Source organism: Danaus plexippus, chromosome 20, assembly GCF_018135715.1.
Source record: "Danaus plexippus chromosome 20, MEX_DaPlex, whole genome shotgun sequence".
Lineage (NCBI taxonomy): Eukaryota > Metazoa > Arthropoda > Insecta > Lepidoptera > Nymphalidae > Danaus > Danaus plexippus.
In genome coordinates, this window is record NC_083550.1 from 4661242 (window position 1) to 4805420 (window position 144179).

The 144179-nt window shown below is 30.9% G+C and overlaps 12 protein-coding genes across 17 annotated transcripts; 7 read left to right on the forward strand and 5 right to left on the reverse strand.

Annotated features, from left to right (window-relative positions):
• Positions 1-6919: 6919 nt before the first annotated feature.
• Positions 6920-12934, forward strand: LOC116774045 (calcium-binding protein P-like). Its single transcript, XM_032666663.2, has 3 exons — positions 6920-7298; positions 8103-8151; positions 11155-12934. Exons 1-3 carry the CDS (start codon positions 7107-7109, stop codon positions 12783-12785), a joined length of 1872 nt encoding a protein of 623 aa, XP_032522554.2. The 5' UTR covers positions 6920-7106; the 3' UTR covers positions 12786-12934.
• A 113-nt stretch (positions 12935-13047) lies between these two features.
• Positions 13048-15548, reverse strand: LOC116774046 (leucine-rich repeat-containing protein 71-like). 3 transcript variants are annotated; one of them, XM_032666666.2, is made up of 2 exons: positions 14565-15548; positions 13048-14204 (listed from the first exon to the last, which is right to left on the reverse strand). In XM_032666666.2, exons 1-2 carry the CDS (start codon positions 14734-14736, stop codon positions 13123-13125), a joined length of 1254 nt encoding a protein of 417 aa, XP_032522557.2. In that variant the 5' UTR covers positions 14737-15548; the 3' UTR covers positions 13048-13122. The 3 variants fall into 3 exon arrangements, with proteins under 3 accessions (XP_032522557.2, XP_032522556.2, XP_032522558.2); XM_032666665.2 differs by having other exon boundaries at positions 13048-14405; XM_032666667.2 differs by having other exon boundaries at positions 13048-13948; positions 14565-14642.
• A 4207-nt stretch (positions 15549-19755) lies between these two features.
• LOC116774201 (uncharacterized) lies at positions 19756-22181 on the reverse strand. The gene is made up of 2 exons (XM_032666863.2): positions 21943-22181; positions 19756-21861 (listed from the first exon to the last, which is right to left on the reverse strand). The coding sequence occupies exons 1-2, from the start codon at positions 22124-22126 to the stop codon at positions 20585-20587; spliced, it is 1461 nt and encodes a 486-aa protein (XP_032522754.2). The 5' UTR covers positions 22127-22181; the 3' UTR covers positions 19756-20584.
• Positions 22182-22489: 308 nt separating this feature from the next.
• Positions 22490-34009, forward strand: LOC116773853 (FHIP family protein GJ17503-like). Of its 3 annotated transcripts, none has more exons than XM_061523805.1 (16): positions 22490-22884; positions 23305-23475; positions 23554-23738; positions 25301-25370; positions 25885-25969; positions 26085-26193; positions 26758-26918; positions 27680-27810; positions 28098-28184; positions 29186-29374; positions 29615-29968; positions 30035-30545; positions 31065-31243; positions 31464-31599; positions 31904-32020; positions 32555-34009. In XM_061523805.1, exons 2-16 carry the CDS (start codon positions 23329-23331, stop codon positions 32797-32799), a joined length of 2706 nt encoding a protein of 901 aa, XP_061379789.1. In that variant the 5' UTR covers positions 22490-22884; positions 23305-23328; the 3' UTR covers positions 32800-34009. The 3 variants fall into 3 exon arrangements, with proteins under 3 accessions (XP_061379789.1, XP_061379788.1, XP_061379790.1); XM_061523804.1 differs by having other exon boundaries at positions 22490-22775; XM_061523806.1 differs by having other exon boundaries at positions 22490-22775; positions 29207-29374.
• A 958-nt stretch (positions 34010-34967) lies between these two features.
• On the forward strand, positions 34968-38141 carry LOC116773945 (nischarin). The gene is made up of 4 exons (XM_032666535.2): positions 34968-35532; positions 35679-35925; positions 36142-36260; positions 36931-38141. Exons 1-4 carry the CDS (start codon positions 35092-35094, stop codon positions 37519-37521), a joined length of 1398 nt encoding a protein of 465 aa, XP_032522426.2. The 5' UTR covers positions 34968-35091; the 3' UTR covers positions 37522-38141.
• Positions 38142-38547: 406 nt separating this feature from the next.
• Positions 38548-49823, reverse strand: LOC116774143 (eukaryotic translation initiation factor 2-alpha kinase). 2 transcript variants are annotated; one of them, XM_061523844.1, is made up of 15 exons: positions 49524-49823; positions 48980-49097; positions 47735-47885; positions 47028-47205; positions 46249-46405; positions 45859-46002; positions 45477-45660; positions 44786-45233; positions 44429-44569; positions 43091-43261; positions 42567-42846; positions 41652-41801; positions 40981-41191; positions 40342-40535; positions 38548-39941 (listed from the first exon to the last, which is right to left on the reverse strand). In XM_061523844.1, exons 1-15 carry the CDS (start codon positions 49667-49669, stop codon positions 39801-39803), a joined length of 2814 nt encoding a protein of 937 aa, XP_061379828.1. In that variant the 5' UTR covers positions 49670-49823; the 3' UTR covers positions 38548-39800. The 2 variants fall into 2 exon arrangements, with proteins under 2 accessions (XP_061379828.1, XP_061379829.1); XM_061523845.1 differs by lacking the exon at positions 49524-49823 and adding an exon at positions 49407-49432.
• Positions 49824-50216: 393 nt separating this feature from the next.
• Positions 50217-58575, forward strand: LOC116773983 (DNA replication licensing factor Mcm2). The gene is made up of 14 exons (XM_061523864.1): positions 50217-50361; positions 50537-50703; positions 51123-51289; positions 51649-51832; positions 52404-52896; positions 53355-53558; positions 54021-54252; positions 54340-54431; positions 55074-55159; positions 55492-55659; positions 56029-56190; positions 56573-56723; positions 57277-57376; positions 57621-58575. The coding sequence occupies exons 1-14, from the start codon at positions 50359-50361 to the stop codon at positions 58046-58048; spliced, it is 2637 nt and encodes an 878-aa protein (XP_061379848.1). The 5' UTR covers positions 50217-50358; the 3' UTR covers positions 58049-58575.
• Positions 58563-60138, reverse strand: LOC116774055 (zinc finger CCHC domain-containing protein 10). Its single transcript, XM_032666681.2, has 3 exons — positions 59911-60138; positions 59668-59835; positions 58563-59385 (listed from the first exon to the last, which is right to left on the reverse strand). Exons 1-3 carry the CDS (start codon positions 59952-59954, stop codon positions 59187-59189), a joined length of 411 nt encoding a protein of 136 aa, XP_032522572.1. The 5' UTR covers positions 59955-60138; the 3' UTR covers positions 58563-59186.
• Positions 60139-60825: 687 nt separating this feature from the next.
• LOC116774000 (mitochondrial import inner membrane translocase subunit Tim16) lies at positions 60826-61643 on the forward strand. The gene has a single exon (XM_032666606.2). The coding sequence runs from the start codon at positions 60937-60939 to the stop codon at positions 61312-61314; it is 378 nt and encodes a 125-aa protein (XP_032522497.1). The 5' UTR covers positions 60826-60936; the 3' UTR covers positions 61315-61643.
• Positions 61232-63753, reverse strand: LOC116773999 (transmembrane protein 169). Its single transcript, XM_032666605.2, has 2 exons — positions 63399-63753; positions 61232-63251 (listed from the first exon to the last, which is right to left on the reverse strand). Exons 1-2 carry the CDS (start codon positions 63498-63500, stop codon positions 62130-62132), a joined length of 1224 nt encoding a protein of 407 aa, XP_032522496.1. The 5' UTR covers positions 63501-63753; the 3' UTR covers positions 61232-62129.
• A 210-nt stretch (positions 63754-63963) lies between these two features.
• LOC116774078 (3-hydroxyacyl-CoA dehydrogenase type-2-like) lies at positions 63964-65663 on the forward strand. Its single transcript, XM_032666719.2, has 5 exons — positions 63964-64086; positions 64162-64326; positions 64405-64569; positions 64844-65081; positions 65406-65663. Exons 1-5 carry the CDS (start codon positions 64078-64080, stop codon positions 65597-65599), a joined length of 771 nt encoding a protein of 256 aa, XP_032522610.1. The 5' UTR covers positions 63964-64077; the 3' UTR covers positions 65600-65663.
• Positions 65664-76074: 10411 nt separating this feature from the next.
• On the forward strand, positions 76075-110973 carry LOC116774126 (F-box/LRR-repeat protein 7). The gene is made up of 8 exons (XM_032666782.2): positions 76075-76408; positions 105717-105944; positions 106275-106466; positions 106749-106893; positions 108395-108580; positions 108834-108979; positions 109099-109272; positions 109641-110973. Exons 2-8 carry the CDS (start codon positions 105729-105731, stop codon positions 109851-109853), a joined length of 1272 nt encoding a protein of 423 aa, XP_032522673.1. The 5' UTR covers positions 76075-76408; positions 105717-105728; the 3' UTR covers positions 109854-110973.
• The last annotated feature ends 33206 nt before the right edge of the window (positions 110974-144179 follow it).

The following is a 144179-nucleotide window of genomic DNA, read 5'->3' on the forward strand; positions in this document are numbered from 1 at the left end:
ACGCAATAAACACAAATTATATGTTATATAATCCACGCACAAATGTAGCTTTAATATCTGCTTGACTATTTTCATGTCATAGGTGAAGACTCAACGTGACTGTAATTTTGAAACCTTCTGCTCGCGGTTCTTGAGGCCCAGTGACCACTCAGTCCCCGTGTAACCTTATCTTGGTAATCAGTTTTGTCGGACGATCATTAAAAGTAAAGACGCTGTCTGATCTGTGATTACATTTTTTACTTACATAACCTGATAAATAAACCTGTAATTTTTTTATCTAAATATTGCTTTATTTATATCTTTTGACTATAGCGTGTTGCGCTTTAGATTCTCGCCGAGTATAAATTTACCTCCTCTTTAGAAATGTCCTTTCGGCAAAGCAGTCAAGGGAAATATAACGCCGCTAATGGCTACCATCAGCTGTACACACAGAATTTATATTTTTAATCATTATATTTAATATGTATTCTGTATTATTTTACACAGATTAAATTAAAACTTTTAATTGAACATCTTGTGTAATACGGATTATCTATTTTCCGATTATATAATAAATAACTAACCAAATATTGTACCGAAATATTTCAGCCAACGACACGATCAAAGAAACATTTCTGTTAGAATTTCATATTAATAGTATAGTGATTTCTAAGTTAATATTCGTGTAACAAGAATTAATCGTTATTGAATCGTGTGAAAATAAAAAATTACACCAAATCATACATCGATCTATTGTACAATTTTATTGTAATGTGAGTTGGACACAGGCACATGTTGAAACATAGTTATAGGGTAATTAGATAAGGCCGTAAGTAAATATGGCGTATTGAGTTACTTTTGCGTTGTCAAAAATCAATCGCCGTAAGAAATATGTTGATCTTGAAAATCCGTTTGAAAAATGTAGTATTATATATTATCGTATTGTAGTATTATAGTTATAAATAATTCATTATAATAAAGAAAATAAATTGAGAAATGCAGGATGATAAAAATTTTAAATTATGACAAAGAATTTTTTTTGTTCTTTTTTTAGAGACACATAGTCTGTATGTTATTATATTTCATTCATCTATATATCAATGAATGTTAAAACTTTGAATAAACATTACAACAAGTTCAATTTCTATATAAAAATACTTACTTAAGAACTGTGTGTCAAAGTGACCTTTTTACTTAAGAACTAACCTTTTTAGAGATAAAAGCGGATGTTGCCAGTAATATAAATAGAATTAAATATAATAACATCACGTGATCCATAACATAACATTAATGTCTTTTCTATACCATGTACCATGGTCTATTTCGAGTCTAATTCGCTCGATGTTCGTGACGCACTCCGTTGCTTCATAGGTTAAAATTAAGTCATACTCACTAACCGTCCCTCTAATACGTGGTTACGATTTTGGCATTTTATTTAGGCACAGAAATTAGCACGAAAGTGATTGAGTTACTTCATATAAAAGGAATTTCTGGTCATTGTTTAACAAAGGGCTGATAGCATTATAGTTTTTCATTAATTTTTTTTCTTACGTAAATACAATCATTGATAAATATTTCGATATTTTTTTCTATATTTGTAACATTCCATTAAATAAATTGTGCGAGAAAAAAAATAAACAGGAGTTATTTGGTACGTAAATATATTTTGTAAGGCAACAGTAGACGAGAATATTTAAGAATTTCTTGAAAATTTTACACGATTTCGTGCTACCCGGTAACGTAACGTAATGGGATTGCGGTAAAGATGATGCGAAGAATTTATTTTACGTACAAAATAAATTAACTCAAGATATTTTGCTGTTCCAAAACAAATATATATACAGATTAACATTACAAATTATGTACATAATTTTTCCACTTTGATAAAATGGAAGTAACTGATGTAGTGATCATTTAATAATTTTATCTTTATTCATTTCATCGATTTTAATAAGAGTAATTAAAAAACAAAACGTGACCAAATCATATTTGATTTTCAATTTAATATTAAAATCTTTTCACTACTGTTTTCCTATGCTGTTGAGTTATCTCCAGAAAATCATGTATGTATGTTATAATAAATTAGTCAAACGAATCACTTATCCCACATAGCAATGATATTGTGACATCGTCCTAACAATTGTATAATTGGTGAGCTTCTCATGAGATTCTATCAGAGCAGGCGTAACATCTAACGCGTTTAAATAAACACGCTTTACACAGGCGGATATCATGCTGAATGGGAAATATTCACTTGGTTACAACTAGTTGTTCACCGCGGATTTGTTAGCGTTTTAAATTTTTAATATTTCTAAAGCATTTCGTTTTAACATCAGTGTGCTTAAGACTAGTTTGCAATGTTGCACTACATACCGATCGTTACCAGTCTCTCGTTCGTAAACCTTGGTATCCATCATGGAGAGTGAAGGTGAGCGTTTAACGCGTTATATAGGGGCCCCTTAAAACTACACCTGGGTCACAAGTCCCAGGCGATGTTGAAGCTCCTCCCCTTGTAACGATAGACCCGGTATCCGCACGGTGAATCCATGGAATGCTGTGGAGTTTCGTCTCTTAACGAAGGTTATTAAAGCAGTCTATGGAAACGCTTACTATGTAGGGTGACGATCCGCACATGTGCTAAGCATATTGTTATCTGAGAGTATAGCGTCCGTTTGAATTGGTTTCGGAGTTTAGACAGGCATAGACAGACATTTTAATAGTCGTTCACTTGCTATAACTTAAAACTTATAATATGAAATAAGTATAACAATTTTATTTTGATACAAAAGTGAGTTAATTTTTCATATATTTATTTATATGTTATTGTAAAAGCTCCATTTTACGGCTTCATTTTCTAATTAGTGCTAGTATTTCTGTTTTATAATGGAATGTACTGAGATTATTTTCTTTTTTACGCAGCATGGTTTGGACTTTAAACCACAAGACGATCTAGTACGTACAATTGTTCGACATAACTCAAAGAGAATATCACTATATGTTTTTTTCGCATTTTATAAATATAATCCTATAATTGCGAGTATTTAAAACTGTTTTTAGAAAATATATACAAAGAAATACATAAAAATTTAAAAAAAAAATACCATATTTGTTTACAGAGAAAAAGAGTGCGTTTTTTTAATGTATATACCTCGCTAACATATTGTTTGTGTAAAATGGAAATGTTATTTAAATCAATGAATTCACTGTTTTAGTAAACATCGCTTCGTCTATCAACAACATTAAACATGATCTATGAGTCATAAATTATTTTACATTATAAATGAACTTGCAAAGTGATGCGTGATTATTATGTCATGAGCTAACATTGGGGTCATTTCAATTTACTTAATACGCTGATTTTTGATAATTTTATTGACGTTCAATATAATTGATTGATTTAAATATAATTAAGCTATTAATATCACGAATTTTAATCGTTTAAAATGTTTAATTTAAGTTCTTTTTTTATCTTTATCCATTTAGTGAACGTGTTGCCAACATGACGAAATTATAGATAATTTTTTAATAATATTAGAAAATATTGTAATGTAATGTATTGTAAGTTCTATAACAATAATCACTTTATCAAATGACACAGTGCGATCAACATAGTGTGATCATTAAATGTGAAGTGCTTTACATCGGGAGCTGAGATGATTGCGATGTGCTTCCAAGCTCCAAGCCTCATTACTGCAAAATGTAACAATGCTTCATTGAATTGTATGGATATATTTTATATGTTCAATAATATTATTAAGGTTGTACATTTTATTTAATGAATAACTAATTTTAACTAAGGTATTTAATAGTATACATGATTATTGAAACTTCAATATTTTGAGTGCAATCAGTTTCCGAACTGATTTTTTTTGTTAATATGCTCTATCACTTATAAACTATACGGGATATAATTTAAAGACATTACTTTTTCTATCTAGCACAGCTCAATATAATAAATATTTGTGTCATTTTCTCAGTTTATTTCACTGATATAACAATATATTATGCATTCTTTAATAATAATTGAAGGGCTGAACTAAAATATGTTTGAACAAATTTGATTCAAATTGATTACTTCAATCTATTTTTTTTATAATATGGCCTTCATCCGTGCAAAGACGTGCACAGTATATTCTGCCAATTCCATTTGGAAACTTCTTCAATCTATACAATCTAATAAGAAAGGTGACGTTACAGGAAACGTCAGTTTTACTATGACGCAATACTCTTTTTTTCTATCTGTCACAATTGACATTGTCTAAATGTATAAAGAAAATATAATGACTCAGAGAAAAACTTCGTGTTTCCGCCACACAGTACACAAGATTATAGTTCGTCTAACAAATAAAAACATTGAACGATTCCAGTGCGAATGAAGCCATATCTTAACAATAACACAAAGAATAGAATAGAATAATTATATCCACAAAATACATAAACACATGGTGCTTCAACACTAAGGATCCCGCATGGAGAAGATATTTAGAACATCATGTAGCCAAACAAACCAATACACTTTAAATAATACATTGTCATGAAGCTTTTGTAACACACGACCATATGTTTCTCAATAATAAGAACATATTTATGTTTAATGCCTTATAAAATATAATTATACATTTTGATCTTTAACTGTCAATGTTTGCGTAAAAGATTTAGTAATGGAACGTGTTCATCTCAACATTCTAATTTTTGACGAAATTATATCTATTTGTAGGTTTGGGAACGTAATTATAGTTATTACACATATTGTTTTTATAATTTGTAAGTGAACATTGTATTGGTACCGCGTCTTTGTTCCCATTTTTAAATCAACCTTAATTACAGATATTTAAACATTACAGGCTATATTATGGAATGTATCGTAGTTGGTATAGTATAAATACAAAATAAATGAAAAAAAATGTTGAAAATCATCTACATATAATGGCTTAAAGTGAGATGGCAACACATTAAGTTAAAAAAATTTAAACCTAGGTAGCAGGTTTCTTCCATCAAGTTTGATATGTCACACTATGTATGTAACGTATAATATTTTTTTTATTAATAAAAATGAATTCTTAGTACAATATAGTACTAACGTAGCTTATTGTATTAGAAAAGGGAAAAGCTTTGTATGTAGTGTCTAATAAATAATATGTTTATCTTATTACGAGAAATATTTTTAAAAAATTACAACAATAACAAATGATTATTAAAATAAATTTTCTATACTAGTAGAATTTTACATATTAAAATTGAAATAATGTTGCTAAATATCTGATTTTTATTTTGTATGTAAAATAATTATAATATTTTCTATATTATTCGTTTTTTATTCTCGTAATAATTTTAAAGGTCACCAACCTGTACTGCAAAAAAGTATTAAATAATCAAAGAATTGTCACAATTTTTTAAATATAAAAATTAATTTCTAAACCGCAATGATACATTTAAGAATCCCATTCTGTGACCACGGGACAACACGAAGTATAGGAAATATAAAATGATCTGAAATATTACGAGGAGTTGGTAATTAAACAAAAACAGCTCAAAGAAAGCTAAGAAACATTTCACTAAGTTATTAAATCACTCAACTGATAACAAAAAGAAAGTATTTAGTTACCCGAATAGTTTCAGTCTAGACTTTCGGAAATATCTGTGATGTTATCTGCATTACACAATCTATAAATAATAATCAAACGTCAGATATAAAAATTAAGATGGCCTGATAATGATAAAATTTTTCGAATACAATAGACGTCAAATGTTCCAAGAAACTTTCATTTAAATGTCAGATTGTATAAATATATGAAAATAAAATTTTTGAACGATAGGTCCATGCAGAAATAAGTATAAATTCCGAACGCATATTAAAAATGTATTGTAAAATGTCGAAACTAGTAATCGAAATAAAATATTCTTTTACTATTATATTTTGAAAACTGACATCAAATTGACCATGGCCGTACGTCACAAAAATATACAAACAAAATGGATTTTATTTGATGTAGGTATGTTGTAAGGTGGACAGGATTGAATTTTTGGGAATAAATAATTAGTATTAGTTTTCATCACAATTTATTATTTATTATTATAAAGTTTATAATTCTACTTTTTACATTATCAATTATTTTTTTGGCGATGAATAATAGCTGATCTGTATTATGAAAAAAAAACTTTAAATGTCATAGCAAATGTAAAAAATATTGGATAATCCTAGCACAGATTATAATAGAAATAAAGATAATCTTAAATCCAATGTAATATAATATGTATGCAAAATCAGATTATAGAGAAACATAAATAAATAATTGAATAAATGATGGATTTATTAAAACATGAATATGAACGTGTAATCACATAGTGCTTGTGAGAATAATTAATTGTTCTGACCTATTTTAACATTGTTATTGTTAGAAATTAAAATTCAAGATATTTATATAAATAAAAATCGAATTTTCAAACCTGGCAAGACTAAATATATATTAAATATTATTAAGATAGTAAATTAATATATAAGCTTAGTCTTTTCACGTAATATTTTCTTTTCAACAGTTCGGTTATTAAAAAATTTAATTATTCCAATTATTACAAAAAAAGTTTCATATATTTAAACAATCAATACAGAAACTATTAAAAATAACACATAAGTATTGCCAGGACTATTTGTTTCCGAAATAAAAATTTTATAACCGAAATTACATTCAGAGTTTCTCAATAAATAAATAAATGTTTATGAGAAAAATGGTAACAACGCTTACTAATTATTTCGCTTCCATATACTTATAATTTTTGGAATAGGATATAAGATAAATTAATACAAAAAATAAAAAAAAATTGCCATATGTTGCCATTTTAATAATTTGCATATAAAAAACCAAATAGTGAGGTATTATAACTGACTATTAAAAAACTAAAACGGTTCAAGTGCGAATATTCAACAAGTATGAGAATAAAGTATAAGATATATAATTTTAAATAATATATTACGTAAAATATTTCTAAATACTGTAAGGATAGCACGTTCACTTCTAAAACAATTCTATTAGCACCTCACAATTCGATGATGACACAGCCATGGATACCAGAGAATGACTATTATTCAAACGAGATAATCGTCACCATATAATTTGTCATACATTTCAATGAATGCAATGATGTGCCTGCATCGTGGTAATCGCTCCGTCCATAAACCACGTACAGATTTGACCCGGTTATTTTGTTATCTCAGATATATTTCGACGGTTACATCCCTCGAAGGTGGTGGTGGATTTGAACATAAAAGCACGCAACAAGCTAGCTTGGTACAGTGTGCCTCCGATAGCACTACACACACGGTGAGTTCTGTGTTGCAATGTACAAAAATAAGTGTTCACGGCTTATTGTGATAGTGTATTGTGATTTTTATAATTAAATTTATTCTATTTTATTATTAATTTATTATAATTATATTATCATTCAACATAACATATATATTTAAATATATGTTAAATTTACATATTTCATAAATTATATTCTCTATTTATTCTATGCCGCCCGCCCAGGCGTTATGTCACACTTTTTGCTTCTGACATCAAAACAGATACATAGCTGGACATTGACATATAATTTACATAAATATGTCACATATATGTATATTAATATTTTTACTATATATTAATATATTCAACAGTATAAAAGATGTTAATGTAGGCAAAATAAAAAAAAACGAATATTCTAAATGTATTAATACTAGCAACTTGCTACAAAGTCACACATTTTCTCCCTTTTTGCCAAAGTTTAAGTGACCATTAATTACGGTTTAGGCTCACAAAACTAAAAGTTACGATCAAATTTACGAAAACACACCACAAAAGTAATTCACACGTACTTAACAAGTTTAGCTGACGAACCAAACAAAGTAATACAAGGCCTATAAGTTTTTTATATCGTAAGAATGAAAACTTAATTAAACGCACCGATAATTTTCATTGAACTGTTTTTTGTCTTATTAGTTAAATTTTCCTATGAATGAATGAAGCAAAAAATGTCTATTATGCTTTGTTTCAAATGCGAGACACATTTTGAAATATACGTATAGGTACTGACAATTATTAGGAACGTAATAATTCGATGCAATTAAATGATTTTCTTTGTTTCAGAACGTAAAATTATTCAGCACCAACATGCTACGTTTGTCGACGTTTTGCAGTGAGTATATACATATTTCAATAAATTAATAGTCGCTTCAATACGCGCACCATGAATTCACATAGTCAAACTGAATACAAATAGTTGCTAGTTTTTCATTCGTGAACCAGCGTCGAAACTGTCATAAGCGAAGACTTATGAATGGGAAACTTGAAACGTTCGTATTTTGATGCTGCAAGCTCGTGCTTAGGATACAGCTAGGAGTTTTTATCTCTCATAAAGACTTTCAAAATATTTCAATCAATTATCTTATGTTATTCGTTCAGTATTCATGAATAAAATAGGAAAATATTTTAAGATGCGTTTGACATTTATAAAATGATAGAAAAAATATATATATTTCTTACGTAATTACATAAATAAAACGACATTTTAATGGCATTGCGCAGCCAAAAGTTACCAAATGGAACAAGTTAAACGTTATTCCATATTAATGTCGAGAATCCATTGTTCTCTTTTCGACCAGATAAAAAGATTTCTTTCCTTTTATTTTCATTAAACGAATTCTGTGATAGCTAAACATATATAAATCTTACTTAGTATAACTTCATTGTCGATTGCGTCATTTAATGTAAGTTTCTTTATATAAAACAATCGCGTAAACTATCTAATATTTTTTATAGATAGATTATATAACGGGTATTAAAAATAAATGAACTCGGAATTTTTCATGAATATAAAAATAGTAAATGAAAAAATAATATTTTTTAAAATGCTCGGCTTCGTATAGAGCTAATTAAAACGGTATCTATGTTTTTAATTATCTGTCTAAGTTAAAAAAAATAACCCTAAATACAGTTATAATATATGAATTTTATTTGCACTCAAAAAGGCTTGATTTATTCCAAATATTTGAAATATTTAGAAGAATTATTTAATGCTAGGAAAAGTATATATTAAATTAATGAAAGAAAGGCACTGGTCAAAGTTGGGCAATATATTAATTGCTTAACGAATTAGGTAAACGAGAGAAAATTATAAGTTTTTTTATTACAATTCATCAAAAACAAGGCCCCTTAAAAGAAAAAGTCATTTTTGCCATTTGTATATAAAAATTATGAAATTTAAAACGTACTTATTGCTCACAAGTGCACAGAATACTAATTCCTTTTTTTGGAATATAATCGTCAATTAGTTGAAAAAAAAAAAAATAATGTCAAGAGGTAAAAACGTATCCATGAAAAAAGTGCTAGAAACATAATTATAATATAATGAAATAAAGTGCAATTTACGTTCGGAAAAGCTTTCAACAGAACTCACAGTTGCTTCATTGGACCAATACATCAATGTTATCTGTGTATGCAAGTTGAGATCTTTGTCCAGAGCAAATGATGTTCACTTTGTGAAACGGCCGCATTCACGGTTTTTGATGGTACGCGAACCAACAAGTAGTTTGCATGCGCCCGGATGAATGGCTGTCAAGAACTGACTTATGCGAAATAACCTAAAAAGGTAATAACATTGCTTGCACAAATAATTACATAAGCTTTGAAATTGAAATAGGTTTAAAACTTCTACACATAGTTTTATTTTATATAAATAAAAAAAAATAACCGCTTAAAAATTACGTCATATGTTTATTATAAAAAAAAAGTGAAGGAAAAGCCACAGATAAATAAGACTCATTAACAAAAAAAGAATAAAATTTCGCAATGCTACGAAACGAATTTTTTGGTGTAAAGCAACGTATCCATTCCTGAAATAAAAAAATTCTATATACCTAAACTAAATATAAATATTAAGCAAAACTTTACATTACATTTTCTAACATATGTATCTGAGTTTCTGCAAATAATTATATATTGGCACCTATAATTTTAGCTTCGTTCACAGTATTATCACTTAAATGTCGTAAAACTTATTATTGTACTTATTGAATTTTGAAATAGCAAATGTTATTTATATGCTATATCTAAATAATTCAATTTATCTAGAATATAGTTGTTACTTCAATTCAAATCTTTATTTCTAGCCGCTCCTATTAACGTGTTACGCTATTATTTCAATATTTTTATTCAGTTTTAAAGTTTTAATAACTATCTCAAGAGAATATCTATGAAAGATATAATCCGTGCAACAATGCAATAAAGTCTATTGAATTTATTGACAAAATGGAGCACGCAACCATTTCCTTTATTCCCTGCCATTGTTCTTTACCGTGAGCCGAGAGCACGAATGTGTTAAACGACGTGAGAAACTTAGGACACTTCCCTATTCTTACGTCCAGAATTAATACAATATCACACTTATTTATAATAGGCTATCATTAATATTATTTTATTACATTAATTTAGATTTAATATTATAGATACTGCATTGAATACAGTTCCTGAAACACTCGAAGTGATTTTATTTAAAATAAAATTTAAAAATTAAAAACTATTCCAACAGACATTAAATCGATTACAACTTAAATTCATTTACAAAGGTCGATAAACAAAAAATCACATTCTATTCAATAAAAATACGTCCATTAGATATAATTTTTTCTAAGGACATGGACTAAAATCGTCTTTGGTCATAAAAGTTTTGATGGATTGTTATGTGTGAACATAAAATCCGTTCTAATCCGTTCATTAAAACAACACAAAATCGCTATACACCGAAGTTGATCTGAGAAAATTTACTTATAAATAAGTGGCTTTTTATTAAGCTACTTACCAAGCTAATGAATTATAAGATATTTGTTATATCCACGATTCGAAAAACGTCCATCATTTACGTCATTTGGTCCCACGTGACGTCATCCAGCCATTGTGCTCGGGGAGACAACTAGGCGTACCATTAATAAATTTCAAGTTAAATTGCCACATTTCGCAATTGACTAAACATTTACAGTATTCTTAGTCACTTACAGGAACCTTGAAGTATTTGAAGTGACCTTAATGTTTAAATATTTACTTGTCTTATATAAGAACCGATAATTCAAATATTAAAATAAATCTTTTCTTGCACACAGTATTTATTAAGCTTAAAAGAGTAATAACAATAAAATTGTTACAGTGTTACTGGCCCTTGCGATTGCTCAAAGTGGCTATGAGTACAATAAACCAGGCAGGCCGTTTGGGACATCTACACCATCTAGCAGACCAGGCTACAAGCCTGGGCAGACGGCTGCGTATCCCGGTTCGTCCTACCCAACAACTTCCCAAAACGGAGAGTATACACCTAGTAGCTTAGGAACTACTCCGAATTACCCAGGATTTAATCGGCCTCAGACTGGCTATCCTGGGCAAACACCGGGTGGTCCTACCGGCCCTATAGCTGGTCCAGGAGGAAATTATCCAGATCAAGGTGGGAAGTATCCCGGCCAGGGTGGTAGCTACCCAGGCCAAGGTGGTAATTACCCCGGGCAAGGTAGCAACTACCCTGGACAAGGTGGTAACTATCCTGGGCAGGGTGGAAACTTACCAGGACAAGGTGGCAACTACCCTGGACAAGGAAGCAATTACCCTGGACAAGGTGGTAACTATCCTGGGCAGGGTGGAAACTTACCAGGACAAGGTGGCAACTACCCTGGACAAGGAAGCAACTACCCTGGACAAGGTGGTACCTATCCTGGGCAGGGTGGAAACTTACCAGGACAAGGTGGCAACTACCCTGGACAAGCAAGCAACTACCCTGGCCAAGGAAGCAATTACCCTGCACAAGGACAAACGCCAGAACGTCCAGGTTTTGGTCCAGGAGGTCCTGGTTTTGATAACTCTGGTGCCTATGATAATGGTGACTATTCTGCCATCCCCGGAGAACCGGACAAGGACTACCCCATACTATCAACTATCCCAGAAACATCATTCAGATGCGATGCTCAGCCTTACCCTGGTTATTATGCTGATATAGAAACTCGCTGTCAAGTTTTTCATGTATGCGCAAATAATATTACCTATGACTTCCTATGCCCGAATGGTACCATTTTCTCACAAGAATACTTTGTTTGTGTCTGGTGGAATCAATTTGACTGCAATTCAGCTCCAAGCTTCTTTGAACTTAACGCAAACTTATATGATTATTCAATTATTGGGTCTCAACTGCCTGGCTTCCCACAAGGACCTCAGCAACCTAATGGATTTCCTCAAGGACCAGTATCGTATCCTCAAGGTCCCCAGCCGTCAGGTGGCTTTCCTCAAAAACCACTACCATCTGGTGGATATCCCCAACGACCCCAACAACCTAGTGCATACCCTCAAGGTCCACAACAGCCTGGTACTTTTCCAAACACATTAGGGCCACAAGGACCATCTTATCCAGGAAACGTAGGACCTTCGACGACTTATCCCGGAAGCATCGGACAAACAACAGGATTTCCAAGTGGTCCTAATCAAGGTCCCTCAACAGGTTTTCCCGGTAGTATTAGTACCCAAGGCCCAGGTTCTTACCCAGGCTCGCAGCAGCCGAGCTCCTACCCCAGTGGATCTAGCCCACAAGGTCCCTCTGGATATCCAGGCAGCTACACAACACCAAGTTCCAACGGTCCTATTTATCCAGGTACGGGGCCAGGAAGCAATCAAGGATATCCATCAGACAAACCATCTGGTCCCAGTTTTCCCACAGGAACAACAAGACCCCAAACCTCCGGTGACGGCAATTATCCGGCTCAACAACCGAACAGAGAATACCTACCACCAAGAAATTAAATTAAGCTCTTGTAAAAAGACCTTTAATTTCCATGTTGCTCGATAGCCGATCATCGAAAAAATCGTTGACAAAAGAGATTTTGGTGCTTAACAATTATAAATAGTCTAGGTTGTAGTCTAGTTTTTAAGAATAAATTTTATGGATAAAATCCTAAGTTTTATTTGTCTATGTATCTATATACCTAAATTAACGAGAACAAGTGTTCATGTAGTACAAAAACATATAGTGATATATTCATGCGATAAAATAAAACAATTGTTATAATTTTTATACTATTTTCTTGTAAATAAAACAAAGTCTAATTAAAAATATATGCAAGCAAAACCTTTTTTTTATTTACTTCTCGATTCTTAAGGATCCTTTGCCTTTGCGACGAACAACTTCAGAAAGCCTGCCGCTAAAACGCATTATTTTTCCACCCAAAATATGATTTATGTTGTCAATTTCGGAGCATGATATGGGTAAATTATTACCATCCATCACAACTTTTGTGAGGCCTCTATTTCCTGAGGTGAGCGTTTTCTGGTATATTACCACTTTGTTTAATTTTTTTAAACTTAAATATGACAAATTATTGTACGCCAGATTCAAATATTGGAGCGTATCATTTCCAAGGCTATAATAATATTGATTATTATATTTAATCGTGTCAGGACTAAATGGAGCTGTATAGGGTCCTAACATTTCTGCAGTCATAATTTCGGCTCTTATTTTTACACTTTCTTCGTTTGTCCAACCTTGTCCTTTATTTTTGTCTCTTTTTGCTGTAGTTTTGGGTTTCTTCTTCTTAGAAGTCGAGTGAGTTTCACTTAGATCATCCATAGATCTGTTGCAATATTCTGACAAATATTTAATATATAAAGCATTCTTCAATTTCAAGTATTTAAGTCTATTCGTTTTCATCTTCATTATTTCATCGTATAGCAAAGGAAATTCAATTAATACGTCCAGAATGTAACCGGCACCTTCATCGTCAATGTGATTGTCGGCTAAATTTAAATATCGCAAACGGATATTGGTTCTCAGAGCGTTTGCGATATATTTCACACCAACATCTGTTATCTGATTTGAAGATAGGTTTAAAAGCAACAAATTGTCTGCCGGAGCCGAACAATGTAACATTGAAGCAATGAGTTCGCATGCGATATCATCAATGCTGCATCTGCACAGTGACAGATTTGTAAGATTTGAAGTTTTCAAAAGCATAGTGAAGTCTCCTAATGGCATAGCTGAACCATCAAGACATACGCTATCTATTGTGGATCTCTGAAGAATTTTACTTAACTCATATATTATGTACATATCTATTTTACAATTACTTATAGTTATCTTTGTTAAATTCTTGTAGAATGGCACCAGAATACGAATTACTTTCATCAAGACCATGGGAACTTCTTTTCTATTTGTTATAAGAATTTCTGTCAAAGTGTTAAAATTGTCATATAGTACAGTAACAGTTATTGTATTTACATGGAAAGAATAATCTTCACTTAGATTAGAAGTATTATTTGAGTTAGATATTGAAGCCTTAGAAGTGTCATCTTGTTGCAGAACGAAACTTGGCCGTGGCTTGACCCGGCCCTTAGCATCAACATTTTTTAAGTTTTTGTAGTAATCATCTAAAAAAAATTAAAAAAAAAACAAAAATAAAATATAAACTTATACGATATCTTAATTTTTTTATGCTATGGCTTCATTCGTTCTGTTCAGGATTGTTAAATACATATAAAAAATAAATTATTGCTTGTATAGATTAATACTGATCTATCTAGACTTACCCTGTTTGGTTTCTTTCTTTACAGTAATTGTATACGGGCAATTGAATTTGGAGCATGCCAGAACTAACAAGCTATCAAAGTTGTCTGTGAACTCTTCAGCTTTCCTTTCTTCCACCATAGACTTGGTTGACCGTATGGACCTTAAGGAACGAACACTTCTCGCTGATTTCATGTTTTATCAAAATATATATTATCAAAAAAAAACTAACAAAAATGCAATAATAAATTTATCTAAATTAAAATACACAAGAAACACATCATCAATGTTTATTCTAAAAAAATGACGTTAGAAAAATGTGATCAAAGCAGGTCGGTAAAGAAGTTGCAATGGCGTCCACAATTTCACAGCCTCAGTGAATTAAAATTTAATGTTGGCATTGCTATGCTATCTCGTGCAGGCACTATGTTGCTTTCGTTGTGATATTATATAAAGTCCTATTCATCCTGCGCCTAATGAAAGCAAATTAGCAAATATTGTAATCCTCATTTCAGGTATCTTCTATTTCAAAGGGTTCAGGAATGATTATGTAAAAACATTATGACTTTTTTATTAATGATCAGATTTCATCCATTAAACCACCTTATACATAAAACATACTTATTTCATTGTGAATTTCTCAACACGTTAGTTTTAAACCTTTCTGTAATAAGCCCTTTTCGGTAAATATACCTATAGCAGTGTATCAAATACATCCGACTCAAATATCCAGATTACGGGTGAGTATATAAAATCAAAAACCTCAATAAGTTCACTTCTTATATTAAATCTTATCTGATTTTATATTTCATAGACAAGATGTTTCACTTTTTGCTGATGGTTACAAGGGATCTATTGAACTAAAAGTGGAAGCCCTCAATCACACATAAACATTTATAAGGCTGCTGTGTCTGCATTTTCAAAATCATTTCTGTAATTTATGTCCATCATATGTGTCAAATTGTCACAGTTTATTCAGCTTTTTGTAGTTTGACTTGACTGTAGCTGTCAGTGTCACTGGGGAGAGGACTTTATTCAGCTTGTCATGCTAAATATTTTCCCATTATAAGATGACATCGAATCGTGTCTCCTCCGTTCTACACGAGACTGGCAGAATATACTGTGCACGTATTTGCACGGATGAAGGCCACATTTAAAACAAACAACCAAGATGACTTCGAAGCAGGTGTAATATAGAGACTTTGACCAACCATAAATAAGTGAACCTTAAACCTAAATACTATTGTTGACTGTCTTTGAATAAATCTTATTTAAAATGGAAACTAAAGTTTGGTATGAAAAAAAAAATGGCTTGAGTAAACTCTGATATATTTAATGTCATCTGTGAGATGATCAAATAACATAATGAGATCTAAAATTTTCGCGAGTATTCATTTAAATGAAACTAGTATTATTCGGATTTACTACGCGGATTTTATTATTTAAAAACTACATAATCCCGACGTTTCGGTTACTTTGCAGCAACCGTGATCACGGGCAGACGAGGTGTGAATGTCTGTCAGTTGGTCCTTGTTATTTATCATCTACCGCCATCGATTTCTTAATTTTCTGGCGTACCGCTCTGGATGCCGGCAGAATGCGCTCACGGTGTCTTGAGGTCCTGCGGTGTGGTTTCGGACATGGGATTTTATATTTTTAAGAACGGGGTCCCAGGTGTTTGATAGATTCCAGCCATCTTCTCTATTGAAATTGGGATGTTTTTTAATTTCAATAGCCTCGCGAATTAATCTCGGTATATACTTGTCTTCCCGAGCGAGGATTTGAGGTTTATCAAAACGAATGTAGTGGCCTGGTTTGTCCATTGTGTGTTCACACACTGCTGACTTCGACGCGCGCCTGTTTTTGATGTCTGAGATGTGTTCCTTAACCCTTGTACCGATGCTCCTCTTCGTCTGTCCAATGTATGACAAGCCACAGTCACAGTCGAGTTTGTATACACCCGCTTGTTGTAAAGGAATGTTACTCTTGATTGGTCTCAAGAATTGGCTCACTTTCTTATGTGGTTTGTAAATAGTTTTAATGGAAACCTTCTTCAAGATGTTGCCTATTCTGTCAGTAACTCCCTTCACATATGGTAGTATCGCAGGTTGTCGTTCAACTGTGGGTGGCTTCAGGTGGTTCTTGCGATGCTGGCGAGGCACGGGCAGGTTGTTGATGGTGAGAGCATGTTTTACATGCTGCAGCTCGGCCTCTAGGTGGCCAGCATCACAAAGGTGTTGGGCTCTCTGTAACAAAGATTTGCCAACGGTAGCTAACTGTATAGGGTGGTGGTGCGAGTTACCGTTGAGGTACCTGTCCGTGTGTGTGGGTTTCCTATAAACAGTATGTCCCAAAGTATTGTCAGGATTCCTAACGACAAGTATATCAAGGAAAGCTAAAGAATTATTTGCCTCCAATTCTATAGTAAACTGAATCTTACTATTGATAGAATTAAGATGGTTCAGAAAAGCAGATGTTTTATTTTTATTTAATATTGTGAAGGTGTCATCTACATACCGTTTATATATTAAAGGTCTTATAGGAGGAGAGCAAAGGGCTCGCACCTCGAAGTCTTCCATGAATATGTCAGCGACAACGGGGGAAACCGGCGAACCCATTGCAACTCCATCTACTTGTATGTAGAATTCATCCTTCCACATGAGGTAGCCAGATGTTAGGCAATGCTTTAATAGTTCTGCATATTCTATAGGCATATTGTTATCCTTTAACTTACCTCTTACAATCTCAATGCAGTCAAGAACAGGTATACTAGTGAATAATGACTGTACATCGAAACTGACCATACTGTCATTGTCGCTCAATTTTAGGTGTTTTAAATATTTGACAAATTGGTAGGAATCCTTAACGAATGACTATGTGTGGCCCCGGAGTGGTGATAATATCTTTGAAAGAAATTTAGCCAGTTTATAAGTTGGTGAGTCAATCTGGCTTACTATTGGGCGTAATGGAACACCCTCCAAAATTGTATGGGTTACCTAAAATCCATAAACAAGATGTTCCATTACGCCCAATAGTAAGCCAGATTGACTCACATAGTCATTCGTTAAGGATTCCTACCAATTTGTCAAATATTTAAAACACCTAAAATTGAGCGACAATGACAGTATGGTCAGTTTCGATGTACAGTCATTATTCACTAGTATACCTGTTCTTGACTGCATTGAGATTGTAAGAGGTAAGTTAAAGGATAACAATATGCCTATAGAATATGCAGAACTATTAAAGCATTGCCTAACATCTGGCTACCTCATGTGGAAGGATGAATTCTACATACAAGTAGATGGAGTTGCAATGGGTTCGCCGGTTTCCCCCGTTGTCGCTGACATATTCATGGAAGACTTCGAGGTGCGAGCCCTTTGCTCTCCTCCTATAAGACCTTTAATATATAAACGGTATGTAGATGACACCTTCACAATATTAAATAAAAATAAAACATCTGCTTTTCTGAACCATCTTAATTCTATCAATAGTAAGATTCAGTTTACTATAGAATTGGAGGCAAATAATTCTTTAGCTTTCCTTGATATACTTGTCGTTAGGAATCCTGACAATACTTTGGGACATACTGTTTATAGGAAACCCACACACACGGACAGGTACCTCAACGGTAACTCGCACCACCACCCTATACAGTTAGCTACCGTTGGCAAATCTTTGTTACAGAGAGCCCAACACCTTTGTGATGCTGGCCACCTAGAGGCCGAGCTGCAGCATGTAAAACATGCTCTCACCATCAACAACCTGCCCGTGCCTCGCCAGCATCGCAAGAACCACCTGAAGCCACCCACAGTTGAACGACAACCTGCGATACTACCATATGTGAAGGGAGTTACTGACAGAATAGGCAACATCTTGAAGAAGGTTTCCATTAAAACTATTTACAAACCACATAAGAAAGTGAGCCAATTCTTGAGACCAATCAAGAGTAACATTCCTTTACAACAAGCGGGTGTATACAAACTCGACTGTGACTGTGGCTTGTCATACATTGGACAGACGAAGAGGAGCATCGGTACAAGGGTTAAGGAACACATCTCAGACATCAAAAACAGGCGCGCGTCGAAGTCAGCAGTGTGTGAACACACAATGGACAAACCAGGCCACTACATTCGTTTTGATAAACCTCAAATCCTCGCTCGGGAAGACAAGTATATACCGAGATTAATTCGCGAGGCTATTGAAATTAAAAAACATCCCAATTTCAATAGAGAAGATGGCTGGAATCTATCAAACACCTGGGACCCCGTTCTTAAAAATATAAAATCCCATGTCCGAAACCACACCGCAGGACCTCAAGACACCGTGAGCGCATTCTGCCGGCATCCAGAGCGGTACGCCAGAAAATTAAGAAATCGATGGCGGTAGATGATAAATAACAAGGACCAACTGACAGACATTCACACCTCGTCTGCCCGTGATCACGGTTGCTGCAAAGTAACCGAAACGTCGGGATTATGTAGTTTTTAAATAATAAAATCCGCGTAGTAAATCCGAATAATACTAGTTTCATTTAAATGATCAAATAACACTTCATAAAAAAGAACCATCACGTTTAGCGCCTTATTATGTCAATATTATTTTGTCATAAATTAATATTAAATTTTTTTATACAATTATGCAACACAAAGTGTAGCAAAAATTTTATTAAGTACATATAAGTAAAACATATTTAAGGCATAAATAAAAATGCTGTGTTAGAGATTAGCTTTGGTCAAGTTACTGCAGCTCGAACATGGGCTGGCTCGACTGGGGAAGAACCGCCCTATCACAGAAGATCGGTGTCATGAGGTCTTTAATGGCTGCGTTACGTCTGATGAGTGAGAGAGACCGTTGCCTTTTCCTTTTCCCACCATTTCCTCTCCCTCTTCCCCAATCAAGGTAGGCAACGCGAAACTATTTTGCGGATGTTCATGTGCGACGGTAACCACCTCCATCAGGCAATACGTCTGCTCGTTTGCCCCCCTTCAGCATAAAAAAGTTCACATTCAGGATAGATAGATTCTTTGTGAACGTAAAGCTAATTTGTTTATATAAATTTAGAAATTCGAATTCATTGTCACTTTTAAAAGAGATAAATTATCTTTCTTACCTGTTTTGCTTACACCTTAAACACAAAATAAATTGTGGTCTTGTATCAAACAATATGTAGGCAATTATGTATCTATAGATCGTGAACCGTTTCTCACTTTAGCAGTTACTTACGTTCAAAAAGCGTTAGGCTTCTTAATATTACTCATAGAAGTGAAACCGAAAATTGAGATGAAAATAAATTATTTTGAAAATAAAATAATTACATCGTTAAAAATAACAATTGTTTTAATTTATAAATAAAAATAGCATTACATTTTTCCTTATTCCTTGCTAACACAAACATTAATAACGCTTTACTTATAATCCTAACAACATATAAATCTTAAAGCCAAAACAATAATCAATTTCTTATGTCAGGTATTACAAAATTAAGATTTAACTTATTATGCATTTTTTGCAAGAAAAAACTGGAGTACAAACAAAAATACATCACTTGTTAGGAACTTAAACAACTTAGAAAAAAATGCTTCACACTAATTAAAGAGAAATTGCTCTCTCATAATATTATTATGGGATGATTACAACAAGAAGTTTACCCATGAAAAGTATTATCATCGCTTACAATAGATTTTCTTCTTTGGGAGTTTACTATTGCTTCTTATAAAACTATATAAAGATTCTATAAATATTATACGGTTTTCTTATAACCAAGAAATATTTTACCTATTTGTAAAAAGATTCCGTTGCATGCATGTGCATACACGCCCTTACTTCATCGACTAAGTTGATAACAAATAAACATTTTCTTTCCACAGAACTACTAATTCTATTAGTAACCTAAAAACCTTTTTACAAACTCCGTTTCTTAACAGGAGTTATCTGAAATAAAATGTATTATATCCTTTTATTCCCAATAAATAGGAATTTCTACTAATTTTAAATAAAGCGTCACGTATTCACAATACTTTTCTTAAAAATTCTATAATAGTACCTACTTTCGGACACAATATTTACTCATATTTATACGACTCCGACTTCTTGCCTGTGTAGCGTAGTTCGCGACCGCGTTCACTAGATATGATTCTATAGTGTTCAGCAGCTCGCAGTGTGTAGGAATGTTGTTGCCGTTTACAACCACTCTCAACAATCCCCTGCAATCAGCTTGCTTTATATTGGTTTGGTACTTGAGAACCTCGCAGAGTTTCTTCAGGGAAAAGTAACTTAAATGATTATAAGCTAGATTTAAATAGCACAGTTTGAGGTTGCCCAGGGAATATAAATGCCCATTTCTATAGACAACATTATCCTCATCGAAGACGTCTTCAAATTTACCAAAGGTGTCCATAATATTTTTTGCAGCTAGCTCCTTCACATTTACAGAGTTCGGCTCTATATACAAATGTTTGCTCCGCCCAATAGATTTTCGACATATTACAGGTTGATTATTTTCTTTATCCTCCTCAGAATTCATTTGAGCAATTAATTGCTTCTCATGCTCCTTACATATTTCCAACTTTTTTGCTGCGTATCTAAATTTCCGTTTTCTTAATTCATACAACTCACCTTCCGTAAGAGAAAATATCATTAAGGGTTTTAAAATATGTGAAGCTCCAACGTCATCCAATAAATTATCTGCTAAGCCTAAATAAAGCAGAGTTCTATTTTGTCTCAACATCAATCCTAAGTGTCTAGCACCCGAGTTTGTAATATTATTTGAAGTGAAGTCTAAAGTCATTAGGGTGTTGGAAGCTGGCATTTCGTTATGCAATTTTTCAGCTATCTTCTTGCATACATCATCGTTAATTTTACATTTGCATAGAGATAGGTTTTGCAAGTTATTCAGTTTATCTAGTAAAACATAATAATTACCTTCTGGAAGGTAAGTGTCATCTAAACAAATATCTGTTATATTAGAATGAGGTAGAAGCTTTCCGATTTCGTAAAGCACTGATTCTGTTAGCCCGTTTCCATTTATTTTAAATTTCTTAAGATAAGAGTGAAAAGGCAAACAAAGACTGATTGCTTGTATAACTTTTCTATTTATTGATAGAGGGCAGTCTACTATTGCCAATTCAATTAATTGATTGAAATTGTTGTAATATGATTTTATAACAATTGTATTTTCATTATAACCATCGGAATATGATGTAGTTAAAGATAAAGAATGGTTTGGAATTTTAGTAAAATCCAACGCAGATTGAATTGTGCTAAATATTGATTTTGATCTCGATAACTGATACCCTCTATTTCGAATAGATATATTTTTTTCTGAAAAAGATACAAATTAATTTCATTGGATAATTATTTTTTAGCTATTTAAATTGCAATTTCTCATTTTATAAAAATTACCTTTCGTAATTCTTTCAACTGCCACATGTGGACAAATGTGCATTTGCTGACAAAGCCACGGAAGAAATTGATCAAACTGTCTTGGAGTAGGATTTTCACTTTTCCGAGATCTGTCCCGTGACTTCACAGAATTAGCTGAAATTCTCTTGAATTCTGACACAGTATTAAATTTCTTCGGTTTCATAGTGATCTTTATGAATTATAACAAAATAATGTAAAAACATACAAATATTTTTATTCTAAATTGACGTTATTAAATATATATTTTTTTTTATTATAAATTAAAATGTTGTTGAATAAATTTTTAGCCAATATTCAAGAATTAAATTGTATTTCGAAAATAATTTTAATAAATTTTCCACCAAATCTATATAAAATATTTCTTATTAACAAAAAAACTTACGCATGGATCTGCGAAAAACTTATTCTTTTGTTAACGAGTGTTCTTGGATGTGTGTATTGTATTGTAGTGTGAGACTTTATTAAAAAAAAACCTAGTGACGTATTGGTAGTAAGTCTGTCAATGTCTATTGCATAGTGATGTCATTTGTCAATTGTCATATTCAAGTACGGTTGTTTTGCCTTTTTTCTGTGTCGTTTTCGTTTTTATTTGTGAAGAGCTAAAAGTTTTAAGTTAAAATCTTTGCATAACATTAATATAAACATGAGAAAAATGTTTTATTGGTTAAAGAGTAATTAAAAACACTCTCAGTTCAGTGATCACGAGTTCGACTCTTCTTAGAAATTGCGTATCATGTAACTCCGTGCTTTTGTAGTGTATTTTATTGCTGGAAATTGCAGAATCTATTTTCGAACTCCCGCTCTTGTTTATCGTACGTGAAGTATTAATTATAAGCATGTGTTAAAAATAATATTGACATAGGTTTTCGCACAGCATCTGGGTTCTCTCTTAACTCCATCTAATGCCTTTGTAATGTCAAGGTCCGTGTCCTTTACTTCTTATATTTCAAATGTACTCTTATAGAGTTTTCTTAACTTCGGTCATAATTAATGTTCGTACTTTGTATACAACTTAAGCATATTATGATTTTATAGCATTTATTCAAATTGCAATTAATTAAAGAGTAAATAAAAAAATAGTTTTCACCTTTTCGTATTCATTGTGAACATCTTCACACACATTTAATCTCATTTTCTGACAGTACAAATGTTACCATTATTGCAAATAGTGAAAGTACAAATATAAACCAATTGAAATAGGTCTCTATTTATAGGATTTATACTACTTATATCAATGCAAACACTAACAGAAGGTTTTTTTTTATATAAGCATAATCTAACACCTAAAGAAATATCATTTTAAGCATTAGTAATATGAGTTTTCGTAATATTCTCTTCTAGATGACAGTGAAATAATTTACCAAAATGAGTTGGTTGCGCAGCACATCACTAACATTTGCGAGACAGTTGTCCAAAACCCTGGATCCTCGTCATGATTACGAGCCTCATGCATGCTATAATTCATTTTGCAAGCACTGGCAGCAAGCTCATGAAATTATAGTCAAGTCACAGGTAAAAGTCAATCATATATTTTATGATTATAAACTTGTAAAAATCTTGTTAGACATAAAGGATCCATATACTTTGCAGCCCCAACATCTTCATGATGATGTACTGGGAGTGGTAAATCACTTGGAACAGCTGGCAACCCTACTTGTACTCGAAGCTAAGGCCAGGGAAATAAGTCACATGTCAAGCCCAGCATCATGCCTTGAATACCTCCTTAGTGAGAACCTCCTTGATAAATTATATGAATGGGCTGTTAGTACTGGCAAGTGAGTATATCAAATATCTATTAAAGTAAAAAAAAAGTTATCTTTTAATGTTACTTTCATGTTTGTAAATTTACATTCAAATGTCATAAAACCTCTATGGAATACATACATAAAATATGTATTCTTTTTATGGTCTGTATAGTACTATTATAAACCCATTAGTATTCCAGATACAACCTGAACATTTAATTGTCGAACAAATCAATCACCGTTATCAATTTGTACATAGAGAACGCATGTACAATATTAATTCGTTACATATATATTTTTTACCGATTCCTTATGAGCGTTATATTGAAAATTTATGTACCTTTTTAATTAAAGCTCATTTTATCTTCAAATGTGGTTAACCACAAGTGACCGGTATTGTTATAAGCAGATATAGTTACAATGACAAAAGTATTGAGATTTTTTCCTTATTTTATATAAACCTTCTTCCTTTTAAGGCTGTATAAAACATACCATAGATATATCATAGACAACATTGACTATTGATTTACATAGACATTATTTCAAATCTCCATAGTAAATATATTTTTATATTAGATCTCATTAATTTTATTCTTTCATCAACTCGGTCCGAACTGTATTTTATTATTTTGACGTAAATATAATTTAAAAACAATAAAATTAAAAAAAAAAAACTACAATACTAATCGCAATACCTATTTATGCCGTTGTTAAAATAATCATTTATATATAAAAAGTTTGCGTTTAGTTAAATTAATTCTTGTCAATAATCTTATCAATGCTTCCTTTGTTCTAGTTTTCTCTGTCACATTACTATGAACTGAGATAATGAAGCCTTTTATTGTCGTAGTGTATAATAACATTTGCTTCAAAATCATTATCTGATTATGAATAATTAATTTATATTATTATGACATATATAAATATGTGCTACTGATATTAATGACGTAAAAGTTTCTATGTGTGATATTTGTTAGGGTTTCAAAACCTAAAAAATTTTATATAACCATTTTATAGAAAAACCTAATATATTAATATATTAATTTATTATTTTGTTTGTATAAAATTTATATAGACATTTTTAATATACATAATTTATGTAAATATATCTGTTATTTTGAATAAAGTAAAGTTGAAGTAAGTTGAAGTAAAATCTTCTGTTCTGAACCATTTAAAAAAAAAAGAAAACTTTTTTTTTTATTATGAACATTAATATGCTTTAAAACCATGACAACAAGATACCATAATAATTATAAAAGAGAGATTTTGATAATTTTAATCTGAGGATCAGTTATAGTCTGAATCAAACTAAAAATACCTGGGTTTTAGAACATATTAATGTGTTGCCAACATTAATAAATAATACAGAATAACTAGATTTATAATTAATTTTATCAGTATATCGCAGGAACAAAATGGGTTACTTATATACGTATTTGAATTTATATCAGTCAATGAGATATGATAAGCAAATATTTAATATTATATATTTTTTTCTTTATTAATCTTCTATATCAATGTTACTGGCCATTAACAAATTAAAAAAACCTCATAACTCCATTTTAATTTATATGTGTATTTTTTATTTCTAGATACGAGAATGCTGTTCGCTTAGAACAGTTGAGGCTCTTCGGAAATTTGGTTACGCACTATAATTCACAGGTAATAATACTTTTACATAAAACCTGCTTTCATATAATTACTACAGACTTTAAAGAAAGTACAAGACAAATGTTTTCTCAAAAATAATTTTTCTCTTTTTCATAAATTACTTTATTTCCAATCTATTTTGTTTAAAAAATCTATAGCACTTAATTTTTATTGCCTTTTATGTAGTTATAATTAACAGTACTTAGATTGAAAAAAAAATCGGACATTTGAAAACGGAACAATGTGAAAAACATAACTGAAAAGACAATTTGAAAAAGTACAAGACACGAGTTTGATTCTTTAAACTGAATGAATGATAATGTATGTATGAATGAATGAGCAGTTCAGTTGTTCATTCATAAACATATCAGCATGTTAGTAGTTTTATAAAAAAAAAAATTAACTAACATTTCAATATCGAATAATATTCAAATAGTATCGCTACATAATCGCACAGAAACTTACTAAGAAACAAAAGTCTTTCTATTGCTCCACAGTCATGTAAATATATTCTTTATTCCTACAGGTTATAGCCGCTGAACCATTCCTCCGACCTCTACTGAAATTACTCAGTAGTTTTCGGAACGAACTACTACCCACGAATCTAGAAAGTAAGCAAAATAATCACAACTCAATGACCGATCAATATTTTTTTCAAAACTTCACTCTTTTTCCCATTAATTAATTAATTTTTCTATCAATGATCAATATATATTTTATTCTTAGGTCAATTAGTTTCTCTCCTGAACCAACTATGTGTGGTGTTGATGCAGAATATGAAACTCATAGACCTGTTCTTCCTGATGACACAGACTAAAAATGGTTCACAGGCTGAGTGAGTACAACCACTTATTAATTATCTATAACATACTCTATTGTCTATGAAATTAATTCAAGTACTGTATTACATTATAAATAACATATTATTAATAGTATAACTGCAAATATATAATGATGCTTGGTTATATTTTAATTCTAAACGGTTTTTTCTCTACAGTTAAAATGTTTTCTGGTTAGGTTATAATACAAACTGGATTAGCTTAGTAGACCTTAGTATGTTATATATAAAATCTCTCACATAGAAGAAGATGAAGGAGAGAAGAAGAGTTAAAGATAAAAAAAAATATTTTATTGTTTGATCAAATCAAATATGGTGTTACAGATATAGAAACTATTAATAAACAATTACATCATAGTAAAATTTATATATATATATATATATATTAATAAGTGAAAATTTCCAAAAATTAACCTTAGTTTCTATTATCATACAATAAACTATTAATTAAATTAACTATCAGGTATATAATGGATATTAAATAAAAAATATCACAAATACCTAAAAGAAGTAATAATCTGATGAAAAAATAGCCTGTAACATAAAACTTTCCCATTGCAGGTTTATAATAGGTCGACTTCTCTTGTGCTGCGTCCATCGCGAGGGTCCGGTTGGTTCGGAAGCTAGAGACGCGTTTCTTTTGTGCGCCAAAATGTCAGCCAGTTGTCCGCCATTGGCTCATTGTCTCCTTGCTGGAAACGCGTGTCCTATACTTGCCACCGGTGACTATAATACGTATTAGCCATAATATTTGATAACTGCTTTAATACGGTACTACGTTGGAATATAAGTCAGTGTAGACATAGCCTTATGCTTTCCTTCTCACCCAAAAGTATTTCTTTTCATATCCTACAAATGAACTGATACGTCCCAATAATATTTGAACTATACATACAAAAGTGCAGTAAGCCTTCATGATTCATGAAATTTTCTTGTCATCAGGGCTTTAAGCATACAAAAAAATATATAACTTGTACTAAATACATGTTGAATAAATCATCTCAATATTCTTCTACTGTATTGAATCTCTGCTGTGAGTATTTTTAAATTTAAAAAAATCACCACATATAAAGGTGATCTCAAATCATAGCAATTTGAAATTCCACTAACTTCACAGTGTTGCTAGTTTTGATACTAATTTTGTTGCTCTGTATAGACTGTGAAGGAACACTCGAATCACCAAACACCAAGTGATATTATAAATGAAACTAGTATTATTCGGATTTACTACGCGGATGTTATTATTTAAAAACTACATACTCCCGACGTTTCGTTTACTTTGCAGCAACCGTGATCACGGGCAGACGAGGTGTGCTAAATGATATTATAGTTTATCTCATTAAAATTTTCTTTCTGATTACCAAATATTTGTCCATTGATTCTTAATTAGTTCTGCTAACTAATTAATTGATATTGATGTTGGCCTGTGTTGGACACAGTGATTTATTAGATAGGTACATTCCTGTAACACTGCTGTGTCCAGGTCTAAGCGGTCTCTATTCCTTACTGCCGAGGTCGCTGTGCGTCGCTCGACTGCTACCAGATGACGTGAACAGAGTACACAAGCTCACATTGTTTATTGACTCGCTGGAGTTTTGCAATGCCGTGGCTCAGGTAACGCTAAATTATAACTCAACCTGTGTTGCACACTGTACATTTTAACCGACTTTAAAAAATTAATGTTATGTTTTTAGTTATTGTACTATTAAAGCTGTACTATTAAATGCTGATCCGATTTAGATCTCGTTTTCGATATTTTAATATGTGTTAACTGTTACAAAGATTTTTTTGTTGTAATCTTTACTTGTAGTCCTAATTATAATAAAATTCCTTAATTCATGGTAATTTTGTTTTGAAATTAGTATTTTTCCTGATATATCATATTTCTTTGTATTGTCCAGGTTGCGCACCCATCAATAAAGAGACATCTATTGGATTTGCTTTACCAAGGTTTCTTAGTGCCCGTCATGGGTCCCGCATTATTGCAGGTGATGCTTGTTCTATGACAAATGTATGGGTTTTCTAAAAATTTAAATACCATAGACCATTCCACTAGAATTATTGATTTTATAGGAATTAGTTTCTCAAAATTTTCTCTGTGGTGTGTTCATCGTATTTAGGTTTTTTGGTTTGACTGTGGTTCATGGGATATGCATGGGATATCCTCAAAAGGGGTTCATAGCTACCAGCTATATATACTTTATAACTAAGCTCGTATACAGTATTTTATTATTCGGGATTAGTTTTACATATATTAAAAAAAAATCTATCAGAACTTTTAACCTTAAAAATATTTATTTTATTTCATTAATGTATCAAATCTTCTCAAAGGTTTTCTTTGTATTTCTGTTGTATTTAGATTCTTATGTAGTAATTATGCGTAAGTATGTTAAATGAGCCGGATACATCACAAACACTAACAAATATATAAAATTATATATGTATGTACGATTATGATGGCTGTGTTGTTCAAGTGTTATAATGTGTATTTATGTGTGAAGTTAATCAATCCTCGCTGTTTCACGAATGGTTATGGACTGACCGACTGAACTGTTTCTACCACACGCCAGGTTTGGTTCAGTGACAGTGTGTTTTAAACCTTTTGTTGTACATCCTAAAGTCCCTTTTCGTTTGTAGTTTCTGCTTTACGTTTAGCCTTTTAAAAATAATCCATGCTTCTGGGGATCATTTTATATCTGCTGACGACCGCGACCCGTAAACGTTTCTCACGAGCACCATTTATATATAATAATAAGACTCAGTTAATTTTAAATTTTTAACTAACACGTAGCGCAGTTTGATTTACGCTTCATTCAGTACCAGCACAGATAATTAATCATCATAATTTCTTTTTTGCAAAGCTGTTTCAATGTAACTTAACAACTCTTCCCTAATTTTTTTTGTCCAATAATATTTTTTGACTATTTATCCAACACCTGAATCCAGTCCTATAACTGTCACTAAACCGCGTTCTTCGTGAAACGGATAGAAGAAAGCGGATTCCTTACAGAGCGGTGCGGCGGAACAAGCGACGGCTATGGCCTATTTGGAGCTTTTACTGAGATGCGTCACCTCTGGTGGTCTGCTAAGGGTTATACTGCATTATTTATTCACTTACGAATACGACGGCGTCAGAGTCATGGATGTGCTGCTCGGACGGTTGGAGGGGAATTCGCAAGTGAGTGTAGAAAAAAATGATCTTTATTATAAGCAGTTCAACGTATATATATATATATATATATATATATTGTTCATTCCCTCGACCTTTTTTAATCCTATCTTTTCTATCTTTTGGTTCATGATGTTGAGGTTGTTCTGAGTTTTATTAAAATCCATTACAGATACTGCGTTTAAAGGATTGTAGGGAATTAGGTGGTATAGATAATTATTACGTAATGTGATCGTTTTAATTTTTCAGTTGTCGTTGGTGACGCTGTCATTAATGGAAACTCTGATAGATCTGAACACCGAAGACGTTATGATGGAGCTCGTATATAAATATCTACTGAGCGGGAACCACTTGTTGGCTGCGTACAGAAGCAAGCTCACCGACCCGGAGCCTTATAGAGAGGCTGCGGTAGCATTCCTCGGTCTTAGTCCGAATTGTTGTATGAGATCTGTACGTAAAACTAGGGAGTGGGTCGACGAATTGGCTATGAGCGGAAGAAGGATATTGGATTTTAAATGTGACAGTGACAACCGCAGAGTCAACGGCGTGCACGGCGACATCGCCATGAGCAACCTGGTCCAGGAGGTCAACTTTGACTACGGGGTCAGTGACATTATCTATTTAGCTATCCGCCCTCATCACATACTATATTAAAATTACTATTTCCAGAATCCAAACGAGACGCTCTTCAGCAACTACCACGCGTATCTCTGCGATGCTAGATTCGAAATAGTATCGAGGACGGTAGCGAGCGCTAACTGGACGAACAGATACGACAGTGTAGTCCCTAAAAGAGAAACAAATAATAATACGAAAGTAACGAAAGAGATGGTCGCGGGGACGCACATGAGGGAGCAGGACAGCCTCGTCTCACTGTCGGCCAGTGGCTACGACACCCTCAAGAACAGTGACACGTCCGAGAAGGAGGCTCACAGCCTGAGCTCACTGAACGAAGCGGTTGAGAACAGAAGCGATAACAATGAAACGAAAGACCAGGACAGCTTGACCTCCATGGGTGAAAGTAGTGGCTACGACAGCTTCCTGTATAGAGTGGACGATCAAGACGACGAAGGGTTCTCAGAGGATTCCTTCAAGAAGAGTATAATCAGTGTGAAACAGGAAGTTAGGGAGTACGAGGAGCCGGTGAAGAGCTGGAGGGTCAGCGCCGAAACGATTATCGGTAAGAGCATTACAATGATACTCGCTCGAATGATAAGAATATCTTCGTAAGAATATTTTTTGTTTGGTGAATTTTTGTATAAGCCTTCAACTTTATGCAAAATAAACAGAGTCATGGTACAACTATATATTCTGTATTTACTTTGAATTTAAACTTTTCTCAATAAAAATACGATTTTATTTTGATGTACTTATCGTTGATTAAAAGATTTTATCAAGAAGGTTGGAATTGCTTGAAATAGTTATTATAAGTATTTTTAATATTTTTCCGGCTCACCTGAAACAGTTTTCAATCAATGCGGAATAGTGCTTTTGATAGATTTACTAGTGTTAAAGGAAAGAAACCATAAAATATAAATATATATATAGTGTGTGAGAAAGAGATATATATAGAGTCAGAGAGAGACAGAAAATATAGATCATCATATAAACTTATTACCGAGCTTTAATTCAGTGTTTCTGCCTCAACTTTGGCTTCTATGAAGTCACATCAAAGTCCTTAATATCTTTCTACGAGCAGGTCCTCTCCTAGCGAGTCTTCTCCGTAAGTCAGCCAGTTTCCTAGAATCCGAGCTGGCTGTCGCGTGTCGCGTGTCGAGTGTTCTAAGCAAGCTAGCCTATTTCCCAACACCGATACTGTCAGCGTTGCTGCTGTGTCCCGGATTCCTGTTGCAACCAAACGTGCCATCGCTGTTTCAAGTAAGACAATAAACATACATCACCAAAGAGTTTTATTTGCGATTTTGTGATATTAAAAATAATTAAATTTCGTTTAAAAAATAAAATATAATATAATAGTATATATATATATAGCTGATACTATAATATTATATATATATATATATATATATATATATATATATATATATATATAATATTATTTATTTATTTTAACATATGGCAACTATTTTAATCCCAGATCCTGAGTCGTTTAAAACAAGAACTGGACGAGTTGACGGCTGGTCTCGATAACGTCGGCGAGTTGGTTGATAAGGCGCGAGTGTTTCTCATACACCGCGAGATGGCTCTGACGAGGCGGCCGCAGAAAAATGAAGGTAGAGCGACGATTCAATATAGTCTAATATATACTAAGTTGAAAAATAAATAAAATTAATTAATTAACTTAGTTTAATACATATTGTATATATTTACAACTGTTGCTTATACTTTTCAATGCTGGAAAGAAATTTATTTTTTAAATAATCAATTATATATTTTATAGATTAATAGAAAACTTAATAACACAACCTCGATTATAATGCATAGGTATAGTACTCTGTTACCATTAATTAAATAAAAAAATGTTAAGAAAGTCAAGCACCAATGGGACGAGAATAATACTATTATAAATATTCACAGGACAGTCGAAGTCAAATCCAGCCGCACAGAGAGACGAGTCACCTTTCCGACGAGTCGAGGTCAAGAGACGGAGCATCTCGTCCAGCTTCTCCAGCATGTTCAACAGGAAGACGTCCTGTAAATATATATTACCGTATATTAAACTAGCAGCAAACAAAATAATCAAACAACACTAAGCTTTTCGGACACTGCGCCTTATCTTATTGTTTTAAAAACATACCCCCGACGTTTCGGTTACTTGCAGCAACCGTGATAACGGGCAGAAAAAGTTTTTCAATCGGGTGTATGTAATTTTAAAGTAAACAAAAAATCGTAGTAAAACAGAAGATCCTTATTTTATTTAAATTAATCCTCGAGAAAGTCTTAGATGTTAATAAAATTAATTGTGCGTGGAGTTGTGGAGTGTAAGTGAAGCTTCGTGATGTTGCAACGAAAACAGACGGCAGGAATTGATTTGAAAGGAACTTTTAGTGTTTCTTTAAGACGAGCTTTATTAACATTACTTACAAGTCACAATTGATTGATTGCTGGCATGAATCCGTTTTAACCCCCCCCTCGCCCTCCGGAGCGTTAACCACTGACGCAACCTTTTCGGAAGTTGCATAAGAAGTTACGCTTCAAATAATAATTTTTTGTTTAAAAATGTTACAGTATCACCATCACAACAAAACTCAAACAGTCTACAAAACACAAGCAACATCAGCCCAGCACAGAAACGTCCGATATTCACACAGGAGGTGTACTGGAATCAATCCATAACGTTGAGATCAATCCTGAACGCTGTCATACTGGACGAGTGGTTGAAGGAACTGTCGGCCATATGCGAGGAACACGCTCTGCGTCTTACAGCCGATGTCTACGAAAACGACACGTACATACGATCCGTGGCATTATGACTGTTGGCCGTTGCCTCTGGCATGAAAAAGAGTAATGTCATTTCTGACACTTGCGTGTAATGTAAATAGACCAAACGGTGTAGAAAAATAATATGAACAATAAAATGTAGTTAGTTGTTACGATTTTATTTTAGTCAATTAATATTTTATGATATCTACGAACTTGGAACTTTATGCTTAGGTTACACTTACTTAATGTCTAAGTACATAAGTCGTTACGTCATATATGTAGTGAAAAAAAAATATATAATTTTAATAATAAATGCCATGAATGTAATTTTGAACTGTGATTTTATGATGTTCAAAAATAATTGGATCATAATTTATTACATATTTACAATATTTTTATTAGAATTTTAGGTATAGTTAGTATCGGGATGCTGTTACTGAACGTTAATGTAGCCGTTCGAGTTTTAAATAACTAACTTGAAAAATCATTTTTTTTTAATTTAATATCAATACATATATGTTACTATTGTTTTATTTTTGTGACATGTCCGTTTTATAATAGAAAATATCTGTGTCTTATGTTCGTGCAACGAATATTATTTCGCGACATTTTTATATTATATTTTATTGTATATTTATATAAAATAATTTTCTAAATTTAAAATGTGAATATTTTTTTTTTCAACATTAAAAGTAAAGGTGCAAAATTTTTAATAATACGTCAACATTTATCGTCCGCGTCCGTCCAAGGGATCTAATATATATATTTTTAAAGCTTTTTATAATAAAATTCACATTAATACACCGAAGCGAATTTCCTTCGTCATATTTTGTACAAATTCAGCATTTTTAATGAACGCAGTTGTTGCTTACGTTCGGAAATTTTTAATAATACAAATGTAATATTAAATGGTCAAGTATTTTTGAGATTATTATTATTATACATATGTATTATAAAAAAAAGTATAAATGTTTTAAAGAACTTTGTTTGAGACGAGTTTTTTTTAAAATATCTATTGAGTTTCTAATAACTTTTTTACCAGGTTATATATATTTTATTGTATTTTATGATATTCTATCATATTTGTTTTTCTTTTCTTATTAACATTACGGAAATGTGGATGGAATCTATATTAAACGCAGTCATAATTTTCTTAGTAAAACTAAATTCTCCAAGGGATTCGCGAAAATTATTTGCACAATTAATTGTATTATAAATTTTATACATCTTCATACTTAAATAAAGTTGTGAATATAAAAATGTTTTTTATTTGGCTGTATACCTTAATGTGCAATAATAAGCAAAAAACTGTGGCTGTATAAGATACAACATCACCTATTATATTTTTCTAAGTGAAAAATCAAAATGAAAGAAAGCATTTATGCTTAAATATTTCTTTTACTCCATAAAATATAGAAATTTTAAAAATATATTTCACTAGTACATAAATGATAGTTACAGTTACTGAATGATATCACTTTCGCAATATGCGTCTGATACAGTTTACATTTCTTTGAGGAGAAGCGAATGAGAAAAGAAAATTTTAATTGTAGTAGTTTTAGTTTCAGGTGAAATAGAGTTTTATTTTGATAATACAAAATATTTTTTATGAATGTTAGACATTTACTTGTGTACTGATTTGGTTGGTTTTTACTTTAGCTACGATAATTCAAGCTCAAAATCTACCCACCCTATTTCAATGTCCTAAACTTACAGTAAAGTTTAATTCATACTCATTCTGAATTCACAAAGGAGTAGGCAATAGTAATATTAATATTCATTTGTGCAAAACTACTGTAGATAAGTGTTAAGTAATATACAATTTTTGTAATTTCTATAAGTTTTTCAGTTTCCTAAAATTGATAAATTATGAAGGTTTTAGAAACTTTCAGTTTAGAAAATGTGATTTTTATTAATATACATCGATTTTTAACAAATTTATTGCAGACAAAGAAAATATATCGAATTATTTATAAAGTTGTTCCCGTTAGTAATGAAAATAGACAAATTTTAAAGTTAATACATTTCAAACAACTTTTATAGTTTATGATATTTATATTAGAACATATTTATGAGTATATTCTTACACAATTTGTATGTGTGTATTTTTAAACAAATATTATGAAACCAATTTTTTAACTGTCAAAGTCAAATCATAAAATGACAGTGACAATTGAAATGCAAACCATTGAATAAAGGTCGAATTACGAATGTAGGTAACTAGTTTCCTCTATTTTCATTTAAGTTACGGCTGCGTACTGCAATCTCAGGGGCCTTCATTCGTAATCCCGCGTCATGCACGGCGGAACAAATCAATCATCATAACCTTGCCCTGAACGAAAATGTCGTCTTTCATAAATTATCGTAATGAAAGTTCCGTAAATGTTTCTGATGCGTGCTTGAAAGATAATATAACTTTTTATAAAATCGTCGTGAATGTGGGTACAGTGCAGTGGAGCGTATCTCATCGGTACAGTGATTTTGTAGAGCTTCACGATAAATTAGTGGTTGACCATGGCGTTGCTAAAGACTTACTGCCACCGAAGAAAGTCATACGTAACAAGACGCCTAAATTTGTGGAACAGAGGCGTGAAGCGTTAAACGATTACCTGAAAAATGTATTTAATTATCTAAGGCTAACAATGCCATCAATATTTAGCCACTTTCTAGATTTCCATTTGTATGATATATTTTTCTTATTGCAAGATTTGGCTAAGAAGTTATATTTAGAAGGCGATAAGTTATTACAAACAGAAAAAACTCATAAATTCAGTCTAATGGAGGTAATATATACATACTTAATCTCTTTAATTGGTAAATTAATAAAACAACATAGCAACCAAAAAAAGTCAAAAGTAATCTCATATTCAAATTAAGTAATATCTTCGGTATCAAATTCTTTTGACATTTTAGTATAAATATCTTTCAGTTGCACGCAATCAGAGAGAGATATAAAATGGCCTGTCCGCCAACAGAAAAGCAAGATCAGATGTACGACTTCAGCCACATTCTAGATTTCTGCTCTCAAGTGTCATCACTAAGTATCGAGGGGAGCTATGAAAAATTGGGTGCAAGCAATATCATACCCAACGACTTACAAATAGATCTAATTCCCTTCAAAACACTGACCGACCTTAGGATCCTCGGTGTGCCAATGGCATGTATACAAAGTGTTGGTGAGAAATGCTCATATGATAAAAGTTACATAATTTTATTGAACAGTATCATAAACAATAAACATGATGTGGCTGTTATCAGTTATTTATTAAGGATATTATGATAAAAAGCCATAACAATTTTTTTTTTCATTTTAGCAGTTATATAATTAGACTGCCATTTATAAATTAAAAAAAAAACATTTTAACAAAAAGTATTTATATCATTAATTTCAGGTAGTCTCCGAGATTCCTTGATCAGTTTATCTGTACATATAGCAAGTGTGGAGACATTAAATGAGTTCCTGCTTGTGGATGTCCTCCACAAAGATCCTTCTAGTCTTGCCGATGTTGTTGTAAGTAAAAATTTATGACGATATATAAAAAAATAATGATTGTTATTTGCCTCTGTGTCCATATATGTCAAGGTTGTTTGATTTTCTTTACCAAATTTTTTTAAAATGAACGATAGGCAGTTGTAGTCATATATATTTTTTTAACCCTACACCTTCACGATTTTGATACAAAATTATCATTTAAGTTTTAAAAACTAACATTTTATATATAATTGTTACAAAACATATTCCATACTAATAGTTTTCCTTAATAATCTGCACACCTAGAAATAATTGTGTTTGTTATCTCGGTATTAGGTCATGATTATGAGTCAGAGATCGTGTTTATACAAACTAGGCTGTATATTATAATTAAGTGGGTTACACATGTACGACTATCGTTTTATGTGTTCAAGTGATAATAAAATAAACGATTGTATTTAAATGAATTAAAACTATAATGTTCAATAATAGATAGGTTTTTTTGTACGTAAATATGTGATATTATCAAAAACTATTCACTTTAAACATATTAAACTTCTTGTTGAATTTTTTTATGAGAATGTCAATACTATTATACGTTTTTCAAATCCACATATATAACTTTGAATTTAATAAATGCTTCACATAAAAACCGAATTTATTATTATTAGTGAATAGCCATTCCATAAAAAATTTCTGTACTTTCCAGATATGGAAGAAGTTGTCAACAATTAATTTCGCTACAAACAACATAACCGATGTGGACTGGGGCATCAAACTAGTTCCAAAATTACAAAAACTGAACGTTTCTTCAAACAGATTATCCGAGCTATGTGATATATCTTGCCTGCACGAGTTGAGAGTCTTAAATCTTTCCATGAATCGTTTTTCATTGTGCCAGAACTGGCATGCGAAAATCGGCAACATAGTTAAGATAGATCTCTCACAAAATAAAATTGAAACTCTGCAAGGCTTCTCAAAACTATATTCACTCGAAAGCTTAGATTTGAGCTGCAACGTCATCACCGACGTGGAAGAGGTGCAGCATATTTGTAACCTGCCGTGTTTAGAATATCTATGGCTGACAGCGAACCCTGTCGCGTCAACCATAGACTATAGAGTGAAAGTCATAGAACAATTCAACTCGCGCATGACAGAGATATGTTTGGACAACGAAAAGGCGTCCGAAAAAGAACTGGACACATCAAGAGTTTTGCAAGCTCTGAGGATCGTAAAGGAAGGTAAAACGCCAAGTTTCCTACAGAACACCAATTGCAGTCACAGTTACAATAAAAGTTGACAATAAAATCAATTCAAAATAAACAATTGTACATACTAATATATTAAATTAAAAAAAAAAATCAAAGCTTTATTTTAGTCCCGTGCATCTAATGTTTTTGTTACGTAGTGACAGCTAATTTTACCAGAATACTGTTTAAGTTTACACTAATTTGTTGACATTCTACCTTATTTATTGTGGTGCTTGTAGGATTCAATCGAACTGTTCCGTTTTGTCAGCTCATACATAGGCATAATTTTAATTATTTCACCTGAACACTTGTTTTATATAAATCAATATAGTTAATTCGTCTAACGACTAATATTTGGGGTAAATGTGTGTATTTCGCATTATAAAGAGCGTAAAAAGATGTCTGCGGTGTACATACATATTGTATGTGCGTTTTGTTAAGATTGAGCTAGTATTTAAGATATATATTGACCTTTTGATGTGATATTTTTAAGATTTATGTATATAATGACCAAGTTATGTATTATCTTTTGTTGTACGAAACAAAACTTCAGCTGAAGTTAATAACACTCGGCAGTGTTTACTTTTAAAGTATTATGTTTGTGATTTTATAATAATTCAAGACGTAACGGGGGCCGATTTTAATAAAGGTTATTCAATGTTAATTAAAACTCGCCTTTTTTTATACCCACAAATATTTAAATGAAACTAATATTATAACTTTATTTTTGGTTAAAACTACACGTGACCTTCACATCTCGTCTGCCCCTGATCACGGTTGCTGAAAAGTAAGCGAAACGTCGGGATTATGTAGTTTTTTACAAAAATAACGTTTTAAACTTTCTGTTTATCAATCATTCACCTCATAGAGCCTTTATTTATATTACAGCCTCATAAAGACAATTAAAAATATATATGACAAATTTGAGTAGCTCTCATTAGAATGTTAATATGTCTGCATGATCAGGAACCAATTTAAATTGATCAGTTTAGTAAGATTTCCTTGATTGCCGTCCACCTCACATTAGTTAGGGTAAAAGACATCCGATGTCCTCGGAGAAGACAGATTAAGACACATTTCATCCATCAAATGTATATTCAAAAAGATCTTAACAGTATCCATTACAAACCAAACTTAAAAAAATATGACTGTTTAAAATAAACCTTCAAAAATGACTGACTCGTATATTCTATTCAAATAAACATTAAATTAAAGAATCATAAATGACATACAAATATTATATATATATATATATATATAAGTACTAACTAGATTTTTGATAGCATTATATAAAAATACATGAATATTCTCTAAACACCAACACCACAGTCTTTATTCCATTAATACAACAGTATTGCTTGGTTCCATCAAATAGAGCAAACTTAAAAACCTCTTTTTTATGGCTTTTATAACTACCTTATTTATAACACATTATGTCTAGACAGTAATATTCCTCGAGTGCTTAAGGAATATGGAAATAACAAAAGGCACATTTTAACAAAAATTTTGGTTATAATTTGTTTAACGTTCTCGTTTGGCTTATATTATATTAATTAAGACTAAAAATGATTGAAATCACAATTCAACAAGTTATCCTGAATCAATGACTTTAAACTATTACTATGAAAAAGATATAAAATAATTCCTGCTACAGAAAGAGACATTTTTTTTCAAGAGCCCAGTTTATTATTTTCAGAATACATAAACATCCTGTATATATATATATATATATGTTGATGTTTATTATTGAATATGTTTAGTACCAATAAACATTTCCTATTATTTGTTTCATTCATTTTAATTGGATAATTACTTAAAATATAACTTAACCGTCCTCCGAGTCTATACTCTTTGTCAAAATTAATGATATTATAATTAAAAAAAAAAGTCCACAAAACAGAACAAGTAAAGATTTAACGTGTTAATTTACTTCCTAATGTGATGTAAAAATATATATAGCACTATTAAGCCATACAAATACAAAATCAATGTTACATAGCACAGCGAGCATTGCAAAAATACTTGTAATATAACGATGTGATGTCTATCGTTTGAGTTAATCTATTAAAAATTTTATACGAGACAATGTATTATGAAGCATCTTTATCATTGGTATGCAAAATTATGTCTTAATCCACTTAGCACAAGGAACTAAATTATTTAACATTCATCCTGATGCATCATGTCTTTTTAAGCCACATTATCTTCTTTGTTTTTCACAATTCACAAGTTCACTGGGAATAATTATGTTCACATTGAGTGCACGAGTAACACTTAAACTTAGCACTGGTTCGTATATACTGTGGTCATAAATAGTCTCATACTAAAACTATGGAAGGTTGACACTGTAGTGTGTTTTCTGTGTCACATGTTCGTCTGCACAGTGGTATAACGGAGCTCGAGCTCGCACTCCTCTTGCTGTCGGACGCTGGTTAGGATCTTCACTCAGCATCAGCTTCAGCACTTCCGTCTGTAATAATAAATATATATATATAGGAAATTTTTATAAAAGTTACACAATTTTCTCTTTATATCTAGTATTTTTCAACATTAACTATACTTTAGATATTCATAGACTTTTTTATACTTATTACATACTGGGAATCTGGTTTGGAATATTTTAAACTTAGGTTAGATTTACACATTTTAAAACAGTCAAAAAAGCTACACTTTTGATAACATTTACTTAATTTATTTGCACTTTACTGTATTATAATGTATTGAAAAAAACATGAGAATTTTTTTTAAATATCAAACTAGAATAGAATGTGCATTCTTAAAATACAAATTTACTTTTGTTATATAGACTAATAACATTAGTTAAGTAACCAAAAAGTTTTTATTTAAATTTATATAAACACAAACGTCACCTCATTGGGGTAGTCGGTGACGAAATCCTGCGGATATTTGCCGCATCTCGCATTCATCAGACATTTGATTCTCTCCGTATCAGTTCCAAACGGATGTAGCATTTCGAACAACACCAGCCCCAGTGAGAATATATCCACCTTGTAGCTGTATGATCTGCCTTGGAGTTGTTCCGGAGACATATAAAGATGGGTGCCTAGAAATAGTCATGTAATTTTTAATTATTTTTAAATACAAAAATAATATGCTTTAAAACAACTACACCGCTATGTAGGGCAGGTGACATTTTCAAACGCGGCTTATGTCCAGAAATTTTACACCTCAAATCTGTGTTCAATATTTTTTTATAAGATAATAAGTTCTCACATGTGGAAATTTTATTAAATTAAATATAAAGTTATACTTAATATGTCATATTTTTATTTAATAATTTCTTAAAATTTTGAGACGAGTCAAACCTTCAAACTGTTGTATGCGAGTAAATTAAAAGTTGAAATAAGTTTTATCCCATATTATTTCTTTATGAAGGTGTATTAGATTAAAATCAAGTTACAAAAATATAATAAGAGTTTTCGAGATAGCAGCAACATCGACGGACATGCAAGTAAAGCACATACACATCACAAAATCGGTCAACTCACCAACTTTATGTGTGTGCAGGGCGTTTGCATTCAATTCGGTTGGTGTGTCTGTGGTGTTATCGGTCATTGTGGTCACGAGACCAAAATCCCCGACCTTGACCTTTCCATCCAGAGCGAAGAATATGTTCCTGGGTTTAAGGTCTCTGTGGATGAGACCAGCTCGGTGTACATACTCCACCGCTGACACTATCTGACTAAAGAGCGGCTTCACCTGGAATTGTAGATTTATTTATACTATGTTTATGAAAATTAACTTTTATTTATATTTGGCTTTTGGCTTTTCTGATTTAAACTGACCCAATGTTATCTTGACGTATAGTATACTTATATCACTGTACTAATATAATAGGGTAAACATGCAAACTATTATAAAAAATATATATATATACATTTAATGTCTTTGATGAATATTGTAAATTCATATCCCAAAAAAAAGCAGATTTTTTCAGCGCCATCTATTATCAGTTTAAGGTTACTAACAATAAGTATGGAATTTTTCAAGCGAGAAATACAGGTATATGTTGGTGTAGCAAAACAGGTATTGCCAGCTTGATGTTAAGCTGTCATTATAGCTTGTGTATGCTTTCTATACTAGAGGTATCTCTGGAATGCTTCCTTCCTCTCCCAATATATGATATATATGTGTGTATATAATATGTTTCATATATCACCATGTCCCTCCTGGAGTCCCAAGTGCTGTTATTCCTCAGCCAGTCGTGAAGACTGTCCCGTTTGCAGAGTTGCATCTGTATGTAGAGGTACATTTTGCTATGTTCGCTGTTGACCACCATGTCTAGGGACCAATGACGTGTGTGTCCTTTCTGTGGATGACAAAAACACATTAGGTATTGTTAGTAATAATTGTTTAGAATAATTTAAATCTCAAACTTAAGGTTATTTACTTCATATTTAATCTATTGGGAATTCTTACGATTGCTAGTTAGCGCCATCTGTTTATTAGTTATAATGATGTTAATTATATTTCTCTGTAATAATTTAAATATCTAAATGCTTTATTGATTATAAGATTTACAATTACAACATGGTTTAAGTAATATTTAATCTTTTATTAGTTACTGAAAACTATTATGAGAGAAACTAGCGCCCTCTGTATAAAATTGTAGCTCACCCTCGCCTTAATAATTTTAACACCGAATATAATTAAATAGCATGTAGTACAGGATGGGGACATTCTGTTACGAGTTGTGGAGCAATAGACATCTAAGTGGAAGTTCTACCTAAATTATTTTTAACAGTATATATATGTGTATATATATATATATATATATATATATACACAATCTATCGCTATTTGTCTATCAGTATGTGTGTTTGAAAAACTTGTAATAACATAATAAACTATTATTATTGTTGGCAACATTCGTATTATAAGAATCCAAGTATTTAGTGAAGATGAGTAAAATTAACTACCTATTGTATTCAAGAGGTGATATTTATAGTAGTAAATTTTATACATCTACACTGTGACTTGTTGATTCAATGATGTTTGAGGAATCTGGATACGAATTATTCATTGAATTGACATAAAAAGTTCACTGTACATAGTCGGTCACGGGATAACTCACCTTTTTCCTAGAACGGCTAACTAAGCTGCTAGTTCTATATCCTTCAGTCTCCTTGATTTTCTCCAATATCCTATTGGACACATCCGGTCTAGCTTCGGACAATCCAGAACGTTCCGCGTTGCTATTAGCGAACACTATGAAAGAGTCGTCGTTGTCACCGGCCGCGTGCTTGGAGATTGTACTTGTGACGTCAACCCTTCTAGAACTTTCCGATGTCAAATGCGGCTTCGAAGCTCCATCATCGAATTCAACGGTGAAGGAATCGTTGCAGCTTTGCGATCTGCTTGTTATATGAGATTTTTAAGAACATCAAGTATTATATATAAGAAATACCACAGAGTATAAATGACATAGCAAAACATCAACAAACACTAAGTGCTAATTTGGGATGGACATGTGCTTTCCTTGATTCTGTTTTTCAAAATGTTCTTTTTTTAAATAAAAACTTAATGTTCTTATTTTCAATAAAAACCTAATGTTCTTTTTTTCAATAAAAACCTAATGTTCTTTTTTTAAATAATAACCTCAGCCTCCTTGGTTCCGGCAACTTTTTTCCGTAGTCCATATCGTCGATGGACTTTTGAAGGTTCAGCATGACGTCGCCCTTGGACGGTTTGGACAGCATGTGCGGCGCGGGCGGCGAGGTGGGGGACGTGTAGTCGTCGGACATCGCTAATGACACACCTCCCAGGTCGCTGAAACATTACCAGCTTACTGCATTTTTAAATTCGATTAAGTTATATACCACATTATACAGGGTGTTCAGTAAAATGTGACATTGATTTTGACAAAACTGGAAACTGATTTTATATAAATGAAATTAATACTTTCGGTTTACTACGCATTATTTGGACATTCACATCTCGTCTTTATGATCGCGGTTGCTGTATAGTAACCGAAACTTCGGGAGTATGTGGGTAGTTTTAACAAAAAATAAACTAACGCGTAAAAATCCGAACAATATTAGTTTCATTTAAATGAATATTCGCTAACGTCGTCAATCTCATTATGATTCTATATAGTATATAATGAGTTATATTAAATACTAGGTACCGGCCCCGGCTTCGCACGGACTCTTTACAAAAAATATAAAATAGCCTGTTTAATTTTGAGAATTATTTAACTTATATTATGATAACTTTCAAATGGTACGCCCGATTTAAATGATTTAAAAAGTTATTTACAGATAGTGATGTAGGCTTGAAAACGAAGTAATTCATTTTGATAAGACTTAATACAGTATTTATGTAAATAGCTTTCCATTAATTTTTAAAAGTTGTAAAATGGATATAGTATGCTATGCTTAAGGAATAGACATATGCCACCAAGGACTTTACTGTAGACCTATATAAGATACACAATTCCGTCATATATTATTTTGTTATATCTCAAAGACTTTAGGCAGCGTTTTGGTCCCTTGGCCCTCTCAGAGGGCTCATGTTTTCCCGACATCTTCAACAAATTAAATCACAAACAAGTAAATACAGAAACTTAACAAATTATACACTGAAACCTTCCTCGAGAATCGCGCTGTCGAGGTGGGATAACTTGTACTGTATGTATTTTTGTTAAAACAGCGTCTATGTGTGTATGGTGACCGGTCTTTATTGAAATATTAGTTTTTGCCCGCGACTTCGTCTGCTTTAGTTTCAAAATTAGAAATGCATAGCCGACTGACCGAACTCTCTTCCTCGTTAAGGACAGTAGATAACTTTCGATTATATCAACAAATTTTTTTGCTTTTTCGATCGGACGAAAATTATACCATGTCCTTTTATTGGTCCTCCAGCTATTTTCGGCCAGATCTCGTGTTACAGATAGTGTAAAACGACTGTCTTTTATATATAAAGATATATACTTACTGCATAAGCTGCTTATCCCTCATCTCCTGCCAGTGCGGAGGAGGTTCCTCGACCCAAGCGTTGAAATACCTCACAATATGCTCGTGTTCCAGTTTAGCGAGGGCCCGGACCTCACGGAGTACACGCTCACGCTGAGATTCACTGACAAATTAACATAATGTATAAGTAATTATTACCACAAATACACAGCGTTAGAGCAAACTGTCTGAACCGAGTTTTCTGCTGAATAAGGACTTTTACTTTATTTTCATAGTTTTTTTCAAGAACATTTGCCTCATAACAAAACTTATACATCTTTAAACAATCGTTAGTGATCAATTTATTTTAAACACTTATTTAATACCAAACTTCATTCACCGTCTCGGCAGCGTGATCCTCTTAACAGCATACGAACAATGGTCTATCTTATTCCTAGCTTCAAACACGACCCCGAAGCCACCTTTACCAAGATACTTCAATGTGGTGAAGTCGTTTTCGTATCGTCCCGAATATTCAGTGGTCGGTTTCTGCTCAAAATGCGTGTGTCTGACGACAACGAACTCTCTCTTCTCTCTTGGTGCGGGGGCTAACTGTTTTGGCGGGAAAAATCTCGGCCATATTAACAGGTTCAGCAATAATGCTGAACTAACAGCTATCACCAGTACCTCCTTCCACCAGAACCACAAGGAATATACGTGGACGTGTACATGGTGGTGCATTGTATCACCGCTGCTGTTGGGAGCTACAATGTCCGGCATCATCTCCTCGTCAACTTGCAAGGACTTGTCACACGTGTCTTGGAGGTAGAGGAAGTAGCCGTTGTTTTCTGTAATTGCAAAGTATAAGGTTTAATAGTCATATATGGGAGAATTAGGACATATTATCTCTTTAATTCATGGTATGTACAATTATATTATAACTTAATACAGATCCGACGGTATATAGTTTATTTATTTAGGAAAAGATAAGTATTGTAACGTATATTAGGAGACAAATTGTAAATAAAATGTGAAAACATATTTATTCTCATTTTAAATAATATGCATTATTCAGCCAATATATTTATTACCTGTATTCCCAATATTCCCCGGTATGCTCACCACCGATAGCGAGTTATCGTCGTCTACAGCTGTTAAAGCTGTGCTGCCATCTGTTAACAACGGTCTGGATTTCTTCAACTTCCAAGGTGTCGGCTTCGTCACTACAGCTGTTTCCAACTTCCGCGCATAGATGGCGCTCTCTTGAATGTAGAGCTAAAACACTTCAACTTTACATCTAATTCGGTAAATTATATATTTTTTTTTATAACATGTGACTTCTTATTTTTTTTTTTCATAAAATATATACAACCCAAGTTGAAAGCCAGACTTAGTTTCTTATATAATATAAATGTCATATATGTACAGAACAATGGTCGGATTATTTTAAAATTAAAATGTTTAAGAACCTACTTGTGTGTTATGGATTCCCAAATACAATGACGGATATGCGGGCGCGTTGACTTCAACGAGAGCCTGGGAAGCTTCCAAAAAAACATCCAAGTTTTCCAATAAACCTCCCTGAAGACGCCACATGTTCACTACGGGAGCCTCTAACTGGAAAAAGTATTTCTACATTCAATAAGTAACTTTATTAATATTATATATATATATATATATATAACCTCTTTGTATTAAACTTATTTATTGCATCATCATCTGTAAATATGTAGGAAGAATCTATATAGATCTATATTGCTTTATGTAAAAAAAAATCACCAGTATTAATCTAGAATAGGTCTTTAGATATGTAAATGATTGCTTTGCATCATGAGTACATTATTAATATCAAGAATACAGTACCTTGTGTTGCCAAATGGCCATTTTGGTTTCCGGATCCTTGACAACAACCTCACCATCCGGCAGAGCAACCGCTACAGCGACCACACGAGCTTTACTATTATCAGCACATTCCCTACGACTCAGAGTCAACTGGTGTTCAGCCACACTGAAGTTCCATCTAAGGAGTTTTTAATCATTACACAATATTATTGAATACTTACAAACTTTTTATATTCAGTCATCAACCAAAAATTTGCATTGATATATTATTTATAACTTATGATCTTTATTAGCAACATATATTAATACATGTCACTGATATAAAAAATTATCTGTACTATAATCGAATTAAAATCAATTTTACGTTTTAAGAAATATGTCAGAGAACAAAATTATTAATAGATATTGTTGATTTATAAAATACTGATTTTGAGATTTCAATACTGAGAAATAAATGACACAAGAGCCGTGAAAACTTAATGGCATACTGAACGATTCTATGTACCTATGTCATGATTAAAGATTTTTAAAGGAATGTTTATTAGGCATTATTAATGGGATAAAAAAATTGTCATTTCTATACCACTATTGTTTTGTATTAGTTATACTTGGTCGGTATTGTTTAAAAATTATATGATGTCAAGTACAACGTAGGCTGATCTCTTCATTATATTAGGTTCCACCACAGTCTTGCTTATACATACATGTATAGTGAATTTAATATAGTTTTAGTTAATACTACAGCTATATATATGTTGATTTAAAATATCTATTAAATTCCCTATCATTTCAATACTCACTTCTCACTGCCAGACCGAGGATCCAAAGCTCTCACTGTGGTGGAGTATCTCCTCAACACTATCATATCACGGCCGGCTCCAGCCGTCTGTTGTTCAGAATTACATCCGCTCGAACTGCACTCATATATGACACTTCCTGATTGAGCTTCGACGCCAAGCCATAATGTCTCTCGAGCACCTTGGACACCAATGATATAATGGTTGATTTAATTTATAAAGGTCAAAGGTCATTTATTATACAACATTTCCAGCACAAAGACGTATTTAAATTGACACCAATGAATTAATTAAAATTTTTATGATTGACTATTTGGTATATTTTTAATAATAAGCTTAGGCTGTATGCGTAAAGGACTCATTAGTATGTACATATATATGTAATACACACACATACACACACACATATATATATATAGGCACTTATCAGAACCAGATATTTAATATGTAAACATAGTAGATGTCAGTTGTGTTATTTTAATAATCTTAAAAACATCACCTGATAATAATTAATGATAGATATATTATCATTTAAATGTTTCATAATAAATTTCATATGAGACAAAACATTTTTATTGTCATACAATTATCAATGTATTAATGCATAATTTCCTACACACACACACACACACACAAATAAATATATATATATACATATGTATACTATAATAAGAGCATTGTTTTTTATAAACTTTACTTATACAACATACCAGCAATGACCATATCATCAGAATATTTAAATGATGAAGACAATAATTGTTCCGCACTAAATGGCAAGGGCTCAATCGAATCTCCGCTCAGACTGTACAAAGTGCCACGGAGGGACGGCACTAGACGCACCCATTTTCCATCCGATGTTAGCTAAAATGGAATAACATTTTATATATGTAGCATATATATAACATTTTTTATGATATTCTTCATAGACATTAATAGTATTAGCCAATTTTTTGATCTATATGAAATTAATCATATTGTAAGTTCGACACAAATGTGAAAATACTTAGAATATTTCTTAGTATGTAATTACTTTATACCACATTTATATATACATTACTCTTTGATAAACACACTTATTACTTTACTTATTAATTAACAGGATAGGTTTTTTTTGTATTAATCAAAAACATGATTTTTGTAGCACAGATTATAAACTGCAAAATTATTTATTTTAATAAATCCTTTTTTCTAAATAGCTTTAGCGTATCAGGAAAAAGAATTGTAGAAAATTGTAGTTCAGAGAACTATGGCTTAACCATTTATCCTATTATACTAACAATTCTCATGACACAAAGTGGATTTTGCCAGCCGTTAATATGATGCAATAAAAATTATATCAACATTAAAAGATATGTAGAAATTTAAGATACTTTATGAAATTAGGGCTTATATTGTGATAAAGCTGGTCCTATTATATTTTTTTATAATCTTTTATGAAAAATTTCTATGAATGAGGAATAAAATGTAACATATAAATTTATAGCAGATACAGCCAAAAGAAAATCCAAAATCATTAAAAATAAATACAAATGAGATTTTGAACTCAATAGTCCATAGTAATAGGTTCAAATTCATATTTTCTCATCTACATCCAGCAATAATACTTACTTTAAATTCACTTAAATTTAATATTAATTCTTTTGATACCATAAACAAACACGACATATCTTTTTTACATTGTATTATATATAGAATAAATAAAAACAATATAATTTGTTTATGATCTCTTTACAGTGATGTTTAAAATATATTCAAATTTAGAATCCATTTGATTAGAAAAAAAAAGTAAAAGACAATTTTGAAATATGGTTAAGTCTAAATTTTATAAAATATATATATCAATCATCGATCAAGTAGAAAGAATATATTTTTAAATATATATGATAAATAATTATACCACTAATATAAGTGTTCTATTAATAATTTTATCAATCAGGGCTTATATTAAATCTTACCTCAACATTATGTAAATTAGAAGACAGTAATGGCTGAGTCTCCAAATCCCAGGCCTTAATACCATTTTCGGTGGCAAAAGCTGAGATCTTTCCATCTAAAGTGCTAACAATCAGCAAGCTGAAATGATTTTTATTTTGAAATTAACATTCATTTATTTATATATAAATATATTTTGATTATATGATATAATATATCATATAAGGTATCAGACTTCATTAACTTTTCATTATATGCTGTATATTATTCATATTAAAATAAAATTATGTAGTAAAAAAATGTGCAAATATTTTTTTCATACATCTTGTATTCGAATTTATATTCATTAGTGGTAAATCACAAAACTATTTTCTAGAAATATGTTTTAAGCAAGTTTAAGCATGTCAGGCCAAGTTATGGATAGCGTTCCTGAAACTTTCGTAGACCAACCTATGACTCATTCATGTCAAAATGATACAAACAGAACTTGTTTACAAAACATCATTAAAATATATTTATAAGAAAACAAAAATATTTTTAGCACCAAAAATCTTCTTAGTTACGTACTCGTTGAAATTAGGTGCGTCTTTCGAGGTTGTGGGATTACAGAAAGGCAATTTTTGCACCGTATCATCAGCACGTAGTGAAGAAACAAAACAAGTGAATGCAAAAACCACTTTTAAGGCAATCACTCCCCAATACCAAGCCGACATATTATTATAGCAAAATTATATGTGAACATCTCAACCCTTTTGCTCGGGTATTTGTTTTGGATCAGGATTTTTGTCTTTAATTGCGACGTCCCACTCTAAAACACTAAACAGTGAATAACTGACCACTCTCCGGCTCTGAGGTATCCATAAAGCTGTCATTTGTCAAATAAGAGACCTCCACGTAAATTGTCAATTTGTCAAATATAAAGTTTGCTTAATATGCTTTTATAGGTAAGCACCTGTCTACCTAATAACTAATTGTTATATAAGCAATCTTTGAGACAATAAACTCAACACTGAAATAAAAAGTAAAAGTAATGATCACATTAGAACATAATTCTGAAATAATTAATTTTTTTTATATATATATTGTTTAATAAATCGATCTAATAATATTAAATGCGAACTAAAATAACATATTACAATAATTTTGAATACACAGAAAAATTAAAAAAAAACAGTTTAAAAATAATGTTTAAAAAGTATGACTACGTTATTTACATATTCAATGTCAAACATTATCTGTTGTATGAAATTCGCGCTCTTTTTGACAATTGAAATCAAACATGTTTTCATATCGTTTCTTTTGTAAATGAGAATTTATAACGGATTTTAAATTTGTTTTCTATATTGCGTTATTCTTCATACATAAATCATTCATTACTTTATACTAGGCTACATTTACAAAAATGGTTAGTACAGAATTTTGAGCAAAAGAAGTTCTTTTCTAAGAATATAGAAACAAAGTTAACCAACAAAACTTGTGAAGGAAGTGTTGTGATGAGACTATAGCTGCCAAGTTTTTTTATGTGATAAGTACCAATATTAGGTTTCTGGTGAAAAAACTAAAATGTATTTGTATTCTAGAGTTCTCCTATTCCTGATACACCGTCTGACAGAGATGGAGCGCGGTCTCGTATGACATCGCCAGCTCGGGAGTACGAAATGTTTGAAGATGAAGGAGCCATCTTGGGTGACAATGCTGATGAAGAAGAAGAAGATGGAGAGGAATTGTTCAATGATAATATGGAAGCGTAAGTATCATGACGTTTCTGTTTTAATTGTGAATATATACGTATTGTAATAATTATTATCTATTATTTTAAAGTAATTGAGTGAATCTTTAATATACATTTGTTATTCTGGTAAAAACAATTAATGATTTAATAAATTAACTGCAACATTTCCATATTATTTTATTTAATTGATCATATTAAAACAAAATTGCATAATTTATATTGACAATTATTTCAAAATCGCATATCTATAACTATTTTAGAGAAATGGATGATTTCAATAATATGTACAGCATATCAGAAACTATAATTTCATTATATATCTGGAATTCTAAATTCAATAACATTTGTCCTCACCAACAGCCACTGATTTCATTGAAGCACAATCATTTTGATATCAACATTTATTATTGAGTCCTTTTATTTCTCAATACCAGTGATTACCGACCGATGCCAGCGTTGGATCGGTATGATGCTGAAGACCTGGACGAGGAGGACTATGACGCCATGTCGGTTGAAGATCGTGTGGCCGCAGAACGGGAGCTACAGAGACGGGACAGAGATGAGGGACGCATACGGAGAGATGATAGGGACTTGTTATATGGTAAATAAAATATAACTATATAATTATATATGTATACATATATATATATATAAATTTTTATAATATAATCAAAACATATTTTATAATACCTTATTGAGTAATAAACATATTTTAAGTTTACTAATAAACAAAGTGTTGTTGTTTTCACCAATGATGGTATAAAAATGAGAAAATCTTGTCTCTTGTAAACTGTAGTGCCCAATAAAATTACATTAAATTCGTAATATATGTATTGTACTAAGTAGGAAAACTGAATGACAGAACCTTATATAATAAATTGACCTACATTGTAGTTGAAATCATATTATTGCGTACCAGTACCAACCAAGTATAACACAATAAATTCATATTTATTATAGATGAATCGGATGAAGACAGCAGTGACGCGCCTCGTGCGAAACGACGGAGGGCCGCGGAGAAGGCGGCCGGGATGGAGGAACCCATGGAGGGGATCGAAAGTATTGAAAACCTCGAAGACACCAAGGGATATTCCACAAAAGAATGGGTTTCCATGTTGGGGCCTCGTACTGAGATCGCTAATAGGTATATTAGTTTGTAACAAATAATGTCATAGTATTTAATATTATGTTTGTGTTGCCGCTGTTTAAAATTTTGCTAATTAATTCTATTTATTTTAATATCACAATATGATTTATATTATTAAATTACGCAAGAGAAACATAGATATGCCAGCAATGTTATTATTTAATAAAAAATATATTATGTTATTATAAGCTATAGTTATAGATTAATATATATGTATATATTTCCTTTCATCTCCGACCATGGGAATGTCATGTATTTCTTACACCAGGATTGGGAGATCGGTATAAAAGAGAAGGTATAGTTGGTGCTTAGCAATAGTAAATGAGAAGTCTTGTAATACAATAATTAACAAGAATATAAAGCTGTATAAATAAATACAACTTTATATATTAAAATTAAAATATGGATTTAAGAATGACATTTTGATTAAAAACTTTCTTTTATTTCAATCTGATTTAAATTACACATAAATACCGCAAAATTGAAAGCTTTAATAGCGGGTTTCATGTATTTACAACATTTTTACATATATATAACCATAGTATACTTTAAAAAAAAAAAATTCCAGGTTCAAGAATTTCCTCCGCACCTACACGAACACGAAAGGCCAATACGTGTACAAAGAAAGAATACGTAGGATGTGCGAACACAATCAGGCCTCATTCCACGTGGAGTTCGATGTGTTGGCGAGACGGGAACAGGTGCTAGCCTATTTCCTACCCGAGGCACCGTTTCAGATGCTGCAAATATTCGACGAAGTGGCCAAAGACATAGTACTCCAGATATTCCCGAGCTACGAGCGCGTCACCTCAGAGGTACATGTGCGGATCGCTGATCTTCCTCTCATAGAAGAGTTGAGGACGTTCAGGAAGCTCCATCTGAACCAGCTGGTGCGCACCGTGGGCGTTATAACGGCCACTACTGGGGTGCTGCCGCAGCTGTCCGTGGTCAAATACGATTGTAACAGATGTGGCTATATATTGGGACCATTCGTCCAGTCTCAGAATTCTGAAGTCAAACCGGGGTCTTGTCCCGAGTGTCAGAGCTCGGGACCTTTTATGGTGAGTACATAAATCATGATTGGGTTACTTAAGACATTTAGTACGTTAATCGTTTTTATGAGTAATTTTTCTTTTAAAAATCCTCACATACATTAATTCAGAAAATTAAATTAAAATTAAAGTTATATCGCAATATCTCAAAGATCAATCAAAGCCACTGGGTTGTAATTTTTCAGAGCTTGCGGGTTCGAATCCTGTTTGTTTCGATGATTTTTTCATTATATTTTTTCTACTTTTTGATATAATCACAAACATATCTACATACATACAATATGTCATAACTGAACCTTTTTTGGGACATCAAATAACTCATACAGAATAAACTGTTCTGAAAGACAGTTAAAACTACATTACACATATATGTGGATTTAAATTTATCCGAGGTGTTCATGCTAAATTAAAAATCTGATTTTATATTCTGATAGTAAGTATCTCTTTTTCATTGTATATATTTGCAGGTTAATATGGAACAAACCGTGTATAGAAACTATCAGAAGGTTACAATCCAGGAATCACCTGGAAGGATTCCAGCTGGTCGTATACCGAGGAGTAAGGACTGTGTACTGTTAGCAGATCTCTGTGATAGATGCAAGCCAGGAGATGAGGTAGACCTAACGGGGATCTACACAAATAATTATGATGGATCACTTAATACTGAACAGGTAACATTAATCTTCATAATAAATAACTATGATAACCAGCTAAAGAAGACCTGTGATGGATCAAATATGTAACTTAGTATTTAATGTTATTTGTCTTTGATAAACAAAGCCCTAAGCTAATTATTATAGTTATACAAGTAAATAAAGTTTGTATGTCTGTTTGTTGTATTAAAATAACCGCTTAATACATTTTATTATAGTTTTTGCCCGTCTTTTCCGTCTAATCTCTGAAACGGTTGGACCGATGTTGATGGAAGTTTAAATGTATGATAGATAGTCATTCGGATAATTTAAATTTTATAAAATACATATCATTTAGTTCGATTTCTTATATATAACTGTAACTTGGCCAGGTGTGTGAAATAAAATGTAATATTCATTACATTATCCAATTTGTATTGAACCTTCCGCATTTATAATCAATAGGATAATTTAAAAATGTAAAAAAATCCTTATTCACAGGGTTTCCCAGTATTCGCCACTGTTATTATAGCGAACTACATAGTAGTTAAGGACTGCAAGCACATTGTTGAATCTCTCACTGATGACGATGTTGCCAGCATCCTAAAACTGTCAAAAGACCCACAAATAGGGGAAAGAATTGTACAGAGTATAGCTCCTTCTATATACGGCTATGATTATATCAAAAGAGGTTTGGCGCTCGCTTTGTTTGGCGGCGAACCTAAAAATCCCGGTAAATAATAATTATTATTATACATAAATAATTTCTTTAATAAAAAATAATAATTTTGATTTTACTGTAACACTGAATATTTTCCAGGCGAGAAACATAAATTAAGAGGCGACATTAACGTTTTAATATGCGGAGATCCGGGGACGGCTAAGTCGCAATTCCTCAAATATACGGAGAAGGTAACTTCGCTTGGATCTTTCATTCATAATAAAGTACTAATTAATTTGTTACTTGTACACAACATATCGAAAATTAAACGGACGTCGCCGGGCGTCACATGTGTGGATAAAATTCTTACGTGTAACGTAATTTACGTTATTCTATAAACCAGAAGGTTCCTGATACTAAACAAGAAATGTATCATACTTATAGTATAAGTTTTAATCATCATCATCAGCCTATAGGAGAGCCCACTGCTGAGCAAAGGCCCCTTCTCACACGGAGAAGGTTAGAGCATTAATCACCACGCTTGCTCAAGACGGGTTGGCGATTTCAAGCTTATAATTTGAAATTATAAGACCAGGTTTCCTCATGATGTTTTCCTTCACCGTCCGTCAGTGGTGTCTAAATACTCTTAGAAAGTACATATGAAAAGATCTCATTGGTACTTGCCAGGTTTCGAACCCGCGCCCTCACTTGTGAGAGGCGGGGCTTTAACCTCCAGGCCACCACGACTTTTGTATAAGTTTAAATATGTAAATCTTATTATAATATACATATTAGTGAATATCGTTGTTCGTCTAGACCTCTGGTTCCCAGTGAAACGCTATACCCTAAACCAATAACTAATTAACGTATATTTATATAGTATACATTTCCAGATAGCTCCAAGAGCCGTATTTACAACCGGTCAAGGCGCTAGCGCGGTTGGTCTCACGGCTTATGTAAGAAAAAATCCCACAACCAGGTAAATTTTTCACAATAAAATCAATTATTTCAGTTATGGTTGTGCGATTCTGTTTTTAACGTAAATTGCTCAATTCATTGACACCAGCAAATTCGAACTTGCAACCTTAGAAATATTATATATATATAAAGCGGCTAGGACAAGATATGACAAGGTATACAAGTTCGAATCCCAACCAAAACAAAACTTATCATTCAAAGTATTTGCGAAATTAATGAAAAAGTTAGAGTTTTCAGCTGACATCGTTATGTATTGTAAAGAAACTGAACAATTATTGTAAAAGATAAAGATTAAATTTAAAAGATTTTTTAAAAATTTTAATTTTATTACAGAGATTGGACATTGGAAGCCGGCGCGCTGGTGCTGGCTGACCGCGGAGTCTGTCTCATAGATGAGTTCGATAAGATGAACGATCAAGATCGTACGTCTATACACGAAGCGATGGAACAACAATCTATATCTATATCTAAGGCTGGAATTGTTACATCGTTACATGCTAGGTGTGTTATGCATATGCATACGTGTTATATTATGCATGCATACATACATTTATTTATTACAAACATTTCTGAACAGTTGAAAAGATAAATGTTCGTGGTATCCACGTTATAAACGGTATTCTAGCTAATGCAGAATGACTTAATAGATGCAAAAAGTATTGAGACAAAGGACAAAATATTTTTATTATATAAGTATTTACAATTCAGTCATTCCTTCATACCCTCCGACGGATTATCCTCCTTAAGCTCTTGGTAATTTTTTTTTCTACTAAAACCATGGCTACTTTTCGCGCCTATTTTTTCGATGTTGCCAGCTTTAAATAATTGTTTATCAATAATTTTAAATTAACCTCCTTGGTGTTTTCCTAGATGTTCTATAATAGCAGCGGCCAATCCTATCGGCGGGCGTTACGACGCGTCGCTGACATTCACCGAGAACGTGAATCTCTCTGAGCCGATATTATCTCGTTTCGACGTGTTGTGTGTCGTGAGAGACGAGGCAGATCCTATGCAAGACGCGCATCTGGCTAAGTAAGTATATTTAATGTATAACTTTACAATAAAAAATAATATTTATAAGAGCTGCACTTAGTCTCAAACCCGCGACTTTCGTTATATCTAGTTCTACTGAGTCACCACTTAAGTCATCAATTTTAATATGTGATTTTTTTGTTCATTTTTTTTTTAATAATATATAACCCGTTACGTTTTTTAATAAGATGCTTAATATTTTTTTATCATTGTACAGTTTCCAATTCAATCTAGATTTTAACTATTATCCACCCATTTCTGCATTGTTTAAAATATAATTTTAAGAATTAATTCAATACTATTCGTCAAATTTAATGTTACTTTCCCATACATGTTGTTATATACTTTAATACTTTGCACTTATTATAAATATTATTTCTAGGTTCGTAGTGAGCTCTCATATAAGACATCACCCCACGCAACGCGGTACTACTATCGAGGATACTACAGTTGAAAACGATTTCACATTGCCACAGGATCTATTGAAGAAATACATTGTCTACTCGCGGGAGAATATTCATCCTAAGCTCACGGTAATATATATATATTAAAATGTATATAAGGTCGAAAATATCGCGGGAGATTTTTTTTTATGAAAGGCAAAACCATTAAACTGCTTTGGGCGAAAATGTTTTCTTAATTTCACTAATTATGACATTTTAAGTTTATTTATTGCTTATTACCTCGGAGTGCAATAATAAGTAAATTTAAAAGAAAATTTTAAATGTGAAGAAAATTATATTCGTCGTAAAGCACAAGCACAGATTATTTAAAAAGACAGAGCTATCACAATAGACTCATGCTTAGTAATTATGTAAATAATGTAATAATTAATAGGTGATGCCATACTAGTTTCTAGATATTACTCTGTGAAGACTATTACACCCATCAGACATCTACTGATTAATTGTTTTTACGAGTTGATTCTTAGAAACGCGAAAGGAAGTTTTTAATGAAATATTGAATAGAAACTAAACTATTATCATGTTGATAACTAAAACAAATTTTATGACAACCAAGTAAAGTTAACTATAACTCCATAATGATACTGTGAAATAGCTAGTATTAATTCTCTATCTCTTTTAGAATATGGATCAAGACAAAGTAGCGAAAATGTACAGCCAGCTAAGACAAGAGTCGTTAGCCACAGGCAGTTTACCCATCACTGTGCGACATATTGAATCTGGTAAGATTATTTTTTTCAATTGACTGAATGACCAGACAAAGGCATATAATTTTGATCCATAAAAATATTTAAAAAAAAAATGTGAGACATAAATAAATATTCAATAAATCAAGTATAAAAAAATAGAATTTACATCATAAGTTAAAGATAAGATTGATTTATCATACCAAACCTCCCGTTATACCTTTGTCCAAATCAATATATCACTTAGTATATGAAAATTATTATTATTATATGTTCACAGTAATCCGCATGTCCGAGGCCCATGCTAGAATGCATCTAAGAGCAGCTGTAAACGAGCAAGACGTTAACATAGCCATCAGAACCATGTTAGAGAGCTTTGTGGCCACACAAAAGTACAGTGTGATGCGGGCTATGAGACAGACCTTCCAAAAATACCTATCATACAAGAAAGATAACAGTGAACTACTGTATTACATTTTAAGACAACTCACAATGGACCAGCTAGCATATATGCGAGGCTTGCATAATCACTCCCAATCGACCATAGAGATATCGGAGCGAGATTTAACAGAAAGAGCAAGACAAATCAATATCACGGATCTCAAACCTTTCTATGATAGTAGAATATTTAAAATGAATAACTTCAGTTATGATGCTAAACGGAAAGTCATTGTTCACACTCTGCCGGAAGTGCCATCGGTTAATTAATGTTTGCTGTTGCTTTCTTTGAATTAACATTATGTATTACTATAAGGCAATCTCGATATTACAAAAATATAAGTGATTGATATAGAAAGGCTGGATAGACAAATCCTTTCAACTAATAATTTTACCTAATATGCTTGAAATAATTATATACAGATCATTAATCCTTCGTTCAAGTTACTGTCGAGTAATTTTTACTCAGCATTTCAAGTTTCAATTGACTAGATTTTAATCTTATAATGCAGTCAGATATATCAATGATTAACTATTTGCATCACATTACTTTTATAGTCAAAGTTTGTCTGAAATGTCATGTAAAAGTTTTTTTTTATTCATTAAATATAAGGTCAACTGTGATTTTTACATATTTTTGTCTAATTATAAGTGATAATTAAATCGACAATACTTTATTGATAAACGTGCCCCACCTAGCTCTACACAACTCAACTGTGCCTTAGTACAAATTGTTAATATTGTGACATGAATGTAATCGATAATTTTTCTAAATAAATACACATTTAATATCCAAATTCTTTAATTAATTTTCATTCTCGAAATTCCATATGTCTAATTAAATTAAAAAAAAAAAAATTTACTCCAGAAAACATTTTACATACAGTCCTTATAAGAAAATTAAGTGTAAATTTAATAAGGTACAATCATATTTTAAACACTACAAATAGCATGTTTGTACAGCTTCGAAACTATGCATGTCTAGACTTGTAATTGTTAAAAAGATTTCTTAAATTAAAATCACACCAACATATCGGAGACATTTTTAGCTTAAGACAAATTTCACCCTCATTACCAATAAACAATACATCTAACTTACAACAATTCTTTACAAGACAACTAGAGTCAACTGAAGTCACAGAATAAAACCTAGTTCATCAGCAATCATAACATATAATGTTGGCGAAATATTAAAATCGCCAGCATTCACATAACTTACACTAATTTTAAATGACCAGCATCATATAAAACTTACCGGCGAATTAAGAAAAATTTTAAGAAATTTAAAAAATTATATACACGGAAAGCAAGAGAACTCATTAAGAAAAAGGGTACAAGTAGAAAAATAAATAATATAGACAATTGAATAGGAATATGCATCTTGGAGAAGATTCCTTTATATGATAGCTTAACAATCACTGCAAGATTCGGAGCCACTGCTGCTACCATTGCTGCTGCTCTCAGAGTCACTGCTGCTGTCGCTGTCAGAGGAATCTGAGCTGCCTGATGATGAATCAGAGGAACTGCCCGAAGAGCTGCTTCCAGAACAATCTGAGCAGTCTGAAGATTGCCTTTTCTTTTTGTTTGGAACTTTGCATTTTCCATTGCTGAAAATTCATTTAATTAAAAGATTTCTTGAAACAAACTCATAATAGAGGGTAGTTTTCTTAAATGGTAGCCAGGCAGTTGAAATTTAAATAAAATATAAATCCACCCTCAATATCAGATATATTGTAACTAAATGTACTTTAATTTAAAGACAAATTAAACTTATGCAATTATATAGCAGTAAATATAGATATTTAAAAGAGGCATATAATAATATTTAATTTACAGATAGGAGTACACTGTTTCTAAAAATCGAGATATTAATTATTCATTTTATTTACCTGCAAGCACTTTCTTGCTTTGATTGCAAATTCTTTTTCAATATTTGCGATCGGGATGGACGTACAAGTATCTTACGCTTCCCCTTACACTCGTAACTCCAATGCCCATATTCCAAACACTTCTGGCAACGAATGCCCTGAGGGAAAGCCGCTGCAAGAGCCGCTTGTCTGCGTTGAAAAAAGAAATACAATATTAAATATTATTTTTTTCTTAAATGCATTAAATACGTAAATAAATCTCACTTCTTGCGTTCGGCTTGATGCCTATTATAGGTTCCTAGAGTCATTTTGACTATTGTGTCTCCTTAAATAAAATTTGTTAATTTTTCACAACTGCAGGTAGTAATTGAATATTCCTTTGATGCAAACTGCGACTTGTTTCTCTTCCTGTTGCTCAATTAATTCTAATGCTCGATATGAACACATAACATAATATCTGTCTTAAGCGTGGCCATCACAAAATTGACACTTATCATTCAAACAACGATATAAATATTGATATGTCAAAAATCGAATAACACTAATTTGTCGATTATTATTTAAAAACGAATTCACGCAATTTTTTAAGTTTATTTGATAAGAAAAATTATAAACTAAAATGGATTTCTTTTTAAAACAAGTTTAGAGTAAAGATATTTGATTGAACAATTCATGTATAACAATAGAGTTCCTGGTAATGTAAATGAATGAATTTGAGGAAATCGAATAAATGTCGATTTTTTTTTAATTTGTTGCCAATAATTACATGAGTCCTTCACTAAGAAACATTTTACTCTTTTCTGATAATAAATATGTCATTATGACTGTAACTTCATACATATAGTTTTATATTTATCATGGAATAGAAAATTAGTGAAGTAAATTTCAAAATTGTGCCATTTGCTTTAGGGAATAAATAATATTCATATGTATTTTCAGCAATTAAATTAGGTTGTTACCAAAATATGTCTTTTATTTTTTTAAGTTTTCTCTTTTATTAAGTCATTAGATATAACTATAAAGACGAACCCTTATATGTAAAAACTTTTTAGAAACAAAATACTTAAAATGCATATTAATAATTTAAAACTTAGCCTAAGTCCATTCTTATTATTTAACATTTTAAATAGAACCGAATATTCAGCTACTTTATAGTTTTTTTACTCTGGCATTGTGAAAATTTACTATTTTGACGTCTGACATTGAATACAATAACCTATAAAATTTAGAGATTACTCGTAACGTAATGAGAGAATATAATTCAAAATTATTTCATTTCTTTAATTAGGAATGGCAAAGTACATAGCACAAATCATAGTTCTGGGGGCTCAAGTTGTGGGGCGAGCTTTTGCTAGAGCTCTCAAGCAGGAACTAGCTGCATCGCAAGAAGCAGCTAAAAGGGCTGGCGGAGGACAGGAAGGTGCAAGGAGAGCGGCTGCAAATGCTTCAACAGGTCTTACTCTAGAAGAGGCCATGCAGATACTCAACATTGAAAAACTCGACCCAGAAAAAATCAAGAATAACTATGAACACTTATTTAACGTTAATGACAAAACGAAAGGGGGTTCCTTTTATTTACAATCGAAAATAGTCCGTGCGAAGGAAAGAATAGACAAGGAAGTAAAGGAACCAAAATCAGAACAGAGTCAACCAAAAGATACTTCATGATTGAATTATATGTTAATTGTAGATTATGTTTTAGTAAAACAAATTGTTTTGTAAAATGTTTTATTACATAGAAAATGGACACAATAGTGACTAGAATACATCAGTCTTTATACTATGAATAATGATTGCGTAATTTATTTCAATATTTGATACAATCTTGCTAAGCATCAAATTAAGTTATGCTAAGCAAAACATGTTACGGTTTCGTTTAGATATACGATTATGATTTACCTTCTCTTAGTGTTGTACCTATGCTATTCTTATAATAGTGCATCCTTAGTATATTTAGAATTATAATTTTAATTCCAATATATAGATTGATATGAGTACATTCATTTCTATATAAAATTCCCTATAAACTGAGAAACATTAAAATGAGATCAATAAAATATCTGGTTGCATAATAAAAATTTCTATGATTAAATCTTTTCGAACATGCAGATAATATGAAAATGTAGGCTAAATTAATCTATGAAAATTTATCTTCTATTAAGCTGCCCATTTTGTGTAACGATTACGTGACTAGTTTTTTATCCCTACTTTTAAACCAGTCTTTCTTAAATATAGAATTCAAAAACGCCCATTAAAATTTCTATAAAAGTGACATCATTGCTCCCGTTTTCGTTTCGCTAAATAGAAAACTTGATGTGTGATGTAGAGTGGAATGTTTAGCTTAAATTACTTCTGACTAGATTAGTTGCTTTACAAATTATAACTAAGCCTCTAATAATTTAAATATGGCAGTATTATTTGTAGCTGGAAGTATTTTAAAATGTATAATATAAAAATCACAACTTAATTATATGCTGACGTGCTTACTGCTTGACATCCATCAGAACGACGACTTCGTAAGGACTACATTCGGACATACCTAGACTATTACAAAGCCAACCGTAAAAGCCCTTCTCAAAATCAGACACATCCTTCCACCAGTTTGTTCCGCTGAAAGTTAGTTGTGCGATACCAGCATACAATCCGAGGATGACTGTAAAAATTACTATCAGAAATGGATAAGACAATATCACAAGCGGTGCAAAAAACACCTTCTTGATACAGCTGAAATCTTCGGTGACATGAGTAAAAATGTTGTACCAAGCCATAGTGCCTATATAGAAGGAGTATGTGGCAGATATTATGGCAACAAATGGTATACAAATGAGAGTGAATATGAAGATATGGGGTCCATTATATAGGGAGCATTTGGATACATCCATCTTGTTATATTCATCAGCCACAATTGCGGCTTCAATAATTTCCAGCTCCTCCCGTGATATATTAAGTTTCACATCTACATTCTGCCCCTTTTTCTTTCCTCTCTTAATTGTGCCTGTCATAGTCAAATAACCATCTTTGTTTTCAGACAAAGAACATTCAGGTGATATCGAACCTTCAGATTCCACTCTTAAAGCTGTAATTTCTGTGTCGGTATTGTCAGTTTCAACTATACCAGCAACAATATTAACCCTCTTACGCCTCTTAGCACTGTTTTTAAGGCTGTCTGTAAGTGGGCCCATTTCAAAACTGTTTTCTGATTGGGTCTGAGATAGGCTGTTAGGTGTGGGACATGAACTTTCATAATTTTCACTGTTGAGGACTTTACAACTGCGTTGTAATTCATTCTCATTAATTTCTCTCAAGTCGCCGTGACTTGAGCAAGCATCTGAGGAATTCTCATATATCGGTGATAGGTCAATAATTTCACGACTGCCATGAATTGTGGATAATGGTTGATAGCCATTTCTTTGTGTCTTTTGATCATTTTGAGGTGCAGAGTCGTTAGTAAATTCGTCGTTTACATCATTAATTATTGGCAGATTAATTTTCATGTTTGATTTGAGTCCCTCCATAGTGGAATGTATGATACCGTTTACTACGTGTTCAGTAACCGGCGATAAACCATTTATGTATTTAGTTGGCAATTCATTTTCTGCCGCTCCCTGAATGAAACACAACGTTGGATTACTATTGATATAAAGACTACGTGGATAAATAAAATTGACTTGTCAAGATATAGTATTTTTATAAGTTTAAGAAAATAGCTAAATAATCTTAATTCTATTGTTAAAGTAAATAAGTTCACAAACCTGAACGGTAATAATGTGATCAACATGGCCTGCTACAGGGTTTGGTTTCTTTCCATTACGCTTTTTGGGAAGTATGAAAAGTGGAGGTTCTACTTTAGCCATAGCGTGTTTGTTTTCAAAGTTTTGTTTATGTAAAAATGTAGTTTAAAAATTTTAACAACACCTTTGAGACAAAAAAGGACTAGTAGCTAAAATTTCGAGATACATAAATGTATTTTGTTAGACGGAAAGGCCGGCTACATAGCCTTTTAGAAGTATATCTTCACCAATATTCATTTTCTTATAAAAAACACTTCAACTCTACTACTTTTGTGTTATAAAAAGAAAAAGAAATACCCTAAGCCGCCACCATTTGCATTGTTGTTTTTTTTGTTTGAGTGTTATCGGATAGTTAGACACAAAGATAATAAATACACATAATGTTCATTAAAAGAAAAAATTAATATTTCGTAACTATTAATGAAGCAGTTATTAAAATAAATATATTGTTTTTTAAATAAAATTTTAAGTTAAGCATTGGTAGATTTTGGTCCGAGTAACGAATCTTGTTAATTTGACTGTCAAAGTCAAATTTTACTTAATACTTAAGCGATATTGAAAAACATTTTATGAGATAGAAATAGAGAATTCTGTGAGAATAAACAATTAATAAAACAATTTTTTTTTAAATCTATAAAACATGCTGAAGGTAAGTTTTTAAACTCAAATTATTTCTTATATTTGTTTATTTAAGAATGTAAACAAAACTATAACCTAACCATAGGGCATGGTTAGTTTGGTTACCGGTGGAGCGTCGGGATTAGGTAAAGCGACAGTAGAACGTCTAGCTAGGAATGGAGGCAGAGTTGTAATTCTTGATATCCAAGGTTCAAGGGCGCAGGAAGTGGCTAAAGATTTCGGTGAAGATGTGCAAGTCTCTGTTGGTTGTGTAAGTAATTTTTTGTTCGAAATTTGTTGTTTTGTTCCAAAATTATACATTTTTTATGATATAAAAAATACATTTCAGGTGACTTCAGAAGTGGATGTAAATAATGCTCTTAAAATAGCAAAGTCAAAATTCGGCAGACTTGATACGTTAGTGAATTGTGCTGGTTTTGCGCAAACCAATCAAGTTTACAACTTTAACAAAGACCAACCTGGCGGAATGGAGTACTTTGAGAAATGTGTTAATGTACGATTCCCAATATTGCATAGTGGATAAGTGTATTTTTCTTATAAATGATTTTGATCTTGATCCTATCAATACTTAAAATGTTTCTTAAAGTTGTCTAATAAATCATGTATATGTATATTATATTAAAATTAAGCTTGAATCTGTCAAAAAAGCATGATAAAAAAGTAGTCATAATTCCTATGAAATAATTATCTGTCAAAGAAATAATATTTAACTCTATGGATTTTTAATAAGATATACCGATTTACTATATGTATTATATTATCCCCAGGTAAACGCACTTGGTACATTTAACACTATAAGATTGGCTGTAGGATTAATGGGTAAGAACACACCAACGGAAGATGGTCAGAGAGGTGTTATAGTTAATACGGCGGCGACAATAGCTTATGAAGGGGACATCGGCCAGGCAGGATATGCCGCATCAATGGCAGCTGTAATAGGAATGACATTACCGTTGGCGAGAGATCTTGCATCTCAGGGAATTCGAGTTGTAACGATTGCACCCGGTTAGTTCTGTGTTATGTATTGTTAAATTATGTTATAATGCCAAGTATAATGTGGGTAGACCACTTTATTAGATTCTGTCATTAAAACTTGCTACTTAGCATAATACACATATTACGAATTTAATAAAGTTCTATTGAACACTTCTGGATAATATTATGCTATTAAAATTTGCTTGCTATTGATATAATCATATATAAATACATAAATTAATAATAACTTTTTTTATTTATTTTATATGAATTTTAGGTTGCTCTTATCCAATATGAAAGTTGCATGTCTGTGAAATATTAATGGGTAATTTAAGAATATATGTATTTTTTTAGGCGTATTCCAAACCCCTTTGGTATCGTATTTGCCGGAGAAAATGATAGAATTCATCAAACGTATGACGCCATTCCCTTCAAGACTGGGCAAGCCAGAAGAGTTTGCTCATTTAGTGACCAGCATTGTAGAAAATCCTATGTTGAATGGAGAGGTTATAAGATTAGATGGTGCACAGAGATGGTTCCCCCTATAAAATATTGATTATTGTAGTACTATTTTAGGTTAAGGCTGAAAATAAATGTACAAATAGCTGTTTATTTAGTTTTTATGTGAACCCTAATAACATTTTTATATTCTGCTAAGTAGAGATGTATGTAGCCACAGCATGGACAGCAAAACAAGATAAATAATGTTAACATAGTTTCCTTTCTTGATATAATGTTTAAATGAATAATATACATACATAATCATGCCAAAACCAAGATCTAAGATTAATAAATAAAAACAGTTAGTGTAATTTCTGTGTTTAACATAAAAATGGGTAAAAGTTATGAGATTTTAAGAAAAGAAAGTTTTAATAGAATTGACAACCTCAGACTATCATTTTCTCATTTGGAAGTTAGTTAGAGAGAGGGGCTTAGAAAGTGGAGCTGAGCGTTTAATGCGTGTTAGATAGGGGCCCCTTATACCTACACCTGGGTCACAAGTCCCCGGCGCTATTAGAGCTCCTCTCCCTGCTACGATCACCCGGTACCCGCACGGTGAATCTATGGAATGATGAGAAGTTTTGTCTCTCGATTTAGAACCGAGAAATGACGAAAGGCACTATCCACATTCAAATAAAGAGCTAAGTATGTTCCCTCTTCTATTTAGGCTTGTATAAAATGGTTTCAAGTCAATTTTCAATTTACGTCAGCAATTCAAGTCAGTTTCAATTCAAGGACACATCCCAGTCGAGATACTACTTCCAAAAGTACAAAATTCCAACCCAAAAGCCGTCAGCCTAAAAGCTACGTAAATTTTGATTACAAAAATAAGAAGTTAAAATTACTTTAATTTACCTATTTTTGTTTTTAAATTTTTGGTACTAGAATAAAAATATGTTATTTACATGCTCAAAGTAAGAGAACGGAGTTTTTTTATCTCATTATAATCTTGAAACTTGTAAACTTCAAAACCTAATTCACGTTAGAAAGCAAGTTAGAAGAGTTATGATTCAAGAACTTTTTTCATATAAAAGTTTCTAAATGTCTTAATTTCTACCTACCCAACAGACGATCTTTAATCTTTTGGGATAAAATATTATATTAAGTAAATACAGGTTAAAAATGGAGTATGATTAAGTCTTATTTAGCAAAAAGTAATCTAACAACAGAATAAACGTAATGTTTGCTTGCAATTTTTCTTTATTAAACTTGTATAATGAAAAAAAAATACTTCAAGTAAAGACAATGTTTAAAATCGAAAAATTCTTATTTTAATCAAGTATAAAGTTTTAATTGATAAAGACAGTATGTTTCAATCAGTAGGCATACTCCAAATTAGTATAGTTACTTTAGATACGAAGCGTTTCCTGTTTCTCATTCAATAACTTTTAAACGTTTTCAATAACGTTAATACTATAATGTGTGAGGATTTATGTACGAAAAACTGTTAACACTCCGTATTTAGTGTAACGATGGAAACTTTTACGTTCATAAAACTTCTAGGAAAACAGAGCTATGTGCATGTAATCCTTATTTAGCCTGTTTTGGCATGGGGAATCATTAATTTTACCTGACAAACAAATGTTTTTCCTCATAGTATATAATTAAAAATTATATGAACACAATATGTGAAATATAAATAATATCTATGGAAATCAGGTTCTAATTTCAAACTTAAGCCTTAAAATTACGAAGTGGCTTAACTATAAGATGGAAATATTGTATGTCATACGAATTTATTAACTTCATTTTTAAATAACAAGATTTGTATATATATATTATAATAGGAAAATGTTTCTTATTTCTTCACTGCACCTACACATATTTTGGACCAATAAAAATATTAAAAAAATACACATATATATTAATGTCAATGTCAATGTCATATATAAATAATAATTTACTTTGTAATGTTTGGTCTAGTGAAACACAACCGTCCATGCAATAAACTTTAACAATTATTAAATCATTTTAATTCAGAACATTTTGATTTTTAATTTAATGATTTTACGGTTTATAGTAGCATACAGTGGGACTAACTAAGGTACAATTTATTACATCCCCAGTGAATTCAAAAGATATTTTATCTCTATCGAAATCAAGCGACCGTAAAATAAAAAAAAGTAGAAGCATCCCATGGCGAGGTAATTTTTATGACAAACTGAAATTTCGAAGTAATAAAGTTGAATTTCGTGTGTAAAACATTTTATGAAACAATCGCGCAGTCATCATCAATCAAACATGTCACATAGCGTATTAAGAAATATTCTGATACTATTAATACAGCCTTTATTCCAAGGTGGTAAGGTTTGTATTTAAAAAAAATCCTAATTTGTTTATTACGGGTATTGTAACATAGTGTAATTTACTGATTTAAAAGAACAAAAGTTGTTTAAACGAATGCGACGCCTATTTGGACGACTCCGACCACCCGACATTCGACATGTCGTTTATTGTATATTGCTCTTATATTTGGTATCAAACCAGAATATGCCTCATTTAAAAGAGTATCCTTAATTGAAAACCAAAATTTTTACAATAAATATATTTATAAAATAATATTTCATTGTTGCCATTGGCTGTATGCAGTTCATTTCTTTGAATTGGATTTAATAAGGCGATATAGGAGATATTGGGAGTCCAGTACAAATGATGCGAGTGAATTATAGCGACGTTCAAGCACGATCCGTGTTGTAATTGGATGTCAGAAGAAAGAATTGAAAGGGTAAAAACTGCAAGGAGTCAGCTGTTTTAGAGTTCCGCTATGTTGTTTTTCTTTATAAAATATCTTCACGAAGGTTTTTAAACACTTAAACGGTGACGTTACTGTGCTGCCTTTACAATTAACTTCCAGTTAACGATCGTTTCATGTTTCCAGGAAAGTGACAAATTATTTCGAATGTCATATTTTATACAAATTTCGCATCGACGTGAAGCAGGCGAATCCTAAAGGATTTTGCATAAATTTTAACTGGAATAAATCAACTAAAATACTCTGATATAATTTCTGAAACTGCTTATTAAAGTAGGGGCTGATAATAAGCCAGATTAATATGAATAAATTTAACCTATATCTGCAGATAAGCCTGTCATAACCTATACATTAATTACGGACAACTTAAAATGTCGCCGGGATTGGATATACCAATAAATTACAGGGCTCTCACAAAAAATACTGACTTCTAGCCATACAGAATCTAATTAACAAAATTACCGACCTAAGATCCCACGTCATAACTCTCTTGATATTTGTTGCATATATTAAAACGTAATCACGTTAAGTACGAAAGTTTCCATTGATGGCTTACCATGGCAGCGTAAGCATTATTCAAATCGGTGTGTTCAAAACAAAGCCGGCAATAGATTTGCAATATGTGAAAATTATCATTTGTGGGAGCCTCTTAAATGGAACACGTCTCCGCCACACACAGCGTTCACGTTACTAATTGTTGTTGAAATAATTACATGATTAAAGAAAATTAGTCATTGTCATTTTATGCACGTGCAATTTTGTACATTTTAAGTTCTTCCAAAAATTACAAAGTTGTTTTAATTTCCAAATTGGCCTTTGTATTTCCGAGTAGAGAATCCCTTCGTAATGGCGCATTTTAATTAATGCCGATTAAAAAGTAAGTTTAACTATCAATTCTTGGAAGTTTAAATTTTATCTGGGAAGCAAAAGAAGATGTAAATTGTTATCAATTCGTAGATATTTTTATCCGCATATATTCCTTTAAATATAGACTCTTGTCTGGACTGTAACTCACGTGGCACCAAATATAGTCTTTCAGTGAATTGAGTTTTTAAAAATTCATAAATGTCCCTACTTATTGTTCTCTAATTTAAGGCCTCCTATTTTTATCATAATAATCGAGATTTGAGGTCAAGAATAGTCAGATTTGGATATAAAATATAAAGCCTGAATGTCGTAACTGTCATACAACGTATATATATAATGTACAACATATATATATATATATGTATTATTTGATGTATGTACTTCCAACAATCGACAAAAAAAGCTTAGTATTGCTTCTTAGTAAAAAAAAATACATAAATTTTATGACTCATAAAAATTACGAAAATAATTTTTATTGCTATTAATTCCTCTAATAAATATTAGAATTAAGATTAAGGTTTCTGGACGAAAACAGGAAAATATTCAACAAGTAATAAAAGTGTATATATCGAATAACTCGTTTATATAATTAAATTTATCCTTGATAATTGTGTTTTAATTACGTTTATACATGGTTATTGGTTTAGTGGTCTATTAAAAGTTTACATCGTAATACGGAGCGTTTCTAGCTATTCCTTCGTAATCTTACATCGATACAATTGTACGCGAAGATTGGTGAATTCTGCCGTGATGCTTTGTGGGAAAAAATATATATCTACGTCATTTTTCATCATCGTCATCAGCCTATTGGAGCCCACTGCTGAGCAAAGGACTCTTCTCACATGGAGATGGTTAGAGCATTAATCACCACACTCGCTCAAGGGGATTGTCATTTTTAAGAAAAGTAATTGTAATTAAATTTAATAAATGAAGAAAGAAACGCTACGCGGGTTTCTCATAGACTCTCTGAGATCTTTCATAACGATTATATGCAGAATAAAAATGACAAATGATAATAAAATTTAAAAAAGTAGCCTATAAAATGTTTGATGTTAGTTATGTCCAGAACGGATCTGGATGAAATATAAAGAAAGTCTTTAGAGTAAGTCACTGTATGGCGCTCTAAGTTCACTACACACGGGCAACAAGACTGACGAATTTTAAGATGAATAAATTAATAATTGTAATCAGAAAAATAGATCATTTGTAAGAATTAAGTTGTCTATTATTAAACATGAAACAATGTCGTTTTCCCTTTCGCTTTTAGTGTAAATCTGATTTCATATATATTGAAATAAAAAAAAACAATAATTACTTCAAGGGCTTTTTCTTTTGTATGTATTAAATGAAAATAAACACTATAAAAGTAATTTTTCTTCTGTTATATGAAGTGATAATTTTGCAATAGTCCTATGAGGTTTATATCTTTAAGTAAACAATTTTTTGCCTAAAATGAGTTACTGTTATTTTGTATCGGTTGTGTGTATCGTCTGTGGCAGACCGGTCGTGTTACGCAACGTCATTTATAAAAGACAAAGGTTTATGGGGAAAAGATTTTAATTTTTTTTATTGTAAACGTTCGTCCGTACCTTGATGTTGTTATAAAGAAAAGAGTTTTGTATGATTTATTAAATTGAATTTAGAACTGTCAATTTAAATAAAATTTTAAATCTTTACACTTATTTGTCCATTATATACATATTTCATACAAGAATAAGAAAAAATCTCGACTGTAATTATAGCACGACTTATAAGTAAATTTATTAACTCAATACATTCAAACGTTCATCAAATGTTTGGTCATCAAAAAATGTTTGTCTTGAATCTAGATAATGAACACTGAATATTTATTGTGAGCCGGTACATTCTAATTACAGGGAATCGTAAATTTCGATGCATCCTCCGGACCATGCTAAATTCAACACATGCACTAAAATCCCATCTACACTATCGCTGCTTATCTTTTATTCCTTTGAAATAAATGATATATAATATTTAAATTTTATAAAAAAAATATGAGTTTAATCTTATATTAACTTTTTTTTAATATCTTTGTATATTAATTTTTTTAATTTATCTGAATATAAAAATTTGACAAAAGCACCTAAACTATAGAAGTAGCTGGGATGGTTGAATGTTTGATATAATTTAACGAGAATTTATCAACAATAATGTTTCTTTCCTAATGATAATTTATCTGAACCGTCCAGGCGGTAGTGTCGACGGGGCATATCTCTTAACATCCGCTTTGTTTATACTCAATAGTTACCTTCCATTTGTTTATACTAATTATACAATGTATAAATTATAATTATTACACACATTGTAAGCTTTTCATAAGTATTATCTATGTAATTAACTTTACCGTTTCGTTCTTTGTATTGAGTAAACTAATAATGTGTTCCAATTTTGTATGCGTTATAAATACAGGGTGTTTTATACATGCGTAATAAATACAGAAAATTATATACCTATAGTTTACAAATTCATCACCTCATTACAATTTGGAGACGTCCAATAAAAGACATTTTAATATCTCTAATTGAAATAGTTTATTGGCGTATTACAAAACGTACATAAGTTTTTGTTCAAAATTATTATTATTATAATAATCAATCTTTAATAAATATGCAGTAAACTATTGTAATGTCCTGATATCTGTTGTCGGTTTGTTTTGGTACGTGTCAATTCTTTCTATCATCCGGTTCTTGTTGAGAGTTCTTAAATTTGGACTAACGAAAATAACTCGAGATTTTAAAATGTTTTTTTGGTATGACTTTGTTGTGAATGCTGTATTGTTTTTTTGGTGTTATAACGCGTACATTGACGTCTGATTTATGTTAAAGTTTTTTTTTATAATTACAGTAAACTATGTTGCTACGTGATAAAGTAAAAAGAAAATTTTTCATCGCCTGTTTAGGGAGGATAGAAAAAGTTATGAGAATTATATATAATTTAAAAGATAATGTAGTAATCTTACTCTGTTGTAGACATTTCAAAAAAAGGTAAAATGTATGACGAAAATGTCCACATGAAATAACAAAAAAATATAAGGTCTCTGAAATCTATAATACTCTTAGTTAATAAAACATTTAACTACAGTCTTCTTCCAAATTTTTTTATTAAGACCTCTTTTGATAACAAGTACAAATTATTCCTTACAGCCTTAACACTAGTTTCTTGCCAGAGCGAAAACCCCGCTAAGTTTTTATATGTATATACTTTCTTTTGATCAATCAAGTGGAGGTAGTTGTGATGGATTCATATTGATTGACTTAAAAGAATTTGCTTACCACAAGTGTGAATCGTTTGTACATATGACACGTTTTGCTTTCCTCAATCAGAACCTACATTATAATGTATTAAGATGCGAAAAATTTATAACTTCTGTAATGTACGTTTAAATCAAGTTCGCATAATCACGTTACAATTACGTATTAACATAGCATAAACGTAGTTTATTAAAGAAACACGAAACGTCTAGCATCTGTTACTATGGTAACTTGGTTTAAAGATACTGGTGCACATACAGCTTCCTCGTGACGTCACATGTTAACCGAAACTGCTATTTATATAGTTAGCATATGTTTCTACATTTAGGTATATAAAACACAGCCTTTTCTTGCTCTTTGGTGATAGTTAAGAGAAATTAACATCAGTTAGGTTTAAATGATTTGTAATGGAGCTGTTACTACGTCATGTTCGTTAGTTCAATAAAAAAAAATTAAAATTAATGTATTTCCTTACAAAAGTCTTGAATGACCAAAATAGTATTAATATAAAAATTACATAAATAAATTAAATAGAATGTAATAAATTTTACACGATATATTTTAATTTTGTAGTTCGTGTTACGTAAAATATTTCTGTAATTATGAATTATTCATGAATCTTGTAAATTACGAACATGTTAAGAATAAATCAATTAGGACTTATTCGTTTTACACAAATAGCTTCTGGCGTTATCTCGTATCTGTGTATCTGTGTTAGCCTTAGGCTTGTATTACTGATGTAATTAGATGGACACACAGATTACATGAAATTCAATAGCATATGTTTTTTTTTTATCACATTAAAAGTAATCCGAAACATCCGTAATAACATATTGTGAAATTTATATTATTGATTAAATTTATTTATTACGTACCGAAAAAAGGTTTTATATTATTCATGTGACATTTCATTGGCATTATAATTTTAAATCGTGACATTATATTTATTAAAAAGTTTAAATGTGGTATTGATTTAGAAGCTACACTTGGTTGTAATAAAAGCATTATCTGGTACGTAGCAAATCAGATGAGATACATATCTTTGAGATAATGCTGTATGGATATAGTTAATGCATTTCTATGGTATTACCTAAATTGTACCCTGGAGGGTCAGCGTGCATAATACTAGATTGTAGGAGCTGCGTGAGAAAATAAATTCTCTACGCACCATATAAAAGACATCAACGCTCACTACATATATTTTTTTTACGTACAATTTTTTTTTGCACTTTCGTTTGTTATAAATCACAACGGATTGCTATTTAAGAATAATATTTAAAAAAAAAAGTAATTTTTATTCAGTAGAAAACTCTAATGGCTTGAGTCATTTTGTATTCAATTCTATGAAGTACACCGGTTTTAAATGCCAAAAAACCACTTGAAAAGTACCGATTTCCTTACGACCAACAAATTAGGTGACCAATTAAATTAAATAGTATTAATTGAATTAAACTATATATAGTCCACGTCGGGATAATCGATGCGGAATGTTTTAATTGGGTTAGCGTTTGAATTCAGGCGAGTGTGTGCGAGGTCGTTTTGAACACACGACACGATATATCGTAGACATACATTTTAAATAACATTTAGTTACAATAAAAGAAAAAAAAGGAATGTGTAAAAAAAATTACATTAATTAAAAATTATTTTCTGTTATATAGTATTATGATTATATTATATTTTCAATATAAGCGTTATTTATAATTAAGCAAATATTTACGTAGTTATGTACGTGTTAGTAATTTTTGAAGTTCGTTTGCGCCACCTTTTTTTTGCGATAAGACTATTGGTATAATTACGCCGATTAGGAAACAGAGTATTTTAGAATGACTTAAGTTTATAATGAAGTAACCTTTTTATTAGTTGAAATTATACCATTTCAACAATGGTGGAGCTATAAAAAAGGTTTTAAATCACTTAGAAAATCGAGTCCGCTTAAATCTTTGCATCTAAATTTTTAGACGCACAGAACATATTTAAAAAAAGTTAAAAAGATAAAGATATTTTTTTTGTTATCTTCTACGTACCTATGTAGCTTTTTCAAGTTTTAATAATATTATATCACTTTCATTGGTCGACTTATATATTATGTTATTTAAAACACGCCTAACACAGAGATGGTTCTCTGTATTCAGATATCTATGTACATATAATTAAAATTGAAACAATTCAAACAAAATTTTTACTAGCGGCAGAGCAAAGGGTTCAATATTATTAGAAATATGAAGATGAACAAGAAACTTTTTGCATTCCACACATATCCGACATCACAGTCTATGGGAAAGTTATTCTTGGAATGGCCGATAAGACGGTACTTCCTCCAGCATCCGTCCCATTCTAGCATATAGATAAACCAGCTGTGCGACGGAGATGTAAGATCAGGAATGTCATATTACCATTTTATTATAAATCGAAAGTCTCCCGTTGAATAAAAAAATAGTAACAAAAATTGTGCATTGTGCGAAATAAGGTTTTAAGAAAATGTATACAATTAATATGTCTATGAGTTCGTTGATCCATATTTAAAGACAAATAACTAAATATACATATATATATGTCTAATGTTTTAATATAATATATATATATATATATATAACGTCCAAATTTATTAAATTTAAATATTAAATTAAATCTATTTATTATCAAATAGGTTAGTTTTATTTAATATTAATAAATTGAATAATTTATACAAAAAATGTCTTAAATTCTCTTTTACAAGTAATTCAATAACAAGTAATAACAATGAAAGATTATTATTAATTTCATTATTTTAGGATTTTTATTTGTTGCAAATAAAAGATGACATTCCGTTTTTGACATAATTCAAAAGCCAAATTGTGAGTGAAGTAGGAAAAGACAGGTGATTTTATTAATTATAAAATGGATGTAAAAAATATATGTAACTAGTGAAATTGTAGCGCAAACAAGCAATCTCTATTGAGTAGATCAGGACTAATAATGAAGGTAACCTGACCAATAAAAATGAGCAATTTCTTGAAAAAAATGTAAAGTTATGAGAACCTCTTTAAATCAGCCGGTTTTTACCTACACGACCGTAATTTTGATCTTTAATAATTCCACAGCAAAGCCACTTGAAGTTCTGCATTCATGTGTAAGCTGATAGATATATTATGTTCTCTTTTTAATATATGACTTTTTCTGTGTTGGAGAAGGATGGGAGATCAAACTTGAGTCTTGCTAGCGGGACATCGACCAGCAGCTTTCAGAAAAACCTCACGTTCAAGTAACAGCGTTGCAACTCTTATATATATTTTTTATATAATATATTAAATAATGTTAAATATCATATCATCACTTTAATCTGAAATCGACAAATAATCGTTTAATTATTAAACAGTATTTACAATTGCTAATCAATACTTCTTTTGACATAATGTTTTAAGCCGGGAATCGGTTGGAAGTTTAAATGGAGGCTATATATTGATAAGTATCAAACACATTTGAAACAGGCTTTCAAAAGTTACAACACTTTTATGTTAAGGTTACTTGCCCCGTGGACATCGACAAAAACCGTGCAGCTTGATTGTATGTGTGCCGTGTTGATACACACTCACACATACAAGGGCGCATACCGAACGCGCTCGCGCAGGGGAAACTGAGTTTTGCATTGAGTCAGAGTCAGTTGTAAAGCGACATTTAAGTTCAACAAACGCTTTATAGCAATATTATAACATAACTCAACTAATTCTTTATGGTATTAAAGTGAAAAACTAAAATAAATTCACAGATAGTGTCGGTATATAAAATGACAGGTTATTTTTTTTTAATTTTGTCACAGAGTTAGAGGCCACGGTTTAGAATATTGTGTTGGGAGTTAAGTGCGAGTGTTATATAAAAGTTTTGTGATGTGATATATCTTATGGAAATACACTGTGAATGAAAATGTGGAAAGATATCTTCTACGTGAAATCAGTAAGAAAAAAGGAAAGCGGGGAATAGTTGAGGTAATAAGACAGTTCTAGCGATTGCTTAGATAGAACGATTCTGAGTCATTTAATATAGATTTCGAAGTCTTTGTATGAATTTTACATGAAATGTCATTTAAACATATAACCCATAGGTTATACTGCAAATAAACATAGATGACATAAAAATTAAACATAGATAAAATAAAAAAAATATCTAAACTACATCTAAAATTACATTTCTAGTTTCAACATTACATTTTCGTCACGGAATATAAAAATATGATTTATAACAAATCTATACGTATATGAATCAGACAAACAAAAATAATTCCGCATTTTTGATAATAAAATAAAATGGAATCAATCAGGTTCGTTAATTATCGAATGTTAATATTGATTGCATCATTAATTATGAAAAAAAAAATGTTATCCTAACTATAATAAACATCACATATGCAGAGCAAAATTTTACAATTATCAATACAAATATTTTTTTTATAATATGATCTTTCTGTATATTGAGATTTTTAAATCTCACTGCACGATCTATTTCAATGAAATAACCTTTAATTTGCTAAGAATAAAAATATAATTTCGGATACCTTTTATACAGAAAAAAGACCGGTTTGTGAGCGAACAGAGAATTTCACACAGGCAAAGCTGCGGGTGAAAATAAGCTTTGAGAGTATGAAAGTGATTAATTTTTTTTTATCAATCTTATATACTTAAATATGAGATTGTCTATTCACACTGACATTGCTAGATGGATTTATTTGTATGTGAAGTAGAATTTTAATGTGTGTAATAGTCACGTTGTTAAGTATCCATTGCATAAACTTATACAATTATTTAGAAACAAAATCCTCACAACCGTAAAACTTTACGTTTTTTGGTGAAAAAAAGCAAAAGTTCACACAGGACGTACTACAGCAAGAATTTTAAAACACTCAAAAAACGCCTTGACAGCGATTAAAAAAAAAAAAAAAATTAAGCAAATTTTTATAAGCCTATAAAATATATTTTCGGATTTGATTCTCGTTTGCCGGATTCAATTCTTTATATTCGACCCGAGTTTTTTAAAGTAATGTTCAATGCGTTCAGGATAAAATTTCCCCACTTATTTTACAGCTATCAAGCTCCTGGCTATCGAACTTATTTTTTTTGGTAGGATACATTCTTTTATATAGAAAAATTTATGCAAATTGATATCATATTATATTAATGTACTATATTACTGCAAGCGACGTCGTGGTCGAAGGCTGTGTACCAACGGTTACTCATACTATCCGAGCCCACAGGTTTTTTTAGATAAGCGCTACCGTTTGCCGTTCCGTACCTGTTTCACGAGTTATGCTGGCTTACTTTGTTAATGGTGATTTTAATTTGCTGTCCGATGTGTTTTTTTTTTTTAATGTGAAATGAACTCGTCTCCCTGTATAATTACCAGTTAAAAGCAAGTGCTGGACGTTATAATAAAAATGTCGAAGTTTTAACTCATAAATACTTAATTGTCGGATACTGAAAAAACTTTTTAGTAATTAAATTGTTTTTCACAGATGGATAAGTGGAAGTGGTGAGTGATGATCATGTGTATGAAATTTCAGTAACTTTTATAAACCTCGTATGCTTAAAGCAACAGCTTGTTAGATTAATTTAAATATAACAAGCATATTGGTAATATTTTTCTATAATAGCTGCAGACAAAGTTACGGAGAGTAATTAGTATTTTACTTTAATATAGAAAAAAACTAATTCTGATACATTATAAGTAATACATAGTGAGTTTCCTAACATCTGTTATTTAATAATTTATAAATATATAATTATTTTGTAAAAGTGTAATATGGTCAGTGAATAGTATATATATTTTTAAATAAAATTATTTTGATTAAAATTTTTTTTATATAAATACCGAGTACGGAATAACGAACAAATAGACTAATAATCGTTTTTTGGCAGTATCTTTTAAGTACAATTGTGAATTGATATTCTTTATCTGTGGTAGATTGATTTTTTCGTTTCGTTCTAACTATTTAGTGTCGTATTAAACTATACAGATGAAATACATATTCAACTTCGATCTCATTAACGAGTGGACTTCTTATTGCTACTTTAAAATATTATGTATTTTTATTACATTCATTTACTATATTGCTACTGTAAGATTAAATAATTAAGACGATAAAACATATTTCAATATCCGTAACTAATAAATCCATTTATCACGAAATGTTTAATAGTCAATTTGTATGACAGATAAGATATAAAAAAAATATATATATTGAACGAGATTATTATAAAAAAAATATAATTTAAATATAAATAAATTGCGGACGATTTTATGTGCACATATTAAACTGGGGCAGCGTGATTACGATAAATATCTTGTTATCTACATTAATCTATTAAATGATAGCTAAGTGATTTGTAAGTGATGTTGGAACTAATTCGTAGTTTCACTACTTGTTTTCATTACATTTTCTATTAGACACGTTTGTGAACGGAAAATCAAAAGTAAAAGGAAAGTTGGTAATGGAGTCGTAATCGTTTAATTTCACGCCTGCCTATTAATCAAGAAATCAACTCTAATTTAATCAAAATAATAATATATTCAATAAATATATATCGCATTATATTAAATCAGGGTTTTTGATGGTTCTTTTAAAAATTTACATAACTGTTATTATAATAGGTATCACGGAAAAGATGTCAGCGGTGTTTCATTAAATCTTTGGTATTATTTAGGTATACTCTTGTAACGGTAACGGGGTCAAATATAGACTGATAAAGAAAAATTAAAAGTCAGGATATATATGCTATAATTGATTTATGGCTTTTATTTACAAAAAAATATTAAATTCATGCCCGCATCCTTAGCCTGTCGTTTCAAATTTATGTTTGTCTGTGAAAAGTAAACAGGGCGAGCTTATGTTTATTTTGGGCGATGCTCCTTTCTTATTGGACTATTTGTGTATGAGCTAGGGGCTTTAATTGTGCCTTTATGTTTTATAATTATGCTACTATTATGTGGCGAACTGCCAGTTATCGTAAAGATGTACGGAGGTACGTATGTCCAATCCCTTACACTGAAAAGAAAGACAGACAACTACATGGATACTCGTATGTATCAAATAATTTAAAATTATTATTTGACTGATAAAAATCACCAATATTTTGTATCTAGAGCGTTGGCTAACGCATTTTTTAATATTGAATATAAGCAATGTTACAATGTAAGCGCTTATAAAATGGCCAAAGACTGCCTTGTAAACATTATTACAAGGGTAATGCAATTCTTTTCTACGATTACTTGAGACGGAAGATTTGTTGGTTTACCCAAATTGCAAAATTGTAGGTAGGACCGTAAGACCTTTTACCCGAAACCAAATGTCAGATGAGATTTATAAACGAATGAAATGAACGAAGAATAACATTAAACAGTACATAATAGATAATACATATATCTTAATTAATTAAGGAAATAACTACATTATATTGTACATGAAAATGTAAATAATAACAGTTGCTTTCATAACATGGGCGTGTTCTCTATCAATGTTTATGAGATTAGTCTGTAAGTGGATTTTACTGGGTCGTGTCGTTAGTGTATTGAAGTGGTATTCATGTCATAAAAAACTTAGAAAGTTTCTTAGATAACACACTTAAGTGTATGTCGCAGCACGTAAAGCTAATAGAAGATGATTGTATTACTAGTTGTGTCCTGCACATCCGTGTGCAGGCTCGTAAACGCTACAAAATACGTGTACGATTAAGTATAAGTACAAATGTTTATTAAATATTGACATACATAAATATGGTAACGGTTTATGTCGTTTTAACTTTAATATTTATATCTAACAGCGAACAAAGACGTTGCTTTAAGTGGCCTGATCTAGTTGAGCAGCTGAACTCTCGAGGATACGGAAACTCTTTTTATCCTTCAACATATTTCATATAGAGATATGTATCTTGTCATAGCGCCTTCCTCACGGCGTTGTTATTATAAGGGCACGTCTCGATGTAGCGTGGACGACGAAAGAAGAAATATTACAATAGTTAATTCAACTTGAACGGTGTATAAACCTCCTTGGAGAAAAGGAGGTGTTTGGCTAGATAATATTATTTACATTCCTGTATACCTCACTTACTTATTATGTAATAGATAATGTAGTTTATATGCATAGAACAAGTTTTAGCAAGACCAAAACAAATACTAACTGTATTAGATTTTAGCAAGACACTAAGCCCGCAAGACACCAGTCTTGCAGCTAGGGCAGATTTCGTTGATAGTGCAAGATAACGACAAGCAAAACGAAAGAAATACAATTTAAGAAAGTCCTGGAATAACTTTTGTACCGTTTAATTTTTATTATATATTCATATAACTTTCATTACATCTCATAACTCATACAGTAAGATCAAGGATATAAAATGATTTATAACTTAAGGCGGAAAAAAATGAGTATCACAAATTTCATTCTAAACACTAATAGATTTTGATCAGTCTCTTAATGTTCCAAATTTGATTACAGAAGAATATAATAAAGTCAGAATGAGGCCCTATATTGTAAATCATATTTTTAATATGAAACATTTAAGTATGGTATTTCCTAAGTGCGTAAATTCTGCTACAGATTTCGATATGTTCCTGTTGAAACACGCTCTGACATTATATTAGTACAGTCAAGCGTTTATATATTGAATATTTGTATTGGTATTGTAAATCCGTAACGAGTTATGTTCGTATTTTGTAGAGGCAATATTAATTTACTTTCGTTAATTATTATTGTTAATTAATTTTGTAATCGGTTTATTTTAGGATTTATAAAGCAATATTAATAAAAAACAATTCCAGTCAAATACAATATGTAATAGAATGAAATAAATAAGTGTAAATCAATTAAATTCTGTACCTTTAGTACGGATTCTTCATAGATACTGGTAGTTTTTAGGTGTTTGCAACTTATATATTGGTAAAGTCTACATGTTTACAACTTATAAATAAAAAAAAAAACTATCGAAAAGGTCAGTGTTTTAACGGCCAAAAAAAAGTTGGTTATAAATTTCAATATTTTATTTTAAAGTATCATTATATGAGAATTCGTTATTGGGGACGTCGGGAATATATAGCTTGGAGATAATCCATCGTATGTCTGACAATCAATTAAAATATTGCATGAAAGTCTAACTAGATAAAAGTAAACGAATTCAATGCTAAAATAGTTGAATTAAAATGTCACTTATAGGAAATATTTAAGATATATATTGTTTCATTTAAAAATATATAAGTTTTAGTCAGAGATTTGATTGAAATCAGGATAGCCGAAAACAGGTCCAATCAAACTTATTTGATCTTGCCACGTTACATCTTGTATAAGGGAACAAAGGGAAGGAAATTGGCAATTTGGTTGATGTGTTCGTTGAAAAGATTTATCTGATTCATTATACTAACCCCTGCATTGTCACATTTTAATTGATTTCTTTACCTTTTCGTCGTATTAAGTACTTTTTCCCATCACATAATAAGACTCGATTACAAAATTTTAACCAAATGTTGTCTTTGATTAAAACCAGAAGCTTTCAAATCTGTTTATTATATTCCTCGAACAGACATACACACATAGATACACACGTCAATCAAATGTTTTATAATTACATCAAAAGATATGCCTGATACAATTTAAGATGAAACCAAGCGTTAAGCATGTTAATATAAAAATTGCTGTTTAAAATTCTGCTTGCGTGATTCGGATCGTTACTCTACATCACACGCTACTCGTGGGAAATATTTGTTTGGTTGTATAGAATTTTTTTAATCTTTATTAACAAAGCCGTAAAGGTTATAATAGACATATATTCCTTGGGCTAAAACAATTAATTTTATATTACATTTGAAGCTGTTAATTGTTTGGTAACTTCTTTATGGGGCAATGTGAAGGAAATGATAAAAAACGGTTACAAGCAAATTAAGAATATGTTCGTTCGATGCCGTGGAAATATTTTAGGAGAAGCAATATTACTAGGGAAAACTGTTGAAATTGTATGCCTAAACATATAAAATTCACAATTACAATGGTAATAAGGGTATTTTTTTCATACTTAAAAGCTTTAAGGTATTTACGTTGTAGAGAACAGAAAATAAATGTGAGACAAGTAACGTCATATACATTTGGTTTTTCGTGTTGTCATCACGGTCATCTCTCATGACGACGTTCCTGCTTTTACACCCGGTTATTTAAAAATACCCTGTTAAAAATCCGAATATACAGCATGTGAGTTACATAGATGTAACAGTACACAAAAATCTTTTCAGAATAACAAACAGAACAACAAACTTAAAGAGAATGTATTTTTTTTACGTTTAAAAACATACGAAGTCCGTATTCAAAAATGTCTATATCTCTCTTAATTAAACCGCATTCTGGCTACACAATAAAATTATAATATTAATTAGTACGAACGTTCATAGTAATGGAATATTGATTTAATATTTTATCACACAATTTACGGTGATACAATCTTTATCTGTCGATGTAATTATTGTGTGCTGTTATCGTGCAATCAGTGATTGAAATTAATTTTTAACACAAATATAGATACACGAATAATAAACGCTCTTGTTTTTGAATTGACTCTTTGTTTTTCAGATAATTTTTTCCTCAATTTCTTTAAAATTTCTTTTGATATTGCTCCCTCATATTATGTCTAAACTAAAGTATGTTCTCATGATCAGCTATATAAAACTATATTTGTTTGTTGGAAACTAACTAAAGTTTACAGAGTGTTCGTAATTATTGATAATTTTAATTGATTTTCACTTCTATTATATATATCAACATATTTTTAAATCACTATTCTATACATAACTTTACCTTAATAAATAGATTATAGTTCTGAAGTTCATCTAAAGATAGAAACGGTAAACATATTTCCTCTCCTTCTCTTGCAAAGATATTGCACATGTTGTGAATCACTAAAGGTATCAACCGCTATAAGTATTATAAATAGGTCCTTGAAAATACAAACTACACGAAGTAATTTATGGTAATAGATGTGATTTATATTATACTCGTATTATTTCTTAAAAACGTACTCACTGGCGATGTTGCTGATATGGTATGTCTGGTGATGTGACACAGGTCTACCAAATCAATTTTTTCATTCTCCCACCCATAAGTTATAATTTGGATGATTTAGTTCTTGAAGTCTTTAGAAAATAACATACTCAAAAGCTATACTCAGTTTCATAACGATCTATTTTCACCAGAATAAACTGTCATATTTGGGTTATCATAATTTATTTTTACCATATAATTTTCAAGTATGCATCAGCTTGCAAGTTTTGTCAAATATCCGAAAAACATTTCGTTATATTTGTGGTGAAATAAAAATATAGAAAATGTATCTACACCAAAACCTTGAAAAAGGATATGATGCGATTATTTTAAGTTGGAGATAAGGTTATGAACAAACCGTGATTTCCAAATGTGTATATATTAGTTTTGTAAGTTTATAATTGATTACAGAAGCTAAGAGGTAAATACATCTTTTTCTAACTACAGATGATTTGAAAGGTTGAAAAACAAAAATGATAACTTTTATTTGTCTTGCTAAAGCTCATATATAATTACAGTTGAAGAATGACATATACGAATTCCCCATTTGCTACCTTTACCTATGCTTCCTGACATTTAGTATGTTCTCAAAACGTATCCTACCTTATTTCTCAACAAGATTCAAAATATTTCTCAAACGCAGACAATTTAAATTGTTCATACTTTAGCTTGGCTTTCTAGGTTTGAGTTCTAAAAAAAATGTTGGTGGGTCACAAACTAAACTTAAAGAGATAAAAAATAATTACATATATCCAATGAAGAATTGAAATTTTAATTCTTGTGTTTATTAATCTGGTGTTGCTATTGTAAAAACAAAAATCCTACGAAATAAAATGTCAACAATTACGAGGACTTACATCCTTAGTAATTTTACATATTTCAAAATCTTGGGTTGGTAGCGAACAATAAAAAAAATGATTTCATCGAGACCTAAAACCGAAGGAAGTCAGATTAAAGTTAGTCAGAATGAACATATCGCGGCAAAATACTGTTAGTGTTATAAGGTACCCAAAAACCTGTATGGTAGAAAATGTAAAAAATAAGACGCTCTTAACTTATACAAAATATATTAGAATGTTGGAAGGTTACTGTTTAATGATTTATATTGTATATTGTAAATCACAAAGATTTCTCGAAAACAATACGTTTTGATATCATATATATGGGGTTTTCCAATAGGGACGCTTGAACTTTGATAGCTGATTGCGGCCATGTTGTTTGAGTGACAGCTGTCAAATGCAGTGTGTTATATTCATTCCGTCCTCCCAAATCACCATGGCAGGTTACAGTGTCGAGCAGCACGTGCAAATCATAAAATTGTTTTATGAAAATGGGTCTTCAGTTCGAGCAACGTTCCGCGCACTTCGCCCGTTTTACGGTCGCGATGATCGTCCTGCCGAGTCGACTATCCGTCGATTGGTGGACAAATTCGAGTCAACCGGGTCAGTTAACAATTGGCGAATTTTGCGTTGTGACTTGAGCCTGCACCCGTACAAGATCCAGCTGACCCAAGAGCTCAAGGTTAATGACCATAGACAGCGCCGTGTGTTCGCTGACTGGGCATTAGAGCAGTTGGAAGTTGACGCCGATTTTGGCAAAAAAATCATCTTCAGCGACGAGGCGCATTTTTGGATGAATGGCTATGTCAACAAGCAAAATTGCCGTATTTGGGACGAGACCAATCCACACGAGGTTCACCAAGTGGCAATGCACCCGCAGAAAGTGACTGTTTGGTGCGGATTTTGGGCCGGAGGCGTGATTGGTCCGTATTTTTTCGAAAACGATAATGGTGTGGCCGTCACCGTCAATGGTGAGCGATACCGGTCGATGATAACCAACTTCTTTTGGCCTGAAATCGAGAATATGGATCTGGACAACATGTGGTTTCAACAGGACGGCGCTACGTGCCACACAGCACACGCTACGATGGAAGTTCTGCGCGAGCAATTTCTGGACATGGTCATCTCGCGCGGAGGCGACGTGAACTGGCCACCGAGATCGTGCGATTTGACCCCGCTGGACTTTTTCTTGTGGGGTTTTCTTAAGTCGCAGGTCTATGCCAACAAGCCGCAAACCACCGATGCCCTCAAAGTCAACATACGCCACGCCATCGATCAAATACAGCCCGATTTGTGCGCCAGAGTCATCGAAAATTGGACCTTTCGTGTGCGCGCCACCAACCGAAGCCGTGGCGGTCATTTGAATGATGTCATATTCCATACATAATGGGGTCGATAGACCTTCCAAATAAAAATTTCGCAAATATCTTTCCTACATGTATTTTTTTTTGCATTTCAAAGATCAAGCGCCCTTAATGGAAAACCCTATATATACATACACATATTACTTAAGCCATATACATTTATGTGTTTAGATCAGACCATGGAATTTAATAAAAAAATTGTTTTAATTTTGCATCATTTTTTTGTTTCAGACTTGTCTTATTTTTATCTTTGTATTAAATCTGCTTCTATGCGAATTATAAATGTATGCTTCAAGAATTGTATTTCATAAATTGTCAGTTTGGAAATAAGATAAATGTAGTTTAATATTACAAAAAACGCTCAAATTGCTAATAGAGCGGAGACAACGAATAGATTTGTGAAAGTTTTATTATATACCTGTTCCGGAACATACCAACATGACATTTACATTTTTTAATATAAATTTCACTAGATATAAACCGTTGGTTTGCTTGCGTTGATGTTGTCAAGCGTTTTATTTTAAGGTTACTTACACACACAATATGCCACTTAGATAACTAGGATAAATAACTTCTACTTAACGTTTACATAAAGGTTTCTTTGGAAAAAGTGTAATTGGCAATTTCACGTGCCTATATGATCCATAATTGTGCCTAATTGTTACATAACCGGTCCATATAAATTCCATATAAGGTCTTGTAATGAGAACGTTAAAGATTTAGCGTCATCTAAAGTATGTGAGCGCGAATCGTAAAACTGAACCGTCCGACTTTCTCATTACCGAGACGAGAATTACTTATACAAACTTTGCTACTATGAATATTTTACAAAAATATGAGGTTTTATCACTGAATTAACCGTCTCCCAATCGTTAGTTTATAGCATCTTACGTGTAAAATTATTTTATCAAAATGTTGTTCAGACTTAATAAATAAAACACATTCAATATATATCTATATAAAGTTGCCTTTTTAAAAATATAAAGAATTGATCAGACTATCATTTTAATATCTTACGCTCGCAGTAAGTGCATCCGTGTTTACATTTGTTATGTGATACTTAATTATTTTAAACCATCATGCGGTTGCAAGTCAATTTATGAATATCTCGTGACTTAAACTATATTTTATTGTCTCGTAATCGTATTAACGCAATTACTTGATTAACGATATATTCCAGCTTGATTTGATTACAAATTAACCGGCTGTTATGTTACTAAGCGTGGTCGACTTACACGCGTACGGTGTAAAGACTTTTCGTTTAGGCGTATCATTTAATTTACAGTTTATATGTTTTATAAAAGAAAAACATTGTGGTGGTTGATGAAGGTATGAATAGACTATTTAATGGCTATTTGGTTTTGTCCCACAAAATGTCAAAATTAAAGAGATAGAGTTGTATAACGAAGACATTGCTCGCAGCAATGCCTCAGAGAAGGCTTTTGCAACGTTTCATTATATTATAAGTAACATGTATAATAAATAATAGATAAAATATGTAAAGATAAACAAACTTGTCCTACAAATATTTAAATGCGAATGTTTTTAAATTTCTTATTCGTAACCGATAAAAACATAGAGCCTATTTTAATAATACTTTACATCGAGATGGGTTGTGTTAGATAAAATAAAGTCACATCAAATGTGAGAAGGGAACTGTGAAATAAATAAACTGATATACAAGCTTTAAACAAGTTCTTAAAAAATATTAATTTAGTTTTCTTGAGGATATAAAAAATCTAGATGTAGGTACGAGAGTTTTAAACAAAAAAGTTTCACATCCATTTAAAGTTGAGATACGTTGAAACGTTTATTTGAATGTAATTTTAGAACCTACTTTTAAAAAGTAGTTTAAAATTAATATAGTTTTAAATGAAACTAATATTTTTCGGATATACTACGCGTGCTTTATTTTTTGGTTAAAACTACATACTCGGTTACTTTTCAGCAACCGTTACATACTCGGTTACTTTTCAGCAACCGTGATCACTGGCAGACGAGATGTCGAGAGTACGTAGTTTTAAGAAAAAATAAAACACGCGTAATATATCCGAAAAATATAAGTTTCATTTAAATGAATAAAACTCCAGAAAGTCTTAGATCTCATTATGTGTACTAATACAAGTCTAGAGATAACATCTGAAGGGAAATTTTAATGAAATAAAGAATCTATTTTACAACTTTAATAAACTCCTTAATAATTTCAGGACTAAGATAGCTTCGTATAAAATGGTACATAAATTGTATATGGTATATGTTTTTACGGTGCTGTAACGGCTCGATTACGGCTGATAGTAAATAGGACGAATAATATCCATGTATTATTGGGGTCTCAGAGAGCCTTACACTCACGAGTTGCCACATCAGATGCGTGGGTTACTTTATTGTATTTTAAACTTCAATCTGTTCTTTAAAATCATTGCTAGTGTAAGTATGAACAGAATAATATAAACTTTCCTGATAACAATATCAAATAATGAGACGAAAAAGAAAGTAATTTTTTATATGATATTTTCCGTATTTTATAATTTCTAATTTATTTTAAAACCCTGTATATTCGAGACAGGTTTTTATGTTTAAAATTGCTTCATTTTTGTTGCAATCATATATATATATATATTATATGATTGCAACAAAAATGAAGCAAAAATGAAGCAATTATATATATATTTACAGATATATATATATATATATATATATATATATATATATATATATAGAGACGAAACCTCTTAGCATTCAATGGATTCACCGTGCGGGTGCCGGGTCCATTGCGTTGCAGGGAGTGGAGCTTCAACAGTGCCTGGGACTTGCGACCCAGGTGTAGGTTTAAGGGGCCCCTAACTAACGCGCGTTAAACGCTCACCTCCACTGTCCAAGCTCCTCTCCCTACCTAACCATATTTGAAAAGAACCTACTAGGGCTGCCTTCGAAGTACGTTCCAAGAACGAATTGATGTGAGTTCTGGACAGGCCTAAGTCTTTTAGTAGGTTGTAGAGAGATTTAGCCGTTATACCTCTTGCTCCCACTTCTACCGCGTATAAATCCACGACGAACCTATTTCGAGTGAGTTCGTTTGTGAGCTCGTAATATTTGTTGACCTTGATGGTATGGTCTTTGGGGATGTTGGTTTCCCAAGGAACCGTAAGCTCTATCATCACAACGCGCTTTAAGATTCGCGAATACATGAATATGTCCGGTCTGGAGGCCGACGCACAAATATCCTCGGGGATTTTGTATTGTTTTTCACACGTATCCATCATTATAGTCCAATCCGTAGCCGCTTTAAGGATGGAGTAAGGCTTGACATTTGTTTTTATAGTCCTAATGCCCTCTCTCACAAAACCTACTGATCGCTCGTTTGTGGTTATTCCTTTTTGCGCTCTGGCTACCGAAAGACTAACCGCTTCACGTATGATTTCCAGAACCCTATCGTGACGACGGGAGTATTGACCGCTATCGAGGAGTACCTTACATCCCACTAACAAGTGCCTAGCAGTTCCAACTGCCTTCCCACAGATATAGCAAGTCTTTTCGGTACCTTTACCCCATCTTACTAAATTACTCTGATCTGGGAGAGTCATCTGGAACGCATTGAGATAGAATTTTAGCAATGCTGGCGACCAATCATGGATTAAGGTGCGCCATTTTAGTGCTAATGGGATGCAAAAATCTCCTATGTCTAACCACTCGTTCTGCATTTCTAAACTTATTGCATGGATCTTATATTTATCATTCTCGTCTTGTCGAATAAAAGACTTCAATATATCCGTATCTTGGACCTTCCTACTTGATCCTAACCCTACTCTGTTACTTTGCGCTCCTATCATAAACTGCTTGTGGAATTGAAGCCTTGACTCTAGCTCTGGGGCATCTTTGTCTTTTGGGAGCGATGTAACGACGTCATCCTGGGATTTCCCCAAGATGTACCTCTTGGAAACTCTCAGGTGTTTATAGAGCTCCGATGGCCTTTTTAGACTCATCCCAAAACTATTGCGATCCCTAAATAAAGCCGATGAATCAGCCGTTAGCGCGAGCCCGAGCCACAACTTCAACATCTTTATGACGCCTGCATCTAACTTTGACAAAAGGGTTTTATTAAAATCATAAACGAGGAAAGGCCAATTTAAACGTGAAGTTAGATAATTATCGTAGATCCAAGCTTTTTTAACGTTACTGATCTGTTGGCTATCTACCTTGTTGAGATCGTTCAAAAAGCTATCTACTATACCTTCCAAAGATGGAGTACGACCTATATTATCAATCTTCCGACCGAGAAATTTAAATGGTGCATTTTCTGTAACCGTAGAAATGCATTGACCGCCTAACGATAATCCCGGATCGTATGAGGTGTATCTTGTACTCCGCCTACCGAGACACAGACAGTGACATTTACTTGGTTTTGTCCTCAATCCATCGGTCCACTCACAGAATCTATCCACTTCATCTAATAGTACTTGACAGTGTTTGGGGTTACGTGTCAGTATTGCGAGATCGTCAGCGAAGGCTAAAATGGATTCCGTGTATTTATTATTAAACTTGAACCGATACCCCCATTTTTTCTCGTTGCTGGTTAATTTATCTACTAAGATGTTAATTACAATATTAAATACAATTGGAGACAAACAGCAACCTTGAAATAGTCCTACATTGTAACTAAAAGTTTTTGAATGGCCTTCTTTAGTTGTTATAGAAAACTTTAATTTTGAGTAATACGACGCGATCATATCAGTAACTAGGGGCGGAAAGTTGTACCATTTCAGCGCGAATAGCATCAATTCGTGTTGTATCGACCCGAACGCATTCTCTAAGTCTATCCAACAAACTGTAATTTGCCTCTCGCTTTTCCTAGCATCTTTTAAACTCTCCGACAGCAAAGTGTTGTGTTCTAGGCATCCAGAAATTCCGGGTAAAAACCCTTTCTGGTGATTTGGCCTAAAATACCTGTTGCTCAGCATGAATCGCGTCATTCTCGTTTGTAGAACTGAGAAAAAGATTTTGGATATAGTATTTGTTAAGGCTATCGGTCTAGTATCTTTTGGATCTGTGACTCGATCTTTTTTGGGAATGAGGACAAAAATTGCTTTCCCGAAGCACTCCGGGATTTGCTTCCTTGACCAGATTTTATCGTATATATATGTGAGATGTTTACGAACCGATGGACATTTTTTAAAGACTATATATGGGATACCATCGGGTCCCGGCGCAGATTTAGACGATTTTTTCTTTATCTGAATACTTATCTCATCTAGCGTTGGTGGAATGCCGTGGAAATCGAAACGAGGAATTCCAGGTTTTTGTTCGTTGGGATCCGCATAGAGTCTTACACTTTTAGGCACTTCGTATGTGCTCTTAAAATGATCGTAAATTTGTTCATTGGTCAAGAGAAGCTGTCCGCGTTCTTTCTTAAAAATGGTTTTCGAATACTCAAAAGGGTTTTTATCAAAATCTACTTCCTGTTATATATCTGTAAATACGTATGTTTATATTTGGTTGTGTATATTTGCAAATGATCACTCCTAACTAGTAAACCGGTTAATCGATTAAACATTCCAAATCCTCGATTTCGACTCCGTGGTGTCAAAATTACATAAATTATATTAAAACAGGAATAATCACAGAGTCTCTTAAGACTAGTGATGTAACACTTTTTTTTTTAAGTCGTTTCCGATTATAAAAATCGTATATTAAATTTCTGTTTCCTCTACGTTGAATGATTGGTAATTTAAGGCAATATAATTTTTATAAAATTCCATTTTAACGTTGGGGGATTTTAATTTTATTAAGAATCTTTATCTATACTAATTAATTAAATTCAAGTGTCTATTTATAATTTTAAATTAAATGGTTATGAAATTATAATAAAACTGCAATTTTTTTTTTTTTGTCACTTTGTTTGTTTGTTCCGGATAATCTCTACAATGACTGGAACGATTTTCACCATGGAATTTCAATGGCACGTAACCAGTGTCATGAAAAGTAGCTTAGCCTAAGCTACTTTTTAAACGACTTCAAAAACGACGATATTAATAATTCCACTAAACGTTTGTTTCGCTGTTATTCCCTCAGTCAATGGCTGTTTATCAAAATATTCTTTTTAATCTCAAGGAATTTGTCCTGAGGTATGACCATTGTTATCACAACAGGAACTGATGAAGAGGTAATTGAAATATCGAATAAAATCTCAGAAGGAAGATCAGGAGTATCACAAAAGGAGTATAATATCCGTACAAAGCCGCGGGCGACAGCTAGTATTTAATAATATTTTTATCTGAATGTTTGCCAATCGTAAACTCCTACAGCATAAAATAATAATAATGTGCCACCAACCTGATGGACCAAGAGTTATGACGGACATAAGGATGTGATAAAAGTTATTTTATTAGTATAATATAATGTATTAGCGGTGTAATATTAACATTTAGTTACGCGTTGCACGTCGGATATAAACTCGACTTTTATCCTACAGATAATATGTTAATGTTGATAAATTCTCCACACAATCGTTAGGAACGCAAACTATAATGTTTTTAAAATGTTACTAAGGAATTTAGCTCCTTATGAAAAAAAAAAAAATTTAGATGACTTCCCAGATATTTTTAATACGTTGTTAAAAATATGTTCTTCAGACCGTTTCCCACGTCAACGAAGACGGTATGAGCTTTATTACAGCCCGCTTTAAAACGGTAAAATGACAACGGAATTCATTTAAAATCATATAATAATATAGGAAACTATATATTTTATATGTAAAATAAAATGTACTTTTCTAAATTTATTACTAATAACACTTAAAGTAAATTAAAAAGCATTAAGAATTACGTGTTAGTACATAAAAAGATTATAATTTTCTGAACAGTTAAAGCAAATCCTAAGTATTATGTGAAGTTTAAAGCTATACGGGTGTAAAGTACCCGGCCTCACTTTGGACGTAACAAACCGTTAGCTATTTAATGTAACTTTTGTGCTTTCTTTTACGACTCATATTTTAATATATAGTATTTATATATAACTATTATATACTATATCATATTATTTGAAAACATTAGAGCATAATAAAATAAAAGTATTGTTCATTGCAGCATAAATTTGTATATTATTAGAGATTTTTTTTTAATGGCAAGACACGAATTTAAGTGATATGTTCTTTTAAATTATGAAAAAAAATAATATCGCATGTATTGTTTATAAGTTGTTTACTCTTTTTACTCTCTTCAGTTTCGTCTCGTCTGCTGTGGACATGGTTGCTTTAAAGTAATCGAAACGATAAAAAAAGCGAAATAAAATGATAAGCGTACGTAGTATCGTTTGTGACGTCACTGCTTAGTCGGCATAGTGTATAAATGTTGCTCAAGACTCATAGCCTGGTAGCGTGCGGCGTTCACTGTTATTGTTGGTGTGTAAAGCAGATGCGTTTGCTGGCTAATTGGCATCAATTTTAATATAGTAATTTTGGTGAATATTTCAATAGTACCCGGATGATATAACAGAGATAGAAACAGAGGCTGACTGTCATACAGATTGCTTAAAGCAGTTCCCTTACTATATTTAAACCCGAACGTTTCCTGTAGCGGAATATTTAAATGACTGTCATTTTTTAATAAAAACTGAGTGTATAAGAATAATTAATTCACATTACTTTATATGGATTGAGTAATACGGATGTATCCAAAATATTATTCAGATATCTAGTCACTCAATTCGTCTTATTTACCAAATTTGTAGGTAAAGTTACGCTCGTTAGGTACGGGTATCAATTTCCTAATTTTTCTTCTTATGGAGTTGTTACATTAAACAGAACACGAGTGACATTTCGTATGAATCGAGAGTTTTGTTTTCAGTTATACAGTTCATAACTAATAGTAATGCTATTTTTTTGCAATATTTTTTATGTTTATTCTAGAAAATGTTTTTTACTTACTTTTTTTTTTAATAATCCCCTTATAAGAGCCACGATTATTGCTATAAAGTTTTAATATAAATATTACTTTAATGGTAATTTAGAAAAAATATTTAACAAATGTCATTAGCTATTTATGAAACGGTCCATCTAAGTATGGACAAGATTTAATGCTAAAAAATCTATTTTTCGCTAACTCAATCTCAACTTTTAACAAATAAATGTTATAGTGATAAATAATAAAATAGCAGCTCTAATGGAAGACCTTTAGTGGAACCTAAAGCGGATTCCTATAAAGATAACTTTATGTTGCTTAGAACTTGCAACTTAATACCGCCCAGACGAGTGTTGGTATTTCTATCTGGAATGTTTATTTAACTGTATTAACTATTATTATAAATGTCGATAAAGTATTCAAATATGGCTGCATTTTTAAATAATATTTTTCATCAGCGTGACTCATTGATTATTTATAAATGATATTTCTACAATTGTTTATATAAAAAGTAAATATTATTCAATGCTGGCAACTCTAGCCAGCTGTCATCCGCGAACATTTGACAGATCACGAGAATAAATTCGAATGATGAAATCACGGAGTTTTATCCAATCGTAGTTAATCTATTGTGATCAAACATTATGAAACAGCATTAAGTCGTTGGGGCCAGTTACATTGTCCGCGGTCACTTTATTACATAAATAAATGCTTGGCCAACTTTGAACTGTATTTGTTATACTGGCTGAAAGCTTTTAATAATTAATTTTGAGGTTCATTTAAAATTTTCCTTTTAAAAATAAATTCACAACGCTATATTTCATTAATTCTGGACATAAAAGTAAATTACATTAATCTTATATACATTAATTCCTTTTAATAAGAAATGCATTTAAAAAGGTTGGCGACTCCTGGATAGCTTAGATCGTATAAGATAATTGAATTTGAAATTGTAATCTACAGATTTCTATAATAAATTATCATAAGAAAATATTAATATTTTAAAGGAGAAAAGACACAAATTACATTTCATTTTGTTATAAATGTGTTTTTTTAGTTTTGTGTACATGTTTATAAGTTTTTTACACAAAACATCGAGGATATCAGAATATCCGATTGTCTTAGTATCTAATAATTGTTGTGATCGGTTTCATAACATCTCTCGACTGGCTTTAAGTTTATCGCCGGGCATGCAATATTTCCAAACATGGCGTTGCCACTATTGTTGAAATACAGCCTGCCGACTCGGGACATTTGTGACTGATTTTATATCCTTAAGCTTGAAACTAGTTATTAAGATATAAATTATCATGGATATACGAAGTAATTTAGTATTTGAAATATTTTTACTCGTGTTAAGTTAATAATATAGAAATGGGTATGTGGTTTTAATATGTTGGGACTAACAAGCGGGTAGTAAAAGAAATATATGATTTCCATTGATAATTAATGTTTAATGTTAATTCTATAAGGAAGTTTTTTAAGTTTATTTCAGAGTTAATAAATATAATACATATTGTGAATATGTTCAAAAACTTTATACTCATGCTTCTAAGTACTGAGTAGTTATTTATTTCTAATTGATAGTATTATTGGCTGGGTTGAGTATGAGAGTCAAAATTTTTATTACAACGATTAAGAGACGTTGAGATATAGCGATATAATTTAACTACTAAATATAAATTTATTATGCTTTAAATGATTCAAGCTCTTCATTAGAACCTCTTATTATTGTACAATTGATGTATTTTGTGTCTGTGCGAATTGTTTTTTTTTTTAATTAATTAAATGTTTCTTAACGGATATATTATTTCTTTATGTGTTTAAAAATATAACTTCCAGTCAATGAATATAGTTTTAAGACATATTTTATATTATTAATAATAAGGATTTTGAACCTTATATTGTCCAAATATGAGCTTAGAAGTATATTAACGTTTAAATCGTCCCGAACATATATCTCGCTCGAAATATGTATATTGCATGATGATCTACTGTATAAGGAATTACGTCTGCATACATAAAAATTTACTGCAAACGATAACGTATGTAATGTACACTAGATATTCTCTAATATATCTTAGAATTTTTATAGTTTGAGACGGTTAGGTAATGAATATTGCATGTTTCTAGTAATGGACAGTTAGATGAAACGGCCGGCATTATTTATAGCTTTGAGATTGATAGAAAAACTTGAAATAGATTTTATTAACTCTAAGCAGTCACAACACTGGAACATGCTACGTTAAAAAATAACGCTGTGCGAAAATTTCGTGAGAAGTTAATGAAAAATTTAACTTTAAATATCAGTTTCGTATTTAGTTCGGAGGTCATAGTTCTGTGGTCTACATAAATAGGTTGCTTTATACCGGAAACATTAATGCTTCGCCTTAAATAGATTTTGTGTTTGTTAAGTGCATTTAAAATAATTTGTTACGATTTTGGTTTAAGATTAATGTTAAATATTCAAGAGAATGAATTAAACTTACATTATTGCTTTAGATTTTTTTTAAACTAAAATCTTTTTTAGCAAATCGATATAACATTATTATAAAGACGGATTTTATTGTCGGGTGGTTGTTTTAAATATGCCCTTCATCCGTGCAAGACGTGCACAGTATAATCTGCCAGTGTTGTGCAGAGATTCCATTATTATCATTATTATTATAATCGATTGTTAAAATGTGTCAATTTCTATAAGGCAAGGGCTTATGATGGTTTTATTTTTTTCCTTTCGACTGATCAGTCCTTGGCTGTCACTCCACTCGTTGGTATGTGGCATTGAAGCAGTAGGCAACGCACTAACTCAGCAACAACCTATTCACTCTAGCCTTGAAGACAACCTAATTACAATTAACAGGAAACAGAAATGCAGGCAAACTCTATATAATTTATAACTAGCTACTTCCTCCGACTTCACTTACCAAGATGTAAAGACGATATCAAGAGATAGGCTGTAGACATTATTCAGATATATCAGATTTTTTTAAACGTTTAAAGTAAAAGGTTTGTCAAATATTATGCTTACATATATTCTGACTTATAATATTAACATAAGTATATTCAGAAATTTATTATAAGGGTAAAAACATACTACTTAACACAACATAACATCTTGTCAATTTCATTATTCAGGAATACCTAATAAATATTAATTGTTAATTACTTAACCGATCAAAATTTACATAATACGTATTAATTGCGTTAAGTTTTGATGTTTAATAGAACGGTGATCTTTATTTCGGTTACGCCATCGTAATTGGCAAGCGCCAGCCGATTGGACTAGCTCAGCGATTTGATTGGAATAATGTTCAAGTGAATGTACTACGATTATCAGTCTGTGTTTATCTTGTTATACTTTCGCTTCGTCTTTAAAAAACATTTTTGATCAAACAAATATTATCACGTAGAATTAAAAACTTTCTCCTTATTAAACACTTCATTTCTAATCCCAATAATATCGCCTCATTTAAATTCACTCAATACAATGCATTACAACAATACGCTACTTCAGAACAACCAGCCTAATCAATTATTGAAGCTGAGTATCTCTGACTGATCTTCCACCGTCTTAATATCCAGCTGACCACTAACTAACTCGAGTGTAGGTTAAGGTATCAGGCGAAATCATTGCTTTCTAAATATATCTATTAGAAGTATTAAATTATTTGACTTATGTAACACAAGCACGTGGTTTATCTAACGACGTGTGGTTACTGTCATCTTTATATATGTATAAAGGTTATAATATATATATAAAGGTTTTTGCAAAACCGTTGCCTTTATAAATCAGACTATACTTGTACCATAAATTTAATAGCTTAAATACTTGATTCAATTATGTTCCGTTCAGAAATAAAATTCAAAGCAAATTAATTCTTGTACTCTTTCCTTCTTTTTAAATAAGTTTTCTTGTAGATGTGAAGTGAATAAGTTATGTCAAAGCCTTGGTTTATTTCCTTATAAAGCCTTTGTCTCGTCCAATGTGATGTACAAAATGTGTGATTGAATTTAAGCTGCGATGTGTCTGTGTCGAGATCCAATAAGATTTAAATTCCAACCCTGATAACTTTATGATTTATATCTGCAAGTAATATCGGAAATTTGTTATTATAGATAAGCCTTTACATTATAGCCAAATGGGTACTTTTATGTATGTATTATTATTAACGATATGCAAACTGTCTGATATTATGGAACGCGATTCTTTATGAAACTTTACATTCTGGATAACTAATTGGGACCCCATAGTTATTGAAAAACTTCAAGTCTTGGAAACTTACTTTAAATATACAGTAATTATATAAAATAAGACAAAAACAACTAGTAATATAATATAATAATAAATACGACTTCCAACTTAAATGTAATTATTTTTTATTATATATATATACTTATATATACATGTATATATATGTATTGTAAATAACGTTGCCAAATAATACTATGTGAGTTCTAGAATGACACTTACAATCATAGAATTTTTAAAACCAAATCGAATTATTTTACTTACTAATAGTCAATTAACATATAATGAATAGATTAATCATTGATAGTTTGAAATTATCTGGGATAAAGAAAGTTTATTTTTTAAAACATTGACAATAGAAAGTTAAGTAACATAACCAGCGCATAACCTCGATTGAACGTGTTAGAACACAAGTCAACCGTATTCGATTAGAAACGAGACTATAAACTCAGATTTATAAATAGTAGCTATATACTGCTGTTGATTAAATGATTATCGTATAGATTATTAGGTGACTATTGATCAAGGAACGTAAGTTATGAGTGGCGAATGTGCGTACCTAAACGTGAATAGGTTATAACTCAGATTTTTAAGTCTCTTACAAGTTCTAAAAGCCTAATCGATACAGCAAATACTTGTGAAGAAACCTGGACATGAGAGAAAGTTAAATCACGTTACCTTACCAGCCGCGTATGGGTAGTCTGCTGGTTTAATTTATGCTTCAAAGCGTTTTCTTACAAGGATTTTACGTTGCAAGGTACTAAAAGTGGTTAGACGTTTTAAAGCTGACAGAATTCTTAAATAATGCATTCGTTAAACTTTAATATTTTCCTCAAATAGGCTTACTGTCTCTTATATCTTCTGGCTAGTTATATCTAGGAGCTTAGTTCCTCAGACAGGTTCGTTACTAAATCAATATCTATACTCATAAATTATAGTCTGCTACTCCACTAGTTTACAAGCTAAATTATAGCACGAGCGTATTAAAAATTATTCAGTACCTTTTGCGAAACACGAAGAGGCATTACACTGTTAATTTATCAACAGATTATCTGTCATTAACTATATCAGTCAGGGGTTCTGTTACAATAAAAAAAAATTATGTCAAAAATATATTCATTGAAGTTCTATCGTAAAAAACGCGGCCGGCAATTTTTCCGTCACTTTTTTTTTGAAACGAAACCTCTTATGCGATTGTCAACAAGGTTGCGTTAGACGTTTAACGCTTTGGGGGGGGATAACAAGATCCAGAAAGAGTGGAAATGCGTGGCTCTCGAACGCTTGCGGGTCAATTGTGACTTCTAAGTAATGTGAATAAATATTGTTATTAAAAAAACAATAAAAATTATTTAAAAATAAATTTCTATCCCTTCCTGTTTTCATTCCAACATTACGAAGTGTGAATTGTAAACGGAGGAACTCCCTTTACAATTTTTTTTTTGCAAATTAGTTTGTTCGCCGCGTTTTGGACATAGACAAAACTTATTTCAGTTTTAATCATTCTGTTCTTACCTATGTATATTCATTTTTATTTGTTCGCTTTAAAATACCTTGATTGCTGTTTGCCATTTAATGATCTTACTTAAGGCTAATAAATTAAATGAAGTCAACTTTAATGGTAAAAATAACTTTAGTATATAGATAATAAGTTAAGCCTTAAGGCAACAATACAAGCGTAAATACAGTCAAGCGAAATAACAGTAAAAGCAAATAATCAGCATTGAATTAAGAACTTTAATCCAATACAAATACGGGTGCATTTAGGACCTCGGACGTTTTAGTTTTGCCAGTTGTAAGCAATGTCACCATTTGCATTCCACACTACAGGCGTTATAAGCATCTATTTTCACTCATACCTACATCCATTAAGGTCTTTAAGTGTTGGGGATTTGTATATATTAATCAACTTTACGGTTTTGTTCTATTTGGTTTGAACTAACGTGGTAAAGTAACTTAAGTAATGTGCCCTCTTTGAAGGATGTGTTACGTTTATTTTCAAAATGGAACACGGTTTGCATGTTTAAAATATATAACAATTTAGTTGTTAACTGATTACAACAATATTTTTTTTTGCGAACACAAGCATTGGATTTTATAGTGCTCGCAATTGAAAACCATAAATTTAGGTAAAGGTTCTAAAAATGCTAGTATTAGGCAGGATTTTTAATCCTATTAAGCTATGACAATGATTTTGACGATATTTTCAAATGAATATGCAATTTTTACTATACAAACATAATTAGAATTACATAAGTATGGATATTTATTTTTTGTAATGAAATATTTCTTATTCTTTCCTTTTAGATCAGATTATTAAAAAAATAAGTCCACTCTACAATTTTATAGAAACAACTATATTGTCTATGGCGTTCTATTAAATTGTTGGCTGTGATTAAAGCGTTTGACATTTGCTGTACTATAAATTTGTATATCGAATATGAATTTGGCGCCAACATTCACTATGCCCACGGCTCGCCCTTGGCGTTCCCGGAGATCCTGATCTACATAGCTCTAAATATATGTAACATAAAACTCAAATTGCCATGTATATATTTCTTAACTTAACATTCTTATTACATGAAGATTTCAACCGTATCTGTACAGATATAAAGTACAATTTACAACATCAATTAGTAATAACGCTCTAACAATATTTCAATCCTCAATAATAATGCGAGTGTCAACGATTAATAAAGTTGCATGTAGTGGCATTGTTATTGAATGTCTTAGTAGAGGAATTGCTATGTCTCACCAGAATAAGTTTACATATAGCTAAAATTATTTATTTAATGGAAGTATGTAAGTAAATAATCCATAATCTGTTGAGCGATGAGTTCAATTATTAAAAATAAATAAAAGGTCTTAAAATAAACAGAATGTAATCCTATCAGTAGTTGTTAAAAAGTAATACAATAACGTATATTTACAAGATTTTTAGTAATTTATTTATTTATAATATTTTCAATGGCAATGTTGATATAGACAAACTTTTTAAAAATATATACAGACTAATAATCCGCCCTACTGAATAATACAGATTAATTTAATATTTTTTATCTGTGCAATGTTATACGGTGTAATAGTGAAAAAACATTTCTATATAATATCTTAAGTGGTCATTAAGTAAAGTGCTTCCTCTATTCCGGATAAAAATTTAAAATATCTCTCTAAATTCAAATCCTAACGGTGGAGTGCGAGCTTTGTATCTAGATAAAAAAAATTGCATATTTGTTTTGATAATAGAACGTATCTACGAGAACAGCTTTTTTGTCTCTAAATAGATTTATTTATTTAACAGCTTATTTAAAATAATAACGTAATATAAACTAAATTACAAGGCTTCGCGTGGGCCAGTGAATGCTGGCGCCATTGCATCTTGACGTGTACCTATTATTAACCTACATATTAGTAATTCAAATTTTAAACCGTCCATGATATCTCTGTGGATAATCTGATCACGTCAAATATTTAAAATTTAATATTAAGTTGACTTATTACTAATTGAGGTACAAATTGTGTTAAGTAATGTTTTTTTTATTCATTCTCTTTAAGGGTCTAAAAGTATTATTCCCGATATATAATTTTTATATTTTTATTCTTTATTCTTTATATTTTCTAGTTCTGTTTGTTAGAAAAAAATGTATCCTTCTAATTATGATAATTGAATTGTATGTCGTGTAAACAACGATGTCATTATGTGATTATTTCATTAATATTAACGTAATATTTATCACTGACTGATATATTAAACAAGATTTTTGTATACTCCACGTCTTCTTGCACCAATTAACAAATAAATATATTGTTGTTATAATTTTATCATAACGAAATTGTTTGTTAATCGTAACTCTATCTTTATCGTAAAAAATATTTCTTGTTAGACATATTTTAATAACCGTTTATATATAATTTAATCGAAATTTGAAATACAAATTTATTACCTCGTCAATGAAGCGTTCCGGTTGTTGGAAAGTTAATTTGTCAATTCCATAAAAACTTCACTGTATCTTAATTAGTAAGTTCATGTTTTCCTTTTAACTTTACTTTTAATTGGGGACTGAGAAGTAACTTCAAAGTTTGTGATAAAGATCAAAAATATGTATTATACATAGTATTTTATTAAAACTCCTTTGAAAATCTGTTGCTACTTCATCTAGGCAATTAACAATTCAAATACTTTTCATAAATATAAATAAAAAGAAACTAAATTGATAAGTTTTTTAGTTAACAAGTATCTTAGTAGGCTTTTTATAGTAAAAACTCGATGCAAATTACATAACTAATTACTATTACATAATGATTTCTTATTATTAATTTGGTAGAGTGAGGAGCTTGGACGGTGGAGGTGAGCGTTTAACCCGCGTTTGATAGCGGCCACTAAACCTACACCTGGGTCCCAAGTCCAGGGCACTGTTAAAGTTTCTCTCTCTACATCGCGATTTAACCGACACAGGCACGGTGAATCCATGGAATGCTGAGCAGTTTTGTCTCGTTAGATATTAAATTAAGTTATTGTATACAAAAACAAAAAACAATTAGAATCTGTTTAGAAAATTGAAATATGACGTAACTTTGCCAAAAGTATAAGGTCCTTAAACTAACAGTTGAATACAACAGATAAGGTCGAATGTAATTCTAGAATTCGCAAAAATAAATTAAATTGAAGTGTTTATTTATAATATTCGAATAATCTTCTTACTCAGTTAATATGCTTGTGTACATTGTGTATATACGTTTCAGTTTTTTTTCGTCAAAACTTAAATGGCTGGAGCGATTATGATAGAATTTTTGATGTAACGAATCTGCTTTCATTTTAGTTTTCAGTTTTATTCCATTAACATAAATGATAAAAAACACTTTTCCGCTTGGAAAATGTCGCGGGCACAGCTAGTCATAGACAAAATGTAATAAAATACATCACCTTAATTACCCTTATTTTATGTCAGACGGTCTTCTAAGATTTTAAGTATGTCATATTTTTCACAAGAAAGCATTCTTTAAGAACATCAAAGATCACATCACCCTATAAGTATTTAACCCGCGTGTTGAACCCTAACAGTCTATATATTTTCGTGTATTTTGATTACTTCATCATCATCTACCCATTCCTTAAATATTTATCTGATATGTAAAGGTATATTTGCAGTTTACAGTTTTGTATCTCTTAAAGAATTTTATCATATTATAACTACCCATAAAAGTCATAATTTTTTTTTAAATTTCATCTGATTCAATAGAAAATAAAATAACATTTGTCTACACGGTTAAAAGATATTATTTATGGCATTGTACTCAATTTATTTAGAACAAATCTCTGTATACTCTCAATATAAGCTTAACATAAAAAATCGGTAACAATCGCCGTACATTACTGGTACTTTCAAACCTCTGTCTCCATATCCACAGTATAAATTGCAAATTCCTTGCGTAGGTGGATCGCGGATAGACTTAAAGGTAAGTAGTTTTTTATAGAAAAACCTTAAAGAGATCCTGTATCTTATAACAATATACATAAGGTGTATTATAATAGAGTTAACCGCATTGTCTTATTTATCGACATCAGTCTCCCGAACGGTTAAGTGCAATAAATCGTTTTATAATCATAGTGAAGACAGGAACGTAGGCGACGAAGGTCAGTCACCTATGATATAATTGTGTTATCTTCAGGTGACGCCGCTGGCAAAAACCTGGTCTCATATATCAGATACATTAATTTTATGTTATTAACAACGGATGTCCTTGTTAGAGTTTCACAAACTTTGATAAATTTTAGTTTTGTAAGTTAACCAGCTGGTTTATCCAATTTATATATAAATGTCGTAAGTTTTACCATTTAATTTTGTGGTACGCATCGTTAAACTGATTTCATAATGGCCGCGTCTCATGAAATACTGTATTAATGATGACAGCCTTATAATAACTTCAAACAACGATTGAAATAAAATATAGCTGTTTACGAGTAATTTCATTGTTATTTGTACTTAAGTATTAACTTTCAATTAAATTTTATACGTCTTTTACGCGGTTGTCATAATCAAATGGTTTTAAATAGCCATAAGGTTCTATGATTTTTGTTGCACAGTAAAATATTTAATTACAATTAACTGTATACGTTATTAATAATTATGTTTTTCCGATTATAATTATAATTGGTTTTTAATGTTATATGTAAATACGAAAGATTATAATATTACATCTATGTTGTTAAGTTTGTTTTGATCTCCAAAATTTCACCTTGGATATAGACAGGCCTTTTAATCATTACATAAAACAGAGAGTAATTTGATTTCAGCTTAAGGCAGAAGAACTAACTACACTTATTCTTATTAGATTAGTAAATATATATATAAAATAAATATATTAAAATAAATAACTTAGTTTTATGATAGGATTCTGTTATATTATTTAGAAATATCTATATTTACCCTTAAAATCTATGTGATATTTGTCGTAGAGTCAAATAATTGACCCCCATTGATTGTTTCTTGATGTAGCGGTGGAATGACAAGCGATTGATTTATATAGCCATTGTAAATACTAGCCCGTAATTGCACAATACGGTCCAACGTCTAGAAATAATCGTAATTGCTATGCAATTTGTATCAAAATTAATACTGGCAAATAGATTGCTAGTATTTTTTACTATACTTTCATATTAAATTGCTCGTCTTAATGAAGCAGATGGCTGTACATACATTGTTCTTAACTTGTTCAACACGCAACTTTATTCTGGCGATCGCTTGAGAAAGTCAATTACGACTTAGCGGATGTGTTATAAATTCTTAATGACTGTTATTTTGCCTTAAATGTACTTGAGTATTAATTGAATGTGCTTGTACATGTTCAATGTATTGTCAAAAATATATATTGTTATTTTAAAACTTAACGTTTCTATTAAGTATGACTTTCAATTCGAATTGATTAACTTATTTGATAATTATTATACATGCTTATCTTTCATTTGTTTTTAATATGTATAAAATATTAGATTAAAATAGATATCTCATTGAAGAAGTAAAACATAATTAAGTATTGCATTTCAAATATTTCACTTAATTTAACTAATTTGAATATCATAGCCGGTTTAGAAGTTTGTAAATTTTCATGAATTAATAAAGGATTTTCATGAATATATATATTTCTATATATACTATTATAGTATCACTATTAGTTTATTACAGTAACGATACAAATTTTGTTACCAAGCCTTAACTAACGTTTCATTAATTTCACATTAAAGCACCATTAACAGTTAAAGACAAAGTATTGTGTAAGAAAAATAAACTGAGTCCTCCAGGGATTCTCTGTCAAGCTTATCCTAACATATTTTACATGAACAAATATAACAATTTATCAACGATCAATTTGCCTCGCATTAATATAAATTTGAAATTCATTTATTTATAGAGTTTTATCTCAATTCCTGAGAAATACAACGTCCTGGCTTCCTATATGTTTTAATTTTGAAATTGTATTTGACGTTATGTAAGTATTTCAATGATGTGTAAAAAGATGTACAGTTATAGATGTTTTCAAAAGCTTTATAATAATAGTATAGCACTTTTGTTACATTAGTTCTGCCCAACGACGTACCATACAAAATCTTAATACTATTATTTATAAGTACCACCGCTATTAATAGACACCAAAACGTCAATACAATCTTTGAGCCCATTATTATTACGAATTTTTCTCATCTGGTGTAGATTTTACGTTTATTATATAGCCATTAAAACGAAAGTTTGATTTTTGCATTCAGTTTTATTTTTATCACCTTTTTTTGTAAATCGTCTGAAAAGTCAAAATGTTTTTTGTGCAAGATTAACAAAATTATGATGTTATAAACATCAAAGTAATTCTAAAAACAATTAAAATGTTCCAGTAATCCTGCAATATGTCAAGCGGGAGTTGCTCGGGGCCGGGTGTGTGTGGTGGGGCGAGACGTAGGCCTCCCCCTCCTCCCGAGCCTGCACTGTCCTTGGCTGCGGACCTGAGTGAGCTGAGCCTCGACCAGGGCTACCACACCCTGGCTGACTGCGGCCCCCCTAGGAGGAGGAGGGATAACACGCTCACTGACGCTCTGTGGCTGAAGATACTGTCCTACCTTGAGGTTAGATAATAGGGTACAAGTCTGTAATGAAGTCTGGATAAAAGACAATTTTATCCAGGGAATAGAAGAACCAATACCCAAGCTAATTTCGTTTAAATAGAAAGTAATGTTTAAAATTAACTTTTTTGTTGTTAATGCCAACAGAATTGGTCATACGATATTTGATTTATCTAGAAATCAAATTATGTTCACATTCAACCGTACTGCTTTATCTTAGTAGTTACAGTAATGAAGTGTCATGTGCATTTAAATTTATTTGAAAATGTTAAAACAGTCAGCATCCAGGTATTTCAATTAGTTTAGTCTGTAATGGACCAAAATTTCTTCCAGGTGTCAGATTTATGCCGAATGTCCCGGGTGTCCAGACGATGGTCTCGTTTCGTGGCCAGGCTGACTGCCAGACCTGAACCCTGGAGGCGGGTACGGGCTTCTGGTCCCCTGGAGGTGGCTGCAAGGTGCGCGGGTGCAAGAGCTGGACCCTGTGTTGGTGCTGTTAGGGAATGGAGGTCCAAGACCTGTTCTGTAAGTAAATATTTTTTAAAACCTGCTCATAAAAATGGTAAAAAGTGGTAAAAAAGTATACAAATATATTGAAAAGTTACGTTGATTAATTTTGGTCAATTCGTTATTTCCTATTTAATTTGTCAAGAACAACTATTACTTTAACAACTATTACTATTTACTTAGTTTCATTTCAATAGTAATTTGTCAATTCTTAATAGAGGTCCGGTATTATGTAATGAATTTTCTTGAAATCCATTTTACTCTGTAAACAGGTGATATTTATTGCTCTACATATTTCAGGTGACGGTAGCCGGAGCACAGTTATTAGCGGCGACCTTCAGGAACTTAACTCATTTAGCTTTAACGAACTCAAATACAGTGGACGCAAGAGCTTTGGCCCCAATTATCACAGATTTGGTTGACCTGCGCCATGTTGATTTAACAGGTATTAATAACTTGAAACAAATTTCTGTTTTCTATAAGATGTAAGATATAAAATATAGTATTTTTTTTTTATAGATTAAGTACTGAAAAAATTCTTTATTAAGTTTTTAAGGGTATGCATTTAAATAAAAATATGACTTTTTCGATATGAGTAAGTTAGTATACCTTTGTGATTGTGATCACAGCTGACATAAAGTAATTGACACGTGGTGCCGAATCGAAAAATATAAAAAAAGTGATTCTTATCTAAAGAAAGATATATTTAAAAAATGTAGTTTCCCGATAAAAGTATCGTATGGTAATGAATTCACTGAGAAAATTTGAAAAATGGCTGTGTTTTGTCACAATCTTGTACAGCTAGTAATTTTAAACTTCTATCAACGTCATACTTCTTAAAGGATATTTGTTCTGCAAATCTGACTTTACAAATTTATGTATCTTCATAAAAATCATAATATATCTGACGAAATATAAACATATAATAATTGGTGTAATTAAAGCGTTTGTGTTTAAGACCGTTTAAAATTAATTTACTATAAATAAAATTGAAATATTATATCTATACCTTAATAACAATTTAAGTGTCTGAAAAGTTGTTTTCTTGATTATATTTTGTATAAAGGCAATTTACTCACCGCCTATATTATTATGGCAGTTTGTTTCAAAGCTTATATATATATATATATATATATATATAATAATTGTTATATAAGACCTTATGTTATATACATATATCTTATCCCTTATTACATATTGCTAAGACATTTTACGATAAAATCTAGATTATATTAATATATTGTATTATATTAAGTTTATATTCATTTGTTTCAAAGAAGTTATAAGGATTCGTAATATAAAGATCCTTTTGTGAGCTAACAATAGACTGACACAGATAAGAGACATCTAATTTAAATTTTCATTATAACCCCCACTACATTTATCTGATTTTGCGGCTTCTATCCTACCTTTGTTACTAATAGGGAGCTTTAGATATAAATGAAACAATAATTTTAATAATAGCCGTATTTGTTATTTTATTTAACATTTTACGGACTATCTTGGATGTATTTTTATTGTTTAATTTGTAAGACGATTTAATGTTTTTAATTTTAATAAACCAAAAACAGTTCTTAAAATTTATTTATAACGACTATGGATTTGTTTTCAGGGCCAAGCAATTAATTAAAGAGTCTGACAAGTTAATGAACACAATATATATTCGTTTAAAATTTAATTAAAATCTATTACATTCATAGTTTATTTATTTTTTTGAGATTACTTTTTACTTTCAATTTTCTGAATTTCAATATAAATTCTTTTTGTTCCGATGTTTTCGGTAGCGTATATGAACTGTGCAAGGATCTGTAGCGTAGTTAAGTCTGATAAGCGATATCTATAGGCTTACCTAAAATCTATATCGGCAAAACTAAATAATACATGTATGAAAATGAAAATTCACATACAAATAGTAATTTTTATAAAATTCATTTATTTCTGACCAGGCTGTCCAAACATGGACTGGCCAGAGTGGAATTGGCTGGAAAGTCGTCTTACAAACAGACGGCCCCCCATAGAGTATATAGACCTCACTGACTGCACCGCTGTCACCGACGCCGGCCTCTGCGCTCTGCTCCACACCTGCCCTTCATTACAGTACCTTTATCTAAGGAGATGTACTCTAGTCACTGGTAGGTCTATTACTACAAAAAATTTTGTATAGAGCGATATGATCTGCAACTCATATTTGGAATTCTTTCAGTTTATGGGTGTAAATAGAATTTATAGTGGTTCCACTTAATTGATTAATAGTGTTTGAAATTTTATTCGATTTTCACGTCTGAATATCAGTTAAAATTTTATATCCCAGGCTTTATTTTGTTAAAAAAGCTTTGTAATAACAGTTGAAGGACAAGTATTGATAATATAAATATTTTTTTACAGATGCAGGAGTCCGATGGATACCTTCATATTGCGCTCTCAAAGAACTGAGTGTGTCTGATTGTACAGGGGTCACGGACTTCGGTTTATACGAACTGGCGAAATTGGGGCCAGCGTTACGATACCTATCCGTTGCTAAATGTTCTCAGGTATAACATTCAGCATTTTATTAATTATAACAAATGAAAATAGATATATTGCTCTATCTATTACCTATAATAGTACTTAATCCAGCTCATAGTAAATATAGGTTTTTCTTCCTTTCAAGGTATCAGATTCAGGGGTCCGAACTCTCGCACGTCGCTGTTATAAGCTGCGTTATTTGAACGCCCGTGGCTGTGGGGCGCTGGGGGATGATGGGGCCGAGGCCATCGCCAGGGGCTGCTCCAGATTAAGAGCTCTGGACCTTGGTGCCACTGATGTATCGGAGGCCGGGCTGCAGGTCTATGATTGTTTGAAGTTGTACTCGATAATATCCGGTATAATGTTTCACAATATAGGAGTTTTCACAATTAGGATATATAACGAAGAAGAAGGCTTTAGAGCAGGTTGCTGCTATTTTATCTTGTTTGAAGCAAAAGACTTGATAGACATTTAATATACTGTCAGAAGGCTGAGCAAAAATTAATACGCATATTTAGAAAGTGAATATTGTGATGCTTCTACTATTATTCCGTTACGTGTATGCCTTTGTTCGAAAATAATTTTATTGAAAAATTAACCGTTATACTAAATTAAACATCAGAGGTTACGAACACAAAATAGTACTGTATTATATTAGATTATATTATATATTGATGTTATTTACAGATTCTTGCCAGATGCTGTCCGAATCTTAAGAAGCTGGCGTTGAGAGGCTGTGAACTCATCGGCGACGATGGTTTGGAAGCTGTTGCGTATTATTGTAGAGGTTTGACACAGTTAAACATTCAGGACACGCCCGTTACATTAAGAGGATACAGAGCTGTTAAGAAGTACTGCAAGAGATGTGTCATAGAACATACAAATCCAGGATTCTGTTGAACTTTGAATAAAGAAGTGTAAAGTAAAGAATAATTCGACTAATAGTAAGCGTACTAGAATGTACGTACGTACGTAAGCGTGGTAGATAGATAAAGTGCAAACTAATCTTTGGTTTAATGATTATTCTTTACGGTTAATTGTTATAACTTGACTGAACCTACGATTTATTATGTATATAATGTTAATTTACCTACTATTTAATTGTAGTCATATATGTATAAATATAAACAGCTTTATCTATATTAGCAAGAAATGGATTGTTACACTTATATCATGTATATTTTTTTTTGAGGCATTTAAAAGTTATTAGCGGAGAAAAGTCATTGGAATAGACAGGTTGTGTGATATTCCACATTTATTGAAATTTCTTGCCATTATACTTATGCAATTTATTTTCAAATTATTATATATATATCTTTTATTCTTGATAGTATATCTGTAAATAGTTTGTATTTTAAATTCTTTAATTTCATTTTTAATCTCTGCTCTTCTCTGTCATATAAATGGCAATAAAAAAAAATTCTAATTGCCGTTCAGGTAAGTTTTTACAGTTTCTCTTCATATATAAAAACTAAAATGGCTGCCGTAAAAGAAATTTGGTTTTCCATAAAGATGTAATAAATTTTTACGATCTCATATACTAAAACTTTTCTAGAATGCTCAAGATTAAAACTTATTTACTGTCATTACTATCAGCAATATCGAATTTGACCAAAAGAATTACAACTCCTATTTCGAAATCATAATAAATTTCACTAACCCATTATAATAAGTTATTATATTATGTAAATATATTGTTTTTAATTGAATGTAAATATTTGTAGGCCAAACATTATAGCGGCATTTTAATAAAAAAAAAAAATATTTAAAAAATTTGTTAGAATACAACAAGAATTAAAAATTTGAAAAAAATTGACCGATGTTGTGCCATATGAAGGAAAACATAAATTATGTGTAATGTAAGACATAAAATAGTTATTGTATATATAAAAATATTACGTTTCTTTATAAGAATGTAATTAGTAACATAAATATTATCTTAAAAAGATAATGTTCTATGTAAATTTGGGATAGACCAATGTTGTAGATATGTTATTAAATTATAACTTATAAAATATAACCCTTTTATTTTTTCACTCAGTGTATAGTGTTCATATCCTGACAATATTATTGCCAGAAAGGGCACGTGCAAAAAGTTTGAGAAAAAAAAAACGAATGGGCTTGAACACTAGGTCATTGTGATTCAAAGCTTTGCAAGACAAAAAGACCTTATTTATTTTGATTTCTTTACAAAGAAAAATTGTATCTATCAACTAATTAGGTACGTGGAAATGTTAGAATATTTTCAAAGCCTTTATATTTTTAGGTGAGCCTCTATTTCTTTATTATATTAAACATTTTCTTTCATGTTTTATTAAAATAAAACATTATTGAGAACAAAAACACTCATAAATCAAATTAGTAGCAAAATTTAATGGTAAATATAATGAAAATTTTATAATAAGTTATCAGCAGAGATATTTGTTAATTTAAAATTAAAGAACTGTAAAATGATTTTGTGGGACGGTAGGATTATACCATAGGTTAGGTGGATAATAGGAATATATATATAAATCAAACACATAAAATAACTTATTTGAACTACACACGGCTTAAATGTCGCACTATTATTTTCATCCAAAAATACATGTGAACGGAAAGTAAGATTGTTTTAAAATTGTAACTGGTTCAGAGATTCGTTCGTTTTGAATTAATAGTGTATAAACAGCGAAGTCAAACAATTTAATAAATTGAATTTTCTATTCATGCGATTTTCAATCTTAAACTCTGAGGCTGAAGGTGCATTTGGGGTTAAACGTAATTTTCCCCTTTATCTACCCTTCTATATATTAAAGCATAACAGCCACCTATCCAATTTACGGAACCTACGTTCAGTCAAAGGTACTCAGGTGATAAGAAATGTCATTGATTTCGATTTTAAGTCTCAAAACAGAATGACTTCAAAAGTAATTTTGGTATGTAAATTTAAAAATTATTTGAAAATCCTAAAAGTAGAAAAGTCATCGAAGGTTGAAGGTTGACATAAAGATGTTTGTTCATTAATAGTTGTTTGTAGTTGGAGATGTATTAAATTCTGTAAAACAACAAGAAAACGAGAATAAGCAAAGTAATTTATAAGATGAATGAACCTTTGAAATTCTATTTTAAGCATATTCGGCGAACGTTTACAATTTAATAGGTTGGTAAAGTGTTTGAGCTCAGTTTGATACTTCGGTACTTAGTTATCATTATTTGAAATGTTTGAACAAACTTAAAGCAGAGTAATATTGATTGAGATTCCCACAATTACTAATCGTTCAGATGTAACTATATATTTGTTTCAGTCACATATATATTCACGTTACACATATTTAATAATTTCTAATGTCGACTATGATCTTGTATTTTCGAAAATGTATTTGTAATTATTATCTGTATCAATAAATTCATTGTATAAATGTTTTTGAAATTGGATGTTCATGAAGATATCACAAAAAAATACTCAATGTATGAATGAATAAAACTCGCGAAAATCTTAGATCTCATTATACTCAATGTCTTTATTTTATTTTTTTTATTATATAATCAGCAGCCAGTAATAATTTTATATACATACATATATCCTTTTTGGAAATCCTTCATCAAATTCGAAGTTTAAAATCAATGATGAATGGGTTGCTCTGATGGATATTGATTTTGGCATAACACAATTCTGTGTTATTTATTTACTGTTGAACATTTTATTTTATTTTGTTGAATATTTTAGTATATATCAGAGTATGACAAATATGTTATTATGTTTTGTATTCTACAAATTTACAAAGAAATTATCGATGAGAAAAGTCAAAGATACATTGACTATTATTAGTAGGACAACGCAACCAAATACTACATCTCTTTCTTCAATAAATGTCTTAATATCTTACACTATTACAGTACATAAAACTCGTATATCAAAGATTATTCAAAATTCGCTTGCTAAACCGTGTCACTCAGCAATTCTGTGTGTAGGCGTGCAACATGAGTAGGTAGTAAATGAAAGAGTCCAGATTTCAGAAAATCTATCTAAATAAAATCGTATACATTAAAAAATATTTGCTTTTTGAAATTCCGTATATATATTTTACACTTATTTAAAGATATCAGCGTCTTCAACATGTTATATTATAAGGAGGTAAACTTCTACCAAATATAGATTAAAATATAAAAAAAATCCTTGTTTTAGTGATTCGTAAGTTATTGTTTGTTGAGAAAATATAAAAAAGCTTTCAGTATTCCTTGTGTGTGAAGTGCCGGCAAATAAATCCGGGAAGCCTAGACGTGACTCACGATGCTATCAATCGCCGTACCCTAAATGGAACCTATAACACTGTATTAGGCAACACATTACGAGTGAAATGATCGTAGATCTAGTTACGAACCTATAAACTGTAGGTTAGTCCGTCTGATTAATTCGTTGGCTTTCATGAATTTCGATCATAAAATGTTATATACATCAAAACTGTCACAAATATTAACAACTTTTTGATAACTGAAGTAATTATTAATTAAGTATTCAACGCATAATTTAATATAAATTTAAGTGTACGTCTGTAGTTTAAATTTTAAACAACAATTTTCTTGCGTTTGATTTCTGTTATCCGTGTTTTTTTTTTATCTCATTTTAAATCTCGTATTGAAAACAGCTAGTGTCAGTGATGAAGTTATTTTTAATATGAAATGAAGATGCCTTAGCTTCAGTGAAATCGAAGACAGGAGCTAGTTATGCCAGGAATAATAAACGTCCTCATCGGCTTCGTGTACATAAAGATAGGATATTTTTAATTAAGAGAATGAGAGTTTTATAATCATCAACGGATAAATATCTGGAGGTATTTACACGCAGATAACAAAAGCAATGGCGAGGTTGCGTTGGGATTTACTAATTAAAATGGTTTGAAACAAACTGTGTTTAACCAGCTTGAGATCGTTTTGATTTGTCGGTAACAGATATAAATATAAGGATTATCAAATTTTTATTTATATTATACTAATATAGAAATTGTTATTGATTATACAGTTGTATTTATTGAGGTTCACTGTTGACGTACTACTGTGATTATTACTAATAACTTAGGCTTTAGTTTTTAAACGGACTTTTTAATGATTCATAACTCTAAATAACTAACTCGAAAAAAGGAGGTTCTTAATTTACTTGTTTGTTTATATACATACAGTATACTAATGAGTTTTATAATAAGAAATGTTTTTTACATTAATTTTATATTTTCTTTTGAAAAAGCGTATTGAACTTTCTTCAAGCGTATGGTGCTATAGATTCTATGCTTGGAGTTGTATATCTATAGAATCTTCTTAGTGTTAAGCCACTCGGAAGAATCCTTTTCGGTTATCATGGTTATGAAAATATTATCCACGATATAATCACCCGCCCTAATTCGACAATTTCAAGTACCAATTTACTCGCTATAAACAGACGATTATGTTTATATTGCAGGTTGCTGTAATAAATTTCTATTACATAATCCTATATTGATTTTTATTTTTGGCGTTCTGTTTCGTTATCTATTAATACATCTATTTTTAGATGTGATCACTTGCTTTTTATCAACCATTGTCACTGTTACGTGTATGTGTGTGTGAGATAAGTGTCTAAATTTACATGATTTATCGAAGTTATCCGTCCGTGTAACCGTCAACGATGACCATTCGCGAGATTCGTATCTATTTGGGTAAAGGCTGAATCGGATAATTTTTTTTTTATGATAAAGGGGGGAAAACGGGCAGACGCTCTACTTGATGGAGGTAGTGCCGTCGCCCATGGACATCCGCAAAATAATTTTGCTGATGTGTTGACACCCTTGTTTGGAAAGAGAGAGAGGAATGGTTGGGAAAAAGGAAATGGAAAAGGGTGGGAAAAAAAGGGCAACCGGCTCTCTCACTCATCGGACGAAACGCAGCCATTAGAGACTTCTTTACGCCGATCTTCTGAGAGATGGTGGTACTTTCCTGGTTGAGCCAGCCCATGTTCGAGCTGCAGCAATTTAACCACAGCTAGGCTCTACCACCATCAAAATAATTACTATTTTAATAATATTTGTTTTATATTATATTCTCAGAATTATTAGAGTTAAAAAAAGTAATTTCCGGGAGAGCTGTAAATCATGTTTAATCGAATTCTCATTTTGGACGGTTCTCGTCCTTAAAGTCGACACGTCTAAATGACCGTAAGGGTAAACGTTTTAATAATATACAAACTCAATAAAGTAAGTAAGTAAACATGCGTTGTTTCTCAATTGTAAACAGTTAGCTTTGTAATACAAAATTGTTGAAATGTGAATAAATATTTATTGTAATAAAAATATTTAAAAAAATAACTTTTTTGTAAACTATAGTTTTCGTCATCTCACTTGTATTTAATTGATCGCTCGAAGCGATTTCATTGTCATTGATATCAGATTAGTATGGTTGATACATTTTTCTTTAATCTTAATTCATATTTCAGTGGCATATATAATTCGCTTAATATCTAAATGAAACTACTGCTGAATATTTACTTATAATAATTATTTTATCTTCCTTATAAAATTTCCATGAGCAAATAATTTTGGACAAAAGTTATCTTATTTGAGAATAAAATATTTTTTACATCTTATGTTTGTATAAAAACCGTACAGTAAAGTGGATTTAGAATCGGAAGCTGTTTGAAACATATAATCATGTGTTTTTGAAATAAACGATTTCTCTTACGTAAACATGTCTAATCAATTTCAAAATGTATTAATTAACTTAATTGAAACCAAAACAGAAATGGTAAACATAGACAAGAGCGCTTGTAAACAAATCCAATAAAGACTCCACTATTCGCTTTCAGCGTCAGATAAAAGTAATTCCTAGAAAGAAATTTCCCCGTACGTCGAAATGTAAGCCCTGATGATTGATTTCGTTTAGACACAATGAGAGATATGATTCAATGTTTCTAAGAAGATTTGCATGGCAATAAATATAATAGTTTTTGTACCAAACAAAGGCTTTTATAAATTGAGACATTAAAGTTATGACGTTATTAAATTAAAATCTAAAGAAATCACATATTTGTTTAACTTGATATGCCCTCATATTCTCACTCGAATAGCTTTACTGTCAAAGAAATTAGATTTTTTTTTGTAAATAGCGTCTGCCAACTTCTTCTAAGCTTAGATCTAAAACTCTTTTTCAATGCAACTTTGGTGATATGGCCTTTAACAGCTAGGAGCTGATGGGTCAAATATAAATTAGCTTGAGGTGGCAGGTCGGGAAATCAGTTCTTTAAAGGTGCTGTCTCCGATTCTCTCTTGGTAGAAGTTGTGGTATTCAACAAACAAACGAAACAAGAGCGTCTTCAAATTTTTTTGCTTTAGGTTTGTTGTTTAAAGTTTCAAATATGACCATATATCAAAGATTTGAATAAAGATGAAAGTGAAGGTATATTCACATAGGAATATTCACAACCTCTTTTTTCCTTACTTTAATATAGTCAACCCTTCATTTACATATAATTTACAAAACATTTCGAATTTTTTAGTATTTCTCACAACCATTCTTTTCTTTCGAAGCAAAATTGTACTTTTAAATTTCCTTCACACTCTCCTTCCTCTAATAAGAATTTATTTGATCTCGTTTCAAATATATTACATATGATTGTACTATTAGTATTAGATGATTGAATTACTAGGAGTTGTTAAAAATCAATGGAGTCAGGTTTGAGCACAGGCGTAAAGAAGCCAGTCTATAAGTAATTTATAGGAAATGCTTTGAAGAGTGTGCAAAGGAATTAAATTTAACATCCAACATTTAAAAATTTCATTTCTACAGTTTTTTTTTTGATATCGAACGACCAGACGTAAGCCGAGTGTTCATCATTTTGGTGTAGATCTTCCTCGTATAAGGACGAAGCTTTACGTTTCCTTTTAATTTTTTCTCCTGGCCAGAGTTATATATTATAGCAGTTTGTCTGCGTCTGTTTCTTGTGTGTCTTGGGTGTCTTCAAGGCAGGCAATTAAACGATTGTCATATATTTGCGTTTCTTACTCGCTTACATGGTATAAAGCTTATGTTTGTTTTTCATTCAAACATTTCAGAAAAATCTATGAAATATTTGTTTCTTTTATTAAAAAGACGTCAGACAAGTGACTAATCGTAGGGACGTAAACAATATATCTTAATTAAACTATAGTCTAGATTATTATAGTCTGTAAATAATACTCCGGAGTTTGCATAATCCAATCCTGATCTTGTAAATGAGTTTTTTTTATTCAGATCTTTACTTTTATTTTTTCAGGCTGAACAAAGTTAAAAAATATAGATTAATACTTAGATAGACTATGGACTAGTATAGTCTCCTATACTATTATGTTCTCCTAAATAATCTTTTGAAATCGTAGCTAGAAAATATTATTTCAAGTTTGATGACTCACAAGAATAATTGGAATGTACTCTGGCTGGGGTTCACAAGAGATTATCATGAAACAAAACAACGATGGGTGAATAAAGTCCATCTCCCATGTAACAGTGATAAAATACCTTATGTGTAGAAGAAGGTACCTAAGTATCACAAAATTAATAAAGGTTTTTTCTCGAGCTTGAAACAACAGCGCTATATTGGTAGCGTACTGACTGTATCAAAAATGTCAGAAGAATAAATGTCTTTCAATTCCCTGGCCCCCTCTATCCAAGGTCTTTTTGACAATTGTCTTCTGTCTCGAACTTCGATCAAATTATTTGGGAGGTTTCGTTCATGTATTTGTCAATTCCTTTGAGAACAATACTTCCGATACTAACTGGAACGTTCAAGATTTGGCTTTTAAACATGACTTCAGTTTCTTCCACTTAAATTTGAAAGCAATTTATCTAGAAGCTCTGATAAGATCCTTGAGCTGAGCTGATCTCCTCCAAATCTACAAGGCTTTAAGTTTCTCTTCGAGATTCTTCTTCAAGATTGCTTTTATTGCCTAGTCCCTTCCACTCTGGGACTTTAAAGACATTCGTCTTTTGAGGAGGTAAATAGTTTTGGGTATAAAATTTATTCAATGTTGATTGTAGTTACTATCTTTTAAAGTGCCCTAACGGCGGAATTTTCGAATCGCTTAGCAAACAATATACGTATATTAAAAAAACATAAATCGTCACACAATAAATGAATTAGCATCTAAAATCTTAATACCGATGAGTTTCTTATAAATACATTAAGTGATTTTATTGAAAATTGTTACTTTTATTCCTCTAGGCCAAAATGATTGATAACGTATTTCGTATAAATTATATTGGTTTTCTATAACGAAAATATTAGGACCACCCCGATGAAGGTTCGGTAAGGTAGAAAAGGTAGATAATTATTAATTGACGAGATGTTTTATTTAGTGGGCACACAAACATACACGTGTGTGTGTATATTTACATCGCAATCATAATCTGAGTCAAAAATAGCTTTCGATTTTAACAAAGCATTTGTTTAAATCAAACGATTGAATATGTTTAAGATAGACGTCCTTCAGTATTCCAAGTGTCGCTGGTTTAATGTCAAGTAGTTGCTTAAAATGATTTCGCAAGAATGTCAATATTGAATACGAGGTATTAACCAAAATAAAGCCGGTGATTAAATAAATGCTTACAATTTGCATATTGAGGTTTAGAAGAGGGAGTGGTATTTTAAATAAACGTGTGTCTCGAGATTTTTCGTATGTTCGGTTTGATTATACTATATTATGATACATAATTATGATAAAAGTCCGTCATACTACATACATACTTTTGAAAAATTGTTAAATAAAAGTAGTTTTTCATTTAAAAATTTCTGCTTTGGTTAGAGGCAACATATTATATAATAGCTTTTGCCCGCGACTTCGTCTGTGTCAGTTCCGGAATTAAAGACATACGAGTATAGCTGACCAGGCGAACTATATCCGAATTAGATTAGCTAAATAAACCGGTTTTGGATTTTGTTAATTTAATTTTTTGTTCATTCTCGATCATACTTCATGTAAATGTAAAATCCGTACAGCTGTTCTTGAGTTATAAATAGTATATATATATATATATATATATATATATATATATATATATATATATATATATATATATATATAATATATATATATATATAAATGTTGGATAAAGTTAATTATCGAAATTAAAAAAAATATTTTAGGTATATATTGTGTGGTTAACTATAACATATCAAAGCAAATCGGATTGGTTATGTGCTTGTGATCGAGTTATTAACAATATAAATAATCCTAACAATACAATTTTCATTGATATAAAACGAAACTTTGCAAAAAATATCAGACGAGGCACTATAATTTAATAGATTTATACATTTTTTAACCTAGAGAATTGTTTGAAACGCAATTTCATGGTATTTAGAGAAACACCATTTATATGGAAATTTGAAACAAATGAGTAAGAAGACTGCATGTAAGTGCAGAGCCGATGTATAAAGGATGTGTTCAGATAATGTTCGATTCACATTCATAGAAATAATCATTATAAGGAGTCAAAGAAAAGAGTACATGATTTCAATTTACAAAATTAGTCTAAGCGTGTGGATTGGTACCTTTAAGTCCAAAATTTTATGTGTAAAATAAGCCAGAACTACGCTGTACCGATTGACATCTCGGAACCAGATGAAAGTCAAGATACTCATTCAATGTACTTCAAGAAAAATAATTTGAAAAATTTAAAACATTTTGATATGTGGATTCATCACTTGCAAGATGATTCGTCGAAGATGAACTGAATCGAATTAATTTATTTGTTAGCTCATGAATATTTATCTAATTCAAAACACAAACAGCGGTACATGCTAACGTAGGTATTGTAAATACATTTTAGGTCTTACAAGTTGTACAAGAAATGTTTTGGACTTTGAAACTCTCATAAGACAACCCAGAGAGTGGCAGACTGGTGTACGATTGGAGTTCACTTGTGAAGTTAAGCCGGATATGTGCATCTAGGCAGAATAAGCGCGTTAACTGAATTATTATCTACACATAAAGCTCTGGTAGAGGCAGTGTATATACATGTTGATTATTTTCACCACACAGAAGTTGGGACTGCAGACCAAAGTATAAAACGCCTGTGAGCCAAACTCTTGGGCAAAGGCTACGAAAAAAAAGGTTCACTTTCTGTGTTTTAAAGCCTTGTTTTCACAGATCTAAAAAAACATACTTCAAACATTATTTTCACTATGACTATGAGATCTTAGAGAAGTTTTTGTTTGATTTGATCATTATTAAAACAAAATAAAGTAGACAGAAATATATGGAAATATATAGCTTAAATAATGCTAGTCTTATATTTGTAATACAGTTTAGAAATATATGTAAGATGTTTTGTATGGCGAAGATGGTTTTATACGTCTGGCAATTGATACCTGATATTTAATACAGACGAGATAATTTCCATTGTATTGTAGTTTTATTATAACAAAAAGAGCGGAAACCTTCCGACCTTCAACCCTCTTTCTTACAGAGGAAATATATTTAGAACCTTTTTTGAATTACCCTCCTTATTTAATTTTCCCCAAAATAAGGTTAAATAAAACGTTTCTCACAAAGTACATGACAGAAACAGAAACCCTATTTAATGTAATATAAAATCTCTCAGTATTTGGGTGGGGATAAATGATTAATTGTAACGATCAAAGATGAAATTAGGTTTGAAATAAAAACAACAGTTGCTTGTGTTACTATAGTCTTAAATAAAAAGTTTAACAAAGTAAATTAGTAATGTCTTATATCAGAATTAACGTAAGATTTTGTTAGGCACAATGAGAAGCATTATCCCCTACAACAACTATATACATAATATATACCTGACCTAATATATTCATTATGGTAGAAATAATTAAATGTAAGTAATACGTGGCTAAGAGGCACTTCAAGAATTAGCATATTTTATATACAACTATAATCCGATAAAACCATGTATTATTTGATGGTTTAAAGTTTTAAACGATTAATGAAAACTGCTGAGTAGAGGTAAAATAAAAACTTTCTCTCATGTATATCATTATCATCAGCCTATCGAAGCCCACTCTGAGCAAAAGTCTCTTCTCACATGAAGAAGATTAGAGCATTAATCACCACGCTTGGCCAAGACGGTTTTGTGATTTCAATCTTATAATTTGAATTTATAAGAGCAGGTTTCCTCACGATGTTTTCCTTCGCCGTCCGTCAGTGGTGTCTAAATACTCTTAGAAAGTAAATATGATTCGGAAAAGATCACATTGGTACTTGCCAGGTTTCGAACCCGTGCCCTCACGTATGAGCCTTTAACCCTTTAACCCCCAGGCCACCACGACTTTTTTACGTATATACTTAGAGTATAATAAATTTATGTGAAGCTTTTATACATTTCATTGCTGGCTTCAGGCCTGAAATAGGTTTATAAAAACGGTTTAAAATTATCCCTCCTTTATATATTAATGTGGTTTGTTGGATTACCTTATATTTCTTTTATCAGATTCATTTAAGTTATAAATTGTTTTCGAATACATCATTTAATAACCGTGAGAAATATGATGCTTCACTCTTGAATAAATATATATTTATATCATATAAAATTCTGGAAAGCTCGCGAACAAATTCGAAAACAATTAAGTAAACTTTTAATTGAATGGATGAAATCATAACGTAATTAACGTTTAAATCAGTCGTGTCTTTTATAATAAGCTTGTGCACCGACTTTGTCATTCCATGGGAAAATTTTTAAAGAAGCAATTGCTTTTTCTTTTCCCTATTTATTTTATCCATGTTCATTTTTGGCAATTACCGAACAAATTCTTATATAATATGTATATGAAATGTAAATTTTTATTCACAATCATCAGAAAGTGTGAAAGTATTCTCAATTTTGACACGAAACTTTTTATCTCAATGACAGTTACTACAACTTTGTAATTGTTATTATACTTGTCAAAAATTTTACCTTTACATTAGCATTGTTATACTCGAAAGAAGTAGATTTATTTTATATACTAAATGCAATGACTTACATTTTGTGAGAAAAACTAACAAATATATATATATAAATCCTTAAACTTAATGGTTAGGATCTAAAAAAACCATTTTTACTACTTATTTAAAACCTATTCTGCTTCAAAAAAGTTTTTATTATTTTTAAAACTACATACTCCCGACGTTTCGGTTACTTTGCAGCAATCGCGATAACGGGCAGACGAGACGTGAATCACATCGTATGTAGTTAAAAAAAAAATACGCTTAGTAATCCGAAAAATATTAGCTTCATTTAAATGAATACTCGCCACAGTTTTCATTCCAATAAACAAAACTCGACTTTAATAATATATTAATACATTATAAATCAGAGGCACAACATTAATTCCTGTTATCACAGGGATATTTATCAGAAAGTTATAAGGATGTAACAAACTTTATCGTAACATTAAGTCTTCTTTATTTCAATACAAAATTTAAGGCTCTTAATATTTTTAGTAAGCTGCTTCCTCCAACTCTGCCGAGGTTGCGAATGTTATTACTGAATTAAATTCGTATAAAGTTATATTAAAGCGATCTTTTAATTAAACAAACATCGCTACATTGACATTTTGATTGTTTTTTTGCATTTATCTTAGTAGAAAATAAATATATTTCACATAATATATTGTAAAATACGGGTGAAATTATTTAAAGAAATATAAAATATCAAAGACATTTGATTACAGGAAATAATGACAGGTATAATTGTGATCTTTATATATATATATATATATATATATATATATATGTTCTCAGAAACTAATATAAGTTGCGTCACGCACAATATTCAGTCAGAAATCACGGCTTATTTAATTTTATTGTCAATAAACACTTGACTCGATAAAAAGGGTTTATATTAAAATCCGTTATCGCTGGGTTATATTAATTTACTTAATATATTAATTGAGTGGCCAGTATCTTATCTGTGATAAGATACTGGCAAACATACGAAAATATATTTGGTCTTAGTTATCAGATACATTTGTTAACGCGTTGACGTATAGTATTTTTTTTTTAATTATAATATATTGTTTGTTTAAGGGTTGAAAGTTTCAGTAGATATTTTCTTTAACGCGTCAGTGCGTTTCGAGCTTCGTAGCTGACAGCACGCGTTTTTCGGTTACATTAAAGCGTCGGGTGAAAAGTTCGTTCGCTATAACACTTTGTGATTTTGTGATTTATCTTTTTTTTTTTTGGATTTTTAAGTGCTCATGGTAAGTATAGTTTTTGTTATTTACCTAATATTTTTTAGTTTTACATGCACATAATACATATGTGAATAGTCAAAAATGTAAATATGTGTGATTTAGTCACACCGCTTGTCTGCTCGTTTGAGACGAGCAAAGCCATGTATATTTATTAAAAGTTATATGGGTAATGGCATCACAATTAAGATGTGTTTGACAATAGTGTACGATTAATTATATCTGTTGATATGATTATTTGAGGCCAAACTATTATTAACAATCTGTGCTCGTGTTTTAAAGGATTTATTTTTTTATTGTTTATATCATGAATTAATTTAAAGGCATATCTATAATAAAAGTGGTCTACGTTATCCGATAATAAATTGTCTATTATACTGTAATGTTTTCGTCAAAACTGGCCAAGCCGTACCGAAAATCAGCCGGAAAAATATTCGGAAAAAATAAGAAATAAGAATTAAAGAAAAGTACCGTGTAAAAATATATACTCAAAGCATTTAAAAAGGTGGTTACTTTGACATTACAAACAGACATATAATTTTAATTTTTATAAATATATCAAAACAATACTTTGTCGATAATAATAATAATGTTGTCTTAAAATATTTGCTTTTGTAAAATTTAACGAAAAAGACTATTCAGTGAAGAGATTTGAAGTTAATTTGTTATATAATTTCAGTTACTTTAAAGCTGGAGTTAATTAAATGATGCAGAAGATGTTATGTTTCTTTTACAGATTACAGGATAGTTTTCGTTTCATAATGTATCAACTAGAAAAAACATAAATGAGATTAAGTTTCTACATATTCATAAAACTACTTAGGCGTTTCCACATAAATTGACCGAAGGTAGAAATCAAAGATATATATATATATATATATATATGTGTATTTTGCAATAGACTCATGGCCTCACTATACACTATATTTATTATCAGATTATTATTTGAGTCATTTACTAGATTTCGGTATGAATGGGTTTGATACTCATACCTATCTATTATTTAGGTTAGGTTCAAGCTATAATTGATCTAACAATAAACTGAATGTCATGACTTTTTGAAAAGGAAATAACCTTGCGTGGGCGTATTTCAACATATATAAATAATATAATAATCTTAAAACTTCTTTCGGCAAACGGCAAAAAAAAAAGTGCTTTAATAGGCTTTATCATATTTTTTACTAGTCCTGTCTAATCTTTTCTCCTGAATTCTATTACAGTATAATTCTTGTCAAATGTTTTTAGATTTACAGCGACACAAAATATAAGCACTGTCGTCATTCTTGAGGATGAGAGCTCTTTAAGCAATTTAAGATCAGTTTAAAAAACAGAATTTGAAAAAGCCCTGTCGCAAAATCTTTACAAATGTAGGTATAATAATATTCGGATCTTTCTCATACAAAGACTTTAGCGTTTGATGAATGGATTTTTGGTAATGAATTTTGAAAACTAATTATGATTTTTCATTATTCATATTGCTTAATTTATTTATTTATCTCTGTATATACAAATGTCGTACAAAGGGCGAGGCTAATGCTAACTTGTATTGTAAAACATATAACCTTATTAATGTAGAAAAAAGGATGAGGTTGTTACCAAAAATATCCAACTCATTGAGATGAAAAATAAGACGACAAATAGTTTGAAAAGGCAGATATGTAAGATAATGTTAATAAAATATTATAATAATAGATAAATTAACGAATAATACAAAGGTAAAACTTCACACTTCTTTGAGATATTCTGCTTTATTTGACCTTACGTGTCAATTCTGGTAAGTCCTTCCAACGCTATATTATTCTGAAGTAATTGTTATAGTTTACGTTTACGAGTGAAGCAACAGGAAGTAACTAGATAGCCACCTAGTTATTTTTAATATTGCCATAGTTATTATATAAATCTCGAACACAAAACAAGATTCTGATTAACATTGATTTAGCCTTTTTATGGAATTAAATACACAATCTATTGTGTGTGTGTCCTCATTCATTAATAAGTTATTTGTTTTTGCGAGTTTTGCGAGTTTTGAGAATACGATAAAAAATAATGTCCGGAACTTCATCATTCAATAGATTTTACCTTCCGATTTAAATGTCTCGGTTTTATTTATTTTAATTAGTTAAACATATACGAGTACATGAATAACAAGTATTGTTATAGTACAGCAATTTTTTTGGTACTCCTTTTTGTATATCAAAGTTCAATGTCTTATCGGCAGTAATGTAAATTATTCCTTAAACTTTTTTATACTTAATGATTTATATTCGTATATAAAGTCCGTGATCTATTTACAATAAAAAAAAATAAAAGTTAGAAACTACAGATTGTTACTGATCTTATTTAATTTGAAATGATTTTATTGTTAGCAGTACATTTTGAAAATTTAGAAGTATAAATCTATTGTTTCAGAACATAATCTCTATATAAATTACTAACAAATTTATTTTAAGTTGAGAGAGATTATATAAGTCTTTTTTTGTAAATATAAGTTAAGTAATATATTAAATTATCTATACGTGTTACAAAATTCAATATTACTGCCTTGTCACTTGACAACGGCGTCAAAATGGTCTAAATTAATGAACCCGACGGTTAGGGACGAAAGCATTATACTCTATTTATAAAATATTAATGTATTCGGTTAACGTGATGTTTTATATATTAAGAGCTTATTAACAAAACTTTTAAGTGATAATTTTAGTGAGGTTTTAGTTAGTTAAATGGATGGAGTGCGCTATAAACATAAATTTTGGCCTTTCGAAATGTTGTCTCTTTGACATTTCATTGGTATCAGAAATCATAGTGAATATTAGTTTGTTTTATTGGTAATTATATATAAGTGAATAAAAATATAATATACATTTGTCTGTATGTATATGTTTATATTTCTGTTATATATATGGTATCTTGGAAGACAAGAATATAAACATGTTTGTATAAAGTGGCAATAAATATATTTTTAAGGATCGAAAATTATAAATGTAGCTACCATGAGATTTTAAGATTTAAGACCAACAATTCAAAAGGCTTATTTGAATTTAAATACTATTAATGATCAATAAAGACGTTATCATTTATAAGAGTGATTTATTTTAAGAAGCATTCGGTATTGTATTCGGCGCGTAATCTAAAATGTATTGCATTTTTTTTTTCTTTGTAGATAAGATAGTACAAATAAAAATTCCATATACACATACGCGTCACTGACATGATTTATTTATCGTTTGAAACTATAGCTTACGATATAAGATTTACGATTTAGACTTGAATATTAAAAAAAAAAAAAAAATTCAAATATTACGGCCTATTAGTTTTTTTTTTATCAATTCATCTAACAATAAGTTTTTTCTTCGGTGTACCGCACAAGGCTTTTTTATATGATTCTTTAAGAATTACTCTTTGTTTCTAAAATATAAGAGTAGTTTAAATATGTACTCGACTTAAATAACATATAAGTTTCAGTTATCATATTTACTTATTACATACTTTCAATTGAACCATTTATGTGCATATATATATATATAATATTAACAATATAATTTTTGACTCGCATCAGAATTTGAATGATGCTTGAATGAAGCCACTTCACCAATGAAACGTATGAATGGCGTGACTGTTTATTCTCCTTTGTTTGAACATTTCATTGATCTGTTAGCAATTCATGTGTAAATAAAATCATTTGTGAACGACATTTTTAAATCACGCTCGTAAACGTCGGGAATAAACGATGATGGATGTTATTGGAACACTAAATACGACTTTTTTTGGAGCTCAAATACTCGTGATGTATGTACATATATATAAAATAATAGTAATGTGATTAAATAAGTAAAATACAGCGTCGATTGCAATAGTTGACCAAAAAACGCTCGATATGTAAGTACACGATACGATTGAAGTATCTTAATGAACATGTCCAGCCAAAAATATAGAAAAAAATTCTATATAGAAATATATCGATCCCACTTCTTATACAGGAGAAAAATATTCGGAGTTATTATGGTTAGTGTAATCTGATTCATGAAATTGGACTACAGTCAAGGTCATTTAAAACGATTAAAGTATTTATTCGAGGTAAACTACGGACAAAGTATTATTTCTTACATGCCGCTCGTGTTATGCTGGTATTCTTTTGTAATGTCACTGAAGATATTATAGTTACATTAAGTATTTTACAAATTTTATACTGTTTGTAAGTTTTCATCAAATCCGACCGAATTGCCATCGTTGTCAATCATAACTTTAAGCAATAATTTAAAAAAAATATTTAGCGTAATTAGATACATTGCATACATACATGCATGATAATATAACCAACATCCTTGCACATAAAATATTTTGATTCAAAAATTATTATTACTTTCGGTTAGTTCACCAAAATGTGTCAGAAATCCTTCGCCACGTCGCGTTTCGTAAATTATGAATATAACAAGCCAGAACTTTTACTGTAGTGGCAAAATACATTAGTTTACAAAAATGTTGTCAAACCAAGTGACTTATGGCAGATTTCGCTGAAATTAATTTTTTGTTTATAAACAAGAATTTCCTTTTTGCACGTTCGATTAATTTGTGTGGGTTTAAATATCAAAAATTATGCATATGCTTTATAGAAGAAATTTTAATCGCGTAATGGAAATTTTTGATTTTTTTTCATCATTTTGGAGGATTAAACTTCTTAAAAAAATTGTTCTGTTGGTTTTCGTTCTGCTATTACCATACAAAGTAATCGCCTAGTAGGTCTTTTCTACACTATGAACCACCGATATTAAAAGTATTATAATAAATGGAATCCATTTTAGTATAAATAAAATATATCTATATTGTAAATAACTTTCTTCGTTACTCAGATATATATCTCTAATCATATAGATGTTGTTATCTGGAAAAGTAAATGGTACCTATTGATCGCAGCTCGGAGGGGAGAATATAATAGATCCAAACTTTTCTATATAGAACAATACGTCATTGACTTAACAGTTATTTTTTAAGTGGAATAATTTGTCTAAAGCTATATTATTAGTGCAATTAATAGGTTTGTGACATAACAGTGGGTATTATTCAAACTTTGTGTTAGTTAACGTCTAAAATCTAAATACAGATTCCTTATAAATACAAAGATAGAGCTGTTATTTTGAGGCTCGATATTTCAGAGCCCATTTACCAAGATTGTAACATAAAAGACCCATAATGTCTATATGTATGTATATAATTTTGAATATTAAAGGCATCGAACTTTCTGATAGTGTGATAATACTGACGCTTTTTTGTTTTTGATATGTGCATGATGTTTTTCTTTTCAAAAATTATTTTTCCTTTTTATGTTTATAGATTCAATTTAATACATCTAATTTATTTATTATAATTTTAATTCTGGCTTCTGATATCAGTTGATCTTTTCTTCGTACCTTATAAAACATTTTCAATATCTTATTCATAACAAATAGGAATAGGTTATAAAATTATGTATCAATAAAATTGTTGTTAATTTAAGGAGAAAAGAGTTATTTTCCTAGCACTACGAAACAGTAAACAACTAAGTAACTAACGAAAGAGTAGATAAGTCCCAACGTAGACGAGATCCGAAGGATTTCGTGATTTTAAGCAGGAAATGTGTCTAAGGCATGACCAAAACAACTTTCAGATTTTTAGGGTTCTGTAATTAAATTGGCAGAACAGGATCACTTTGGTTCCATTTATTCTGACAGACTGTTAAGATCTTTTTTTCCTTTGAAACGCTCGTTCTTTATGTGTTATTACGTTCCTTTATTATAAAATAACAGAATAAAACCAAATACTCAGTTTCGTTTCTTTATGGTGAATCGAGTAAATTGAATTGCAAAATGGAAAAAGTATGGTTTTCATATTTAGACAATCGCGAGAGATGTAACATTAAGGCAACCTCCGCTCGGTTGGGGTCATGAAATTTTACTAGATGCGTAAATTAGAAAAAGTAAAAATGATATTTTATTACAGTAGATATTAAAGTACATTAATTGGGTTCTATATATTTATGAATAAAACATTGGGTGTGTCACAAAATTTCTGCAATTGAACCACTTCTGTTTCAGAATTATTATAAACATTTAGATTCCAGGTGACATTTCCAATAGATTTTTATTTACTTTTTATGTATTGTCACATAAATGTTATATGTAATTATTAATAAAATAAGATTTTGATATACACTCAGTTTAAATATAACAATGAAATCAAATATTACTTTACTTAATTAAATATTTTACCACAAATATTATTTTGATGGAGATGGAACGTGCGAATTAACCAATAGCTCATACAAAACATATCAAATTAATCTTCATATAATGTTTATTAAGTAAATACCGCGAGCTGGAAGAGGAGATAGTATTTTCCATACAATAAAAACGCGAGCATACCCGTGGTAAAAATTTCTTAACGTATGTTAGATAATATGACAGTGTTTTTATTGGAAATGCTATATAGAAAAAAGGTATATGCTTCGTTTAAAATGATAAATATTAATTCGTTCATAAAGTCCAAGTTATGAATATTAAATTTATTACGACAAAACTCAAAGTAGATTTTCTGTCATATTACATTTGTGGTAATTTTGCCTCGCTGATTAATTAGTAACCTTCCGTGAGGCACTAGGAGATTCTGCTCTACATTATTCGACTGTCACAACTCCGTTAAACTTGTGTTATCTAACTAGTGTAATTTAACCGTGAATCTATTTGAATATTTAGTTCAGGATAATGTTAGTTACTTTATAAATGGACAATGTTTAATATTTGTTAATTATGTTTATGTAGTTGAGGCGTTTTGTGAATGTTTCAATGTATCATGTTATGTAAAATATGAAAATATTGAGCGCTTCGAATATTGATTTATTTCTGACATTGTAAAATGGATGTTCTTATTTGTTTTCCTCGATGTAAACATATAATAGATTATTCTATTCTGTTCACACAACAAGATATCTGTTATCAAAAATTTAACAAGATATTTTCAAATAACGTATTCGATTTTTCAAAATTAGAATCTAAAACCTAGAATTGGAATAGTGGATACTAGAATCTATTTGAGAGTGTTGACATCTGATCTTAAAAGATGCATTTCTACGTCAATGTTAATAATTAAGCTCAATGGTAAACGGATGCTGTCGATCTGTCAATTCAAGAAGATTAATCAAACACTTTGAAGGATTATCTAAGAAGATCTGTAATTGGTTTGTGAAGGGTATAATTAACAGCGTTTAACAGGTATTATTATCTTCAAAACCAACTGTAATCAAGAGAGCAATGTTAATAGACAATGCAAAAGATATGGTGAAAACGATATTAAATATCGGTTAGTTTAATCATGAAAGTAATCATTGAAAGACATTTTATAATGTTCTTCTATTTAAAAACATGTATACTTTTTCTGTGAAGCTGTTTTTTACAAAGATTTCAAGGTATCATTTCTAGTACAGCTGTTACAATGAACTTTTTGTCAGTTTCAATTCACTTTGATTAATTCCAGTGTAAGTTACCTAATACTTTTACTGAGACAGTCTCTTTGATTAAGTATAACCTAATACCATAATTAAGATTTATTTCAAAATGAATTAATAATACAAAAAATAATAAAAAATTACTATAAAGATCCAAAAATGTTAAGCCATTTTGTCTTAGCGAGACTAAGAGCAATTCATTTTCCTTCCATCACATGACGTAAAGATGAGTGGAATATTTTATGCCAGAGAATTATTATTACATTGAAGAAACGGGAAGGGAATCTTAAAATCTTTTTTAAATCCACATTTTCTTATATAAATACAGTAATTTCCTAAAAAAATATATAATACTGCCGTAAGAATCTTTTTTTTTTTGTAGTTTTCTTTAAATGTGATCTTATATTAATAAATCTATGAGGGAATAAAATTGACAAAAAATTAGATATTATTGCCTACAAATATGTACTTACTTATTAAAGATAAAAATCGGTTTCATAATTTACATACCGATACCTTCCCACCACAGCGAGATTGTGTGAGTTATTTTTGCTAGTTTTATTTCGATAACTGTTTTAAAAGTATTTTTGAACGAAAAGAGTCGATTGTTTTCATCGCTCTGCTGACAAGTAATAATATTGAGAGGTTCGGACTTAGGACAGACAAAAGACAAGACAAAAGGTTTTTTTTTATATATGAAGAATTTATAGTTGATTTATTTGGTTTTATAGGGTTATATCCTGAAGCTTAAACTTTGAAATGTGCAGTGAAAAGTTTAAGTTATTAGTGTGGTAAATTAAGCGCATGTGGACATACGAAACTAATTACTGCCATAAGATGGAAGTACGTGTTTTTATTGCCAGTAAAACCTTCAGTTAACTATACGTAATATTGTAACCAGAACTCCGTATATATAATGGTCTTTTGTGCAAAAATACTTTATTAATTTTGTGTGAAGGAAAAGAACCATCCATAAAACTTGATCTTTTAAGAAATTTGTTGCAAAATTCACATACGCCCCAAAGAAAAGTTTGGTAACGGTTAACATGTGTAGGCAGTAGCGGATTTAGGTTTGACGGCGCCCTAGGCCCATGATGACTTTGCGCCCTTTAATTTTTTTTGTGTTTTTTATTATATTTTTATAACTATTCAAATTCATTCTGCGACCTTTTTAAACTGATCAATCATGCTGATCGTTGGGGGGCTCCACATTACGTAAAATATAATAATTTTACAAAAAAAATAAAAATTAAAAATTTATTTTATGACTCCACTGACACTTGTATAATCATCATGGTTAATTAATGATTTATTTATTTATTTATGGATAACCAACAAAAGAAACATTATTTACAGCTTTTAAACATGAGCTTACAATATAGTTTGAATGTTCTTCTAATTATCCAATTTGTTTAATAATATAGAGAAAACAAATATTATAATTAAATTTTAAATAAAATATATAACAAAAATTTATTTTCGTAAATAGATAATATGCCAGCATTAAAAAAACATCTTTTTGTTAGATATTTCAGATTTTAGTACTTCAGTAATAAATTACTTTAACAAAGAAATTCTACCCTTGAAATGGAACTATGTTTAGATTGAAAGAACGCAAAAAAATAAACTTTACAATTTGGTCTTACCGCTTACAGAAAACCCAATCGATTTTTTATTTTAGTTATCTTAAAAATTTTGGTGCCCCTCAAATTTTGGCGCCCTAGGCCCGGGCCTCACGGGCCTAAGCCTAAATCCGCTACTGTGTAGGTATTTTGTACTTTATAGAATTAGCCCGTTTAAATATTTTTTGAACAATAATTTTGTCACAGTTAAGAAATGTATGTTCAAATACAAATTCAATAGCTATCACACGCGGTTACACTTTTGTGTACTAAGGCTTTTGCTTTGTTACGGTATATGAAGTCTGACACGATTTTAGAAAGAACTTTCGAACAGGAAATATCTGGACAGTGCTTTAGGGCAAATTTCTCCTCATTTGCCAAAAAATTATTCTGACTGCTGTGGCCTTGGGATTACTTCTACTCACAGGGCCATTTTGCTCCATGCCTGATTTTGAATGATGTGCACAGTGATGAGCATGGGCCATACTATAGGCTAACGTGTTCATATAAGGTCTAGGAGTGAAGGTAATCAGGTCATACCGTACGGCACCGTTCACTGCAGTGACTATGCTGGCGAGTGAACTAAATGAGAGCTCCAGCGAAAGCTATGCTAGTGGTGAATAGCCGTTGGATGAGTGGATTAGGTCTAGAGTATATTCATTTAACAGACTACAAGGGCGTATACCACATACGTCGTTATTTTCACATAGCAATGTGTAGAATTACAGTCAAAATAAAAAATAAGAGAAGAAAATCCGTATCGCCTTTTTTTAGAGCAACAAAATGTTTACATTTAATTATAATTAATCAGCATACTGAGCCAGAAATGTTTGTGTTTCATTTCTCTTAAACGATCTGTTGACACACTCTTTCGTCCCAGATTTCGGAATATTCTATTTTTTATGATGAGTAAATATGTATAGCAAATAAAAGTATAAGTGTCATATTTTTTCAATTTCTGTTAAGAAATGATTTAAGTTTTTACATGTTTTTTTATCGTGGTCGAGTTAGTTAAATATTAATACATCCTAAATAAATATTACATACTACAAAAATGTTTAAATCCAGATATTTTTTAAATTAAAATTGGCTTCATTTTCACTATCGGAAGATGTTCGTGCTTAAAGTTCTCGGAGTGGGAAATAAATCCCTTGTTCGAAAACTTTCGTATTGTCCTTCCAACTGTCCCAGGATTAAAGTATCAGCTTATTGGATCCTTTTATATAAAAACACGTAATTTTAGATTACTTACATTACTTTTATAAATATACGTACTTATAAAATTTATTCAAAGTAGAAAATAAAATTATAAACTTAGCTAGTGACTGGCGTTACAATTCCTATATCTTTTATGATTTTCTCCATAAAGTTATTTGTTTTCTTCATGTCCTGAGTTAATATTTTGAAACACGGTACCATTTATGAAAACGGGAACATTACGAGTGAAAATCAGCCTTTATGTATTACAGAGGAACTTATAAATTTAATTGCAAATATAATAAATTCGCCGCATTTCATTAAGGCCATAAAACAATGTTATTTTATATATTCTCGAACGATTATTTACTCTCAATCACATTGTTAATATTTAATGTATAGAAAAAATATATTTACACAATTCATTATAATATTTTGATTATTACAAATTTAATGAAGACATCTTCTGCCTTTTATGTTTTAAAATATATCTTGACAGATTTTTCGTAAAATTTAGCGTAGACATACGTGTCAGTTTGACCTTATCATATTTTTCTGTATGTTGTATAATGTAATAAAGTTATATTAAAATGTAACATAGGATAATTTTCAACTTCTAAACTATTGATTATGATAATAACACACACTATTAGTTCTCATGAAACCATGTCATAGGAATCTTGTGGTTTGCGTTGTCACGTACCTAAGATTGACATAGCTTAACATTTATTATAAATATTACAGAAAGAATTTTTCTTTTCATATATTAAAGTTTACTGAATTATATACTATGCAAATTGATTACAGTAAATTTGTATAGCATATCAGTTTTTTCATGGTATTTTTTTTCACATTTTACGTTCAGAATAAGGAACAGCAATTAAGATTAAATAATAAATTTATCAAGCGTATTTAATTAATTTTATAAAAAATCATTTTTCGCTTTCAGTTTCGTAACAAATATGTCTAAATGAGATCTAAAATTTTCGAGAGCATTCATTTTAATAATACTAATATTTTCTGATTTACTACGGGTTTTTTATTATTTTAAACTAAACACTTCCGATGTTTTGGTTACTTTGCAGCAACCGTGATCACGGGCAAACGGATGAATTTTTTTTTAAAGTTATAGTAAATCCGAATATATAAGTTTTATTTAAAACACATCTAAAATTAAGATTTTTAAATATTTATTTTTAATTTGACTATCTCTTCACCTTTTTATTAAGATCGTAATATGACAAAGCAAAATATATGAAGCTTAAAATACTCTCCCCTGTATAAAGGTCGTACAGTGTGTAAGACAATACCCAGCTATTTCATATTAAACTAGATTTTGATGCTGTTGTGTCATGAATTCCTCATAAATATCTTGAGACGTCTGAACGAAATTCTAGTGCGTTCTGTGAACGTTTGTTTATCAAAAACAATGAGGGAATGACCAGAGAAAATAATGGGTTCAAGATTATAAAGGGCGTTCATTAATAAAACCTTATACTCTTCATATGTTTAAAATTAAAAAATATATATTATAAATTCTCTCGTATCTATTACGAGCTTTTTCAACATGAATATTAATAGACGGACAAATATTCCGATAATATTATTTCTAAAACATGTCATTTTAGTTTTGTCACTAATCATAGTTAAACAAAATTCAGTTTATTATTAGGTATTTTGTCTCTGTCTTGTCTTAATGACAACAAGTAAGTGTAAGCGTTTCCTTGTATTAAGAGAGAAACACTTCTCTTCTTCAAATCAAGTAATATTTGGATAAAAATAACTCTTAACGAGATGTCACGCGGCTCCTCAATGGTGAGTACATTGTTAGTATGTCTTGTCCTCTAATACATACCAATTCTGTGGCATCGCCTCCCAAGGGCTCATTATTGTACTCGTCCTTCGGGACAATAATGATACTTTCATTCAGATCATTATGCTATGTTTGTGTCAGATGTAAGTTTTGACAGACAATAAATGCTTTTCTTTTCCATGTTTACGATGTTTGGTATACTTTTATGATATATAATATTATAAACGGAGATAAATAAGTCTGCTAGAACTGCTGATAAATCTACTAGTATACCAACGCGTTTCTTATATTAGTGAGTAATAATTTTATTAAGGTCATAATAGAAGTACTTTTGTTAAATAGATACAAATGTAATTGGTATTTCATCGATTTGCTCCTTTTGATCTCAAATAATTCGACGATTTGATAGGAATGTCAATACTCAATATAGGCTTGTGTATTTGAAATCCAAATGGGTAATTAAATTGTTTGAACCCTCAAATACATGAGTGTGTGTTTTTAGAGTTAGTTTTTAAAAATAAAAGCTATGGTAATACATGTGCAAAAAGTTTAAAGGATTAAATAATTGATGTGCATGGGGACGGTTTTACGTAGAAAAATTTATACCTTTTTGGTTTCATGCTGGGGATTTTCAACTATAAAACAAACTGAGCGACCCACAGAACCAATTAATAAAAGTATTAGGTAAGCGAGGAAGTTGATCTATTGTAAATACTTCTAGCTTTAACAGCAGTATTCGATGTGAGTGACAAAACAATTTTAGTTCACTTAAAATAAATTGGAAAACGAATACCCCCGAAAAAGGGTTTTACAAGAATTGACAAGAAAATAGATACAGTGACATAATTGAGAACGATTGTTACAGTAGCTGAACTTAAAATATTGAAATTTACTCACGAATGACAATTTAAATATAACAAGAAACAAGCAACTGTGTTAAATTTTAGCTGCTTAAAATTTGGTTAGTTAATTCGAATATTTTGTCAAAGTTAACCAACCATGATGGAAAAGCTTGTGGTTTTTAATGATTTTAATAACCATTTACATAACTTGTGACTTATTAACATACACACACATGAATGTGATTACACTTGTTCGGGTAGCTCGATGACCATGCATGGTAAAAGAAGTTATTTTTTATAAAGAACATGGCGGCACACCTAAGGTGGCGTATTAGATATTTTTAGTGCACTCCTACGTTATGAAAGATTACTATTAAATATAACAGCTTGCTGGGAATATAATAACAGAAGTCAGTTATTTAAAAGATTTGCTATTTTTAATTTATTTTAAAAAGAGGTTAAGACGTTGAATTTAAAATGTACACACAGTGTACTAATGATATTAATATAAACATTATCTCAAGGTTTCAGAATCATGTATTATGAATCGAAAATGTGTTATATATGAATATTATCTTTACATAATATATTTTCAGTATAAGGGAATGAATTCAAACTTTTCGATAAAATATTAAGTTTTGTAACTCAAAACATGTTAACAATTTTTTTTTGTCTTTAAGTAGGTTAGTTTCTTGGCTCGTAACCGGAGTTTTTTATCATAAAATCATAAAGATTATCCGGCAAGACAAATAGGACATTTAAAACAGTGCCAGAATATTCCAAACAATACAGTATATATTGGAGAAAATGGAGTAATGGCACATTAGGATTGAGAAGTATATCTCAGATATCAAATAGAAATAGTAGAAAATATCAGATGAATTTGAACATTTTCTTTTCGTTTGTGACAATTTCGAAACGTTTTATATGAATGATATCTAAGACTTTAACAAGTATTCATTTAAATAAAACTAATATTTTCGGATGTACGACGCATTTTTTATTATTTTTAACTACATACTAACGACGTTTCCGTTGCTTTGCTGCAACCGTGATAACGGCCAGACGAGATGAAAAAATGTTTCATGTTATACTAACCCCCAGAGGGATGGACCTGTTAAGCGTAAGGTATTATTGCGACCAGGAATCTGGGTAAACGTTATAATGTCGACCAAGGATTTCTATCATACAATTAAATTAACAATCTTCTCCGTAATATTAGAAAATATTGCTAAAAAATGAATGTAGCTGTTAAAAGTTAATTCTATATCACTTGATCATTTATTTATCTGATGACTTTGGTCAGCTGGTAAGTAAAAATATATTTTATACGTTTGTCGATATTTATTGCAAGTTTGTGACCTGATTTTGTGGAGTGCACTTTAGATTCAATGTCAAAAACTATTGTTATTTGCTGTAGATAATTTATAATGATCATAAAATATTATGATGTTTAGGATAAACATGATTTATTTAGGACTAGCTGTTGCCCGTGTCTTGATCGCTTTTTGCATAACCTTATATATATCAAACTTAAAATAATAACATAGAGAAAAGAGATGATAATAAATGATAGACAATCACAACTAACAAACAACTATGTTCATACGAACCGCATGCTAGTCACTACACAACGGAGAATCTCAACACCGCGATCTAGGTTGATAACGTATTTTATCAACGCCATCTATCGAGCACGGTGTTCAACACTTCAACCGCGCCCGCGCGCACTGCGTTTAATTTGTTATTTTTGTTAACTCTCATTGGTTTTAATATTAAGATTAACATATATTTGAACATATTTTTTAGTAACTAATATAGCTAATTAACTGTTAACTATAAATAATATATAACTAATCAATATTAAGTTGTAGTGTTTCAAAAGTTTTGAAGCAGTGCTTGAAGTAAATTTTCAATTGACCATAACTTCTTTTTTCCTAAACTGATTTTGAGGAAACAAAGTTTTGACAATGCTTCTAATTACATATAATCCAACTGTGAAAACCGCATTGAAATCCGTTGAGTAGTTTTGAAGTTATAACGTACCAGACAGACAATAATTCTAAAATTTTTTTTTTGGTTTCTATGACTGTTCTTCAATTGCCACCTATCAGTTTTTTGGAAAAATATTTAATGTACAGACATTCGATTTTTACCGTCTTATTATTTATAGTATAGATATTATAAATCACGTAATATTGTATGATTTCTTAAAATTTTATAATAGTTTACTAAAAAAAAATAGTATTTTTAACTTTTCTACCACAACATATGTTGGTAATCAGTTTCTGTATAGCAACGGATAATACGAAAGAAGGGAAAGCAGAAATATCCTTTGATGTACCACATGAAAAGAGATGAGTTGTTGTGAAAATGTTATCGCAGTAGATAAAAACTTACTTAAGTAGCAACCGCTTTTTTTTAAAGCATTGTATTATTAGATAAAAATAACAACTAATATAGTTAAAAATTAAATTATTCATTGTCGGATTGCTGTTTTATTTATTTTATAAAAAAGATCGAAGGCTGGAATTCATTATTTTCCATGAGCCTTTGTATTGATCGTACCTTTTTTATAAAAACGAATGTACATATTTGGAAATGTTTCAGAAGTGGCCACCAGTTTAGCCGTACAGTTGAGCCCATTTAGTCGCATGTGCTATTTATATACAGAGAACTGTTATTGCTCTTTGGGAATACACGAAAAGGAAGCGTTTTATTTTTCGGAGGGTATTTGTTTTGTTCAAAAAATCTTACTGTGAACACATTACTCACTTAGTACAAAGAACATCTGAAATTGTGGAAAATAATGCAAGAAAATTTTACTAACTAGATCAAATATTTAAGTAATATTCTTTTAATGTAAAAAAAATAATAAAATGCTGTGTAATGAAAAAAGTATAAATTAAAGAAAATAGAGTTGTATATTTAAAAATAATGTATAATTTTGGTATAATACTCGGTAATTTTATTATTTTAAATCTATTCTAAGTTTTGATTTATTTTCAGCCACTATGATCACGACCAGACGTCATTAAATCTATCTATGTCTATCAGTTGGTCTTATTTTTTGACGACTCTGAAAGGATTTCTAAAATGATTTAGATGTAAGCAGAACCCGCTGTACTGTACTGTAACTGTATATTGTTACGAAGGTCTGGTATGAACGTTATGGACATAATATTTTATATTTTTAATAAGGAGTTCCCGGTCATCCAAGTAAATACCTGTGGTTTGTGTAAAATGATATAATAGCTTGTCGTGTCTACTTTGCTCCACCATCCTTTTGGAAGCTATGTGAAGTCAGTCTCAGTTAAGCGACAACTTGCCATAAAACCATATGTGAAGGATGATATTAACAAAATGGGAAATATAAAGAGCAGACATAAAAGTGAATAAATTTCAGATATCCTTTAAGATGGATACCTTTACAATAAGCGGGCATATGTATAAACTTGATCTGGTCTGTGTCTTGTCATTGTAAGTACGTGTATATACATATAATACTTAGATTGAACCGCGAGGCTATAGAAATTAAAATTTAATAATTTTAATACAGAAAATGTCTGGCTATTATTATATATTTATAAAAGTTACAAATCTCTATATTCGTAATCACAAAACTAGATCTCAAGACAAATCACGAAGTCAGTAAATAAATAAATCCAAAACAGAAATAAGAAAATTAAGAAATCTTTGGTGGTAGATGACAGAAAATAAGAATAGCTAAGAAGTGCTTTCGTCTTGTTTGCGCGTCATCTTGATTGTTGAAAAATAATCGAAACACTAGTTAGGTTGTCAAACAAGAAATACGTGCACATAACTTGGTTATGTGTACTGGCGAAAAACAAAATAATCGTTATCCAAGTTTGTTTATGCTTTGGATTCATTGTTGTTCAGTTACTTATCTTTTAAAGAAGTGTGTAAATGTTTCAAACAAAAAGTTATTTTCAAGAAAGTTATGTTATTAAAATCTTATCGACTCTGTAGCTATACTAAGATGAAAGCAATGTTATAGTGCTATGCTAAAGCAATGTTATAAAGCAATGAATAGTGATAAATAATATTTTTCCATAGTTTTTTTTGCAATGTCTTAGAAAACATTATAATTATTACAGCGAATACAAAAAAAAAATACTCTTTTTAATGATTGACAGACTTTGTGCTGTCGTAAATTATTTGTTTGATGTAAAATATTTGGCAGCTAACAATGTTTGTTAGCTAATAGATAGCTTTTGAAAAAAAAAAATTTTGGTGGCAAATAACGAACTAAATTAAGAAATTCATAATAATTTTTTTAAATCTTCTGGTAACTAATAATTTAATTCTATTGAAGTATAATACTGTCTTCCATGTTTAGAATGGACTTTTGCAACATAAGGGGTATACTCTCCAATCTTAATGTCGTTCATCAGCTCCTTCCTAGAGATGGCAAAGCCGGTCTTGTTATTTCTGATCGAGATACAAATATCCAATCATGGCGATTCATAGTATCTGCATTATCCCGGTTACAAACTTGAACCTCTGCTGATACCGCGGGCAGGGAGTGTTTATATGTCAAGGAGGATATTTGTTGTCTTGTTGTCTCTGTCAAAGTCTTGACAGCCTTGAACGTGGGGACCTGTCAGTAATGTGATGGTGAGGGTGGGTTATGGTAGCTCAAGCCGTATCTATGCGTGCTTATATAGGTTCCATAGTGGTAATACCAAAGTCGACCGCCTTTTTGGATACTTCCAGGAGGCTACGGATATTGTTCTCTGGCGGTATCCCAGGCGAAGTCGATCTTGGATGACTTTTATACCTACCTTTGTGAATGGTTTGAATGACGCGAAACAAACTACTCTGGGAACATCGCAAATATCTTTGCTTTGGCTTATCGTCTAACTGAACTGGTATCAGGATACACGTGAATCCTTAATGTTAAGGACCATACCCCTCCTTTTTGGACCTTTGGGTCACTTCAAGGCACAATTAGTGCAAACAACGCTTGCCCGTCCACCTGGGAGACATTTTGTTTGGTACTATTAGTCAGAAGACGAGAATATTGCGCATCCTACATGGCGGAAGCTTTGCTTCTCTTCCGGATATCTTTCGATATATTGTGGATTGCGGATAATATTCTGAATGGAATCGAATATTTAATTTCAGTTAATCGTTCACGGCCAAAAAGGCATACATAAATTTATATCAAACAGAGTATTGAGATATGAGTTTCGCGATTTTACATTGAAATAAAACTAATATTTTTCGGATTTACTACGACGTTTTGCTTACTTTGCAGCAACCGTGATCGCGGGCAGACGAGATGAAAATATGAGACATTCTTCGTGTAATCTTCACAATGCTATGTCTAACTACTCGCCGTAGGGTTTGATTTTATCCACATAATCTGGATGTGAAACGATCTTCCCCCTCATTTCTTCCTAGAGGGCTACTAGAGTCACTAGAGTTTTTCAAACATCACGTATTGTACCTGAAACACATCTCCATAACCAAGGCCGCAATCCCCCTTATGTTAATGAGATCTAAGACTTATTGTCCACGGGCGATGTTGACTACTTCCCATTAGAAAGACCGTCTGATCGTTCTTTCTTTTCATATAAAAAAACTGATAATTTTGTTTTGTCATCTTAAAATTTTATATGAATAAAAACATGAAGTCATTGATTTTCATACAAACTTTTGCAGATTGGTCGAAAATAAATTGTCGTGTCATTCAATCAGCACCAAGTCTCATTAGTAACGAGTCAGCTTTCAATTTACTATACAGATTTTGGTTATGAAGAAAAGAATCTATCAATCATTGTGTCCTTTCTTTATGTTTGTTATTTTATTAGTTCACAATGGTTTTATTTCTGAGCAAATTATATACTTGGCGATGTGGAACAACGTTCTTATTAAACAGTAAAAGGAAAATCAAATTTTTCTTTTGGAGTTTTTAAGTAACTTTCTTGAAATTCCTTTGTTGTTTTGTTTCCATACTATTACGTTTTTTCGTTAAAAGAATATTCTTGGAAGTTCAATTTAGAGCGGTAGATTTAGCCCAAAGGGTACATGTTGAAAATCTACTCTTGTATTTATTCAAAGTAAAAGCCAAATTTATATTTATCTAATTCAGAAAAGGGAAAAAGTTCTCAATTTAGTTTTTATACGTGTAATTATTAATTTTATTTTATATGTGTACAGCAATTTTGTTAAAATTGCTGTACACATTTCTTCCTAAAGTTTTTCACATTTTATAATAAAGTACATTTTTGCTTTCTGGCATTCCGATAACAAGTTTGGCACGGGAGGTGACAATATATAACCTCTTTATAAATTATCTAAAGTTTGCTGCCTGTTATTAGCATATCCCAACTCTCGGTGTCTTAATACATGGAAACATGTAGTTTTACTGGAAACTGTTATTTAACATAAAAATGATTTTGCTCAACATTTATACTTTATAATTATTAGTTTTTGTTTTTCCATTTCTATGTTATATTTGATAGATAAATATATTTAAAAGATTACTTCAAGTGGATATAAATATTTTATAGTAGTTACAATGACAATGTGTAATTTACAGAACACTTGCAAAGTGATATCAATTGATTGCCATAGATGTAAGTCATTATTTACTGTTATCACAAATACGGCCTAGTATGTACCACTTGGAATCACCGATAAAGACACTTTAAAGTAAAAAATATCCTTATATATAAATTGTTTATGTGAAATCACATTGCTAGGAATTTCATTTCGTCCTCAGCAATAGCCTCTTGTTCCATTGAATTATTATTTAATTATTTTTTTAATAATTTAAATTCAACGTTACGAATAATTTGATTCAATTAATTAAAAAAAAATTCTAACGTGTCTTTCACATTTCTTTAAAAAAAAGTAACATTATAAAATATTTATTCGACTATCCACAACAATCACTTATTAGGACGGATTTTTTCTGGAAAAAATCATCTTCTGAAAATAAACAACAGGTCAGAGTTTTATTTGAAAATGGTTTATTATTTTTTGATGGACGTGGCTTTTATTTTTCTCTGTTTATAAAACTTTTTTGTAGGCAGGTTTCTTTTATCTAAACAAATACATACGACGGACGTTTGATACGGCTTCTGGCTATATAAACAGTAACATTGAGACATTAAAAAAAATATATTTGTTTAGTGTTACTCAAGAATTAAAATAATCCAAGATGAAATACTTAGAAGGTATTTCTATGCGATTTTTTGGAATGTGAATTATAAGATTATATCTAAAAAGAATAATTATTAAAGACTTTTAAAAGATCGAAGTTTTATTGTAATTTGTAGTTCTGACTTTCATTCTTATAATAGTATTTACTAAAATTTAATATGAAATCAAATCAAGAAGTTAAAATTAAAAATTTTAATTTAAAATGAAACATTGTTTTGTAAATCCTTATTCCAAATAGGTTCTATTGTATCTCAGTTAGACATTTTAATCACAAAATAATGGAATCACGTCCATACTCATGTGTAGGGGTCTCATAAAGTCACGGTGAGCTCATGTGTCAAAGTGTAACCAAAAATAGTTATTTAATTTTCTATCATGTTTCTGGTCTTTATAATATCTATTTTTGTAATAATAATTATGTCTTTTTTTGTAATAATCCTTTTATAATTATCTGCAAATAAAGTTATATTGTAAAATAGAGGAGAATTTACATTTAAAAATAAAATAGTTATTATCATAGCAGCCAAGGTTTTAAAGGCTTAAGGGTTGGAAATTTTTTGATAACGTTTGTGAAGTGAAAATTGCAACATGTTTCTTGTTTAAAATAGCCTGTACTAGATGTTTCTTATTTTATCACAGTAACATACTAGATTTAAGAAACACGTTTTACATTTAGAATTTTTACACGGGGATTAATTTTATTATTACACTTATTCGCTACATTTTTTTAACAACTTATCTTGTGTATCTCTTAGAATCAATCTGAAATAATTAAAATTTTAAATGAATTTCAGGATTAGTATTATTTATTATAATTTACGATACATAAATGCTTTTCTGATTAAAATGTTTTATCTCAAAATTAAGTTACTTTTCGTAAATATTATATTGTTGGAGCATGT

Excerpts from the sequence above, each read along its gene's own strand:
- LOC116774000 (XM_032666606.2), top strand. The coding sequence starts at position 60,937 with ATGGCAAAGTACATAGCACAAATCATAGTTCTGGGGGCTCAAGTTGTG.
- LOC116773999 (XM_032666605.2), bottom strand. The coding sequence starts at position 63,500 with ATGGCTAAAGTAGAACCTCCACTTTTCATACTTCCCAAAAAGCGTAAT. Across the intron at positions 63,252-63,398 it reads ATCACATTATTACCGTTCAG|GGAGCGGCAGAAAATGAATT; the intron begins GTTTGTGAACTT and ends TGTTTCATTCAG.
- LOC116774201 (XM_032666863.2), bottom strand. The coding sequence starts at position 22,126 with ATGAAACCGAAGAAATTTAATACTGTGTCAGAATTCAAGAGAATTTCA. Across the intron at positions 21,862-21,942 it reads AGTTGAAAGAATTACGAAAG|AAAAAAATATATCTATTCGA; the intron begins GTAATTTTTATA and ends TATCTTTTTCAG.
- LOC116773853 (XM_061523805.1), top strand. The coding sequence starts at position 23,329 with ATGAGTTGGTTGCGCAGCACATCACTAACATTTGCGAGACAGTTGTCC. Across the intron at positions 29,375-29,614 it reads GGTTGGAGGGGAATTCGCAA|TTGTCGTTGGTGACGCTGTC; the intron begins GTGAGTGTAGAA and ends TTAATTTTTCAG. Across the intron at positions 31,244-31,463 it reads ACGTGCCATCGCTGTTTCAA|ATCCTGAGTCGTTTAAAACA; the intron begins GTAAGACAATAA and ends TTTTAATCCCAG.
- LOC116774045 (XM_032666663.2), top strand. The coding sequence starts at position 7,107 with ATGAATGCAATGATGTGCCTGCATCGTGGTAATCGCTCCGTCCATAAA. Across the intron at positions 7,299-8,102 it reads CCGATAGCACTACACACACG|AACGTAAAATTATTCAGCAC; the intron begins GTGAGTTCTGTG and ends TCTTTGTTTCAG. Across the intron at positions 8,152-11,154 it reads ACGTTTGTCGACGTTTTGCA|TGTTACTGGCCCTTGCGATT; the intron begins GTGAGTATATAC and ends AAATTGTTACAG.
- LOC116774143 (XM_061523844.1), bottom strand. The coding sequence starts at position 49,669 with ATGTCGGCTTGGTATTGGGGAGTGATTGCCTTAAAAGTGGTTTTTGCA. Across the intron at positions 49,098-49,523 it reads GACGCACCTAATTTCAACGA|CTTGCTGATTGTTAGCACTT; the intron begins GTACGTAACTAA and ends AAATCATTTCAG. Across the intron at positions 45,234-45,476 it reads GGGGAATATTGGGAATACAG|AAAACAACGGCTACTTCCTC; the intron begins GTAATAAATATA and ends TTGCAATTACAG.
- LOC116774055 (XM_032666681.2), bottom strand. The coding sequence starts at position 59,954 with ATGACTCTAGGAACCTATAATAGGCATCAAGCCGAACGCAAGAA. Across the intron at positions 59,836-59,910 it reads CATCAAGCCGAACGCAAGAA|ACAAGCGGCTCTTGCAGCGG; the intron begins GTGAGATTTATT and ends TTTTCAACGCAG. Across the intron at positions 59,386-59,667 it reads AAGCAAGAAAGTGCTTGCAG|CAATGGAAAATGCAAAGTTC; the intron begins GTAAATAAAATG and ends ATGAATTTTCAG.
- LOC116773983 (XM_061523864.1), top strand. Across the intron at positions 51,290-51,648 it reads TGATAGGGACTTGTTATATG|ATGAATCGGATGAAGACAGC; the intron begins GTAAATAAAATA and ends TATTTATTATAG. Across the intron at positions 57,377-57,620 it reads TGTGCGACATATTGAATCTG|TAATCCGCATGTCCGAGGCC; the intron begins GTAAGATTATTT and ends ATATGTTCACAG.
- LOC116773945 (XM_032666535.2), top strand. The coding sequence starts at position 35,092 with ATGTCGTCTTTCATAAATTATCGTAATGAAAGTTCCGTAAATGTTTCT. Across the intron at positions 35,926-36,141 it reads GGCATGTATACAAAGTGTTG|GTAGTCTCCGAGATTCCTTG; the intron begins GTGAGAAATGCT and ends CATTAATTTCAG. Across the intron at positions 36,261-36,930 it reads CTAGTCTTGCCGATGTTGTT|ATATGGAAGAAGTTGTCAAC; the intron begins GTAAGTAAAAAT and ends TGTACTTTCCAG.
- LOC116774046 (XM_032666665.2), bottom strand. The coding sequence starts at position 14,736 with ATGAAATCAGCGAGAAGTGTTCGTTCCTTAAGGTCCATACGGTCAACC. Across the intron at positions 14,406-14,564 it reads AAAGAAAGAAACCAAACAGG|ATGATTACTACAAAAACTTA; the intron begins GTAAGTCTAGAT and ends AATTTTTTTTAG.
- LOC116774078 (XM_032666719.2), top strand. Across the intron at positions 64,570-64,843 it reads ACTTTGAGAAATGTGTTAAT|GTAAACGCACTTGGTACATT; the intron begins GTACGATTCCCA and ends TATTATCCCCAG. Across the intron at positions 65,082-65,405 it reads AGTTGTAACGATTGCACCCG|GCGTATTCCAAACCCCTTTG; the intron begins GTTAGTTCTGTG and ends GTATTTTTTTAG.
- LOC116774126 (XM_032666782.2), top strand. The coding sequence starts at position 105,729 with ATGTCAAGCGGGAGTTGCTCGGGGCCGGGTGTGTGTGGTGGGGCGAGA. Across the intron at positions 108,980-109,098 it reads CCGTTGCTAAATGTTCTCAG|GTATCAGATTCAGGGGTCCG; the intron begins GTATAACATTCA and ends CTTCCTTTCAAG. Across the intron at positions 109,273-109,640 it reads TATCGGAGGCCGGGCTGCAG|ATTCTTGCCAGATGCTGTCC; the intron begins GTCTATGATTGT and ends TGTTATTTACAG.